The sequence below is a fragment of the Mixophyes fleayi genome, chromosome 5, assembly GCF_038048845.1.
Source record: "Mixophyes fleayi isolate aMixFle1 chromosome 5, aMixFle1.hap1, whole genome shotgun sequence".
Taxonomy (NCBI): Eukaryota; Metazoa; Chordata; class Amphibia; order Anura; family Limnodynastidae; genus Mixophyes; species Mixophyes fleayi.
In genome coordinates, this window is record NC_134406.1 from 104,150,960 (window position 1) to 104,277,776 (window position 126,817).

At 40.8% G+C, this 126,817-nt stretch overlaps 1 protein-coding gene across 3 annotated transcripts; it reads left to right on the forward strand.

The window, feature by feature from the left end:
* The first annotated feature begins 548 nt into the window (after positions 1-548).
* DDC (dopa decarboxylase) lies at positions 549-110,035 on the forward strand. Of its 3 annotated transcripts, none has more exons than XM_075212641.1 (15): positions 549-594; positions 31,096-31,330; positions 39,909-40,022; positions 41,432-41,551; positions 51,292-51,426; positions 55,444-55,587; positions 66,676-66,742; positions 68,074-68,168; positions 72,320-72,387; positions 85,348-85,424; positions 89,495-89,514; positions 91,755-91,853; positions 101,439-101,540; positions 107,625-107,840; positions 109,825-110,035. In XM_075212641.1, the coding sequence occupies exons 2-14, from the start codon at positions 31,130-31,132 to the stop codon at positions 107,829-107,831; spliced, it is 1,449 nt and encodes a 482-aa protein (XP_075068742.1). In that variant the 5' UTR covers positions 549-594; positions 31,096-31,129; the 3' UTR covers positions 107,832-107,840; positions 109,825-110,035. The 3 variants fall into 3 exon arrangements, with proteins under 3 accessions (XP_075068742.1, XP_075068740.1, XP_075068741.1); XM_075212639.1 differs by lacking the exon at positions 549-594 and adding an exon at positions 14,160-14,230; XM_075212640.1 differs by lacking the exon at positions 549-594 and adding an exon at positions 19,650-19,733.
* The last annotated feature ends 16,782 nt before the right edge of the window (positions 110,036-126,817 follow it).

The following is a 126,817-nucleotide window of genomic DNA, read 5'->3' on the forward strand; positions in this document are numbered from 1 at the left end:
AGTTTGGTTAATCGCAGCTTCATACATTTGTATAGCTAGAGTTTCAAACAGTCGGGACTTTGATCTTTATCGATTTTGTAAATAGCGATTTTGACAGAAACACATCTCTGGAGATTTTACAGGGAATCTCACTTTAATACATCTGCGAGATGAAACACCCACGAGAAAATCGCTGGATTTGCAAAATCGCACCTTCATACATTTACCCCCTGGTCTTTCAGGAAAAAATTAGTCAAAACCAGAAAAATCAGAAAGTTTAAAGTTGAAACACTGATTGTAAAGTGTAAGTTACAGGAGGACCCTTAGGGCATTTTGGACTGTACATCTGATGATCCTATTATTCAGAACTTGTTTATTTAATAGAAATATGCAGTGATAATGAACCCTTTTGGATCCTACACAATACTGTACAATTGTGATAGGTCATAGATTTAGTTTTTTTGGGGAAGAGATGCAGATGTTTGCTGAGTGTCATACAAGTATCTGATTGGCTAGAGGGGAGTGGATGTGTCCGTTTTTCTAGTGTGAGCTGCTTAACCAGTGCATCATATCTGAGAGAGAAGCTGCGGGAGAGCCAGGAGATTTACACAAACTGTAAGTAACATTCTCTCTCCTCTAGCAGCTTTGTCTAGTTTATCCCAAACAGATAAATAAGTGGATTAGTGCAACTCTCTGCTGCTTTGACATTTATTGGTCACTTGTAATGACCAAGATTACTATTGCTACTATACCAGATGTATCATAATACAGTCTGAGGTTACTATTTATTAAATGACTTCTGTTTTTATTTTACATGGGAATTACAGAATGAGATAAGGAGGGAAATAATAACCTTTGTAATTCACCATAAATGAAACAATTTTGTATTAAATAATGACCACAATGTTTTTGTTTTATTTGCTTTTGACAGTGTTATATATAGTACTAAATATGTAGAATGACCTAAGATACTTGTTAGGATTGTATCCATCCTCCAAAATGTAAAAAAATGGCTCATTCACTTGCTCACTTGTCATTTCACAATGATTGTTCTGATTTACCCAATAATTTACCAACTGCAGTAAACTGAGCTAAAGTAAATTCTTGATTTCAAAAGTGATTTTAAATAATTATTTAATTCTGTCTTATACGGCAATTGTAAAATCAGTGGTAAAGGCAGAAGCAGACCATTGGAGGCACCTACCTGTAATAACATATCAGCAGGGATTTTAAATAAGTTAATGAATAAATAGCAAAATCAGGCGCTAAAAACTAATGCTCTATAAATACTTCCTTTGTAATCTGCTGCTCTCAAAAACAGTGTACTGAAACCTGTACACATAAACAATATAAATAACAATAACGAGAGTACTGATGTACAAATATTACAAATTTATTTCAAATCAAATGATAAAAACACCACCAGGGCTTTTCTTTCCCGACATCAGCGCAGATATGGGGTGGAGGGGGAGACAGGGACATATCCTAAGTTCAAAGTACAGAGAGCAGATCTATTCCATAATTTATGGAGCTGTCGAAAAATTGATAAGTTTTGAAATAAGGTGGTTAATTTCAGTAAGACCTGTCATGACATATGCATAACAAAACATTTACAGGACCTCCTGTTTGCTGGTTTTGTTGCTTGGAAAGACAGCTTGCAGTCTAGCACATTATATCCTGTCTTAACAGTTATTGTCACTGTTGCCAAGCAATTGATGCTGCGGCAATGGACATTCCTGTCTCCACCTCTCCTCAGTACACTAAAACTGGATCTGCTGGGTATTATATATTTATATAGGAGAGCCAATCTCCCAGATATAGAAAAGCAGTGGAAAGATTCTATTAAAATTGAGGTGTATACCTCAATTCACTAGATGTCATGGTCAGCGGCATAGCTAGCGAGCTGTGGGCCCCTGTGCAGGGAAGGAGGGAACCAGGGCCCACAGCTCGCTAGTTCCCTGTATAGCGGCCCCATTATCTCCATGGGCCCTGATGCACCGCACCTGCTACACCAATGGTAGTTCCGCCACTGGTCATGGTACAAACTAACATTATGAAGCTGTTTGAATCCACTGAGTGATATTTACTACTACGACTTGACTAGTGTGTTAAGATATATTTTCCCTTGATTGGTGGCCCTCTTCTCATTTTAATTTCCCTTTGACTCTGCAAATTGCTTTCCATCCTTGTCCTGCCTCCCTTCCCCCTCCCATCCTCCCTTTTCCCCTATATTTTGTGATACACTACCCTTTCTGTTTTAGATGTGAGGTAGAGACATAGAGACGCACAACTGTTCAGATTTTAATTTGTCTTTTATTATAAAGGTTTAGTCTCACCATTGATTAGTTTACATCTCTTTTCTTTCTGCTGTTTTCTAATTTTTATTTTTTATTATCCTACACAAGGTTTACTCAGTACATCTCTCTGCAAATGTATTGTCTTCTCCGGGTTTTATATGTTTTCACATTTTTATGTCATTTGTCTTGTAAGATGACTTGTTGTTGATTTATGTTTCTTTTCAGGCTTTGATGTACAAATGTATTGAACGATTTTATGTTTTTGTACTCCTATTGTGATTTTCTTGTGATGTTTTCTGATCTAACCTTCAATAAAAAGAGTTTGGAAAAAAAAAAAAGGATCACTTATCTTAATGTCTAAGGCAATTGCTGTCTACAGTGATTTTCCTAATAAAAATCAAAATGTGAGACACACGTTTGTGTTACAGAATGCGATGACTGTAGGAAGAATGTGGTCTTAAATTAAGGCTGTCTTAAATACTGGATCTAGTGAACAAGATCATCTTGAAAATCAACTTGTCATTAGCCTCCAGGTACGATAGTAATGTGGCACAAGCTTTTGAAACATCCTGTAGATGTTAAAAATGAAATACTTACTACAGTACCTGGAGGCCATTTGCATGCTGATGTTAAAAACAAAAATTGCTGCATTTCACAGTAGGGGTAATGAATAGAGTCTCTTTGCCCTCCACTTGGACCTCTCCTCAATGATCACCCTGAGGGGAGGTCATAAAAAGTTGGCACGTATGCCTTAAATATTAAATTGTCATTTTTATGTCCAGGTTAATTGGAATCAATGTATCATCTATTTGTTGATAAATTGCAATGTTTCAATTAACAAGTTACCATCAGTCAGATCTGGTTTTGCAATAAAATTAATACTTTCTACAGTAATAAGTGGTGTACTCAGATAATTTACATACGACCGTGACAACGTGTTTAGGGGATCATGATGACAGCTTGAAAGCTAGTCACACATAGTCCATTCCTGTCATATGCCACAATTGCCTGGCCACAGGACCAACGGCAGATTTGGCAGCATCATTTCCAGCATGACTGGGGTCTGTTAATTCATAAGGCAGATAATGTCTTACGATTGCATTTACCAACATGCCTGGAAATAATCTAATCAATTTCAATCACTTTTTTACAATCACACAATGTATGCTGGCAACAGAATACTTGTAAAACTATGAATCATTAATTCAATCTAACAATACTTTGTATTTGTGGTGAATGCCAATTGGTCTGTGAACACTTTTTGCTGTGTTTTTGGTAATTCCATCATTTGCTTATACATCAGTGAGTATTCAGGTTGTGACACAATCCTCTGAATGCATTGCAAGCAAATACACTATGCATGGTTGTAAAAATGAATGTGCATACAAGCCAATAGACTAGTGCTGTGCTTGCAATAGTAGCTGTGAACAGGACACATACAATGGCAGGACACTATTACATGCGACCAATTTTTTTAACTGTGTTTCATAATTGCTAAATACTGTAACTCTTTCACACTGCTGAATAAATATATGACAGCCAAATGCATAGCAGACTGGCAGCAGTTTATTTAGAGACAGGCCTGACAGTCACATGCAAAATGATCACAGACGCTGCAGCAAGCATGTGTAGTGTAACATAGTCCTAATGAATGATTGCGGAGGAAATAACACAATATTTAGCACAGAGTGTTTCTTTCACAGACAACTGTACAGAACTCTGGTGCACCTCATTGTGCAGCAAATTGGACATTTAGAATGTCATACTAGTTATGCTTTCTTTGTCAGGTGTAAGTTATAGTAGGACCTTGAATCTGATGAATTTATTATTCATACCCTGTTCATTTAATATAAATGTTTAGAGTTACTGGACCCTTTCAGATCCTACATAGTAGTGTATGATAGGGAAAGTTGATAGATTTTGTCTATGGACAGGAGATGCAGCTGATTGCTTAATGACATGCGAGTGTCTGTGATTGGCTATGCCGGTTTTTATAGTGTAAGCTGCTTAACCCACTCTCGTCTCTCCCCCGTCCGCTCCATTCTCAATGCGGCCGCAAGACTCATCTACCTCTCACGCCGCTCCTTCTCTGCCTCCCCTCTCTGCCTTGCCCTTCACTGGCTCCCCTTCCCCTACAGAATTCTTTTCAAACTCCTCACCACCACTTACAAGGTGCTCTCCCACTCTACTGCCCCTTATATCTCCAACCTCCTCTCCATTCACACTCCCGCCCGCTCCCTGCGCTCGGCCACTGACCGTCGCCACTCTGATCACCTCTTCTCATTCCAGAATCCAGGACTTTTCCCGTGCAGCCCCCCTTCACTGGAATGACCTCCCTCGCTCCATCCGCCTCTCTCCCACTCTGTGCTCCTTCAAACGTGCACTCAAAACTCACCTCTTTCTCAAAGCCTACCGACCATCCACTTAACCCCTATTTCCTCCGCTCATTCTCCCCTCTCTCCCATTGCCTCAACCGGCTCCTCTTGTGCCTGGTCTGTCAACCTTCCCTTAGGATGTAAGCTTGAATGAGCAGGGCCCTCTTCCCTCCTGTCTCCTCACCTGTTCTTCTGCTCCATGCTTATTGCAGCAGCCTTCCTGGAGTTTCTGAAGTATTGGTATTTTTGTTTATTGTTCTGTACTGTTTCACCCTGTATAGTCTACTGTTTGTACAGTGTACGGCGCTGCGGAAATCTTGTGGCGTCTAACAAATAAATGATAATAATAAATGATAATAATAATATCTGAGAGAGAAGCTGCTGGAGAGCCAGGAGATTTACACAAACTGTAAGTAACATTCTCTCTCCTCTAGAAGCTTTGTCTAGTTTATCCCAAACAGATAAATAACAGGATTAGTGCAACTCTTTGCTGCTCTGACCTTTATTGGTCACTTGTAATGACTAAGATTACTATTGCAACTATACTTGATGTATCATAACACAGTCTGAGGTTAATATTTATTAAATGATTTCTGTTTCTATTTTCCGTGGGAATTACAGAATGAGATAAGGAGGGAAATCAAAACCTTTGTAATTCTCCAAAAATGAAATTAAATCCAGTGAGATTTTGTAATCAATAATGACCACAATGTTTATATTTCATTTGTTTTTAACAGTGTTGCAGATAGTACTAAATTTTTAGAATTACCTAAGATACTTGATAGGATCCTATCCATCCTCCAAAATAGAAACCAAACTTTACTGTAATTCATAAATAAGTGGTTTTCTCACTTGAGCAAATGTGCCAACCTGAAGCATTTCACAATGATTGTTCTGCTTTACCCACCTATTTATCAACTGCAGCAATCTGGGCTGAAGTAAATTCTTGATGTTAAATATGATTTTAATCAATTATTTAATTCTGCCAAATATTGCAATTGCAAAATCAGTGGTAAAGGCAGAAGCAGACCATTGGATCACACAGAAATGGTTCATATTTGCATTTGTTAATTGGTACACTGCTTCTCCTGCTACTCTACTTGGCTAGCAGAGTTTATAGTCTGCTGGTTCAGCCTACTTATAAGTCACATTAGTATACTTCAATAGCAAAAAGAGAGCACTGCTTTTAATTGTTCCTGCGGCAGGGGCGGGCTGGGCCGGACACAAAAAAGGCTATTTTGGGCCGGTAAGTCTATTACTTTGTGGCTGGTCTCTCCTCTGGGACCAGCCACCTTCCATCATTGGCCGTGGATCCGAGTCCCCTTCCCCTCTCCCTTTCCTCCCCTGGTGTGGCCAACCATATGACCTGATGTCAAATGGGTCACACACCATGTGACAGGTGCCGTTGCGTTTGTGAAGATCAGCATGCACCGACGGAACAAGATAAGTGGTGTGTGTGTGTGCTGTCAATATAATGTGTGCCTGTGTGCTGTCAACAGGGCCGTCATCAGGGGGGTACTGCTGTGAGGGGTCCGGACTGAGTAGGGGTCCCTCAGTCTGACTGACAGCGCTGCCTCTTCTTTTCTGCGATGCTGAAGCTCCGCCTCCCAGGCTCTGATAGGCTGAGAGCGCGGCACAGTGACAACTTCACTGCGCGCCGCGCTCCCAATGTATCAGTGACCGAGAGCTGCAGCATCGCGGAGGAGAAGGTAAGTCAATTAGATATTCATTTTATAGGAGAGGGACAGATAGAAGAGGGGACATTAACTGTGCTGGGGGGGGGGGAAGAGAGGTGGACATTAACTGTGCCTGGGGGTGGGAGAGGTGGACATTAACTGTGGGGGTGGGGAGAGAAAGTGGGACTTTAACTGTGGGGGTGGGAGGAGAGAGGGGGACATTAACTGTGGGGGTGGAAGAGAGGGGGACATTAACTGTGGGGGGATGAGGGGACCTTAACTGTGGGGTGGAGAGGGGAGACCTTAACTTTGGAGGGGGCATTAACTATGATTGGGGGGAGGGGAACATTTATTGGGATGAGGGAGTGGGGGGAATGTACTATGATGAGGGATAGGGGGCGCATGTATGGCGAAGAGAGAGAGGGGCACATATATGGTGAGGGGGGGGCCCTGCCAGATTAATTAGTACTGGGCCCCACAGTTTCTGATGGCAGCCCTGGCTGTCAATATAGTGTGTTAATTAATATAGTGTGCTAATTAATGTGTAGTTTCCTCTGCAATTATTCATTTTTATGTAGCCACTTTCAAGTTATTAAACTGTTGACTACGTTGCAATACAAATACATATAACAGTATCTGTGGTCATTTTACTTGTGACTGTCAGGCAATCTATAAACACCAGTAGCCAGTCCATCTATGTATTTATGTATTTGACTGTTGTATGAGAGAGTTGCAGCACACAGCAATTCTTTAAAAAGATGGACGCATGTAATCAGGGCCGGTGCTAGGGTCCACGGCGCCCTAGGCATTTTTAAAAAAGTGGCGCCCCCCCCCCCACCCTTTCTGTTTTAGATGTGAGGTAGAGACACAGAGACGCACAACTGTTCAGATTTTAATTTGTCTTTTATTACAAAGGTTTAGTCTCACCATTGATTAGTTTTCATCTCTTTTCTTTCTGCTGTTTTCTAATTTTTATTTTTATTGTCCTACACAAGGTTTACTCAGTACATCTCTCTGCAAATGTATTGTCTTCTCCGGGTTTTATATGTTTTCACATTTTTATGTCATTTGTCTTGTAAGATGACTTGTTGTTGATATCTCTTTCTTTTCAGGCTTTGATGTACAAATGTATTGAACGATTTAATGTTTTTGTACTCCTATTGTGATTTTCTTGTGATGTTTTCTGATCTAACCTTCAATAAAAAGAGTTTGGAAAAAAAAAGGATCACTTATCTTAATGTCTAAGGCAATTGCTGTCTACAGTGATTTTCCTAATAAAAATCAAAATGTGACACACACGTTTGTGTTACAGAATGCGATGACTGTAGGAAGAATGTGGTCTTAAATTAAGGCTGTCTAAAATACTGGATCTAGTGAACAAGATCATCTTGAAAATCAACTTGTCATTAGCCTCCAGGTACGATAGTAATGTTGCACAAGCTTTTGAAACATCCTGTAGATGTTGAAAATGAAATACTTACTACAGTACCTGGAGGCCATTTGCATGCTGATGTTAAAAACAAAAATTGCTGCATTTCACAGTAGGGGTAATGAATAGAGTCTCTTTGCCCTCCACTTGGACCTCTCCTCAATGATCACCCTGAGGGGAGGTCATAAAAAGTTGGCACGTATGCCTTAAATATTAAATTGTCATTTTCATGTCCAGGTTAATTGGAATCAATGTATCATCTATTTGTTGATAAATTGCAATGTTTCAATTAACAAGTTACCATCAGTCAGATCTGGTTTTGCAATAAAATTAATACTTTCTACAGTAATAAGTGGTGTACTCAGATAATTTACATACGACCGTGTCAACGTGTTTAGGGGATCATGATGACAGCTTGAAAGCTAGTCACACATAGTCCATTCATGTCATATGCCACAATTGTCTGGCCACAGGACCAACGGCAGATTTGGCAGCATCATTTCCAGCATGACTGGGGTCTGTTAATTCATAAGGCAGATAATGTCTTACGATTGCATTTACCAACATGCCTGGAAATAATCTAATCAATTTCAATCACTTTTTTACAATCACACAATGTATGCTGGCAACAGAATACTTGTAAAACTATGAATCATTAATTCAATCTAACAATACTTTGTATTTGTGGTGAATGCCAATTGGTCTGTGAACACTTTTTGCTGTGTTTTTGGTAATTCCATCATTTGCTTATACATCAGTGAGTATTCAGGTTGTGACACAATCCTCTGAATGCATTGCAAGCAAATACACTATGCATGGTTGTAAAAATGAATGTGCATACAAGCCAATAGACTAGTGCTGTGCTTGCAATAGTAGCTGTGAACAGGACACATACAATGGCAGGACACTATTACATGCGACCAATTTTTTTAACTGTGTTTCATAATTGCTAAATACTGTAACTCTTTCACACTGCTGAATAAATATATGACAGCCAAATGCATAGCAGACTGGCAGCAGTTTATTTAGAGACAGGCCTGACAGTCACATGCAAAATGATCACAGACGCTGCAGCAAGCATGTGTAGTGTAACATAGTCCTAATGAATGATTGCGGAGGAAATAACACAATATTTAGCACAGAGTGTTTCTTTCACAGACAACTGTACAGAACTCTGGTGCACCTCATTGTGCAGCAAATTGGACATTTAGAATGTCATACTAGTTATGCTTTCTTTGTCAGGTGTAAGTTATAGTAGGACCTTGAATCTGATGAATTTATTATTCATACCCTGTTCATTTAATATAAATGTTTAGAGTTACTGGACCCTTTCAGATCCTACATAGTAGTGTATGATAGGGAAAGTTGATAGATTTTGTCTATGGACAGGAGATGCAGCTGATTGCTTAATGACATGCGAGTGTCTGTGATTGGCTATGCCGGTTTTTATAGTGTAAGCTGCTTAACCCACTCTCGTCTCTCCCCCGTCCGCTCCATTCTCAATGCGGCCGCAAGACTCATCTACCTCTCACGCCGCTCCTTCTCTGCCTCCCCTCTCTGCCTTGCCCTTCACTGGCTCCCCTTCCCCTACAGAATTCTTTTCAAACTCCTCACCACCACTTACAAGGTGCTCTCCCACTCTACTGCCCCTTATATCTCCAACCTCCTCTCCATTCACACTCCCGCCCGCTCCCTGCGCTCGGCCACTGACCGTCGCCACTCTGATCACCTCTTCTCATTCCAGAATCCAGGACTTTTCCCGTGCAGCCCCCCTTCACTGGAATGACCTCCCTCGCTCCATCCGCCTCTCTCCCACTCTGTGCTCCTTCAAACGTGCACTCAAAACTCACCTCTTTCTCAAAGCCTACCGACCATCCACTTAACCCCTATTTCCTCCGCTCATTCTCCCCTCTCTTCCATTGCCTCAACCGGCTCCTCTTGTGCCTGGTCTGTCAACCTTCCCTTAGGATGTAAGCTTGAATGAGCAGGGCCCTCTTCCCTCCTGTCTCCTCACCTGTTCTTCTGCTCCATGCTTATTGCAGCAGCCTTCCTGGAGTTTCTGAAGTATTGGTATTTTTGTTTATTGTTCTGTACTGTTTCACCCTGTATAGTCTACTGTTTGTACAGTGTACGGCGCTGCGGAAATCTTGTGGCGTCTAACAAATAAATGATAATAATAAATGATAATAATAATATCTGGAAGAGAAGCTGCTGGAGAGCCAGGAGATTTACACAAACTGTAAGTAACATTCTCTCTCCTCTAGAAGCTTTGTCTAGTTTATCCCAAACAGATAAATAACAGGATTAGTGCAACTCTTTGCTGCTCTGACCTTTATTGGTCACTTGTAATGACTAAGATTACTATTGCAACTATACTTGATGTATCATAACACAGTCTGAGGTTACTATTTATTAAATGATTTCTGTTTCTATTTTCCGTGGGAATTACAGAATGAGATAAGGAGGGAAATCAAAACCTTTGTAATTCTCCAAAAATGAAATTAAATCCAGTGAGATTTTGTAATCAATAATGACCACAATGTTTATATTTCATTTGTTTTTAACAGTGTTGCAGATAGTACTAAATTTTTAGAATTACCTAAGATACTTGATAGGATCCTATCCATCCTCCAAAATAGAAACCAAACTTTACTGTAATTCATAAATAAGTGGTTTTCTCACTTGAGCAAATGTGCCAACCTGAAGCATTTCACAATGATTGTTCTGCTTTACCCACCTATTTATCAACTGCAGCAATCTGGGCTGAAGTAAATTCTTGATGTTAAATATGATTTTAATCAATTATTTAATTCTGCCAAATATTGCAATTGCAAAATCAGTGGTAAAGGCAGAAGCAGACCATTGGATCACACAGAAATGGTTCATATTTGCATTTGTTAATTGGTACACTGCTTCTCCTGCTACTCTACTTGGCTAGCAGAGTTTATAGTCTGCTGGTTCAGCCTACTTATAAGTCACATTAGTATACTTCAATAGCAAAAAGAGAGCACTGCTTTTAATTGTTCCTGCGGCAGGGGCGGGCTGGGCCGGACACAAAAAAGGCTATTTTGGGCCGGTAAGTCTATTACTTTGTGGCTGGTCTCTCCTCTGGGACCAGCCACCTTCCATCATTGGCCGTGGATCCGAGTCCCCTTCCCCTCTCCCTTTCCTCCCCTGGTGTGGCCAACCATATGACCTGATGTCAAATGGGTCACACACCATGTGACAGGTGCCGTTGCGTTTGTGAAGATCAGCATGCACCGACGGAACAAGATAAGTGGTGTGTGTGTGTGCTGTCAATATAATGTGTGCCTGTGTGCTGTCAACAGGGCCGTCATCAGGGGGGTACTGCTGTGAGGGGTCCGGACTGAGTAGGGGTCCCTCAGTCTGACTGACAGCGCTGCCTCTTCTTTTCTGCGATGCTGAAGCTCCGCCTCCCAGGCTCTGATAGGCTGAGAGCGTGGCACAGTGACAACTTCACTGCGCGCCGCGCTCCCAATGTATCAGTGACCGAGAGCTGCAGCATCGCGGAGGAGAAGGTAAGTCAATTAGATATTCATTTTATAGGAGAGGGACAGATAGAAGAGGGGACATTAACTGTGCTGGGGGGGGGGGGAAGAGAGGTGGACATTAACTGTGCCTGGGGGTGGGAGAGGTGGACATTAACTGTGGGGGTGGGGAGAGAAAGTGGGACTTTAACTGTGGGGGTGGGAGGAGAGAGGGGGACATTAACTGTGGGGGTGGAAGAGAGGGGGACATTAACTGTGGGGGGATGAGGGGACCTTAACTGTGGGGTGGAGAGGGGAGACCTTAACTTTGGAGGGGGCATTAACTATGATTGGGGGGAGGGGAACATTTATTGGGATGAGGGAGTGGGGGGAATGTACTATGATGAGGGATAGGGGGCGCATGTATGGCGAAGAGAGAGAGGGGCACATATATGGTGAGGGGGGGGCCCTGCCAGATTAATTAGTACTGGGCCCCACAGTTTCTGATGGCAGCCCTGGCTGTCAATATAGTGTGTTAATTAATATAGTGTGCTAATTAATGTGTAGTTTCCTCTGCAATTATTCATTTTTATGTAGCCACTTTCAAGTTATTAAACTGTTGACTACGTTGCAATACAAATACATATAACAGTATCTGTGGTCATTTTACTTGTGACTGTCAGGCAATCTATAAACACCAGTAGCCAGTCCATCTATGTATTTATGTATTTGACTGTTGTATGAGAGAGTTGCAGCACACAGCAATTCTTTAAAAAGATGGACGCATGTAATCAGGGCCGGTGCTAGGGTCCACGGCGCCCTAGGCATTTTTAAAAAAGTGGCGCCCCCCCCCCCCACCCTTTCTGTTTTAGATGTGAGGTAGAGACACAGAGACGCACAACTGTTCAGATTTTAATTTGTCTTTTATTACAAAGGTTTAGTCTCACCATTGATTAGTTTTCATCTCTTTTCTTTCTGCTGTTTTCTAATTTTTATTTTTATTGTCCTACACAAGGTTTACTCAGTACATCTCTCTGCAAATGTATTGTCTTCTCCGGGTTTTATATGTTTTCACATTTTTATGTCATTTGTCTTGTAAGATGACTTGTTGTTGATATCTCTTTCTTTTCAGGCTTTGATGTACAAATGTATTGAACGATTTAATGTTTTTGTACTCCTATTGTGATTTTCTTGTGATGTTTTCTGATCTAACCTTCAATAAAAAGAGTTTGGAAAAAAAAAGGATCACTTATCTTAATGTCTAAGGCAATTGCTGTCTACAGTGATTTTCCTAATAAAAATCAAAATGTGACACACACGTTTGTGTTACAGAATGCGATGACTGTAGGAAGAATGTGGTCTTAAATTAAGGCTGTCTAAAATAATGGATCTAGTGAACAAGATCATCTTGAAAATCAACTTGTCATTAGCCTCCAGGTACGATAGTAATGTGGCACAAGCTTTTGAAACATCCTGTAGATGTTGAAAATGAAATACTTACTACAGTACCTGGAGGCCATTTGCATGCTGATGTTAAAAACAAAAATTGCTGCATTTCACAGTAGGGGTAATGAATAGAGTCTCTTTGCCCTCCACTTGGACCTCTCCTCAATGATCACCCTGAGGGGAGGTCATAAAAAGTTGGCACGTATGCCTTAAATATTAAATTGTCATTTTCATGTCCAGGTTAATTGGAATCAATGTATCATCTATTTGTTGATAAATTGCAATGTTTCAATTAACAAGTTACCATCAGTCAGATCTGGTTTTGCAATAAAATTAATACTTTCTACAGTAATAAGTGGTGTACTCAGATAATTTACATACGACCGTGTCAACGTGTTTAGGGGATCATGATGACAGCTTGAAAGCTAGTCACACATAGTCCATTCCTGTCATATGCCACAATTGCCTGGCCACAGGACCAACGGCAGATTTGGCAGCATCATTTCCAGCATGACTGGGGTCTGTTAATTCATAAGGCAGATAATGTCTTACGATTGCATTTACCAACATGCCTGGAAATAATCTAATCAATTTCAATCACTTTTTTACAATCACACAATGTATGCTGGCAACAGAATACTTGTAAAACTATGAATCATTAATTCAATCTAACAATACTTTGTATTTGTGGTGAATGCCAATTGGTCTGTGAACACTTTTTGCTGTGTTTTTGGTAATTCCATCATTTGCTTATACATCAGTGAGTATTCAGGTTGTGACACAATCCTCTGAATGCATTGCAAGCAAATACACTATGCATGGTTGTAAAAATGAATGTGCATACAAGCCAATAGACTAGTGCTGTGCTTGCAATAGTAGCTGTGAACAGGACACATGCAATGGCAGGACACTATTACATGCGACCAATTTTGTTAACAGTGTTTCATAATTTCTAAATACTGTAACTCTTTCACACTGCTGAATAAATATATGACAGCCAAATGCATAGCAGACTGGCAGCAGTTTATTTAGAGACAGGCCTGACAGTCACATGCAAAATGATCACAGACGCTGCAGCAAGCATGTGTAGTGTAACATAGTCCTAATGAATGATTGCGGAGGAAATAACACAATATTTAGCACAGAGTGTTTCTTTCACAGACAACTCTACAGAACTCTGGTGCACCTCATTGTGCAGCAAATTGGACATTTAGAATGTCATACTAGTTATGCTTTCTTTGTCAGGTCTAAGTTATAGTAGGACCTTGAATCTGATGAATTTATTATTCATACCCTGTTCATTTAATATAAATGTTTAGAGTTACTGGACCCTTTCAGATCCTACATAGTAGTGTATGATAGGGAAAGTTGATAGATTTTGTCTATGGACAGGAGATGCAGCTGATTGCTTAATGACATGCGAGTGTCTGTGATTGGCTAGAGGGGAGTGGATATGCCGGTTTTTATAGTGTGAGCTGCTTAACCAGTGCATCATATCTGAGAGAGAAGCTGCTGGAGAGCCAGGAGATTTACACAAACTGTAAGTAACATTCTCTCTCCTCTAGAAGCTTTGTCTAGTTTATCCCAAACAGATAAATAACAGGATTAGTGCAACTCTCTGCTGCTCTGACCTTTATTGGTCACTTGTAATGACTAAGATTACTATTGCAACTATACTTGATGTATCATAACACAGTCTGAGGTTACTATTTATTAAATGATTTCTGTTTCTATTTTCCGTGGGAATTACAGAATGAGATAAGGAGGGAAATCAAAACCTTTTTAATTCTCCAAAAATGAAATTAAATCCAGTGAGATTTTGTAATCAATAATGACCACAATGTTTATATTTCATTTGTTTTTAACAGTGTTGCAGATAGTACTACATTTTTAGAATTACCTAAGATACTTGATAGGATCCTATCCATCCTCCAAAATAGAAACCAAACTTTACTGTAATTCATAAATAAGTGGTTTTCTCACTTGAGCAAATGTGCCAACCTGAAGCATTTCACAATGATTGTTCTGCTTTACCCACCTATTTATCAACTGCAGCAATCTGGGCTGAAGTAAATTCTTGATGTTAAATATGATTTTAATCAATTATTTAATTCTGCCAAATATTGCAATTGCAAAATCAGTGGTAAAGGCAGAAGCAGACCATTGGATCACACAGAAATGGTTCATATTTGCATTTGTTAATTGGTACACTGCTTCTCCTGCTACTCTACTTGGCTAGCAGAGTTTATAGTCTGCTGGTTCAGCCTACATATAAGTCACATTAGTATACTTCAATAGCAAAAAGAGAGCACTGCCTTTAATTGTTCCTGCGGCAGGGGCGGGCTGGGCCGGACACAAAAAAGGCTATTTTGGGCCGGTAAGTCTATTACTTTGTGGCTCTTCTCTCCTCTGGGACCAGCCACCTTCCATCATTGGCCGCGGATCCGCGTCCCCTTCCCCTCTCCCTTTCCTCCCCTGGTGTGGCCAACCATATGACCTGAGGTCACATGGGACGCACACAATGTGACAGGTGCCGTCGCGTTTGTGAAGATCAGCATGCACCGACGGAACAAGATAAGTGGTGTGTGTGTGTGTGCTGTCAATATAATGTGCGCCTGTGTGCTGTCAACAGGGCCGTCATCAGGGGGGTACTGCTGTGAGGGGTCCGGACTGAGTAGGGGTGACTCAGTCTGACTGACAGCGCTGCCTCTTCTTTTCTGCGATGCTGAAGCTCCGCCTCCCAGGCTCTGATAGGCTGAGAGCGCGGCGCAGTGACAACTTCACTGCGCGCCGCGCTCCCAATGTATCAGTGACCGAGAGCTGCAGCATCGCGGAGGAGAAGGTAAGTCAATTAGATATTTATTTTATAGGAGAGGGACAGGTAGAAGAGGGGACATTAACTGTGCTGGGGGGGGAGAGAGGTGGACATTAACTGTGCCTGGGGGTGGGAGAGGTGGACATTAACTGTGGGGGTGGGGAGAGAAAGGGGGACTTTAACTGTGGGAGTGGGAGGAGAGAGGGGGACATTAACTGTGGGGGTGGAAGAGAGGGGGACATTAACTGTGGGGGGATGAGGGGACCTTAACTGTGGGGTGGAGAGGGGAGACCTTAACTTTGGAGGGGGCATTAACTATGATTGGGGGGAGGGGACATTTACTTTGGGGGGGGGGGACATTTACTGGGATGAGGGAGTGGGGGGAATGTACTATGATGAGGGATAGGGGGCGCATGTATGGCGAAGAGAGAGAGAAGCACATATATGGTGAGGGGGGGCCCTGCCAGATTAATTAGTACTGGGCCCCACAGTTTCTGATGGCAGCCCTGGCTGTCAATATAGTGTGTTAATTAATATAGTGTGCTAATTAATGTTTAGTTTCCTCTGCAATTAATTATTTTTATGTAGCCACTTTCAAGTTATTAAACTGTTGACTACGTTGCAATACAAATACATATAACAGTGTCTGTGGTCATTTTACTTGTGACTGTCATGCAATCTATAAACACCAGTAGCCAGTCCATCTATGTATTTATGTATTTGACTGTTGTATGAGAGAGTTGCAGCACACAGCAATTCTTTAAAAAGATGGACGCATGTAATCAGGGCCGGTGCTAGGGTCCAATTCTGTGGCGCCCTCCAGAGCCCGGCGCCCTAGGCAAGTGCCTAACCTTGCCTAATGGGAGCGCCGGGCCTGCATGTAATAGTATACGGATATCGGATGTGTTCTGTTCATAGCTACTATTACAAGTGTAGTTTTAGTCTACTTCTACAGTGGTTCTGCAATTAAAAATTAAACAGTTTGAATATATGTGAGTTACAAAAAGTGGTGGCTGTAGGAAGAATGAGCTCTTTTACAGTAATTATTATCTTGAAAATCAACATACAAATGTCTTTCAGATAATGTAGACTGGTTATTCAAGCTTTTAAAACATACAGTAGATATTGAAAATAGTTCTGAGTGATGCCTATTTTGCACCATGCAATTCATTGTCTTTTATTAGATTATTATTATTATCGTGTTTGTAATGCAATAAAATATTGTACAGTGCTGTACATTGAGGGGATAATAATACAAACAAATTACATATAATAATATGAAACAAAAGATAAAGATGGTCCTGCCCAGGGATGTAGTCTTTCTGGCAATGGTGAATCTGTTAACAGTCAGACTGTCGCCACCAAAAGATTGACAGTCTGTTTGTTGACAGCTTCAGTCTGTCGATATGGTTAAAATATGGACAAGAGGACTGTGGACAGTAAAGTCAGTGGCTATGGGGACACTTTATGCAAATCTGAGCCTGTTTATGTGTAATCAAATAAACAAAGGGGAAGAGCTCTCACTATGGTCTGATTATGAAGCACCTCATATATTATTACAATTTGAAAAGAGAGAGAGAGCACAATAACCCAGCATGCAAATTTGCAAATGCCTCTTGTATCAATAAATGGTACCATATAATGTAAAGATGTATTTAGAATAATTGTATGATATTTACTGGACCCACATGCAGAATAAATTAAAATAGGTATGAATCAATTTTGTAACAGGTGTTAGAACTATATACCTGTACTACATGCATCAATATTATATACCTATGAACTTATGTGAGATATGGTGACATAAGGAGGAATGCCAAATTGCAAGTGAAAATCAATTCTTTCTTTGCTCTAATGGCTTACACCCGACTAGTGGACTTTGTCAAGGATAGATGCTAGATATTGTGGAATTTATACATAGTCTATCTCCACATTGATTGGATGGTTATTCTTTTATTTGCAAATCATTTAAAAACATTAAAAACATTTAAAATAAATCAATATAATCTTAAAATTAGCCAATCACGTGTCTTAGTCTAAGAATAGTCCATCTATTTCTATTCACATGGAAATCTAAATATGAAAATTAAAAATAGGTAAATAAAAATTAATGAATAAATAATGAAAAATAGGAAATAAAAATAAATAGAAATACAAAAATAGAAATAAAAATAAGAATGAATATAAGTAAAAATAAATATAAAAAATATATAAATGAATCCATAAAGTAAATGAAGCTGGTGTATAATCTTCTCCCTTATACATCATGTAAGGGGGATTGAGAAAAGGGAACCATGACTGTACACTTTTTATCATTAAAAAGGAACCTAAATCAAAGTCACTGTTCAATACGTGACAAATTTTCGAAGAAGTCTCCTCCTCAAAAGAACCTTTCCACATGTCGGATCCCTAGAAATGTCAGCCTTTTGGGGTCACACTTCTGCTTGTTTATAAAATGATTAGAGACCTCCAGAGACATAGTGTCTCTGATCATTTTATAAACAATCAGAAGGAAGGGGGTCGATTGCTGGGGGGGGGACGATTGCTCCGATCGATCCCAAGTAACCCCCACCCCCTCCCACCACTGGAGTGTATGTAGACTCTTTTATTGCACCAAATCGACTGATCAGGGGATATGTACAAAAATATTTAGTCATCCAACTCTACTTGAACCCCAAGGTCTCTTACTTTATAAAGTCAAGACTGCTAGCAGGAGTAAGTGAGAAAGTTTAGCACTGAGTAATTATGACTATAACCTTAAAAAAACAGAACAATATACTGTATTGTGTCTGCTATTAGTAAGTGCCAACATACTGAAATAGCTACAGGTAGAATTACTATATCATAATAAACAAATGAAAACTATCCATTTTTCAATAAAATAAATAACAAAGGTCTTTTAAGATGGAATTTAGCCCTTATGCTGAAAGTAACAGACAATGTATCTTGTGATAGATATATTGTGTATAGCTGGAGCATATAACCCACACTTGCATACTCTCCCAAAATGTCTGGGTGTCTCCTGGACTGCTGGAAGAGCAAGCATCCTTTCTGGATCCTAATGTCTTCACTATTGCAGTGGACTGAAATGGGCCATGATGATGATACGATTGATACATCGATGATGGTGATATGATTCATGTGATCGATCATAGCCCCACCCCTTCACATGATGCAGCTAATTGGGGCACTGCAATGCAGGGAACGGATCACGGTGGCATGTGGATCTCTTCGATTTACTTTGTCCAGATCCTTGGAAAAGTTGTGAGGCATTGTATGTTCACTGATGCTCTGCATGGCAGAGCAGTGATGATTGGGTGTCAGGTGCCCTGGTGTGCACAGCAATGAAAATGTTGGGAGGAGAGGAGAGAACGGGGCAGCCTAGTGATAGTCATGTCTCCATCGTATGCCCATCTGCTGATTTATATATTTGAACCCTCTAAGTTGCAGCCATCCTGGTGCTGTTTCCCATAAAACTGGGTGCAGTTGTGGAAATGTTGGCTCATGACAGAGATAATTTGTGTAGTGGATTTACACTCTTTGTTTGTATCTGACCCTTATAGAATTTACTCTATTAACCAGGAAAGAGAACTTATTATTAATACTATTAAGCTTGTGTTTGAATGACATATTACACAGCTTTATAGTACTTTCCCTCAATCAAGTTAAGGGCTCATATACATGGTTGTTGCCATTAGAAGTACCCCGTCATGATGCTTCCAAGTAGCATAATGTGCTATAAAATTAAATGCGTGTTCCTATAGAACTGCATTGTATTTTACTGAGCATCAATGTTGAACACTGCAGTAAAGGTAGAAATTTACACAAAGCAAAGTGTAGGCTTATGCAGGTCCATTTCATTATATTAGTTTTTAAATTATCAGCACCAAAGAACATTTAATAGGCTTTAAGAATGACAGTTAAACACTTTAAAATAATGCTCTGTACTTTTTATAATTGTTGTGGATACCCCTGCATAGAGAGAATTCTACATGATTTTCTAAAGTATACTGCAGCCAGTGGTAATTCTGCAAGCTAATGAAAATATCCAGTGGACTAATGCATCTAGTAAAATACGAAATTTGTCAGTCACAGTTCAGACTGTGCAAATTCCATTTGAGGAAACAAAGTTCACTTGAGCTAGTGAAAGAATGCTGTAAGGAAAGCCAAAAGATATGCAGCTGAAACAAACACATTTGCTCACGGGCTACACGTGCTCAACATAAAGGTATGTCTTTCTCACAAATCAGGAAAATATGTAGAAAATATGTAGATATATGTGCTTTCATGAGACTGCGGTATGCTGTGATTTATTCATTTGGTAGAGATAGCGACATGGATCCTACAGCAGGGAAATGTGCCCTTAACAGTATTCTGTCTCCTAAATGAACTTTGTAGGGAGGTATTTTTGTAAATACTATTTACAGTGCTAAGTAAAGTACTTCTCCACCTTCAGGGATCACTGTCCTTACCAATGCAGAGAGTGCATTATGATGTTAGGGTTCCTTTGCAGCATTCAGATATATTTTATTATGCAACTTATACAGTTTTCTTTTTCATTTAACACACGCAATACATAACACAAAAAAACCCATAAAAGAACAAAAAGTACACTTTAAAATTGACAATCAGAAAAAGCACGTCTATTATTACACAGTTGATTTTGCTCTTAGTATATAAAGGACAGAACCAGTGGCGGAACCAGGGGGGGGGGGCGATCGGGGCGATCGCCCCCCCCCTAGCAGGGGCTTGCTGCCGGCGGCTGCACACTATGTGCAGGTCCGTTCGGCAGTGACAGCTAGGGACAGTGTGCTGCCCGGCCGCTCTGATTGTGTTTAAAACACAATCAGAGCATCCGGGCAGCACACTGTCCCTACCTGTCACTGCTGAACGGAACTACACATAGTATGCAGCCGCTGGCAGCCTCAGAGGTCAAAAAGGGGGTGGGGCCTAAATCGCCCCCCCTAAATTGCCCCGGGTAGAAGAATTCTCTAGATCCGCCCCTGGACAGAACCACTCACTTTCAGATAGCTCTCAAGTCAGCATAATTAACAAATGTATAATCTTTACATATATTAATAGATATCTTGTGGCTGTTATTTTAAATTGTGCTTTCAGCTGTCATAGCTCACTGGTAATTATAACCGAAACTGCATAGTGTTGATGTCCCTCTTTTCATGTACCCAACCTCCTTCAAATGTTCATCTTATTACTGTATTCATATTATAAATAACCACGCAGACACCAGTTTAAACTTGGCAAAAGGTCAGCACGGTGGCTCAGTGGTTAGCACTTGTGCCTCACAGCACTGGGGTCATGAGTTCAATTCCTGACCATGGACATATCTGTGAGGAGTTTGTATGTTCTCCCCGTGTTTGTGTGGGTTTCCTCCGGGTGCTCCGGTTTCTTCCCATACTCAAAAAACATACTGGTAGGTTAATTGGCTGCTAACAAATTGACCCTAGTCTGTGTATTTATCTGTGTGTTAGGGAATTTAGACTGTAAGCCCCAATGGGGCAGGGACTGATGTGACTGAGTTCTCTGTACAGTGCTGCGGAATTAGTGGCGCTATATAAATAAATGGTGATGATGATGATGATGAAAAGGTCAAAGTTTTATTTAGAAATCAAATTTTCATATAAAAGGTGGCGGAAAGAGCAGGGCAGACAGCAAACTATTTGCAAAACAGTGGAAGGTCAGATCATTACGCCACTGGTCCCAGGATGTAATCCTTTACGATTGGCCGGTGCTAAATTCTGGCAGCAGAGTGACCACACCCCTCTGAACAATGACGTGTCCACACAAAGCAGGTCAAGGGGTCCTCCACACAAAAGGACCAAAGTCAGGTTGTTTCGAAGGAGGCAGCTACCCCTGGCCAATCAGCAGTAGCACCATATGTTTACTAGTCACTGACTGCGATGCTTTCCTACCAACCACTGTGATTCTTTAAAGGACTCACAGCCCACCACCCAGTGACCTCACTATAGACCCCAATAAATTTGTTCTGTGAAGAGCCATAGTCCTTCGTCCGTCATGTGATCACTATCGCACCTAAAAAGGTGTACCTGTTCCACTGTTGTTAAAGGGTGATCAATGAATATTCTTCCTAGTTCCCAGATGACTGGCCCTTAGGACCTATTGATTTTGCTGAGGAGCGTGCACATAATGGGTGAATGAGGGCTAGTCACCATGTAAGTTGGGGGATAATGTTGGACCAACAAAATTGAACTGCTGGTCACCCTGCCTGAATGGCCCGTTGATCCTGGAGATCAGTAAGTCTAAAAACTTGCCCTTGCCTACGTTGTTACCTCCGAGGTGCAATACTAATATGTCGTGCAGACCATTGACAGCCACCTCTCAAAAGGGCATAATGGATGATCATCCTAATCCCCTCCTACCCACTCACCTGATGTCTACGGGATAAGAGAAAGAGGACCGATAGTCTACCAACTGGTGTGTGAACTCCCAGTACAAGTATGAATGGCCCATTAACCAAATCCGGATCCTGTTGTCGAGGGGTACCTAGGACGAAGCACATAACATCCTTTCAGGATCCATCATTGAAAGTGGCCGCTGTCAGCGCTTTGGGCCATACCATAAGCAGACCCCTGCCAGGGCAGTGGACAGCACACCATATAATCAAGCCATTGCCAGAGCAGTGGGTTGCACACATTGCAAGCAAGCCCCTTGCCTGAGCAGTGAGCTGCACACCACATAAGCAGACCTCTGGCAAAGCAATGGGCCGAGCACCATATAAGCAGACCCTGCCAGAACAGTGTGATGCACGTCGGGGAGACTCCTATGCCAGAGCAGGGGGGCAGGGAGGGAGGGGAAAATGGTAACCTGTATGAAGGTAAAAACCCATAAAACCCCGGAGGCTCATAAGTAATCAGACCTTGATCCAGGGAAAAAAATGGAAAAAAATAACTTCATGCCCCCACTAGAAGCGACATCCTGGGTTACAGGAGATATGATGACCAAGGAGCAGCATTAAGGTTTGGGCCTTATGTACTTTTTATAGAAGGCGGACTTCCATCGCCCTAAAGATTGAATGCCCGTGATGGAAGTTACCCCGATCCGAAAGGACTGGCTGCCATAGAGTGTTGGGTCTAGACTAACGTATACAAAGCAGTACTTAACCTGAAATATTGTAAAGGGGGATCCATTAGCATGTTTCAACCACATGTCACCCCTTTAGGGGCATACCCCCGCCAACCGTGAACATAAAGAGATGGGAAATATGGCCGGTCTTCCTGGGTGGGCAAGGTTATCTACTGCCATTTACTGGATTGATCCATTTTTGACTTAATCAACTTACAAGCTATTTGAGTGGGAGGAAAACTGTGTACTTAACTAGCAAAGCCATACAACAGGATTCCCTGGAATGCACAACCAGTTCGCTGATCCTGAAAGCTTTGTGGAATGCTAGCAAAAATGCAGCACTAAACAGTAGTGTCTCGTAGACATCTGTTCCATCTATAGTCAGGGCACTAATCAAATGGGTTAGGGTGCCTGCGTCTATCGACCTTTTTCTTATCTAAACCAGTAGGGCGCATCTTTGCCCATCCCTTAAGGACCTTTGTTATCAGGAAGGATTTGGTGGGATCCAATTCACCCTGTAGCCGTGACATGAATAAAATATATACCAATGTGGCAGCCAGAACTGTTTTCGTCACCCCCCTATTTGGTATCTATCCCACATGAAGTCAAAAATGTCGTCCTTCTGACCTGACATATTGTGAACCTAGGAAAAGTAACAATTGCTGTCATGCCGCCCGGTAAGCCCTCCTGTTAGACTAGGGTAGTGACGCTTCCGTGAGTCCCATTATGCCGACTCGACCATCACCCAAACATAAGAGGGACAGGGGATTCAGATAAGTGTTGCGTACTGGGTCAGTTCCCTAAAGTGGCACCAATTAAAATACTAAACCGCGTCTGCTAGCCCGTTGTAAGTGTGAAGAACTTTTCGTGCATGAAATGTGATGTTGTGCTCTAAGCAGCATAGCACTAAACTCCGGAGAAGGTTGACTGTAGGCACTGACGTGGTGCACTGACAGTTGATCCTCTGCACAACCGCTAGGTTATCGCACTAAAATACCACATTCCTGCCATGGAGACAGTGGGACCACAGCTCGACAGACTCTACCATGTGGAATAATTCTAGGGCTAGTAAATTGTGAACTAAGCTGTTGCGCTGCCACAAGGCCGGCCAAGGGGCCGCACAGCATTCAGCTTGGAAGAAAGCACCAAAAGTGTTTGCCCCAGAGGGCTCTATGTGGAGTCTTAGGTCAGGTTGGATACCTGAGGGCTAGGCCATATGTGGACTCCATTGAATTGTTGCCAGAATTGCAACCAAATCCAAAGGTCCCCTTCGAGATGGATGGTTAAGCGCAATTGAGTGTGTGGTCGATGGAAAACGGCAGTGGCTAATTGGAGCTTCCTACAAATAATCCTACCGATAGGAATAACCCAACATGAAAAGTTGAAGAAACCTAAGAGCGACTGGATCCGACACAGGGTGCTAGTGGGCGAGGATAGTGCATCTACTATTAACAACTCCAATTTCCTAATTTTGTTTGTGGGCAACTGACAGCATACCCCTATGGTGTCAATTTCAATGCCCAGGAAAGATAAACAGGGCTTCCATCTTATCGTGGGCAATGGGAACTCCCATAACCGAGAATAAGGATTGCGCGGTAAACAGTGTATCTAAGCAAACTGATGAGGAAGCCGGATATATGAACAAAAAATCATCTAGGTAGTGTGCTATCCCAGGGTGTCCCCTTTCCTGTTTGTACACACCAATGCAGGAAGGAGTTGAAAGCCTCAAAGTATGCACACAAGACTGAACAACCCATGGGGAGGCACTTATTAATGTAGAACCCATCTGGCAATTGAAAACCCATATATTTAAAGGAGTCCGGGTATGGCGGGAGCTGACAAAACGCAGATTCTATTTCCAGCTTCGCCAAGAGCGCCCCATTGCCATGTGTTCTCACTAATGGGGAGACAGAAGTCGCAGTGAAAACCCTCTTCCAGGAAGCGAGCCTGGGAGGTATTGGGAAGAAGGCTGAGCCATGTGACCAGCCCCTGCACATTTATAGGGCATTCCCTAGCTGGGAATTTGAAAAAGCATGGCGGTATTTATAGGACTCCCCTCCTCCACAGGTAGCGTTGTTAAACAGAAAACATTGATTCCTGAAAAGTTGGGGAGTTCTGCTGGGAATCTATCTCCACCAACTTTGTGTTTCGGGGCAGCACTCGGGCGCATCAGCGCCATCCATATCTCTATGTCCTTATATCTGAAAGGGGTAATCGCCTTTCCACTAACCTTACGTTTGAAGCGCTCATCATGGGTGTGCCATATTCTCGCTCCATGCTCCATATTCCTGCTTTTTGCTCCAACAGTCATATTTCGTTAATCAGGTGGATGTATCGCCAGACATTTATGATAGTTATGGGTTTTGTCTCTAAGTAGTGTGCCACAAAAACACAGTAAACCTTCAACTAGTTCAGGAAATTCCGATAAACCTCCTCACCTATCCCCTCTTTAGCGCAGGCTGCTAGGAGCTCTTTCTTGGACATATCTGTAATGGAAAACATGTCCACGTAACAACCTTTCCTTATTTTATCATTTGCACTATGCCATATGCAGAAGTGCCGTATTTTCACAGTGGACCATCTTGCCACCCACCGCTGAGGGACACGTTGCCATGTCAGCTACTCTTGGCACCTTGCTACCGCTGAAATACGCATGCAATATTTATATAAACTTGTGCAGGCTCTGCTCTGACTCAGACAAGTCCTCACTAGTTGTGGAAATAGGTGGGTGTGTTTGTGTGTTGGGTAACAAGCTTGTTACTCATACTCACCAATGTGGCTTATTGTCCATTATAGACCCTCTCTGGAGTCGTCTGCGCGGATTTGGATACTGCGTCCTGTGACTTCACACTCCTGGCAACTTTATTCCAGCGCCGGAAGGATACATCCTTCTGAGAGTGTAGTACGAGCAGTATTGGATGAGAAGACATGTTAGAAGTGGAGAATTCACCAGAACAAGACACGGGCCGTGTGTCAACCCAGGATGTGGAGGAGAGGGCTGGAGAGGGTAGGGTGAGTGGGAGCACAAACCAAGGGGCCAGTGGGAATCCCAAAATTATGGAGGGCAGGGGTAGGGGAGGCTGGGGGACCCATATGCTGGGTGGGGGGACACTTATAACTGTGGTGAAGGTTGGAAGATGGTGGGGGGTAAGGGGCCGCCCACTGAGGAATGCCCTGGTGAGCCATCCTGGGAGAAAGGTGGGAAGTACGGCAAGGCCCACCCGGCGGGGGCAAATCCAGGGCCCGCATCCAGCATGGCCACCGGAGGAAATGGCCATGAGGCCATGATGGGTGTGTGAACGGGGTTAAATGGACTGAGAGGGGGGGCAAGGAAATGCTCTGGAAACAATGACATGGGGGGTGATTGCCTTACGAGTCCACAGTGCAGGGGGTGTACGGGTGAGGGGGTTGTTTGAGCCAGAAGTATACAATGGTGACAAAAGGAGGGAACGGAAGTGAGAGGGAAGGTAAGAGCAGGGGAGACAGAATAAAAAAGAGGCTAAAGGAATAAGGTATAAGAGCAAGCAGATAATGGGCCTGTTATAAATCCTGGACTGCTTCCTATTTCGTGCAGGAAAACAAGAGACCCACACTTATTGGCTGGGTATGCAAGTGACTTAACCCCGAATGGGTAAGTGCATGACATGACACACACTCATGATTCTAAGTGTGTTTGGCTTATAGCCTCTCTTATCACAATGCTAACAGTACATCAGCTTCACAAATAATCTAACATTGCTGCAGTGTTTGGGGGCATCATCATCATTTATTTATATAGCATCACCAATTCTGCAGCGCTGTACAGAGAATATCTGTAACTCATTTCAGTCCCAGTTCCATTGAAGCTTACAGTCTAAATTCCCTAACACACATACAGACTGGTGGACACACGAACTAGGGTCAATTTGATAGCAGCCAATTAACCTACTTTTTGGAGTATGGGAGGAAACTGGAGCACCCAGAGGAAACCCACGCAAACACGGGCAGAACATACAAATTCCACATAGATTACGCCATGGTCGGGAATCAAACTCATGACCCCAGTGCTGTGAGGCAGAAGTACTAACTACTAAGCCACCATACTGCCTATTTATCATGTTTCCTGACACACAACTGCCCTCCTTCCCCCTCATGAAAAATGTTTTAAAAGGTAAAAAATAAAGTAATAACAAAATGTCTAAAATATGAATAAATAAAGATAAGCACCAAACAATAGTCCCTTTCTCTAGCGATCTTTTTATTGCTGCTTATCCCTTATGTACATAACGCTTTGTTGTTACATATTATCACTCTAGGAAAAGAACAAAACCATAAATGATGAGATAACATGTTTCAGGGAAAAGGATCGTTTATCAACCGGACACATTAATATCCTAAATTGCGCTAGTTAGCTTTGTAGGACTTTTATCAGACCTAACATAGCTAAACAACAATTGTTGCCATATGTTTTCAAATATCTCCCGTGTATGTGAAAGTAACTGATCTCATAGGTCATAATAAAGTATGTTCTACCCTGAATTTTAGTAACTGTTATTGAATGTATCAATAACATAGGTTTCTTATATTATATGCTTTTGTTTTGTGTGTCTCATTATTTAATTATATTAAAGCACTCGTTCTATATAATACAAACCTAAAACATGTGCTGAAACTGGTGTTATAATGAGTGGCTCCCTCACTTCTTATCTTCAGACATCCCCACCATCATCATGGGTGACTTCAACATCCCCATTGATAACCCACCTTCCAAAGCTGCTTCCAAACTACTCTCTCTAACATCCTCACTTGACCTCTCCCAGTGGATTGAATCATCTACTCATAAGGATGGCCACTGCCTTGATCTTGTTTTCTCTAGACTATGCTCAGTTTCTAACTTTATTAATACACCCTTCCCCCTCTCGGATCATCACCTTATCAGCTACACTCTCACCCCCACTGCTCTAACCTCTCTACTGTCTAACTCAACCAAGCCTCCTCATACTCGTAGAAATCTGAATTCTATTAATCTTCAACAATTTTCCACCTCTCTCCAACACCTTCTCTCCCCTATCTCTACATTCTCATCCCCTGAGTTGCAGTACCTCATTTTCACCTAACCTTAGCAACGGCCCTTGATCAAGTGGCTCCAGCGACACTTCATACTACACGTCGACTTCGATGTCAACCGTGGCACACCAAAGCAACACGAAATCTTCAAAAACTGTCCCGTAAAGCGGAACGTCACTGGCGTAAATCTCGAAGCTCTAATGACTTCTTCACATATACTTCTGTCTACCACTCCTATCGAAATGCTCTGGACACTGCAAAACAAACATACTTTCAATCTCTTATCTATGCTCAGGCTTCTAACCCCAAACGCCTTTTCAATACATTTAATCATCTTCTCAATCCTCCCACCCCGAACCCTCCATCTACTATCAGTGCTCAGGATCTTGCTACCTACTTCAAGGACAAGATTGATAAGATCAGACTAGAAATGGTATCCTCTTCCTCAACAAGCCATCAGCTCATTTCCTTCCCACTACCCTCTGACACCCTCTCTTCATTTGACCCCACAAATGAAGAGGAAATTTCTACGCTCTTCTTATCTTCCTACTCTACCTCCTGTCCTCTTGATCCTATTCCCTCGCAAATTGGTAGATCCCTGTCTTCTGTGCTCATTTCACCTCTAACTCAAATCTGTAATCTCTCACTCTCTACTGGCATCTTTCCATCACTATACAAGCATGCAGTGATTACTCCTATTCTAAAAAAACAAAACTCCGACCCAAACTCTCTCTCAAATTACCGTCCCATCTCTCAGCTCCCTTGCCCCTCCAAGCTTCTAGAGAGACTTGCCTACACTCGCCTCACACGCTTTCTTTCCGCAAACAACCTGTTGGATCCTCTTCAGTCAGGCTTTCGTTCTCAACACTCCACAGAGACTGCGCTGACCAAGGTTGTTAATGATCTGATCACTGCTAAGACTGAACGCCATTACTCTCTCCTAATTCTCCTTGATCTCTCGGCTGCATTTGACACAGTTGACCACTCTCTTCTCATACAAACGCTGCAATCCCTAGGTCTTCAAGACACAGTTCTATCCTGGTTCTCATCTTACCTCTCTAATCGCTCTTTCACTGTTAATTTCTCTGGAGCCACATCTGCTCCGCTTCCCCTATCAGTTGGAGTACCACAAGGCTCGGTGCTAGGTCCTCTGCTGTTCTCTATCTATACCGCTTCTCTTGGAAATCTAATAAATTCCTTTGGCTTTCAGTATCATCTCTATGCGGATGATACCCAAATCTATCTATCCTCTCCTGATATCTCGACATCTGTGTTGTCCCGTGTAACTGACTGTCTTTCTGCCATTTCATCTTGGATGTCCTCTCGTCAACTCAAACTTAATCTTTCTAAAACAGAGTTAATAATATTCCCACCCGCCAACAAGAGCATACCTGACATTTCTATCTCTGTTGATAACATGACCATAAATCCCACCCCACAAGCTCGCTGCCTAGGTGTAATCCTTGATTCACGCCTATCCTTTGTTCCCCACATTGACTCTATATCTAAATCATGTTACATACATCTAAAGAACATTTCCAGAATCCGCACATATCTCACACAAGACACTGCTAAAACCTTAATTCATGCACTAATCATCTCCCGCATTGACTATTGCAATTCCCTCCTTACTGGTCTTCCCAAAAACAGACTCAAACCCCTAAAATCTATTTTGCATGCTTCGGCAAGACTGATTTTCCTTGCAAATAGCTATTCCTCTGTTGAATCACTCTGTATGTCTCTACACTGGCTGCCTGTCTTCTACCGAATCCAATATAAAATACTTTTACTAACCTACAAGGCCATCAACAAAGCTGCACCAACATACATCTCCTCTCTTGTCTCAAAATATCTCCCAACTCGGCAACTCCGTTCTGCAAAAGATCTGCGTCTCTCATCCACCCTCATTACATCCTCCCATTCCCGGTTACAGGACTTTTTTCGGGCTGCACCCACTCTATGGAACTCTCTCCCTCGCACAATAAGACTCTCCTCTGTTCTACAAACTTTCAAGCGTTCTCTGAAAACCTACCTATTCAGACAAGCGTATAATATTCCTCAACCACCATCTTAACCTCACTACCTTTAGCCTGTTACACAATTTCACACAAGACAACTACCCCCGGACCAACATTATTGTGTGACAGGATCATTTAGCTTATGAGTCACCCTACCTTTGCAGTCTGGCTGGGCCAAGATGCAAAATGTATACTTAACCTCATGTGTCAATCTCCCATTGTCCCATAGATTGTAAGCTTGCGAGCAGGGTCTTCTCACCTCTTTGTCTGTTTTACCCAGTTTGTTTATTAGTTTATTACATTTGTCCCCAATTGTAAAGCGCTACGGAATATGTTGGCGCTATATAAATAACTGATGATGATGATGATGATGAAGAGAGTGACTTACATTGCAATTAATACATTTCAATGCACTTTTGTGAAGAGCTTATACTTGGGGGTAAACGTATCAAGCTGAGAGTTTTCCGGCGGATTTGAAAAACCAATCAGATTCTAGCTATCATTTATTTAGTACATTCTACAAAATGACAGCTAGAATCTGATTGGTTGCTATAGGCAACATCTCCACTTTTCAAACCCACTGGAAAACTATCAGCTTGATACATTTACCCCTTGGTGTTAAGTTATGGTAGTGTAATAAAGATGCAGGTTTATAGAGGGACCACTGTATTTTATGCTATATAATGCAATTTTTATATATTTTGTCTGTTTCATGATACAGTAGGTGTGTTATTAAGGTAATATGAAAGTATGTTTCCTAGAAAAATACACTTGAGTGGTGTTGAATAGCCGTTTCCCTACCTCATATACAAATATGTTTTGGTTTATTTATTTTGTAGAATATACAAAAAAGTGCACTGATAATGCTGAAGGAATCACTAATGTAATTTTTTATATTAGTTAATTGTTTCTGATGACAAACTTTGCTCCCACTGTCTTTCTTTATGATATTAAATTATGATAAGGATGTAAATGTTTATATAACCTGAAACCAAATATTGTACAACAAACAGAGTGGATTGTTTGCCAGTTTCTTTTCTTTATTTATTGAGCTTAGCTAAGAGAGAATCCCTGCTCCTATTGGCTAATGTAGTAATTTTATCTTAAAACTTGTGTAAATGTATATACTATGCTGCATTTCAGCAATTGGTAGGTACCGCTCTTTCAGTTTATGCCTCCAACTAGTTGCTGAGTCTAATAAACTCATAACTTAACCTCTACTTCATTGTCAAGAGAGACTGGTTTCACAGCACCAACACAATCTCTGGTACTACAGGATGAGTGATACAAAATGTACATTTTCATGTATTTTACTTCGCCTTAGTGTGCAGAATACATATGTTTAATTAAGAGAGTGAAATGCCAAAACCACGTAAATATCAGTGTATGTATGACAAGGAACATGTTATGTATTTTGTCCTGTAGGTCTCACATTTACCTACTTAAAGAGTACACTAACATGAACTCTACAGAATTCAGGAAAAGGGGGAAGGATATGGTGGACTATATTGCAGATTATATGGAGAAGATTGAATCAAGACAGGTTTTTCCTGATGTGACCCCTGGATACTTAAGACCTCTGATCCCAGATTGTGCTCCAGAGGAAGGGGAGACATATGAAGATGTAATAAGAGATGTTGAAAGAGTTGTCATGCCAGGGGTAAGAAAAAGATTGGGGAAAAACCAAAATGCTAACTACCAAATTGAAAAAATCTGTAATCTTTAATGTGTAGTTATAAGTCATCTTTAGGGGCCTATTTAACAAACCTTAAACCATGTAGAAATGTTTTTTCCTCCGCATGGTTTAGGCATTTTAATGTAAATTGACTATTTAAGAAAAGCCTAGCACAGAAGATATCAGAGACCCCATATTTGTCAAAGGGACTAGCAGAATTTTTAATTATACTGGTCATATACTCCATACGATGAATATTAAGCTCAGTGGTCGAAGTGGAAATTTAGAAGTGGCGGTATGAAAAATGTATCTGAAATGTAAACAAGTCAATGGAATTTGATAATTTTACAATGAAGGCAGTATGAGAAGCAGGGCCAGACTGGCCATTTGGCACTTCTGACAAATGAGAGAAGGGCCGGTGACAATATGGGCCGGTGGAGGGATTGGCGATTACTTTCTTCTTCTCCATGCTAGCAGTCTGTGCAGCCTAATAGGTTAGGGCCGGCCCCAAAACTTTCTGGCTTCTGGGTGGCTGGCTCCTCCTCAGGAACCAGTTACCTTACTACAGGTGCCGCACCCTTCAGCCCAGGGCCGCTCCGTCCCACCCCTCTTTCTTATTCTCACTGCCTCCTTTGTTCTGTCCCCTGTGCACAATACTGAAGTCTGACTGACTGTCTGTCTGGACTGACAGCTGTGCCACCCTCCTAACACAAGTCATTATCAGGTAGGTTCATTTATTTTCTCATGAGCAATGTCATTTTAATAACTTTATAATCTTCCTTTCTTAAATTGGGGGCACTATCGTATGGTTTAATATGATTTGGGGGCACTATTTTGGCTTAATATGATCTGAGGGCACTATTGTAGTTTTATATACGATTTAGGGACACTACAGTGGCATAACATACGATTTGGGGCCATTAATATGTGACATGATATGAATTTGGGGCACTACTGTGTGGCCCAATATGATTTGGGAGCACTACTGTGTGGTATGATATGATTTGGAGGCACTACTGTGTAGCATGATAGGATTTGGGGGCTTTATTGTGTGGCATGATAGGATTTGGGGGCACTATTGTGCCTTAATATGATTTGGGGGCATTATTGTGGCATAATATTGTTTGGGGGCTTTACTGTGTGGCATAATATGATTCGGGGGCTTTACTGTGTGGCATAATATGATTTGGCGGCACTACTGTGTGGCATAATATACGATTTGGGGTAACTACTGTGTGGCATAATATTATTTTGGAGCACTACTGTGATTTAATATAATTTGGGGGCACTATTTTGGCTTAAAAGGATTTGGGGGAACTACTGTGGCTTACTATGATTTTGGGGCACTACTGTGTGGCATAATATGATTTGGGGGCACTACTATGTTGCAAAATATACAATTTGGGGGCACTACTATGTGGCATAATATGCAATTTGGGGACACTACTGTGTGGCAAAATATATGATTTGGGGGCACTACTATGTGGCATAATATGAGATTTTGGGGCTCTATTGTGGCTTAATATCAATGGAGGACATGCACTCAGGTGTGAGGGAAGGGGGGTCTTAATATAATGTGGGAGGTAGGCTATTCATTTAATGTTGGAGTTTAGGTGGGGGCTAATTATTTAATGGGTGCTATTTTATTTTTTGGGGTAATAATGGGGCAATTTAAATTATTGGTGGGGCAATTTACTTTAACAGTGGGGCCTATCAATTTAGGATGGGGTGATTGGACCTTTAATGCTGGGGTGGTTTGAGGATGAGTTGGGGAGGAGGGCTATTTAGTAAATGTGAATATGAATTATTTAATGGTTGTTGGAAATGGTTATATTTATTAAATGTAAATGCTATTTAATTTATTGTTGGGGTCGTTTGGAAGAAGGGAAATAGGTTTATTTATTAAATAGGAATACTATTAATTTAATGTTGGGCCTTGTTGGAGGGAACTATATATGTATATATATTTGTCAAATGTGAATACTATTATTTTAATTCTGGGGCTGGAGGGAGGCCTAATTATTAAACATTGGTGCTTTTATTTACTGCCAGGGGTGGTTGGAGATTTCTGAATTTCATGTACCCATTTTTTTCCCAAATAGGGCACCTAACATATCAGGATCGAAACAAGCAGCAACTAAAGACACCAGCAGCCACAGATGGTGAATGTGACGAGAACAGGTAGGAGAGAGCAGCACAGTCTGTCAACTGTCCTGAATCTGGCAGACCAGTCCTGAATTTGGGTGACTGTCTCGCTTAGTGAGCATTTGGTTAAACTGGAATGACAGTTGGTAGGTATGTCCCGCTTTACACTGTACTGCTTGTGAAGGCAGAGCTGTGTGCACCTAACAGTAGTGCACACATCTTTGCCTGTGTATTTCTCTAACATTTGTCTAAAATGATAACCATGTTACATAATAGGGGCCCCCAAGCATTAATCCAGCTCTGGTTAGGTAGATCTTAAGTATCACAAGATGTGGAAATCTCGTTAGAATAAGAGCTTCCCTGCTCACTCTACAGGAAGTTCCCACCCTGATGGATGTCAGCAGCACCAGAAACATTATTAGTACAGTGAGCATAATGTGGGGAGTTGGCGTGATGTGGCTGGGGAGGGAGTGATAAATGTAATGATTTATTATGATATATATATCAATGCCCCATGTTGACCACTTGTCCTACACAATATGGTCATGCCCTTTTTGGCACACAGTTTATTTCCTACTCATCTATGGGTGAGGGCCCCAATAGTTCACTGTACCCAGGCCCCAAATCTCTCTTGGCGGCCCTGTAAATACAATTGTCTGATACCATGCTACAAATAGAGAGTCAATCTGCACATAATACATTTATATCTCATGGAGGACTGTATAACAGCCTTCGTTTCTATAGTGACCACGATGGTGATACCGGGAGAAAGCCAGGGCAGGGCAGGTCACATAGACAGCAATCAGCTGATTCACAGAGGACTATAGTAACATACCCCAACACCCTACAGCTCTCTAGCTGCTGTGGAACTAGATATCTCAGTATACCTGAAAGCCTATTGTGGGGCATGCAGGGACTTGTTGTTTCACATAAACTGGTGAGCCACAGGAGGGGTAAGGGGGCTGTTCCTTAAGCATACTTCTGTTTGACAGCAGCAGGTTTTTATATATTCTCTGATTACAATGAGCTTTGCAAAAAGTACTGTAATTATTATTATTATTATTATTATTATTATTATTATTATTATTATTATTATTATCTGGAACAGAGGTGAGCCTGTGTGCTTTAAATGCCAGGGCTGATTTTTTAGTCCCAGTCCGGCCCTTATGAGAAGTATCAGTATGGCATACTACTGTATACACCCCACCTCCACCACTGCTTACCTTTCAATTTACACAAACTGTACCTTACCTTTAACTAAACTTAGGTATTAATCATAATTAACATGTCAAGAAGCCGCAGTTCAGGGTTAGCACCTATTTCCCTCCAACCAGCTCCAATATTAAATTAATAGTGTTCCTATTTAAACAATAAACCTATTTCCCTCCCTTCAAACAGCCCCAGTAATAAAATTAAATATCATTTACGATTAATAAATATAAACATTTCCCACAACCATCCCAGGCATTAAAAAATTCATAATTACATTTAATGAATACACCTAATTTTCTCAAAACAGCCCCACATTCAATTATTAGCTCCCAAACCACCCCAGCATTAAATTAAAGGTCAAATCGCACCATCTTAAATTGATAGGCCCCACTATTAAATTAAATTAGACCACCATCACCCCACAAATAAAATAGCAAACAATAATTAGCCCCCACCAGCATTCCAACATTAAATTAATAGCCTACCTCCCATAATATTTTAAGACCACCCCTTCACATACACATAATATTTACACACTGCCTCCCCCCTTCTTACACACACACACACACACACACACACACACACACACATAATATAAATACACCAGCCCCTCACACTCACATAATATAAATACACTGGCCCTTCACACTCACATGAAATGTATAGCGAGGAAGCTCCCATCTTATCACACAATACAATAAACTCAACATATTATATAACCAAATAGTGACACATACACAAATTAACATTCGGATAAGAATATAAATGTATTAAATTGGATGTATTAACTTAACTTTCAAAGGACTGGATGGCGTACGAGAGCAGGGCAGTCAGCAAAAGTAAAACCAATAACGGTGCAAAGGTCAGACCATATTACCAACAACCCAGGATGATACCTTATCTATTGTCCGGTGCTAAAAACTGTCTAAACGGAAAAACTACACCTCCCTTCTTAACTTACGGTATTAACCTGTAGATACCGGACAAGGGTCCTCCTCATAGGCAGACCAACCATCTGTTGACACCAACTGGGAGAGGGGCGTTGACGAACCCTGCACCTTATGCAAACCTACTGACTGCAATGCTCTCCTACCACAAGCGAGAAACTAAATTGAAAGTTCTATTATAAGCACCCATAAACTACCATTTGCCTCTCACACTCACATAATATAAACACACTGGCTCTTCACACTCACAATATAAAAACATTGGTCCCTCACACACACATAATATACATACACTAGCCCCTCACACACACACACACACAATATAAATAAACTGGTTCCTCAAACACATAATATAGATACATTGGCCCCTCACACACACATAATATTAATACACTGGCCTCTCACACACACATAATATAAATACACTGGCCCCTCACACACACATAATATACATACACTGGCCCCACACACACACACATAATATAAATACACTGGCCCCTCACACTCACAATATAAATACACTGACCCCTCACATAAACATAATATAAATATATTGGTCCCTCACACACACATAATATAAATACAATGGCCCCTCACACACACACAATATAAATAAACTGGCTCCTCAATCACACATAATATATATACACTGGCCCCTCAAACACAAACACACATAATATAAATACTCTGGTGCCTCACACTCACAATATAAATACACTGACCCCTCACACTCACAATATAAATCATACTTGCCAACTCTCCCGGAAAGTCCGGGAGACTCCCGAAATTCGGGTCAGTTGAGAGTTGGCATTTCTCCCGCATCCCAGAATTCACGCCATTTTGGAGGGCGGGAGGGGGGGGGGGCGCACGACCCCTCCCCCCCCCCCCCCACGCAACATAAATCATGTTTTTGCGGGGGCGGGGCCAAAATTACGTGATTAGCCTTGCCCCGCCCCCTCCCGCCCTCCAGTCATGCCCCCTCTCCCGGAAACAAGTTTCTGGGAGTAGGCAAGTATGATATAAATACACTGGCCCCTCACACACACATCATATAAAGACACTGTTCCCTCACACACACATAATATAAATACACTGTCCCCTCACACAAACACACATACAAACACACACACACACATAATATAAATACACTGGTCACTCACACACACATAATATAAATCATACTTACCTAATTTTGAAAGCAGCTGTCCGGGAGGGGGTCCGTCGAAGGGGTATGGCCCCTCACACACAGATAATATAAATATACTGTCCCCTCACACAGACACACACACTCACATAATATAAATACAATGGCCCCTCACACAAACATAATATAAATACACTGGCCCCTCACACACACATAATATAAATACACTGGCCCCTCTCACTCACACACACTCACATAATATAAATACACTGGCCCTCACACACATAATATAAATACACTGGCCCCTCACACACATAATATAAATACATTGGCCCCTCACACACACATAATATAAATAAACTGGCCCCTCACACACACATAATATAAATAAACTGGCCCCTCACACACACATAATATAAACACACTGGCCCCTCACACTCACAAAATAAATACACTGGCCCCTCACACACACATAATATGAATATACTGGCCCCATCACACACACGCACATAATATAAATACACTGGCCCCTTACACTCACAATATAAATGCACTGGCCTCTCACACACACACACACATTATATAAATACACTGGCCCCTCCCACACACACATAATATAAATAAACTGGCCCCTCACACTGACAATATAAATGCACTGGCCCCTCACACTCCCTCAGTCCAACTAAAAATAAGAGGGGTGACACTCGAGGCCATATTTTAAGGATAGAGGTGATCTGTAGTGTGTGAACCTGTTATGGCCTACGACCACCTAGATGAGCTTTTAGAATGGGCAGGGTAGAGTTCTTCACCTATAGCAGCCGCCTTTCCCGTAGAGCTTTATATGCTCACAGGTACTCGGATGCCCCCAGGTCTTAGGCTCAGAGTAATAAAAGCTCATCAAAGACGGCCACAGCGCAGGTGGAATTGGAGGCGCTGACCTAGGCTGGAGCGGATGGTCAGAGGCAGGCCGAGGTCAGGGTCACAGGCAAGAAGCGGAGTCCAATAAACATGCGAAATGGTCAGGGCAGCTAGCGAAGGTTTAGAGTCTAGGTATAGGCAGAAGGTCAGGGCAACAAGCGATGGTTCAGAGTCCAGGTAACAGGCAGAGGGTCATACACAGAAAAGCAATCCAGGGAGTACACCCAACATAGCACAGAACAGGTAAACTAACAGAGAATCTGAACGCTATAACCGGCAGGGAGGCTAAGCCCTCCCTGCTTTAAATACTGCTACTGGCCAATCAGGGCTTTGCCCTGTAAACACCCCCAGGAGATGACTAATTAAACGAGGGCTCAATTAGCCCACAGGCTGGGTGATGTGCGCCCGACTGTTTAGAATTGTCGGGGCGCAAGTGCAGTTATTTTCAGCATCCAGCCGTTGCCCTGGCAACGTTCGGACTGAATACAGGAAACGACGTCCCGGTCGCCATGGAGACGGCTGGGACACCCGCAGAAGGTGCCCGCGGCCGCCGCGGGTCCTGACAGAACCATGCAGACCATGTGTAGAAGCAGGGGCTCGGTGCATCATTCAATATGCAGGTAATATGCTCCATTTTGTGAGAGCCAAATTCTCAGAATGATGTCTGATCGAAAAGGGGTTTCTGGATTCTTCCACTGCAAAGCTATTAGACATTTATACAGAAAATTATACATAATATCTGTAGTAACTCGTGACTGGAATACAGCATGTAAGGAGAGAGAATCAGGAATAGTCTGGGAGTCTGGACCTTCCTCCACACGCATCTTGGGGCAGTTCCACCATATGTGGGACACAGTACTCTCCTGATCGCATCCCCTCCAGTATAGATTACTGGATTTAGGAAACATTGCCAGGACTCTTGTTAGGATAAGCAAAACTTTGTGTTCCTATAATACATTAATCACAAATTTCAATTATTTACACTTACACACTAAATTAAATAAATTAATCTTTATAACAGTTTTCTATTTAACATTCTTAGGAGAGACATTTTAACTTCAAACTGTCTTTATGGACCCAATCTCCCTTCCCCCATTTTCCTTAATACTTCTCTTTTTGAAACTAAAATAAAGATTTACTACTCCTCTATTACTTTCCAAAAATGCCTGATGTAGTCTATATTGGTCTTAGTGCTTTGTAGAGTTTTTATTTATGAATAGTAATGTATGTTTTATGAAATCTTATAAATTAAAACCTGCATAGTCACATACAGTTGTCTAAGAATGTAATAATAAATGCATCTTTTATGGAAGACATTCCTCTTTAGCCATTTTAAATGTGGAGACCTTTGCCACTATAGTGGTATAGTAAATTATTATTTGCTTAAATGGAAACTTCCTGTTTATATGGAATGTTTATATAACAACTCTTCACGGAGCATATTTATGAAATCCTAAACCATGCGGAAACTGCTTTATAATGCATGATTTATTCATATTTAAGGAAAATGTTCATGTAAGAACAGCCTAAGGCAGGAGCCTAAGGCAGGAGATTACCACATTAAACCACAGTTCCCATAATACTGATTGGGGGCGGTGGTCTGGGCAATTTTATCAAGCTCCGAAAAGCTTAGCTTGACTCCGATGGCGTTAGTCATTAAATCCTATGGGGAGAGCATCGCAGGAGAGGGATCTTCAGATCCTTCTCCGGCAAAGTTGCTGCTCTTCCCTGCACTCTTTACCGCAAATGTCAACTGCGCATGCGCAGTAAAGACTCCAGGTCAGATCCCGGAGTCTTCATTAAAAAAAGTAATCAATGGGACAGGCATGACTTCTTTATTAAATTGCTATGCCATCTGTCATAGCTGCGGCAAAATCCCATTAATTAACAGTTTTGTCTAATTGAAACCTAACTTCTATTCTTTTCCAATTATACCAACAGGGAAGGTGTAGAGTGTGTGGGGGTGGACTTTGTAAGCCAGTTAAATATTTATAAATAGTTTAGGCTGTCCCAGGGATACTTTTAACTTTGTACAGTGTATCTGTTACTTGCTGGGGTTAATTAGAAAATCATATCAGAGTAGGGGGGAAATCTTTAAAAAAAATGAAGTTACAACTTCACAACAAGAAAAAACTGTCTCCTTTACTGATAGATTACCTATGTTTCAACCTACTTTTTATTATGTATTTTTTTGCAGGTGACTCACTGGCAAAGCCCTTATTTTTTTGCATATTTTCCTGCTGCCAATTCATACCCAGCCTTGCTTGCTGATATGTTGTGTGGGGCTATTGGATGTATTGGCTTTTCCTGGGTAAGTTTTACTGAAATGCTAACTGTTATATGCCAGATATTAGACACTGCAAGGTTTTATTATAAAGTATTTTTTTCTTTACTACAATTGACAATACCTGACATTTTACTTATTTCATGTATGACAAACAAATCATAAACATGGTCATATAGATACTTATATATCACATCTTTTACATTTGAATTCCCCTTCCGGAGACTGGCAAAATAATGAAGGTTCTACCATTGGGACACATATTACATCTTACAAGCATAGGTGCTTAGAAAATATAAATATGAGGGCAACTCAACAGTACTGCAACTAGAAGTTTTGTGAGTGAGACAACTACTATTGCAAATGACAGTCAGGATAAACATTAAGGGAACAAAAATGCAGAAATAAGATATATAGTACAGTAATATGTTCTAAACAGCTAAAAGAAATATAAACAAATAATTTCCATACAACCTAATACAGCAAGTGTATTAATATTTTATTTATACCCATTGCACATTATTATTTTCAGTTTTTATTGTATGCATTAATATTTTTTTATTTGCACATATGAACTATACAAGAATTAGTTAAATAACGCTTATATACAGGGGTAGAACAGTGCATCATAGCTCTTATATCAGTGATGGCACTTTAGCCTTCTAGGTCCCCCAGTAAGCTATAAAAATAACAAAGCCAGGGCTCTCTCATGAGCATGCGCAATATGGTACATGCACTGGTCTTTTGAGAGCAGAGAAAAGAGGAAAACAGTGTTCTCGGAGGAGGGTGACCCTCACCTCCACGCTATGTAGTGGCAGCACACCCTGTAGTTCTACCAAAGGTGGAACTAGTGAGCTGTGGGCCCCAGGGCAGGGTAGTGGGGCCACAGCTCACTATTTCCCTGTGCAGTGGGCCTCAATATTGCCATGGGCCCCGATGCACCGCAGCTGCTGCACCAATGGTAGTTCCGCCTCTGAGTTCCACTATATTTATGAAGATTTGGAATCTTGGAGAATTACAGTTGCTATGGGGGACACTTTATGTAACTCTTAGTCTGTTCATGTGTAGTTAGGGGGGGGAAATTAAATTCCCATTCTGGTGTCTATTGGGCATAGTGTATGTAGACGCTTTTATTGCACCAAATCTGCTAAACAGGAGATATGTAAAAAATCCTTTAGTCAATTTGTTAAATATGTAATTGTTTCATTACAATGAGGGACATATATGAAAACTGGTAAAAAAAAAAAGGAAAAAGGTGGTGGATGCTCATAGCAACCAATTAGCAGTTGTCGGAGGTTAGGTGTGACTTTAGTAACGTAACAGATGATTGGAGGAGTGTGTATTCACTCACAATTATACTATGTTGTAATTTTTTGTTAGTTATTGCTTTTCCCATTCTTAATTTTATCATTTTCTATTAATTCTTTCAATTCGAGGCTTCAAGTCCAGCATGCACAGAGTTGGAAACAGTAATGTTGGACTGGTTGGGGAAGATGATAGGTCTCCCGGAACAGTTTTTAGCTGGTAGTAATGGTGAAGGCGGAGGAGTCATTCAGGTAAGATGCAATTTATATGCTATAGACTTCCATCTTCTTGGAACAGACACATTTAAGCAGAGAGGGCTGGCAAATATTAGCCCAGGGGGCAAGACCTGACTCAGCAGCCTATTTTAAAGGGAAAAAATGCAGGTGGCCCAGTGACCCAGCCCAAGTTAACACACTATGGGAACGGCCCGGGCGGCAGATGCCCCCCTGCCCCCCAGCCCAGCCTGCCCCTGCATTTAAGAATGTTGCTTGAGAGAGTTGTCATGCAATTAAAGAAATAACAGTGCAGTCACATATCAGAATTGCCAACTCACCTTATTTACTGACACATGTAAATAACACAGGCTCTGGGGATAAGTAAATCCAGGCTAAAAAATCAACTACAGACTTTGTAATTTATGTAGCAATAATTACAGAAATGAGTTTGAAGCCCCGTAACTAATGACTCTAGTTCTAGGTAGTTCAGTTCTCTGTTTAAAAATGTATTATTGTTCCCCTCACTCTTATTTAGGTCACTGCTAGGCTGTTTTGATATGTCTTACTTTGTTTACACAAACAGATCAATGTCTGTTTCAGTTGTATAGAAATGGCACTGTATAGAGTGATTCTTAAGGTCAGACAGTAAGAAACTTAACAATTCACTCTACAGTTTCTAATATTGGTACACAATGCTGCATTTAAATTCAATTGCATTGCCAATAAAAAACAAACAAAACAAATAAGACTCCCTCCTATGTTCAATGTTCTATCAGTAGATACTAATTATCTGTAAATTTCTGTGACACCAAAACAATTGACGTTTAGAAAACAAGTGTGCCTTCAACGTGATTTTATGTGTTGTGAGACATTTTATATTATTGATTTTCTATCTCACCTGCATTTACAAGAGGGCAACAAGTCCTAAATGTTATGTGACTGAAAAAGGCTAAAAGCTATTACTGAGCCAAACTGTAATTGCACTGCTGGTAAACTGTTGCCTGTGAAAATTGGCCTGTAATTGCATTTGAAAACCTGCATCTTTCTGAGGCATCATTATCAGCTGCTGTATCTGAGGCAGCATTTGAAATGAGAGGAGAGATGAAAGAAAGCACTCTATAGATGTGAATGTTGGTTTTACTTGTACAGCTGCTTGCTTTACCATGGTAACTGTAATTAACCATTTAACCATATTTGCAGTTCTGCAAATATCAGTCTTGCAATAAGGGGTCGTGCAAACAGCAACTGAAATCTAATAGCGAATTTCAGAGCTTTTTTTTACTTAATGATAACAAAATATAGCAATAGCATTTGTACAAATTGCACATACTGCAAACGCTCACTCTCTAGGAAACAGCTTATGAAAGCATTAAACACATTCCTATTAATATGGCAATATATGTTTTAAAAATGATATATTTACATTGTATAAGGACAGCTGTATGTATAAAGTGACCAATGACTTAAATGAGGTCAATTATTGCAAAGAAAAATATGAGCCTGTATTTGCAAATTTGATTGAGAACTTGTTTGCTTCTTTGGCACCTCTGCTTCTGACTACAACATGCATAATCTTGCCCCTGCCAATCCAGAATGATATTGCACTGAGCATGCACGGCTCAGATGCCTTTCAGCAGTTATGAGTACTGCCTATTCTACATTTCAACTCACTCAGGAATGGATGAATTTCATATCTTTGTGACCAGACCTTTCACAATATCACAATTTTGCTATGTGTTCATTAACCAGAGTATAATATATTAAATGGTATGTGTACCTTAGTAATTATTTTTGGGTTTTTTTCAGGACAGACAGTGCTGTGTTTTGAGTTGGATAGCAAATATTTTTTATTTTATTTTAAGTGCATTATACAGAGAAAAGGAGGCAAAGACGGCACAAAAAAACATTATTCTATGACTTTTGCCTTTGGTACATTTACCCACCTGTTGCACGTTTTCTCTCGCTGCCCTACAATCCACTTACTGCTCCCAGTAAGTATCGCTGGAGAGTTGACTGAGTATTGCGACTTTTCTTGTTAAAATAGGCGGTAGAAGATTTTTTTTATCACTGCGATAAGCAGTGATAAAAAAATCGTCAATATCAACCAATATTGATAAATAGGAGCTTTAGTCTTATTTGGAATCTCTACTGAGCTGTTTTCAACAAGCGTCAAAATGTAGCCCAATGTCAGGAAGTGCTGTGTATATGCAGCCTTAAACTGCTACAGCTCCACAATGGATGGACAATGAAGGGAAACTTAGTTCAACAATAAATAGTATACACTTGGAGTTCTGTTGTAAATTTGATTAAAAAATGATATATATATATATATATATATATATATATATATATATATATATATATATCATGAAATTAATGCATGAAGGTATGTTTACACATTAATTACACTTCCTTTTGATGATTATGCACAGGCAGTATGGTGACTTAGTGCCTCACAGCACTGGGATCATGAGTTTGATTCCCAATTATGGCCTTATCTGTGATGAGTTTGTATGTTTTCCCCGTGTTTGCGTGGGTTTCCTCTGGGTGCTCCAGTTTCCTCCCACAATCCAAAAACATACTGGTAGGTTAAGTGTCTGCTATCAAATTAACCCTAGTCAGTCCAGGGGCGGATCTAGAAAATTGCTATACCCCGGGCGATTTGGGGGGGGGGGGGGGAGATTTAGGCCCCGCCCCCTTTTTGACATCTAAGGCTGCCGGCGGCTGCACACAGGGCCATCTTTTCCATTGGGCACGATGGGCAGCTGACCGGGGGCCCCACGGGCAAGGGGGCCCCATAGGCACGCCTCTTAATGAGAATAAATAATCCTGCAAAAGAAAAAAACCTGCAAAAAAAACCTTCAAGGGTCACTGAGCAAGTACATCTATCTATATCTATATCTATATCTGTATCTGTATATATCTATATCTATATATCTATATCTATATCTATATCTAGGGGCCCCGGTGCACTGCTTTGCCCGGGGGCCCATAATGTCGTTAAGATGGCCCTGGCTGCACACTATGTGCAGGTCCGCTCGGCAGTGACAGTGTGCTGCCCGGCTGCTATGATTGTGTTTTAAACACAATCAGAGCAGCCGGGCAGCACACTGTCACTGCTAAACGGACCTGCACATACTGTGCAGCCGCCGGCAGCAAGTCCCTGCTAGGGGGGGCGATTGCCCCGATCGCCCCCCCCCCCTCCCCCCCCCCCCTGGATCCGCCACTGAGTCAGTCTCTGTCTGCCTGTGTGTATGTATGTTAGGGCATTTAGACTGTAAGCTCCAATGGGCAGGGACTGATGTCAGTGAGTACAGTGAGCGCTGCGGTATTAGTAGTGCTATATAAATAGCTGCTGCTGATGATTATTATGCCCTTTCATACATAATCATTCAAGGTGTGGGTTAAAACAGGTTTTTTTATAACCTGAGTCTCCCTACATCCATTATCTTATGTCACAGCAATGTAATTTCCTCTGTTTTGCAGGCACCCAGGTTATCTCCTCAAGCCCTGCTCACAAAGTAAACACCTTCCTTTAATGCATAATAATATGGAAAGAGACAGAGGACATTGTTTGGGACTGTTCTTTTCAGGGTTGTTTGTCCTAGAAGTGCTTTGTGAGAAGAAGCCATTAAAATAGTCTTTCAGTTAATATCCATAAATCCTGAAAAGCTGTCTTCAGCAGACATTAGATTATCAAGGAGTTGATGTCATTAGTTGACAAACCTGATAAAAATATCTGCAAAGAAAGTGCTCTCCATTTCCCATTCCCATTGCATCATGGGATTCCTGTTCAGTCGGACAATACACAACTATCACATTAATCACTATAGAGCCTATTAATAAATAAGACCCTTTCTTTGGCAAAGTACACTTTTAAAAATTGCGCATGATTTATCATTTTGGGTTCCTAAATCCAGTTCTTGTTAATAACATTAGAGATGAGCGGGCTCAGATATCTGAAATCCGAGCCCACCCGAACGTTGCCGATCTGAGCCGGATCCGAGACAGATCCGGGTATTCCCGCCAATTGCAAAACTGAAACCGAGGCTCTGAGTCATAATCCCGCTGTCGGATCTCGTATACTCGGATCCTATAAATTCCCCGCTAGTCGCCGCTATCTTCACTCGGGCATTGATCAGGGTAGAGGGAGGTTGTGTTAGGTGGTCCTCTGTCCTGCTATATCTCGTGCTGTGCTGTGCTGTTCAGTGCTGTGCTGTGCTGTGCTGTGTTCTGCTCAGTCCAGTGGTGCTGTGTCCTGTGCTCTGTCCTTCTGAGTTCAATGGTGCTGCTGGGTCCTGTGCTGTGTCCTGTTCAGTCCAGTGGTGCTGTGTCCTGTGCTCTGTCCTTCTGAGTTCAGTGGTGCTGCTGGGTCCTGTGCTGTGTCCTGTTCAGTCCAGTGGTGCTGTGTCCTGTGCTCTGTCCTTCTAAGGGCATTGTTATTTCCCCATTATTCCCAAATTATAAAAAATTTCAAAAAAAGTTATAAAAGAAATTACAAAAAAAGTAATTATAAAAAAAAATAAAAAAAATCCCAAAACAATCCTGCAGTATAAGTCCATTGGTACTGCTATATTACAAAGTTCACTGATTCTGCAGTATAAGTCCAGTGGTACTGCTATATTACAAAGTTCACTGATTCAGCAGTATAAGTCCAGTGGTACTGATATATTTCAAAGTTCACTGATTCAGCAGTATAAGTCCAGTGGTACTGCTATTACAAAGTTCACTGATTCAGCAGTATAAGTCCAGTGGTACTGATATATTACAAAGTTCACTGATTCAGCAGTATAAGTCCAGTGGTACTGATATATTACAAAGTTCACTGATTCAGCAGTATAAGTCCAGTGGTACTGCTATTACAAAGTTCACTGATTCAGCAGTATAAGTCCAGTGGTACTGATATATTACAAAGTTCACTGATTCAGCAGTATAAGTCCAGTGGTACTGATATATAACAAAGTTCACTGATTCAGTAGTATAAGTACAGTGGTACTGCTATTACAAAGTTCACTGATTCAGCAGTATAAGTCCAGTGGTACTGATATATTACAAAGTTCACTGATTCAGCAGTATAAGTTCAGTGGTACTCTCCTGTGCCGCATATAATTTTTAAAGGCTTTGCCGAGTGTGTGTGGCTTAGGGGTACGCTCTCTTGTGCTACATATAATGGAAAACAAAAATTTGAAGGATAAAGTAGGGAAAGATTAAGACCCACTTCCTCCTAATGCTGAAGCTGCTGCCACTAGTCATGACATAGACGATGAAATGCCATCAAAGTCGTCTGGCAAGCCCGATGCCCAATCTCCATGTAAAATCCAAAAAGCCCAAGTTCTCAAAAAGTAGCAAAAAGAGAAACTTAAAATCATCTGAGGAGAAACGTAAAGTTGGCAATATGCCATTTACGACACGTAGTGGCAAGGAACGGCTTAGGCCCTGGCCCGTGTTCATGACTAGAGGTTCAGCTTCACCCAAGGATCTAAGCCCTCCTCCTCCCCCCCTACAAAAAATTTAAGAGAGTTATGCTGTCAGCAACAACAACAAAACAGCAAAGAACTCTGCCTTCTTAACAGATGACATCACAAATCCCCAAGGCGAGTCCAAGGGTGTTGGTGGTTGTGAAGCCTGACCTTCCCATCACTGTACGGGAAGAGGTGACTCCATCCAGCATTTGCAGCACGCCCTCTGCATATGCTGGAAGGATCACCCACAGTCCAGTTACAGATTTGGCTAATGAAGGTGTGAATGTTGTACACCGGGAGGAGGATATTGATGTAGCTGGCGCTGAGGAGGATGTTGATGATTATGATGCAGACAGATACCAAATTGCCTTTCTCAATTTCTATTTATATTCTAGATTATATAACGGCTGAATAGTTTTCTATTTTACTCCTAGTGGAGAGGGGATCTGATTCAGACAGATACCAAACTGCCTTTGTCCATTTCTTTGTATATTTGAATTTCTAGTTCTACAGTCTATGCAGGCTGCTTTTTTTATATTCAACTACAAGTGTAGGGCGGGGTGGGGGGGGGGGGGAGGGCATAGATAGCCACCAAAGTAACGTGGTCCATTTAATTTCACTTTCTAGCTCCACAGTCTGTGCAGCCTGCTTTTTATATCTTCAAAGTATTTACAAGCCTTGCAATCTAAATTAACTAGAGGTAGTGACGTGCTAGAACTCCACCCTCTATATGCTGCAGAGGATGGAGGAGCATCAAAAGGCCATTCAAGCCTACACAGCCACCTACGACATAGGAAAAGGAGTGGGGATGCGCCTGAGTCAAGCGCACTGGAGAATGATTTCCATGTTGTGCAAGGTTCTGCAGCCATTTGAACTTGCCACACGAGAAGTCAGTTCCGACACTGCCAGCTTGAGTCAGGTGATTCCCCTGATCAGGCTTTTGCAGAAGCAGCTGGAGAAAGTGAGGGAGGAGCTGCTACACCATTGCAATTCCACCAAGCATGTAGCTCTTGTGGATGAAGCCCTTCGTACGCTTTGCCAGGATCCGAGGGTGGTCAGTCTTTTAAAGTCAGAGGAATACATTCTGCCCACCGTTCTCGATCCTCGGTTTAAAGCGTATGTTGTGTCTCTGTTTCCGGCGGACACAAGTCTACAGCGGTGCAAAGACCTGATGGTCAGGAGATTGTCCTCTGAAGAGGACCGTGACATGCCACCAGCTCCACCTTTATTTTCATCACTGTTTGTGCAGTTCCAAAAAAGAGGAACTGCCATTTCTATTGCTACCTTCTTTCTTTCTGTATTTCCTGTGTCCTGTGGTTTGTTCTGCTAAGGGCATTGTTATTTCCAAGTTATCCAAAAGTTAAAAAAAAATATATATATTTTTATTAAAAAAATTATAAAAAATTTAAAAAAAATAAATTAAAAATATTACAAAATTTTAAAAAATCTAGCTTGTACTGCTATTTAAAAGTCTAACTATGATCATTCACTGTTGCTGTACCCAAAAATAATAGGTACTGCTATTAAAGTACAGTCCAGTGGTACTCTCCTGTGCCGCAGATAATTTGTAAAAGCTTTGCCGAGTGTGTGTAGTTATGTATCACAGGTTTTAAGAAGAGGCACAACACTGACAACCTGTTAGAGAAACTGAGGGAAATAATCTCTCTGTGGCTCACCCCACTTAGACTCTCTTGGGGATTTGAATAACTGCCATTTCTATTACTACCTTCTTTCTTTCTCTATTTAAAAGAAACTAAATAACTGCCATTTCTAGTACTACCTTCTTTCTTTCTCTATTTAAAAGAAACTAAATAACTGCCATTTTAAGTACTACCTTCTTTCTTTCTCTATTTAAAAAAAAATAAAATAACTGCCATTTCTAGTACTACCTTCTTTCTTTCTCTATTTAAAAGAAACTAAATAACTGCCATTTCTAGTACTACTTTCTTTCTTTATCTATTTAAAAAAAAAAAAATAACTGCCATTTCTAGTACTACCTTCTTTCTTTCTATATTTAAAAAAAAAAATAACTGCCATTTATAGTACTACCTTTTTTCTTTCTCTATTTAAAAAAATAAAAATAGCTGCCATTTATAGTACTACCTTCTTTCTTTCTATATTTAAAACAAAAAAAAAACCTGCCATTTCTAGTACTACCTTCTTTCTTTCTCTATTTAAAAGAAACGAAATAACTGCCATTTCTAGTACTACCTTCTTTCTTTCTCTATTTAAAAAAAAAAAAAAACTGCCATTTCTAGTACTACCTTCTTTCTTTCTATATTTTTAAAAAAAAAATAATAATTGCCATTTATAGTACTACCTTCTTTCTATATTTAAAACAAAAAAAACACCTGCCATTTCTAGTACTACCTTCTTTCTTTCTCTATTTAAAAGAAACGAAATAACTGCCATTTCTAGTACTACCTTCTTTCTTTCTCTATTTAAAAAAAAAAAAATAACTGCCATTTCTAGTACTACCTTCTTTCTTTCTATATTTTAAAAAAAAAAAAATAATTGCCATTTATAGTACTACCTTCTTTCTTTCTATATTTAAAACAAAAACTGTCATTTCTATTACTACGTTAATTGTTTCTGCAGTCACAAAAAAGAGGAACTGCGCCCTTAACTGCTATGTTGGTTTTAGACGTCCATCCGGTGTCCGCCACCTGTTCCCTTGAATTCAGACCAGTTGAGGTTTTTTTTTATTATATTGTGGCCCCGGTATCAAATTGGGTACCGGGGCCACTCCACTACGCAGTCCAGATACTTTTTTGGTGGAATTCAGAACAGTTGAGGGTTTTTTTATTATATTGTGGGGACCACTCCACTACGCAGTCCAGATACTTGTTTGGTGGAATTGAGACCAGTTGAGGGTTTTTTGTATTATATTGTGGGGACCACTCCGTCCACTATGCAGTCCAGATACTTGTTTGGTGGAATTCAGACCAGTTGAGTTTTTTTTTTATTATATTGTGGGGACCACTCCGTCCACTACGCAGTCCAGATACTTGTTTGGTGGAATTCAGACCAGTTGAGTTTTTTTTTTCTATTATATTGTGGGGACCACTCCACTACGCAGTCCAGATACTTGTTTGGTGGAATTCAGACCAGTTGAGGTTTTTTTTTATTATATTGTGGGGACCACTCCGTCCACTATGCAGTCCAGATACTTGTTTGGTGGAATTCAGACCAGTTGAGTTTTTTTTTTATTATATTGTGGGGACCATTCCGTCCACTACGCAGTCCAGATACTTGTTTGGTGGAATTCAGACCAGTTGAGGTTTTTTTTTATTATATTGTGGGGACCACTCCGTCCACTACGCAGTCCAGATACTTGTTTGGTGGAATTCAGACCAGTTGAGGTTTTTTTTTATTATATTGTGGGGACCATTCCGTCCACTACGCAGTCCAGATACTTGTTTGGTGGAATTCAGACCAGTTGAGGTTTTTTTTTATTATATTGTGGGGACCACTCCGTCCACTACGCAGTCCAGATACTTGTTTGGTGGAATTCAGACCAGTTGAGGGTTTTTTTATTATATTGTGGGGACCACTCCACTAAGCAGTCCAGATACTTTTTTGGTGGAATTCAGACCAGTTGAGGGTTTTTTTATTATATTGTGGGGACCACTCCACTACGCAATCTAGATACTTTTTTGGTGGAATTGAGACCAGTTGAGGGTGATATATTGTGGCCCCGGTACCAAATTGTTTACCAGGACCACTGCACTATGCAGTCCAGAAAGCTACCTCAGTGAATTGTTTTGGACTAAAAACAATATTGTGAGGTGTGAGGTGTTCAGAATAGACTGGGAATTAGTGGAAATGATTGCTAATGAATGTTATTGAGGGTAATAATAGCGTAGGAGTGAAAATAAACCAAAAAAACTTGATTTTAACACTTTTTATGTTTTTTTCAAAATAAATCCGAATCCAAAACCTTAAATCCGAACCAAAACCTTTCGTCAGGTGTTTTGCGAAACAAATCCGAACCCAAAACCTCAAGCAAATCCGAATCCAAAACACAAAACACGAGACACCAAAAGTGGCCGGTGCACATCCCTAAATAACATACATGTAAAACTAAGTATAATTGCTATTTGCAATTTATATTGTAACAATGTTTAGATTTTTATGAAAGTTATATATTTGTTTGGATTCTCTTTACTCTCTATTACTTCTTATTTAGTACTAGCTATTAACCAAAACTTTTCATGGTGAACTATGACAATAGTGACAGATATTGGGTATAACATGATACAACTAATGTCCATGCATACAGCTGAGGATGTAGTTATGTTTTTCCTTACTTAGGGTACTGCAAGTGAGGCCACATTAATGGCACTGCTTGCTGCCAGAACAAAGCTTATAAGACGACTCCAGGCGGAAAACCCTGACTTAAGTGAAGCAGAGATCATCAGTCGGATGGTAGCCTATTCTTCGGACCAGGTGTGTTATAAAAAATTGGTGTTGATTTGAACTTTAATTCTGCACTATATCGATGATCACTTATAAAATCATAAAATACACAACTAACATTTAATGGTGTCATTGAGCACACATAATATAGCAAATTATCATTCATTTTAGACCTTCCTCACCAACAAAATATTTATGTCGGGTACATCTCAGGCTAATCATGTTTATGTAGAATTAATTGTGTCTGTGCTACCTATCTCTGCAAATCTAAGCCATTGAAATTTGCTTTATTCCTGAAACACAAGTGACATTATGCCTTGCTATCTCCTCCAGGCCACTGCAAGGGTTCTTCTGTTAGAGATCACTTTGACCCTATCAGTATTAATTATCACAATACTGTAAATGTAATTATTATAAATTGCATTAAATGATTGCTATTACATTAGTGTAGTGACAGAAAATCTATCCCCTTTGACTAATAACAGTTATGACCAGAGGCACATTGCTAAATTCAACTGGAACAGATTTGGCCACAGACAATAGTTTTATTGTTAAGCAGTGGTGGAAATTATAAAGAACCACTAAACCTTAACTTAACAACCTGTATTACATAAAACAACAACTAGCAACATTTCAAAACCCCCTCTAACCTACTAGTAGAACCAGTTCAGGCTAAACTTCTTTAACAGTAAACTAGGGAAACTTTAGGATTTTCAATGTAGCTGCTTGGATGAGCCTTTGCAGATGTCAAATCAGCTCTATCAACAATGATCTAACACCTGCAATTTTTTTTTCAAATTCTACAGCCTGATATGAGAATCTGTTGGTGGGAGCAACTATTTCTATCAGAGAACTGGGCGTGGTACTTTGGTGCTTCCTTATTATAATTATAACTAAAGATGTTAAATATAATGCTTCTATGGGAAGGGAAGATCCTTTTTTGACTATGTGTATCAGACTTCTAGGTTGTGAAGATGTTTATCAAACTGCGTTTTTTCCAAAAATGCAATAAATAAAATGCATTTTTTGTGTGGTTTTCAATCCATGCAGTTTATCAAAGCAAAAACCACACATAAAGACACATGTTTTCAAGCTGGCAGATCAGAAACTGCAATGACGGTTTTGCAATCTGGGTCCACACAAATGGTACAATCTTTCAATGTTAAAGGCGGTTTGCAAAATTGTATGAAATAATGTACTGAAGGTGCATATTTTTGTAGATGTAGTTCTCATTGGCTCATATCAAATACATTTTGAATATGAAGCCTGTAAAGAAGAGCTTGATTTAGAGTTGATTGGATAAATTTGCAGCAAACATACATCTCGACACACGTGTTAAGATATGTGTAAGACAAAATCAGATTCATTGCAAAGGGGTGTGGTTAACTTGTGCTTGCATGGTATTGCACTTAAACATGTCCCTATTCACCTGTCAAATTATGAGGACAAGTTGTTTACATAGGCAGATTTTCAAAATTGACAAGAGACACATTTTTATCTGTGCAAATTGACTTACGTCCAACTCCATCATCAGGCTCTAGCAGTCTTTGCTCATTCTGTTTGGAACCAGTGGTATTCTATAAACTGCAGATTAATAAATAATGTTGGTTGTGTTTTAAAACCACATCTAATTGAAGGCAGTTTTAAAAGTGTACATCCTAGCCCCTTTCTCTTTCTAAACCTAATAGGACGCTTTAATATCTGATAACTGAAACAATAACAAGTAGTGAAGGATAAACCAACACTTACTTTAGTAAGGGGATATATATTAGGTTTGCAATAGTAGCCCATTAAATACAAAGCAGTAAAAGGACAAAAGGTTTAATCCATGCAAATGGAAAAAACAAGACACTTATTAAAATGTTGTAATTTTGTTCAGTAAGATGACCAATAGAGTGATAATACAAAAACATACTTAGAAGATCAGGAAAATGTTGTATTCTAAGTGGCCAACATGATCTTCTTAAAACCATCCAATTTTCCATAGAATATTACAAAATTAACATATCTGTCTTTGAAATAAGATTATAAATATATTTAAATTTGTGCAAAATGGTAAATGTCAGTTTTCCTTTATTGTTAATCCTATTTCGACAGTTCCTTTGTCCACATAAATAATTGGATATAAATAATGTATGTTTAAAATGTGAGCAGCTTATTGAAGTCTATTCCACTGACACTGGTCAAATATAAAAGCAATGATGTGGGGATAAAGTAAAGTACATTTGGTTTGGTACACTTTCTGTGTAATAACAAGTAGGATTATGCTGAGTGTATTTACACTGCTTTAGGCTAAAAAGGTATAAGCGTTTGATTTGGTTTTATTTCCTGAAAGGGCAGCTGCCCTGCGTCTCCTCCTACTAGCTGTAGGGCACTTGTTGAGGGAGCTGGTCTTTGTGTAGATACTCTGATAAAAGATGGGATATGACAGCTATCACTGACTGCAGAAGGTCAGAGGGATTTTTAGCTGTGTACTGACTCACATCGGAAATGTGTTAACCTTTAAGGGCCAAGCACCATTAGCCTTAAGTTTATAATTCCATTGACTAGAACACTGATTAAGCTTTTCCTTTCATATTAGCAATGCAATTCAGAAAACAAAATGAATACTAATAAAAAGAGTATATTTGGCAAAGATTTACAGTGGCAGATTGTCTGAGTATTTTAATATTTTTTTGCCATTAAAAAAAGCATTAGAGCTTCACATAGGTCACAAATCCAGTCATAAAGTCCAATTGTTAAATGACTGAATCATGCAAGCAAACATTTTGTTTGCTAAATATTTTGTTTATTTCTCCTCTGTAGCAGTGGTGGGACAAGATGTTTTGGCATGAAGGCCAAGATGACAAAGTGCACCCTCCACTGATTATTCCCATTATCACCATTTGCACATCCTGTAGATAATGCTTTTAAACTAGGGAGACATGAACATGGTCGCAGTGAAACAAATATGTGGACTGGCAGCATCCGACTTCCTGATCGTAGAGTGTTAACACTCTCAGTGGGAGGTGGGGGCATGTTTTTTTTAATAATACTTTATTTTATCAGGTCAAGAATATCATAACAGTGCGATGCGGTAAGTGAAGCCTTAATGCTGCTGGCATTGTCACTCAGAACACAGAGTTGATTTACCACCATTTTTGGACAATCTACCTCTACTTTCAGCTTACTCTGTTTACCTAGAATACCTCCAGGCAGTACAAGGTGATTGAAATGTGTTTTGGCCAGGGCATTGCCGACTTTTCCCTGTTTGCTTGTGTGTAGCCATCAAAATATTTTAATAGAATAAACCAAAACAATTACATAGGTTAGAAAGAGTATTATGCAAGTCCCTGGATACAAACTGATAAAGGCAGTAAATGGGGTTACACACAAATATGAAATTTCAGTGATACAATATTAGAGTTCCACTTTTGATTCCCCATTCTGCTTTTGTATATTTCCAATTTAAAGTCTATGAAGAGAACAGGTAAGACAACAGTCAGTTAATTCTGCTAGGGGGTGTTGTTAGCGATAAGCCTGGAAACCCTAAAGGCCAAATTCTACTGGGAAAATGTGCAAAATTTTGCGACCAAATGTGGGGCGAGGCAAATATTTCATATTTAACCCAGTTATGTTAATTTTTTACTCTCTGGGTATTTATAGCAAAAAATAGAACGCTCTCTTTAGAAACTATCAGTCTTGCATTTATCAGTATAGTATAAGGATTTCCTGCTAAGCATGTGAAGTACCATGGTGGCAGCCTCGATCAAATCATGAGAAGGGTAAGTGAGAGTCTCAGCAATTTGTTAGACAAAAGCTGCCATGTAAATGGAACACCCAGAAATTCTCCAGACAGTGAGCCTAATTTGTATACTTGTCACTGGGAGAGTTGTTTAAAACTATGGACATTTTTCTACCACTGTTTCAGCAAGGCTGCTCAGTTAGTAGCACAATAAAAAGAAATCACTTATTTTGACTAACTGACCAATGGTTACCCTTTCAGCAAGTGACCTACATTTTTCAGAATGTTTCATGAATGTAAAAATAAAAGACGTTTAATTGCAGGCTCACTCATCAGTGCAGAGAGCTGGACTAATCAGTGGGGTGAGAATGAAGATGATTAAGACAGATGAGAATTTTGTTGTTGGCGGATCGGCTCTCAAAGAGGCTTTAGAAAAAGACAAAGCAAATGGACTTATCCCAGTGTTTGTAAGTACATTCGAAAGAGATTGACAATATTTTGCATTTACTTTGTGGGTGAAGTTATATTCTACCAATTGTGTAAACATACTGGCAATATCAAGCAAACAACAACAGTTTTTTGACTGTTTGCAGGCATACCTTGCTATTTACTGTACAAGTGCATCTATGGATATATTATGGATAAATTAACCAACAAAAATTGACACTTTTCGGTGATCAGCCTTCAGCATATGATCTGGTAAGAGCTGTATTTTCATGAGTAGATGAATAGGAAGAAGATAATGGTATAGCATTCTAGTTCATTTCAGTAAGTCATCGTTGCATTCAATTTCAGTTGGGGGCAGAGGAAGGTTTAATTACATAGTAGATGGTAGGTGGCCTCCAGGGGATAAGGACATTCTCAGTCAACTCTGAACCTTTTGTTGTTTTATTTTCAGTCTTCTAGAGTGTCTCTAATGGCAGTAATGGGGGTATTGTTTCTTTATGATAGCAGTAATAGCATACAATAGGTGTGACTTCTTTTCCCTCTGCCCATGCCCTTAAAGTTATTCTTAGTCTGGTTGATATGCACAGTCTCCAAAAATAGAAAAACCTTTTCCTGAAGCTGTAGGTGTTGCTTTACTCTTCATTATACACTTAACTTCCCCTTTAATAGGTGTCTTTTTCTTAGCCATCACCCTCAGAAATTGTTGATGTTGAGGTGTTTTATGTACAAAGTAACTTGCTAAAGTCTCCATCTGTTCAACTGATATTTTCTCCATAGTTATAGTGTATGTATAATATAACACCATGCGCCTTAAATACCTGTGCTTGTGTTCTTAAACTATCTCATTCCTGAATTTTATAGAGATCCATTAACCTAGGGCATAGTTGCCTACTCTCCCAGAATGTCCAGGAGACTCCTGAAAATTCTGGGAGTCCTTCCTGGAGAGCAGGGCAACCTCTTTAATAGCTAAGTGGCGGGGCTTTGTTATGTGATTTGCGCATCATCATGGCCCCGCCCCCTTCTGTACCAGACCAGGAAATGTGATGTCAGTTTAGGGGGGGGGCCAAATGGTGCAATTCGTTGAGCCCTGACCCCACACACCCACCCCCTGCCGATCCCCCGGAGCAGAACTTACCACAGTTAGCAAGTATGACCTAGTGCAGGCTTGGCTAACCTGCGGCACTCCAGGTGTTTTGAAACTACAAGTCCCAGCATACCCTTCCCGCAATAAGCTGCTATATATTGGAAAAGCATGCTGGGACTTGTAGTTTCACAACACCCGGAGTGCCACAGGTTAGCCAAGCCTGACCTAGGGTCTACCCTTTGTGTTACTGAAAAGCACTAACTCAATCTGAGTATGAAACCAATTTATTTACACTTTTACCCACCCACTCTGAAGTTAGGGAGCCACAAGTACAAAAGTCTTTAAGCTTGATCTGAGAATACCCCAATAAAATGTGCATATTTTGTCAAAAATTCCCAATATCCTGAATCTTCCTCTAATTTTTCCAAGACTACTTTAGTAATTTCTTTTGATTTTATGTCTTATATCCCAATTAATATCTACTATTCATTTGGAAATATTTTCCACATCACAATTAAACTATTATAACTGTGCTAGTATTATATCTTTATCTGACTGAACTTCAAGTGTGCTACTACCAAAGCCTAAATCCTATGATCTTAGCACAGGGTGTTGTCCTGTAACATCTCCAACAGTGTATTGTTGTCATGGGGAGGATGTTGACTCGGTGGTAGCTACAGAGGTGGCACAGTGATAAAACAATTGTCACCATTTTACACAATAATTACTCTTCTCTTCCTTTGCCATCATTTTCTAGTTTACTTCATTGTTGTATTTTTGGAACTATTACACACAATCATCCCGCTATTTGGTAAAAGGTGGTTTAGTTGTTGTGATGGCTGCTCACTGCATTTTTTTGTATTTTCCTTTATTTGTTCCATCTTTTCTCTGTGTCCCACAAGTAATACGATAATTTACATTAAAACTCAAATTGTACTCCCTACCTTTTGTAAAGAGAAAGTGTGCACTGTGTACTCTGCACTCAGGTATTCCCCATGCACTGCTGCTGTTGTATTCTTTTGTTTGTAGGGTTTAGTTTATACTTACCAACCTTTGGTAAAATAATTCCTTGAGATCCCAGGCAGGGGGGCGTGGTCGGAGGGTGGAAGGGTTCTGCCCCCAGCCCGTGACAACATGGCATTTTGTCGCAGGGGCGTGGCCAAAATGACGCGATTCACAGCAAATCGCGTCATTTAGAGGAGCAAGATGCCATATGCAGGATATTTGCCTGCTCTCCCGGGAGCCCTACCTGAATTTCGGGAGTCTCCCGGACATTCCAGGAGAGTTGGCAAGTATGGTTTAGTTGTTGCTATAGGGTGGTATACTGTGCTCCCAACTGCAGATCATTTAGATTACAGGTACATGGAAAGATACAGCTAAACAAAGTAGACATGCATATTTCCCAAATAAGCTCTGCCCCAGATTCAGACAGGACATGCCTTCATTTCTCAAACGCATATTGCTAAACTACGGCCACTTTTACAGTTCCGGCCCTTTCAGAGTCTGTCAATTCAGACTGAATTTGTTTGATTAACCTGTTAAAAACATCAAGTTAATTAAAGTTAACTAGTAAGAACCATTCATTTTGGCATCCAAAATTAATTACTGACACTGTATGAACATAAATTATATTTCTCAAACCTTAATATACCATAAACTTTATCCTATCAATAAAGCCTCAAGCCAATCAAGGCCTGAAAAGGTGTTACAAAATCAGTACTTATTTAGATCTAACTTATAGATGTCTTTTTCACACAAACTTTGCATTTTTATTAGGGATGAGCGCACTCGGATTTATGAAATCCGAGCCCACCCGAACGTTGCGGATCCGAGTCGGATCCGAGACAGATCCGGGTATTGGCGCCAAATTCAAAAGTGAAACTGAGGCTCTGACTCATAATCCCGTTGTCGGATCTCGCGATACTCGGATCCTATAAATTCCCCGCTAGTCGCCGCCATCTTCACTCGGGCATTGATCAGGGTAGAGGGAGGGTGTGTTAGGTGGTCCTCTGTGCTGTTTAGTTCTGTGCTGTTTAGTTCTGTGCTGTTTAGTTCTGTGCTGTTTAGTTCTGTGCTGTTTAGTTCTGTGCTGTTTAGTTCTGTGCTGTTTAGTGCTGTTTAGTGCTGTGCTGTGCTGTGCTGTGCTGTGCTGTGCAGTGCTGTGCTGTGCTGTGCTGTGCTGTGCTGTGCTGTGTTCTGCAGTATCAGTCCAGTGGTGCTGTGTGCTGTGCTCTGTCCTTCTGAGGTCAGTGGTGCTGCTGGGTCCTGTGCTGTGTCCTGTTCAGTCCAGTGGTGCTGTGTCCTGTGCTCTGTGCTTCTAAGGGCATAGTTATTTCCCCATTATTCCCAAGTTTTTAAAAATAAAAAAAAAGTAAAAAAAAATACAAAATTAAAAAAAATAAATAAATATATACTAATTATAACCAAATTTGCAAAACCAATCCAGCAGTATAAGTCCATTGGTACTGCAATATTACCAAGTTCACACATTCTGCAGTATCAGTCCAGTGGTGCTGTGTCCTGTGCTCTGTCCTGCTGAGTTCCGTAGTGCTGCTGGGTCCTGTGCCGTGTCCTGTTCAGTCCAGTGGTGCTGTGTACTGTGCTCTGTGCTTCTAAGGGCATAGTTATTTCCCCATTATTCCCAAGTTTTTAAAAAATAAAAAAAAAGTAAAAAAAAAAAAAAAATTAAAAAAAAAAAATATATATATAATAATTATAACCAAATTTGCAAAACCAATCCAGCAGTATAAGTCCATTGGTACTGCAATATTACCAAGTTCACACATTCTGCAGTATCAGTCCAGTGGTGCTGTGTCCTGTGCTCTGTCCTGCTGAGTTCCGTAGTACTGCTGGGTCCTGTGCCGTGTCCTGTTCAGTCCAGTGGTGCTGTGTCCTGTGCTCTGTGCTTCTAAGGGCATAGTTTTTTCCCCACTATTCCCAAGTTTTTTAAAAATAAAAAAAAAGTAAAAAAAAAAAAAAAATTAAAAAAAAAAAAATATATAATAATTATAACCAAATTTGCAAAACCAATCCAGCAGTATAAGTCCATTGGTACTGCAATATTACCAAGTTCACACATTCTGCAGTATCTTGTGCTACATATAATGGAGACCAAAAATTTGGAGGATAAAGTAGGGAAAGATCAAGACCCACTTCCTCCTAATGCTGAAGCTGCTGCCACTAGTCATGACATAGACGATGAAATGCCATCAACGTCGTCTTCCAAGCCCGATGCCCAATCTCGTAGTACCGGGCATGAAAAATCCAAAAAGCCCAAGTTAAGAAAAAGTAGCAAAAAGAGAAACTTTAAATCATCTGAGGAGAAACGTAAAGTTGCCAATATGCCATTTACGACACGGAGTGGCAAGGAACGGCTTAGGCCCTGGCCCGTGTTCATGACTAGTGGTTCAGCTTCACCCACGGATCTTAGCCCTCCTCCTCCTCCCCCCCCTACAAAAAATTGAAGAGAGTTATGCTGTCAGCAACAAAACAGCAAACAACTCTGCCTTCTAAAGAGAAATTATCACAAATCCCCAAGGCGAGTCCAAGGGTGTTGGTGGTTGTCAAGCCTGACCTTCCCATCACTGTACGGGAAGAGGTGGCTCGGGAGGAGGCTATTGATGATGTAGCTGGCGCTGTGGAGGAACTTGATGATGAGGATGGTGATGTGGTTATTGTAAATGAGGCACCAGGGGGGGAAACAGCTGATGTCCATGGGATGAAAAAGCCCATCGTCATGCCTGGTCAGAAGACCAAAAAATGCACCTCTTCGGTCTGGAGTTATTTTTATCCAAATCCAGACAACCAATGTATGGCCATATGTAGCTTATGTAAAGCTCAAATAAGCAGGGGTAAGGATCTTGCCCACCTAGGAACATCCTCCCTTATACGTCACCTGAATAACCTTCATAGTTCAGTGGTTAGTTCAGGAACTGGGGCTAGGACCCTCATCGGTACAGGGACACCTAAATCCCGTGGTCCAGTTGGATACACACCAGCAACACCCTCCTCGTCAACTTCCTCCACAATCTCCATCAGATTCAGTCCTGCAGCCCAAGTCAGCAGCCAGACTGAGTCCTCCTCAATACGGGATTCATCCGAGGAATCCTGCAGCGGTACGCCTACTACTGCCACTGCTGCTGTTGCTGCTGTTAGTCGGTCATCTTCCCAGAGGGGAAGTCGTAAGACCGCTAAGTCTTTCACAAAACAATTGACCGTCCAACAGTCGTTTGCCATGACCACAAAATACGATAGTAGTCACCCTATTGCAAAGCGTATAACTGCGGCTGTAACTGCAATGTTGGTGTTAGACGTGCGCCCGGTGTCCGCCATCAGTGGAGTGGGATTTAGAGGGTTGATGGAGGTATTGTGTCCCCGGTACCAAATCCCCTCGAGATTCCACTTCACTAGGCAGGCGATACCAAAAATGTACAGAGAAGTACAATCAAGTGTCCTCAGTGCTCTTAAAAATGCGGTTGTACCCACTGTACACTTAACCACGGACATGTGGACAAGTGGTTCTGGGCAAACGAAGGACTATATGACTGTGACAGCCCACTGGGTAGATGCATCCCCTTCCGCAGCAACAGCAACAGCTGCATCAGTAGCAGCATCTACAAAATGGCTGCTCATGCAAAGGCAGGCAACATTGTGCATTACAGGCTTTAATAAGAGGCACAACGCTGACAACATATTAGAGAAAATGAGGGAAATTATCTCCCAGTGGCTTACCCCACTTAGACTCTCATGGGGATTTGTGGTGTCAGACAATGCCAGTAACATTGTGCGGGCATTAAATATGGGCAATTTCCAGCACGTCCCATGTTTTGCCCACACCATTAATTTGGTGGTGCAGCATTACCTCAAGAGTGACAGGGGTGTGCAGGAGATGCTTGCGGTGGCGCGCAAAATTGCTGGACACTTTCGGCATTCAGCCAGTGCCTACCGCAGACTAGAGGCACATCAAAAAAGCATGAACCTGCCCTGCCATCACCTCAAACAAGAGGTTGTGACGCGCTGGAACTCCACCCTCTATATGCTGCAGAGGATGGAGGAGCAGCAAAAGGCCATTCAGGCCTACACAGCCACCTACGACATAGGCAAAGGAGTGGGGATGCGCCTCAGTCAAGCGCAGTGGAGACTGATTTCCGTGTTGTGCAAGGTTCTGCAGCCATTTGAACTTGCCACACGAGAAGTCAGTTCCGACACTGCCAGCTTGAGTCAGGTCATTCCCCTGATCAGGCTGTTGCAGAAGCAGCTGGAGAAAGTGAGGGAGGAGCTGGTAAGCCATTGCGATTACACCAAGCATGTAGCTCTTGTGGATGTAGCCCTTCGTACGCTTTGCCAGGATCCGAGGGTGGTCACTCTTTTAAAGTCAGAGGAATACATTCTGGCCACCGTGCTCGATCCTCGGTTTAAAGCGTATGTTGTGTCTCTGTTTCCGGCGGACACAAGTCTACAGCGGTGCAAAGACCTGCTGGTCAGGAGATTGTCCTCTGAAGAGGACCGTGACATGCCAACAGCTCCACCCTCATTTTCTTCCACATCTATGGCTGCGAGGAAAAAGCTCAGTTTTCCCAAAAGAGGCACTGGCGGGGATGCTGATAACATCTGGTCCGGACTGAAGGACCTGCCAACCATTGCAGACATGTCTACTCTCGCTGCATTGGATGCTGTCACAATAGAAAAAATTGTGGATGATTACTTTGCTGACACCATCCAAGTAGACATGTCAGACAGTCCATATTGTTACTGGCAGGAAAAAAAGGCAGTTTGGAAGCCCCTGTACAAACTGGCTCTATTTTACCTGAGTTGTCCCCCCTCCAGTGTGTACTCGGAAAGAGTTTTTAGTGCAGCGGGGAACCTGGTCAGTGAGCGGCGAAGGAGGTTGCTTCCTCATAACGTTGAAAAAATGATGTTTATAAAAATGAATAATCAATTCCTCAATGAAGTACAGCACTGCCCTCCAGATACTACAGAGGGACCTGTGGTTGTGGAGTCCAGCGGGGACGAATTGATAATGTGTGATGAGGAGGAAGTACACACTGTAGGGGGAGAGGAATCAGAGGTTGAGGATGAGGACGACATCTTGCCTCAGTAGAGCCTGTTTAGTCTGTACAGGGAGAGATGAATAGCTTTTTTGGTGTGGGGGCCCAAACAAACCAATCATTTCAGCCAAAGTTGTTTGGTAGGCCCTGTCGCTGAAATGATTGGTTTGTTAAAGTGTGCATGTCCTATTTCAACAACATAAGGGTGGGTGTGAGGGCCCAAGGACAATTCCATCTTGGACCTTTTTTTTTTGCATTATATGACCAATCAACAGTCGTTTGCCATGTTCAAAAAGTAAAACCAAATTTAAAAAAATACAAGAAATTAAACCAAAAGTAAAATGCCGTGTCATAATTTAAAACAAGAGGTATTGACGTGCTCTAAAACTACTGTATTGTTGTTTATATTTTATAAACACTACACTTGACAGCTTGAGTCTTTCAATAAAAAAGTAACTGTCCATTGCACGAATATTTGCAACAGGGACAATTTTAGGGTTAAGAAAGTCAACTAATAACACTTCGACGCTGTCTGTCTTTATAAACACTACACTTGGAAGTTGGAGGAGGTATTGTGGCCCCGGCACCAAATTTACTACCGGGGCCACTCCACTGTGCAGTCCATATTTAGGTGTATCAGATATTAAACAACGGTGACAGTTGATGCCCAATTTTTTAATTATATTGTGGCCTCGGTACCAAATTGTGTACCGGGGCCACCACACTACGCAGTCCAGATACTTGTTTGGTGGAATTCAGACCAGTTGAGGGTTTTATTATTATATTGTGTGGACCACTCTATCTATACCACACTACAACTCTATACCACTCTATTTCATACTTTAATTCTATTTCATACTTTAATTCTATTTCATACTTTAATTCTATTTCATACTTTAATTCTATTTCATACTTTAATTCTATTTCATACTTTAATTCTATTACTAATTACCATAAAGAGGAACAAAATAAACCAATTTTACCAAAAGTATAATATGACTTAGACTTACAAACACTACACTTGAAAGATCGTGCCTTTAAATGAAAAAGTCAGTCTTCATTGCACGACTATGTGCAACAGGGACAGTTTTTTGGGTTTACAAAGTCAAACAATAACACTTTGACCCTGTCTGTCTGGGATCTCAATGACGAATTGTCTGTACCATGTTTGGAGGAGGTATTGTGGCCCCGGTATCAAATTGGGTACCGGGGCCACCCCACTATGCAGTCCAGATACTCGTTTGGTGGAATTCTGACACGTGGAGGGTTTTATTATTATTATATTGTGTGGACCACTCTATCTATACCACACTACAACTCTATATACCACTCTATTTCATACTTTAATTCTATTTCATACTTTAATTCTATTTCATACTTTAATTCTATTTCATACTTTAATTCTATTACTAATTACCATAAAGAGGAACAAAATAAACCAATTTTACCAAAAGTATAATATGACTTAGACTTACAAACACTACACTTGAAAGATCGTGCCTTTAAATGAAAAAGTCAGTCTTCATTGCACGACTATGTGCAACAGGGACAGTTTTTTGGGTTTACAAAGTCAAACAATAACACTTTGACCCTGTCTGTCTGGGATCTCAATGACGAATTGTCTGTACCATGTTTGGAGGAGGTATTGTGGCCCCGGTATCAAATTGGGTACCGGGGCCACCCCACTATGCAGTCCAGATACTTGTTTGGTGGAATTCTGACACGTGGAGGGTTTTTTAATTATATTGTGGCCTCGGTACCAAATTGTGTACCGGGGCCACCACACTACGCAGTCAAGATAGATAGATGCGTATTGCGTATCATAGATAAAGTACATTCAGTGGTGTGGGGCAAATTGAAAAATATTCAAAATGCACTGACATTATCAAAAACAAGAGGTTGTCACACGCTAAAACTCCAACATGTATATGATGGAGAGGATGGAGGAGCAGCCGTATGTGTAGTGTAATGCAGATCTGTTGAAGGTTTTTTATATATTTTATTGTGGTGCCCAGTGCCCACTCCTCTACGCAGTCCAGGTACATTTATTGGTGCGAATCATAAAAGTTCAGGGTTTTTAATATATATTGTGGTGACCCACTCCTCTACGCAGTCCAGGTACAATTATTGGTGCGAATCATAAAAGTTCAGGGTTTTTAATATATTGTGGTGACCCACTCCTCTACGCAATCCAGGTACATTTATTGGTGCGAATCATAAAAGTTCAGGGTTTTTAATATATATTGTGGTGACCCACTCCTCTACGCAGTCCAGGTACATTTATTGGTGCGAATCATAAAAGTTCAGGGTTTTTAATATATTGTGGTGACCCACTCCTCTACGCAGTCCAGGTACAATTATTGGTGCGAATCATAAAAGTTCAGGGTTTTTAATATATTGTGGTGACCCACTCCTCTACGCAGTCCAGGTACAATTATTGGTGCGATTCATAAAAGTTCGGGGTTTTTAAGATATTGTGGTGACCCACTCCTCTACGCAGTCCAGGTACATTTATTGGTGCGAATCATAAAAGTTCAGGGTTTTTAATATATTGTGGTGACCCACTCCTCTACGCAGTCCAGGTACATTTATTGGTGCGAATCATAAAAGTTCAGGGTTTTTAATATATATTGTGGTGACCCACTCCTCTACGCAGTCCAGGTACAATTATTGGTGCGATTCATAAAAGTTCGGGGTTTTTAAGATATTGTGGTGACCCACTCCTCTACGCAGTCCAGGTACATTTATTGGTGCGATTCATAAAAGTTCAGGGTTTTTAAGATATTGTGGTGACCCACTCCTCTACGCAGTCCAGGTACATTTATTGGTGCGAATCATAAAAGTTCAGGGTTTTTAATATATTGTGGTGACCCACTCCTCTACGCAGTCCAGGTACATTTATTGGTGCGAATCATAAAAGTTCAGGGTTTTTAATATATTGTGGTGACCCACTCCTCTACGCAGTCCAGGTACATTTATTGGTGCGAATCATAAAAGTTCAGGGTTTTTAATATATATTGTGGTGACCCACTCCTCTACGCAGTCCAGGTACATTTATTGGTGCGAATCATAAAAGTTCAGGGTTTTTAATATATATTGTGGTGACCCACTCCTCTACGCAGTCCAGGTACATTTATTGGTGCGAATCATAAAAGTTCAGGGTTTTTAATATATATTGTGGTGACCCACTCCTCTACGCAGTCCAGAAAGATACCTTGTTGCAACGTTTTGGACTAATAACTATATTGTGAGGTGTTCAGAATACACTGTAAATTAGTGGAAATGCTTGTTATTGAATGTTATTGAGGTTAATAATAGCCTAGGAGTGAAAATAAGCCCAAAAACTTGATTTTTAAACTTTTTATGTTTTTTTCAAAAAAAATCCGAATCCAAAACCTTAAATCCGAACCGAGACCTTTCGTCAAGTGTTTTGCGAGACAAATCCGAACCTCAAAAATAACGAAAATCCGGATCCAAAACACAAAATACGAGACCTCAAAAGTCGCCGGTGCACATCCCTAATTTTTATACTACCATCATTCCATTGGTCTTATCTGGAAGATCAGCTGCTCCAATAACCTTTATTATCTCTTATTTTTCTTTACCTTTATTGAAGTTCTATTATTTAACACTTTACCATTACTTTCACCACTTACCAGCTTTTCACTGCTATATGTATGCTGTGAATGTTTAAATACATGTCAATTGACAACCATAACATGAATTCATCAAGTAGATTTCAAACCAACATTGTCATTGTCTGGCTTTCAGCCAATCGGTCTACTACAGTAATGATCAAGGATCAATCTCCCAGGACCTTCAGAAAGGGCTACTCTCATTTGCTGAACTAGCAAATCTCTCCGACCATAGTTTATTAAATCAAATGGTGTCTAAAGTAGATAGAATTCCAGTAACCAGTAATGGGTGTTGCACTGGATCACAATTTCCTTAATAATGGATTATATGCTTTTTTTAAGGTCTGTGCCACTCTGGGGACAACAGCACCCTGTTCATTTGACAATTTGACAGAGCTGGCGCCTATTTGTAAGTATCACATTATATATATTTATGGAACAACATCAATTACAGTATTGTTCAACCAACAGAAAATTTGTTGTTTTTCAAATAAGTAATTATGGATTGTTAAGAAACAAACTACATTCAAACAAATATTAGATGTAATTAAAAGTACTTTGCAATAATAATTATTCTGTGCAGCACTGCAGAATATGTTGGAACTTAAAGGATAATAATAATAAGTGATTTTTCAGCCATATAATTCAATGACACTTGTTTAATAACATTGTGCTGTTATCAGTAGCAACCAGTAAGAAATCAGAAGAACAGAACAGTGTAATCAGAGGTAATGAGAGTGTCAAATAAAGCTTCAGTATTTTCGCTGCAACATGGTTTGTCCGGCAGAGATGTAGACCTATTGAGACACAGCTCTACTAATAAGCCTGGCCGTTGCGTGAACATACACTGGCCCTTCTCTTTACTAGGCATTGCAAAGAGCCAGAAGACCATCGGTTCTACGGAAGGTTGAAGTTCTATCAAGAGGCCTTTAAAGCAGTGACCATGTTAATAAGGAGACTCTTTCCTCACCAAAAACATAAGACCCAGAACAGGGATAACTATATCCTTGCACAGGAACTCTAACATCCTACCCCACTCCTTCGGAGCTGAAGGGTAATGCTACATAAGACAGCCCTGTCATCCTGAAAATAGGTGACCCATCAAACAAAGCCACCCATTCCTTGATTCCTATTGCCAAGGCTATAGACCAAAGAAATGTTATTGTACAAAGTAAGGAATGCACTGTCAAAAATTCCATGAGCTCAAAAGAGAAGATGTAGAACTGAAAGACTGTATTTTAGTCCACATGACCTATTAGCAGGACAGAAGGTGGTTGAACTTGTGGGTCTCCCTGTAGAAGTCTGGATCTCAGGGACATACACATTCATTAATCAAACTTGCGCTATACTGATCAAAGACAATATCTGGCTGCTAAAACTTACATCATATTGTGATATTGTAATAAGCCTTGAATTGTGTAGTTTGTATGCCCTTTTCAGAACTTAAGTATTACACTAATTTACTTCAAAGAGCATGCCAAACTGCTTTGTGATCACCACCCAGTTCTTACATATTTCTTATTTGTAGCACAGCCTGAAATCTGTGCTCAAAAACATGTTTTTATAAAATGTTTTTTTTTTACAATATCTCTGCTGTAAAACTAGGGTGTCCTATAACACCTGAGTAGTATTCTCTGTGCAGTCAGTTTGCCCCTAAGCAATTTTATTAACTTTTATATTCTCATGATTTCATTCAGTCGCACACACTCAATGTACAGTAATAGTGCAATTATTCTACAGGTAATGCAGAAAACATATGGCTACATGTTGATGCAGCATATGCAGGAAGTGCCTTTATTTGTCCAGAATTCAGATACCTTATGAAAGGTGTGGAGGTAAGTGCAAATAAAGAACAGAGATCAGTAAATTTTGTGTAATCAAATGTTTAGGTCATAGATCAATAAGATCTGTGCTTGAAATTGAGATAAGTCTGTAGTTAACCAGCTAAAAAACACTTTCAAATATTTTTATATTACCTCAAAGCCATAGCACCAGGGGTGTAGGGAGAGCACTGGTGCTTGAGCACAAGGCTATTATCTCCTAGGGAGTGGGGCTAAAAATGTTTAGAAACTCCGGTGGATATTATGACAGGGGGAGGGGGGAAATTTTGCGGGTTTCCCTGCTATAGTGTCCAAAGTCCATCTAGTGCTGGCAGATGCTTTTATGTACAGACCCCATGCTGTCTGTCCTCCTGATTTCTTCACTAACCAGGCTTGGCTATGAGTATTTTCTAGCGGGGGGGGGGGGGGGGTATTTTTTTTACATTTCTATTTTCTTTTTTTAAACCACTGCAAAGATTAGTGCTAATGATTATTCTCATCAGCACAGATATTTGCACTAGCTCTCTGACATCGGCAGGTGTTTCGCCAACTGACAGATATTATTGCAGGTCTGCATAAGACGAATTTGCATGAACATGAACTTACTGTACTCAAGCTGTGTGAGAACACATATTCTATCCCCTGTGCCTCTTCTCTAGGCCCAAGACATCATAACTGAGAAATGCGAGCTACTCTGCTTTACTGCATATTTGTGAGCTTGCACAGAGAATATTCATGCAATTTTCGCTAGGCAAATTGGCATAATACTCTGTATCAGGCCCAGGATTGGTAAACAAACTCTTCTCAATCTGTAGAGGTTATATACACTATATAAAAACTGAGGATGATGTGTGGTTATAGCAAAGAACTGTTGACTTAAACTGCTGCTTTGGAAATAATGTTTGATCACTATGTAAACATAGCAATAGGTGAGTAGATGAATCAATTATGACATATATGGCCACCTGCAAATTAGTTTATGATGCTGTAGCTATTCTTAAGATTCTATTCCTTAAAAACAACAATGAATACTTGTAATCTATTTGATGATCAGAGGGATCTATCTATAGCTTGACCCTTTTTTAAAAAAAACAACTTTAGAGATAAGATTCCACTTGTCTTCCTAGGACATTAGGGTTCTGAGAGAATCTATTTAGGGCCTCTCTTATCCCAACACTATTACAGGGAAGTTTAATGTTGGGTTCAGGGCTAAATGCCTTATTTTCCTATTTATTACAATGACTTTAAATAGATGTATATGTAAATATAAGTGTCAAATAAATATTTAGCTAATTGAAAGCATATTCATACTGATCAACACATCAGGGGCAATTTGGAAGGGAAGAATAGCAGAAAGATTGGGCTCTGAATGATGGACTGTCTCTCTAAATGGTCTTACCTTGTGTTTATAGGTTATAGCTTTAGTGATGTTATATGGTCAGGGGAAGCTAGAGGAATGGGGTTTTGCCCAGTGTCTGCATAGTTTTGTCTGCCAAGCAGTTACATGGCCCCTAAAATTTAACTTAAACATTAACATCTATGTATTCTGAATATTACAAGTTGTCTTTTTATATTAGACTAACAAAATTATGTATGTAAGACTAGGTACACACTGGAGGTTTATCAGCCAATCATTGGGCCAAATCAACCAAAATACAACCGTTAGGTCAGTTATTGCGTTAGTGTATATCATTGCACGATGAACGACAGTTGTCCCAAAGTGCCAATTGTTGTTTCATTTGGTTGGACGTACTGTTTAATAATCTCGTTCCAATCACCTTCCGATCATGCAGTGTCTATGCACTCATGATCACAATCTCCTTAGAGTTTACAGAGTCATGGTCTTTTCAGCCAATGCTGGCAATAAATATGTCATGGTTAAGAAAGGAGGAGAGTGCTGTAGATGGAATAGTTCATTCTGAGACTGAATATTTTGTTTCAGAGTCATAGAAGCTAACAAAATTCGTAATGACATGTGGTTAGCTATAACAAGGAAGTTAATCAATGTGACAGGAATGAATGACTATTGTGCTGTCATTCTCTAAATAACTAGAGGACCAGATGAAGAGCACAGATCTGAAGGTAAATCGTGTCAGTGTGTATGCATGAATTGCCCGACTAATCGGACCTTCAGTTGTAGGTACAATCGTTGTAGATAACACGTTGATCGGAAAATTCTCCAGTGTGTACCTAGCCTTAGAAGGATCATCACAAATACACTTTGAATACAATGCTCTTGTTTATAAAAAAGAAATCTCACAGTTATTTCTATGAAAGTGGTGTTGTAGTTGATCTTGGTGCTGGATTAGGTCTGTGTGACCTCAATTTTGTGTGAGATGAGTACATTTGGAAATTTTTAATTGGAATTAATTGTATGTGTAAGTTAAAAATGGTTTGTATTAGTTATTTAGCTAAAGTTGTATATGTTACAATTGCCTAACATAAAAATATTTAAAGTCAGCTTTCTTTCATGTCAATTTATCTTGACCATAGCTTGTAGAACAATGACCATCTAGTGTGTGTTATAGGATCTTCAATGGACACATTTCAGAAGGAACATATTCAAAAGAAAAATAAATGTCTCATTATGATTTACAAAAAAAAACCATGTTAACAATGATTCATACTCACTACTGATACACTAACCATTGGGCTATACACAGTATTGTACTGGAAATATGTACACAATCAGAAAATCAGCAACAGACATTTTTTTCATCATATATGCATAATTGTGTGTGTATATGTTAGTGAATTTAGACTGTAAGCTCCAATGGGGCAGGGGCTGCTGTGAGTGAGTTCTCTGCACAGTGCTGCAGAATTAGTAGTGCTATATAAACATCTGGTGATGATGATTAATTGCACTTGTACAAAGACAATTAATTACATTGTAGTTTTTTAAATCTTTTAATGCTTTGAAAACATCTAGGTTGGATGCTGAATTTCATGGGGTCCTATGGCTGCAAGTATTACCTCAGAAAGACATTATCATTATATTATCAACTGGCTTCTAAACATTGTAATATACATAAGAGATGGTATAGAGTGTACATCTAAATTGTCCCTCGTTTGGACAAAATAAAAAATATTCTGCTTTCACTCACTGGCCCTTTAATTTTCAATCAAATAATGTATAAATGTCTCTCTGACTTCTGAGCTCTGTAACACAGAAATATAAGACACCACAGAACAAACTCTTTGCGAAGATGAAGATGAAAGTGATCTGTGTTGCTACGTACAAAAGTCAAAGGGAGTATAACCTACAGGGATATTTCTGTGACACCTTCTATTTCTCTGTAATAGATTCATGAGAAACCAGTGCATGTTTGAGTTTTCCTTCTATATATGGATTTATCCAAACAATACAGAGGCAGTTCAGCTAATGACACCAGGCAAGGGGAATGGGGCATTTTAACCAAGTACGAAAGCAAAGCAACTATTATAACTAATTTATTTGTAGCTTACCTTTTTGTAATAGTTACTGTATGTTAAATCCCTTTAGTGTATGCAATGAGTGTTTCATCAGCCACCTATGAAATAATTTCAGATAAGAACTATGTGTGTTTGGTAGCCTGGTACTTTAATTTCCTGTGTCTACCAGATAAGTCAGGATGGCTCTTGTCAATAAATAATTCCAATGAGGAGCAGTTACTCACTGATAACCTGGTGGCTGAAATTTATAAAAAGAACAGTATAATCTAATAAAAAAAAGTAGAATCTCAGGCTTCAGCCAGCTGCAATTTCCTGATAATTCTTCTTTTATTTACTTGTATTGGTTACTGAAGGAAATGAATGAGTATTGACGTTGGATCCAGAGCATCTGTCAGCAGGAGAAAAATTCAATAGGTTCCCAGTCATCTGCCTTTGTATTATTTTCTGTTTTTTTACTGTCTACTGCTTTGCTCACTCACACTCATGCAACAGGATAGATAAATAGATTAGATAGAATAGATAGATAGATAGATAGATAGATAGATAGATAGATAGATAGATAACATTTACTATGCTGGAAATTATGTTGATTATCTGAGGGAACAGACATTGACAGTGTTCATCATGAGAATAATATCATAAATTTTATTTCAGTTTGGAGACTTATGATTGTATTGTCTTCCATTCACATCTTATCTGTTGTTAACAAAGTTTTTCTTTTTTTCTCAATTTAGTTTGTAGACTCATTTAACTTTAACCCACATAAGTGGCTTCTGGTGAACTTTGACTGTTCTGCATTTTGGTAAGTAAGAATAAGATGGTATGAAAATCCTCTTAAAGAAAATTAATAAACGTGTCATGGAAATCTAGATGTATTACTTATTAGTTTTTCTGTGAAATAAGTTATTGAAGGTCATTTTAAAACTGCAAAAGTCAAAACTGCAGTGCAAATCCACTTTGGTGACATCAGTGGGCCTTCATTCCCCCATGAGGCCCCCCCTATGAGCCGCCCACTGCCTTCAGCGGCACCCTGTCAGTTCCTTACTGAGGAGATCTCGTGAGAGTGAGACTCATAGTCTCACTCTCGCGAGATCTTCTCAGTAAGGAGATTACTGAGCGCCGTGGAAGGACTACAGTGACAGGCTCAGCAGCATTGATCGGGCCAAGGGCGCCCCCGCCCCAGCACCGATCAATAATGCTGCTGAGCACTTTCAAGGGCCTCCTGGATGCCCAAGGCCCCTGGGCTGTAGCCCAGTTAGACCTCGGATTAATCCGGCCCTGGACGTAAGTCCTGGTCTCTCATGATTAATGTAAGATATAAATAAGGCCTAACTGAGCAGCATTTTAACAGACAAACTGAAACGTTTTAAAGAATAAAGAAGTGGTCCCAAAATGGTAGTAAGTTGGACTTTCATGTGACATTTTTATTGTTTCCCCAGCACATTTTTCTGTTTTATGTGCCAACCCGAAAAAAAAAATTATACAGTGATTGAATTTACCAATGTGTTTGCAAAGACAGTGAAGTGGGCATACCCCATGAAATATCAATAGGTGCACTTGTCTTGCAGATTTTGCAGTTTGTAAATGATCCTTATAATTTATATACAAGGTTTCTGGTTTCACATTATTCAATTTAATTCAGTATACAGCACAGCCAAAATCAATTTATAACTCTGTTCACATTGTTGGTGAACTGGGGTGAATTCCACCTGTTATCCATACATAACTCCCAACATGCAAGTCCCCGGCAGTGGGACAGGCGACGTGGCCTCATCTCGATGGGGGTTTGTCCATGTCTGCAGAGTGCTGCATAGGCGGGACAGCGGGACAGAGCCCTAAATTCAGGATTGTCCTGCTGAAATCGGGACAGTTGGGCAGTATGTTGATTTCTCTTTCATCCATCTGGGGGACACTCCTTAACCATGGGGTTGAGTCGGGGGGAGGAGTCTGGCACTCAAAGAGTTAACTTTTTTCAGCTTACAGCATATCAACCCCGCCAATTCCCACATACCTCAGTTTGATTACAAAAGTCATTAGGAAGATAGGCCAATTAACCAAGACACACCACTCAACAGAGGGGGGAGTGGAGACAAAACAAAGAAAAGATGGGGGGGGGGGGATCGGAGTGTCCCCCAGATGGACTCAGAGAAAAAGATTTATGACGAGTATAAATCCCGTTTTCTGTTTCATCCATCTGGGGGACACTCCTTAACCATGGGGACTTAAAAAAGCAATCCCTCTGAAGGGTGGGACCGCTCTGATCTCCTTGCACGCAGAACACTACGGCCCAAGGAGGCGTCCCCAGACGCAAATATATTAAATTCACCCTCCACCCTTGAAAAAGTCTCCGTCCGAGACGAAACGCGTTGGAACATTTTTGACACTTACTGGCATCCGTAGACAGGAAGTGTGTTTGCATTCCACTGTGGAACGCATCGCTACTGCAGATCCACACATACAGGCGCGACCGTTGCCACCACCTGGCCCGCTCTGGAGTTCCTCTAGGAAGGAAATCAACGGACCTTATCGTATCTCCACCCAGCTACATTCCCACGCTAGTCTACCAACTTTAGTTTCATCGTTATTTTTTCCATTTTTGCCAGTACTGTAAAGAGACCTGATTTTTATGTGACTTCATGCATTAGGGATTTTGCAACCAACTACATGTAGATTGATATTAATATTTTTGTTACATTATACACTGATACACCATCTGAAGCTATTATAGGGTTAACTGTTGTTCAGTATTTACCTATATGGTTCTATACTATTCAATATCAGGTTGAATATTCATCTTATTCTGCTCTATTATCACCTTGCGAGCGCAGTTGGTACTTATTTGTTTATATTGTTTTACAAGGAGGGATACCTTGGTTCCTCTGCTGCTGCAGGTGTGTCACCTAACCTGTCTTTTGAGCGAATTTGTATTTTTGCTGTGTTTCATATATATGTCCAATGAAGTCTGTTGAATGCCTTATCTACATCGAGAGAAAGCAACAACAATTTTCCAAGGCTACTAGTAACATGTTCAACTAAATGTAAAATATGCCTCAAATTGTCTGATGCGTGGCGTCTGGTGACAAATTCCACCTGATCCAGATGAATCAGTTTCGGCATAATGGGAGTATGCGCAATGAGATTGGAGTAAGTCTTTACTTCCGTTTTTAACAGAGCAATAGGTCTATCATTTTTACAGTCAGTAGGGTCCTTGCCCGGTTTGGGTATGACTATGTGATTCCAACATTTCCGCTGTGAAACTCTCCATTTCCATACCAGTGTTGTACAGTCGTTCAAGGATGGGAAGTAGTTTGCTTGAAAAGTGGTGAAAAAATCATTTATATACCCTTCAGTGCCAAGGGCCTTATCTTTGGGAAGGTTTTTGATAACCATCTCCGATGGTGACCAGGGTGCATTGAGATCAATAATACAAGAGTCATAATCTAATTTGGGTAAATTAAGTTCATCTTAAAAAGCAAAGGTACAAGGCTAGGCAGTAAGGGTTGGAATATTTAGAGCTCCACTGGTCGGTAAGCAATTTAGTATTAGTTTTGGCCTGTTGTCCTTGTAGTTCCCTAGCTATCAACCTACGCACATGGTTCCCTGCCACATAAAATGTCTATCAAAGTCTATTAAGAGCCGCAAGGGTACGAGTCATAAGAAGCTTTTGTAACTCTGACCTTAGTACAAGCAGATAAGTTTTAAGAGAAGAGGATGGATGGGAAGGGCATATGTGAGCTTTATTCTGGGTTTCCAGATCCTTTTGAAGTTGCAGGTTTGTTTTCTAGAGCATAGACCTTGCCTGGATAGCTACTCCACAAATATCCGCCTTAAGGACGCACCGATAATTAAAAATGGAAGTACTTTCTGTGCTATTTGTTTGCATGAAGAGAATCAGGCATGCTTGAGGGCCATTTTGGCATCCAAGGAGGATAGCAAATAGGCAAGTAGACACCATGGTCTAGGGGGAGTAGAGTCATGTAGACTTCCTGGTCCACATTAACGGAGCATGGTCTGACCACGTCATAAGCAGGATTCAAATTTTCAATGTATTCTGTAGAATTTATTTGTCTGAAAGGATAATATCTATATGAGAGCATGAAACGCTGTAAAGATCATAATCTGCCATGAGCTTCATGAAGGCTATAGAGGAACCAGTGGGTTCTGAGTTGATTTTGGGGCATTGAGCAGAGGATGTGTCCAACTTGGGGTCAGCTACAGTATTAAAATCAGCCAAATTATCAAGCTATCCTGTTTATATTTATCAATGACTTTGAAAGTTGCTTCCCAAGAACGATATCTGTCTAGAATTAAGAGCACAAATGGAGGCTTTTGTCTTCAATTTTGGAGGAGAGTGTGAAAAAACAGCATGAGCTTACTAAGAGGGCCACCCCGTAATGGGGCTGGCTGGCAGACTTCATCCTAGGGGGCAAGCACACAGCACTTGCCCATAAGTAGTGACTTATCCTTAAAGGGTTGTTTTCAGTATAATATATATTTATCAATATAAAAAAGAGGTTATTTTAGTGTTGCTTAATCCACCAGTACTTTTATTATTTTAAATGTAATCTTAGATAATGAAAAATAAATAATGCAACAGAAAACAAACCTCCCTTTATATTGCATTTATGTATATGTTTCTTCCCTTTTTACATACCTGTCTGACTATAATGGATTATAATCTGACATTCTGGCCCATCAATACTGTGGTGATTGCCCTCACACACAGTCGTTTGTTGCTACAGGGCTCCCGTAGTTTATGGGAGGAGCCCCATAGCACTGTTATTAGAGAAACACGGTGTAGGAGGCCTATGCAGTCCCCGCATAGGTGGCCATTGCATACTACTGGATTCAGCTGCATCATCCATTGATAGAATATTACACTAGAAGCTGTAGTACCAATATTCTATCAATAGATGACACAGCCATATAGAGTAGTATGCAATGCTGCCTACCTAGTGTGGACTGCATAGGCTGCCTGCACCGTGTTCGCCACTGGACCACCAGGTTCCCTCCCCCCACAATATACCTTTGTGGAAGTATATGCCTCCCAGTAGTTACGCATCACTGATGTCTTCTGCCTGCTGTTCTTATGTTCCGTTGCTGCTTGGCTGGATTCTGGAATGTTGGGGTCCTGTTTGGAGAAGAGATATTTATTATTCACCTTTTGAAAAGTTGAGCAGTGAGTGAAGAATCTAGGCCTCCCTCCCCACAACCAGACAAACATTAAATTATTAGCTTTTTCTGTTTAATAAACAGGACTATTTCTACCCAATCAGATCCAGAATGTAATTAATAGCATTTAAGTGTAACATCTATTTTCCTCCATATAGTCCCGACATCAAAGTAATAGCACCCATGTTTAATTAGGCCTCCTTCCCCCTAAAGAGCCCAACATTAAATTAAAAGCCTCCTTCTCCCTAACCAATCCCCTACAGTAAATTAATAATATTTAATAGCATTTCCATTTAATAAACAAACATAACCCCCCATCAGCCCAGACATTACATTAATAACCTCCACATTTAACAAGCAAACCGATTTCACCCCTCACCAGCCCTGACATTAAATTATTAAAATTCCCATGTAATACAAATGTCTATTTCCCTACCAGCCACACAATCAATTTATGGGTTACAACCTTCCTCACATTTAATAGAGATTATTATTGCAAATTAATATTTTACTGATTTATTTTTTATATTACTTATGTTTTTATAATATGTATCATACTATAAACCCCCCCCTTCTCTCCACCCCCTGCTCGCTGAAATCTCCAGCCCCCTTCCCATCAGCCTCCTCTTTTCATCAGCCCCCCCTTTTACCAGCCGCTCCTTGTCTCCAGCCCCCTCTTGTCTCCATCCCCCTCTTGTCTCCATCCCCCTCTTGTCTCCAGCCCCCTCTGGTCTCCAGCTTCCCTTTCTCATCAGCCCCCTCTTCTCATCAGCTGCCCATTATCTTCAGTCCCCTCTTGTCTCCCGCCCCCCTCTTCTCATCAACCCCCTCTCGTCTCCAGCCCTCTCTCATCACCAGCCCCCTCTTGTCACCACCCCCCCCTCATCAGCCCCCTCTTCTCAACAGCCCCCTCTTGTCTCCACCACCCCTTCTCAGCATCCCCTATGTAATTTATTTACCTGAGCGCTCCAGGGATTTTTGTTTCTTCTTTCTGTAACCTTTTCTTGCTTCTTCTTGTTGCATCCATGCCAGCTCCTCTTGTCTCCTGTGTGCTAGCAGCGTCCTGACGTAATTTTTTGACCAGGCGAACCAAAATGTAATGTGTTCGACTGGCCTGGGGAGCACATACCCCCTTGCCCCCCCTCCCAGCCTGCCCCTGACCCCGTTATGTTTAAGGGGACCATTAGCCTTAAAACAAGTAGGATAGTGCTTATCTTTAATGATAAGGTGAAAAATGTGTTTCCTGAAGAGCCACTATTTCAGCCTTAAGTTTGTGAAAAGGATGAAAGGGCCATACTAAATTTGATTGGGGAATTTAGGCCTCAAAACGTTAAGGGAAATAATTTTAACCATTCAAATTAAATTTAGGGAGTGCAGCAGTGCGAGAAATGTGATCACGGAGGGTCTGTAAGAGTCGGTCATAAAATGCAGAGAAAGAGGTCATCCATTTTGTTTTGGTAGGGAAGGGCAGGGGAAATGGAAAGCTAAATGTGGGGGGACACCCAAGGGTAGGGAAACTGAAATAACCCAAAACATAAGGTTAAAGCCTTTTCAAGACTCCTTGTCCAGCAAAATAAGCAACTTGGGGTGCATGACTTGAACAAGGGAATACAATGACCCATGTATCGAGAGTGACTATAAAAACAGCAAGAAGAACTGAGTGACTTTTCTTAGCAACTAAAAAATAAAGTGTAAACCAAATGACAAAATCAGCAATAGAAAATAACTCTTGTGAAAATTACTCACATAATATTGTATAGCTTCTTCGGACAAAGTTGGTGGTAGTAAAAGGGCTATCAAAGAAGATTTACTGACGGATCAAAATATGTAAGTATACATTGACAAGGAAAAAAAGGTGAGGGAAACCTCTGAAATATAGTAATTGCAGAGAAGAAATATAAGAGTGCCCCTATAACCATATTAGCAGATTACATTCTGAAAAAGACAGGCATCTAGGTCCTGTAAAAACAGTAAAACAATTTATTGAGTATCATAGCTATACTGTATGAGTAACCCACTGCAACACTGTCATCTAATTGCTATGGAGAAAGTTTTGTACTTGTGGTACAGCAGACAACATACGCACTGATGGGCTCAGGAACAGAGGATCCAAAGCACCTAAAGTTGCTCAACTTGGATAACAAAAAGTCACAACAGGTATGTGAAGTAAATCCAGTTCATCTGAGGAGAAAGAAAATGAGGACCGTAGGGGGAGTTAAATTCAGGAATTAATATTTTCCTAGTTTAGACTAGTTGCTCCTAACATGGGCTCAAGATGACTGGGTGAGGAGATTCCAGTTCTTTAGTAGCCTAATTTTCTATAGCTTAACAGGGAAGCCCCAATCAATGATATACATTTTCATCCCTGAGAGTTCTTGTGACAGAAATAGTTTAGGCTAATATGAGAACTTATGCAGATCGGATTGGATGCGTCACAGCAACATACCAAACCGGCACAACAGCAATACATGGATGACGGATTTGCACAAATCTTTACGAGTAATCATTTCCAGAAACTAAAATAGTTGAACATGGTTACAAGGTGTTGCATGATGTGAGACAGTTCTGAACAAATAGAGATACGCAACAGAATGGAGAGTACAAGAAACCGCTATTGGTATAAAAGAGGATAGAACGTACGCTGTAGCCTGATAGTGAATGGGCTAATACACAGTCAAATAAATGACTGCACGGGTCCTGAGGTGGGTTAAAAACTACTTGCTTACAAGTTAGGCCACTTAGGAATTTCAACTTTAATATTATGGGAATGCAGAGGAGTCCTAAGGGCTGCTTGTAGTAATATAGAGAGGCAGAGAAAGAGCTCACATGTGATTTTGTGACCCAAGGTACAGGTCTGTGCCTCTGACACAGGCACCATCGGCAACAGCAACCACAAATCAGTGGTAGTCAGTACAATCAGACTCATTTCCTCAGTCAATGAGGTATTCAGAGTTCACAAAATAGCAGTTCCTACGACAATAGGGTTTGTAGGCCACAGCCCAGAAAGTAGAAAGATGTCTGTAGGGATCCACGGAGCCGCGGAAATATGGAGTGCCCATCTTAACAAAGTAAGGGCAGAAGCCACGGGGTAGTTCAAGTGCAGTCAGAGACTTATAGTGGACACTAATGTGGAACCTGACAGTCGACTGAATGGACCGCGGGCACAGGATCTTACTCCGGAGATAAAGGAGTGTGGCAGAGGCGCCGCCTCTCCAATGGCCGTCGGCACTAACTATCAATATCAATTTTATCACAAAAAGATGTTTCACTAGTTTCAGACATTTGAGATTGCTTCAAAACCAGTGAGATGAAAAAAATCTATGGAAATGAATGAACCCATGCAAATACCCAGAAATACACATTTACACCTGTGAGGAGGCATATTTTTTTGCACCTGCTATAGGGCAGATGTAAATATGCGCTGCTGATGATGAATTGTAGTAAACCAGGAGCATATGCTGCTGATGCAGACACAGAGACACCTTGCATTGTGTATGGCTCTGCATATGGCCAGAATTATGCTTGTTTCCAGAGCTCTTTTATTAAAAGTAATTTACTCCCATTGTGCGTCCAACTTTGCTTCAGCTCGGGTGTGTCCCATACCGCAATGTAGAGCTAGATTAATGCTCTGGTTAGCCCAGCAAACTTAAGACATAGGGGAACTTATGGTCTCACATTAAAAGCACAGTGTTATCATTCATGAAAAAGAGAAAAACTGTGTAATTGTCACCCTCATGTCTCTCTCATTGCCTCCTCCCAATTTCACCCATTGCCCCTTCCATGTCTCTGTCATTGCAGCCCCATCCCCATAGTTCTCATAGCTGCCCCCTCCCTTTAGTTCTCAATGCTGCCCCCTCCCTATAGTTCTCAGTGCTGCCCTCTCTCTATAGTTCTCATTACCTCTAAATCCATATTCCCCTCCTTATAGTTCTTATTACAGCCCACTCTCTATAGTTCTCATTATCGCCTCCTCCCTATAGGTCTCATTACAGCCCCCTCCCCATAGTTCTCATTGCTGCCCTCTCCCCATATTTCTCATTGCTGCCCGCTCTCTATAGTTCTTATTGCAGCCCCTTCCCTATAGTACTCATTGCTGCCCCTTCCCTAGAGTCCTCATTGCAGCCCCCTCCCTTCAGTTTTCATTACAGCTCCTTTCCTATAGGTCTCATTACAGTCCACTCCCCATAGTTTTCATTGCTGCCCCCTCCCTATAGTCCTCATTGCAATAACTTCCCTTTAGTTCACATTACCGTCCCCTCCCTATAGTCCTCATTGCAGCTCCTTTCCTATAGTTTCATTCCTGCCCCCTCCCTATAGCTCTCATTACAGTCCCCTTCCTATAGATATCATTACAGCCCCTTCCCTATAGCTCTCATTAAAGCTTATAGATATAGATATACTATTAGTATTAATATTTTATGTTTAGCAATTAATAAAATGCATTGTGAATTAACAGAAGAGAAAGACCACCTTTTGCCTTCAAATATACACTATATGGACAAAAGTATTTGGACGCTTGACCATTATACCAACAGGGACTGTAATGACATTGTATTCAAATACATATACTTTAATATGCAGTTGCTCACCCTTTTGCAGTGATAACAGCTTCCAATCTTCTTGGAAGGCTTTCCACAAGATGTCAGTGTGTTTCTGTGGACATTTGTGCTCATTCATTCTGTAGAGCATTTATGAGGCCAGGCACTGCTGATGGACGAGAAGGCCTGGCTCGCAATCTGCATTCCAGATCATCCCAAAGGTATTCGATAGGGTTCAGGTTAGGGCTCTGTGCGGACCAGTCAAGTTCTTCCACACCGAACTCATCAAACCATGTCTTTGTAGTCCTTGCTTTGTGTACTGGGGCACAGTCATGTTGGAATAGAAAAGGGCCTTCCCCAAACTGTTGCCACAAAGTTGGAAGCATAGCATTGTCCAAAATGACTTTGAATGCTGAAGTATTAAGATTGACATTCACTGGAGATAAGGGGCATAGCCCAAACCCTAAAAAACAGCCCTATACCATTATCCCTCCTCCACCAAACTTCACAGATGGCATAATGCAGTCACGCAGGTAACGTTCTCCCAGCATCCGCCAAACCCAGACTTGCCCATCTGATAGCCAAACAGAGAAGCGGGATTTCTCACTCCACAGAACGTGATTCCATGCTTTACACCACTCCATCAGACACTTGGCATTGTTCTTGGTGATGTGAGGCTTGCATGCAGCTGCTCAACCATGGAAACCCATTCCATTAAGGTCCCACCGCACAGTTCTTGTGCTTAAATGAATGCCAGTGAAAGTTAAGAACTTTTCAGGTATGGAATCAGTAGAGCGTTGGCAACTTTTACGCACCATGTGCCTTAGCAGTCATTGACCCCGCTTTGTAATTTTACGTGGTTTTCCGCTTCGTGGTTGAGTTGCTGTTGTTCCTAAACACTTCCACTTTCTAATAACAGCACTTACAGTTGACCATGGAATACCCAGCGGGGATGACATTTCTCTAACCGTCTTATTGTAAAGGTAGCATCCTATCACAGTACAACGCTTGAAGTCACTGAGCTCTTCAGAACGACCCATTTTGTATCACAAATGTTTGCAAATGAAGACTGTATAGCTAGGTGCTTGATTTTATACACCTCTGGCAACAGGTCTGATTGAAACAACTCAATTCAATAATTAACAGGTATGGCCAAATACTTTTGTCCAAATAGTATATAGCATTACAGCCCCCTCCCTAAAGATATCATTACAACCACTTCCATATAGATATCATTACAGCCCCCTCCCTATAGTTATCATTATAGTCCTCTCCCTATAAATATCATTACAGCCACCTCAATATAGTTCTTATTGCTGCCTGCTCCCTATTGATATCATTATAGTCCCCTCCCTGTAGTTATCGTTTACAGTGCTCTCCTTATAGATATTATTACAGCACCCTCCCTGTAGTTATCATTAAAGTGCCCTCCATATAGATATTATTACAGCTACCTCCCTATAGATATCATACTTTCCAACAACCCAATTTCAGAGAGACAGTCTCAAATTTAGGGCTCTGTCGTGCTGTCACACCCGGGGACATATTTGTCCTGCAGGTGGGAATGATGGGGGAGGGAGATAGCTAATGAGCAGCCTAGTGCTTTACAGCCCCCATTGTGGTGGGGTCATGCCCTCATCGAGGAATGGTAACTCCCCCTTTTCCACTGCCAGGGACTTGTGTGTTGGGAGGTATGAGATATCTTTATAGCCCCTTCCATATATATATCAATACAGCCACTTCCATATAGTTATCATTACAACCACTGTCCTGCCACTTACAGCCACTACCAGCCCCCTGTGACCCCGCCCCCCTTAATCTGGCTCTGCCGCAGTGGCTATAACAGTGATGGCTAACCTGTGACACTCCAGGTGTTGTGAAACTACAAGTCCCAGCATGCTCTGCCAGCTATCCATTAGTTATCTACTGGCAAAGCATGCTGGGGCTTGTAGTTTAACAACACCTGGAGTGTCATAGGTTAGCCATCACTTGGCTATAAGCTCTTTGCTGAAAAGTTGTGGTAGCTAAGGGTTATAAACTTTGCCACCCCAGTGGTCTTAGTATAATGGACACAAGTCCCTAAAGCCCCTGGACATTATACCAAACAAGTAAAAATAAGTAAATACACAATTTTAAAATAAACTTTAATTAGACTCCTCAAACCCTCATTCACCATTTTAATAAATATAATCCATTATAGTCTAAATGGGAAGAAAAAAAATGTATTACCTTCTTTCTTAATAGATCATAAAAAACAAAAATTCCCATAATAAAAAGCCACACACCTACTCACTAGCGCTGACCACTAATTGATCAAAGCAAGAAGGCCTCAGGACTTTCTGCTAACAGCCAATCACAAGAATTTTCACACACTGGCTGCTTGTGCTTGGCTGGCAGTGAAAGGGTGTCACGCCTTTGTTTCCACATCCAATAGAAGCTAATTAAAAACTTCGGAATCTCTATTGATGTGGGGAAAAGCAGTTAATGCTGCTGGGGAGCTCCATGCTGATGTTTCTATTCATTTTACTGGACCAAATTATTTCAATGGAGTTTCTTCATGTAGTGCACGTGCTACGAACACAATTAAAATGAAGTGGATACAATGAAATGAATAGGAAAATTTCTGAGATTATAAAACATTGCTGGTGAATTCAAGTAGTTTATATTGGTTGAAATAACATGAATTTGAAAGTAAATTGCTGTTTGACAGATTAGAATTGGAACAATGTATTCTTTTCGGGCTATTTGTAGCAATTTTAGTCAAAGAGTTAGTTTAAGAAAAGTTGTAAAAATCAGCCTTTAGTTGATGGCCTCGCTTGTAGTTCTTAATTATTTTACCTCTCCTGGAATATCAAAGCAGATGCAATCGTTCTAACACATAATACTTGTATATGTTAAGCCTAACAGCATGTTGCATAGATATTGTTGTCAGTTAAATATAAAAAAAATTGCATCTCTGCTATATATATATATATATATATATATATATATATATGCAAGTTAACCCGTGCATGATACTCATGCATTCTAGTCAAATCAAGCTACTTAAGGTGTTAAAAAGGTTCTTGTCATGCATTTGGGCCATAGCCCAGGCCCCAACCACCAACCACTCCCCACTGTCACCCGCGGCAACCACCCCCCACTCCCAACTGTCACTTCTCCTTCAAGAAATATATATATATTTATTTTTTTTTAAATCTTTATAAACACTTTTAACAATTAACAAATTAAATTAACAAATTAAAAACATCTTAGTATACCAAATTTCAGCCCTTTCTGAATTTTTTCCCCCACACACACTAAGCATTTAGTAGGTCAGTGTATAACTCCGCCCAGCAGGTGGCGCTGCAGCTTGGTTTTATTTTTTCCACACACACACAGACAGACAGACTAACACACGCCACTAGACATTTATATTATACAAGTTAACCCGTGCATGATACTCATGCATTCTAGTCAAATCAAGCTACTTAAGGTGTTAAAAAGGTTCTTGTCATGCATTTGAGCCATAGCCCAGGCCTCAACCACCAACCACTCCCCACTGTCACCCCCGGCAACCACCAACCACTCCCAACTGTCACTTCTCCTTCAAGAAAAATATATATATTTTTTTAAATCTTTATAAACACTTTTAACAATTAAAAAATTAAATTAACAAATTAAAAACATCTTAGTATACCAAATTTCAGCTCTTTCTGAATTTTTTTTTCCACACACACTAAGAATTTAGTAGGTCAGTGTATAACTCCGCCCCACAGGTGGCGCTGCAGCTTGGTTTTATTTTTTCCACACACACACACAGACAGACAGACTAACACATGCCACTAGACATTTATATTATAGATATATATATATATATATATATATATATATATATATATATATATATATATATATATATTTTACATTAGCCTATCAATATACATTCATGGGATAAAATACTTTCTGTGATCTTAAACTAAATTTGCTATGCTTCATAATTATTGAATATTACATTGTAATTTATTGGAAATCCTTCTCTACTAACCAGCTTGTTTTGTTGTGTCCTGCAGGGTAAAAAAGAGATCGGACTTAATTGGTGCCTTCAAAATTGACCCAGTATACCTTCAATACGATCATCAAAAATCAGGTGAGGCCATCTACACATATTTGCAAGTGTCTTCTAACATCCACAAATTTCAGATATGACAGTTACATAGTAAAACAGATTTCACAAAGGTGAGTGCTGTTTCATTCACCACATTCTTCATCCTAAACTCTTAGAATGAACATTTATAAGAAGTCTTGCACACAGAATACACAATAACAAATATAGTACTGTGTATTTAGCCAATATTGTAAAAAAAAAAAACAGGGTCAGAAATAAAAAGAAAAATAACCAAGTATAAAGTGTCCAAAAACTGAGTCTGTCTCGAAAACTATGAAACTATAATGACACTGCACTCTTTAGTAAAGTAGTAAATAGGTAGCAGGTGATCAGAGTATTTTTTTCTATTGATGAATAAGTTTGTCAGTTAGATTTAACAAGGCAGTATGTCCAGCATCTGCCTGTTATCATTACAGTCATAAATGCTCATTGTTCCCCGCAAGGTAGAGAAGAAAAGGAAATATGGTATAAATAGACCAATAGAATTAAGTGATGACACTAGTCTGTCAAATGCTTGAGGAAAGAAATATACAATTTTTTGCTTCATAGGGCATGGGATGGAAAGATGCTTTGGGTCTCCATTGTTTAAGATGAAAACAGACACAGGAATAGTTTTATTTTTACCTTGTGGAAATTTGTTTTCCCATCTACAATTCTCTAGCAGTTTTTACTTATTTGGTTACTTTGAACCATAGATATTTTAAGTCTAGATATGTTTTAATGTTGAACTGGTTAAATATGTGGTCCAATTTCTCCAATTCAAGGGTCTCTAACATGTTCACAGTACAGTCTTCAATATATACCAAATAAAATTTGCAGTTTGAAAAGCGTTTACGCTTTACAGTTTATGTTCTCGGTTTGCTTTAAAAATGTTACAATAACTATTAAATCTTAAATGGTACATTCATATTAATTTTTAAAATGTTAGTAAAATGTATTTCTTCAAGTTTAACCATATTTTCCCATGTACAGATTGGCTTAAATATTGTAAAACTTTTTAAACACATGTAAATTGGGCTCATCCATGCTCAAATTTAATTAAATGTTTTAATCAATCTAAAGTTCCATTTTTTTTTCTCTGATGCATTTTTGTTCTACACAATTTTGAGCATCTCTATCAACAGTACTTTATATTAGTGGACTAACTGAGAAATTACTGATATAATTTAGTACAGTAAAAGGTAATACCCAGTCTTGTTTTGCTACTGTGTTTATTCCCAATTATAAAGTCCAGCTGAGTTTGTTGCGTTATATAAATAAACAAGTTAACCCGTGCATGATACTCATGCATTCTAGTCAAATCAAGCTACTTAAGGTGTTAAAAAGGTTCTTGTCATGCATTTGGGCCTAGCCCAGGCCTCCTCAGGGGAAGAGCGTTACTTCCCGACACAAGCGCCCTTTTTTAACGTGGTTTTGTCCACATGTCACCACCTCATCATTTTTCTCCATCACCTCATCCTTCATCTTCATCGCCACATCCTTCATCAAGCTACTTAAGGTGTTAAAAACTCCCCACTGTCACCCCCGGCAACCACCAACCACTCCCAACTGTCACTTCTCCTTCAAGAAATATATAGGTCAGTGTATAACTCTGCCCAGCAGGTGGCGCTGCAGCTTGGTTATTTTTTTTCCCCACACGCCACTAGGCATTTATATAGTAGATGTTAATAATAAGACGGTATACATGAGTGCAGTGCTCGGTTAAATGCTAATAGTTGTCTGTCTTTCTTAACTCCCTTGTATTTAGAGGCGGAACTAGCAAGATGTGGGCCCCAGTGCAGGGAGGTGGGGAGGAGGGAACCCGGGGCCCCTGACCCTCTGCATCTGCCATGCAGTGGGCCCTATTATCTCCATGGGCCCCGGTGCACTGCACCTGCCACACCAATGGTAGTTCCGCCACTGCTTGTATTAGCAAAAATACAGTACAATGGTGCATAATGGCATATATTTTGTGGTGTTTGCTTGCTTTTTGGGTTATTTGAGGGTCAAGTTTTGCTTTACCTATATTATAACAGGAGCTTGACATTGTAACTATGTCATACCCATTGTCAATTCTGCTGTGCATAAGTAGTAACATTGTGGCAAGTAAAAAGGTTTAATTTTATAGGACCAAATGTAGACTCTTATTTGCTTCATAGGAAACTATGCCAAGTTTCCATTGGTCAAACACAGCTGCAGACCCAAAGGTTATAATCACTGCTACATAAATACACGCCGAGGCCTCACTGTCAGAAAAAGAGTTTCAGAACAAAAGGGTCATTAGTGGCTGCCTGTTCACTGCAGCATTCAATTACAGCTCATCACAAGCCCCCCCAAGCTGCACTAACCTGGATTTACTGTATAATTAAGATGATTATAGGCCATTGGGACAAAATTAATGTTCTTTCAATTAAGGTAGCTTAATTGTGATGCACAAACACCAAACTATAAATGCACAAATAACATCCATATTCAGCTATTGTGCTGTATATATAGCAGCAGTAAATGTGCACAGATTCATGATTGCTTTTATGGAAGTGAGGTTCTACATGAGTGTTTTGTACTACAGTTACAAAAGAGCTAACACCTCGTACACGTGAACAACGGAGCATGGGGTATAGCTACAGTAGTGCTTTCACATGTGTTAGTTTTCCCGGACACACCTTGTATTTGTTTCTATGATTCTTACATCTGGAATGCCTATTTTCTTATAGGCTGTTTACTTTTAGCTTGTTATTGCATCTAGACTAAAAGACTGCAGGAAATAGATCTGTATGACTGCATGATTGCATTCAATTAAGGGCATTTAACTTTTTTTTTTCCCTTTGCTTAATTGTGCCCAAATCAGGGAATCTCATATGCTAGACATGGTTTTCAACTGTGCAAAGCTATGAGCTTTAGCCAGTTGTGTCTAACACTTCTTTGCCTGCTCTCTGTCATATGTTTGGGACACCAAATCCTGGTCATAGCCCTGATGATGTTATACCCCCCCAGTGATGACAATAGGCCACACCTCCAGTTATTGTATTCAGAGAGGATTATCGCACATGGATAGGGTTGACAGGCTCTGGGAAGGAATAAGGGGATTATGAGATAAAGAGAAAAATAGTAGCAGTCTATGTGAGCTCTGCAAGAATGCAATATACTGATACACAGCAGCTATGTACACTGCTTTACCAGGGGAAGGAGCATTTATACTTGTGACCCTACTCAAAGTGACACCTTCATAGAAAATAATTCAAGTCCTGTAATAAGTATATTACTATGCATTTAGTGCTAAATATTTGAATTTGATAATTACAATGGAAGATTTTAAATAAAATAGGTCTATAAAACTTTTAAAGAAAAATTAAATTTAGGAGCAATATTTTTCACATACCCCACCTCTAGAAGAACTACAAGGGTGTAGGATAAAGCAATTGGAGCTACATTTGGAGGGGGAAGGATTTGAAATACAGGTTTAAACTGACCAGGCCACTTACATTGACAACCTTAGCTATCCACCATTATGCATACACAAGTAATGGGCAGAGTTGTTTGACAGGATTTCGGGCGAAAATCCCAGTGAAACTGTCTTTTGACAGGGGCTCCTTAATAGATTGGGAGAATATCTAGGGGTGTTTTCACTGGAGAAATGGATTATCTCCCAATCATAAATAGGTCTGAAAATCTCCTTATTTCCTTCCAATGCCCTCCTGTCAATCTTATTCATGCGGGATGTGCATGTGCAAGTTGATCCTGCAAAATTTCTTAAATAAGCCTTATAATCAAAATTCACAATTTAGCCTTCAGACAGTATGGAGGAATTTCAAAGAAGGAAAGTGGTACCATCAAACCTAAAACAACCATTAGAGTCTCCGTTAGCAAAGAGCTGTGTTGTGCCTTAAATATGCTATAAAAATGCTTCTATAACATATATGTGGCAAAACACAGTTGCTCTGTTCATTTATATATACAATCCATGCATTAACATATTAAATATATTACACATTATTGAAAATATTATTGACAAAAATAAATATGTAAATTCAATTTAAATTTAATGAAAATATATTTTCTCTTGTCTGTTTCAGGTCTAGTGACAGATTACAGGGTAAGTTGGTACATTTAGGATGTTTGTACAAACCTGTTTCCTTCAGTACTTGCTCAGGGCCTATAATAAAGGAAGGGACCTTCATCCTTGTGTATTTATTGTCGCTTTATAGCCCCTACGTTCGTCATCTCTACACCCCACAAGTATCACTACATTCACAAAGAACATATAGGAATGTATTCAATTACTAATGGAGTAACATCAGAGCCTCATGTGATGAGGAATGTTACAGTACTAAAACATGGTTGACCACATAAAGGTGCGTGCAAAATTCAGTGATGTTTTACTTACTGTAATAACTAGAAGTGTGCGCACAATTAAATTCTCCCTATAGTGTTATACAAATGTTGTCAGCCTGATAAGTAAGTCTAAATGACATCTGATTGGATGACTGGATGTTGCACTTCAAGACCACTGCACCAATCAGGTACCATTTGTATGTATTGTGATGGTCACCGGGTATCTGTGGGATCCTAGAGCCTGCTAGGTTCAGCACCACCTACAGGGAGGCACAGAGTCTAATGGAACAAAAGGTTTTCACCAGTGACCCACACAAGGGAGTTTGGGCTTAGCGGCTTCTGCTCTGCAGGTCGCAGCCCTCCAGGTAGATACTCAGTGAGGCCCAGTGGAGAGTGCAGAAAGGAAGATCTGCGAGAGGTGTATATGGAGGTTTGGGTAGCAGCAAGCAGCAGACTGGATCAGGCAGGTTGATAATCTGCAACAGTTAGACAGCAGAGTCCAGGTAGCTACAGTAGGAAACTGGATCAGAGGGTGCGATGTACTGCGGCAGGTAAACACCAAAATCCAGGTAGCTGCAGTAGGAGACTGGATCGGAAGGTGCGGTGTACTACAACAGGTAGCTACTGGGATAGAGAAGGACACACTAGTAATATGGCTGAATAACTCAAAGTCACAAATGGGAACACAGCTTGTAGAGGCAGTACAGATAAGCTGGATAGCAGACCTAACTCAGCGGCTGAAGAAGCAGAGAAGCCTGGCTTAGTCAGGAGGCACGAGGTACAGGATAAATCACGATAAGCAGGGCTCAAGATCTTGCCAGGAGGCATGAGGTACTGGATAAACCAGGATAAGCAGAGCTTGAGGTCTTGCCAAGAGGTACGAGACACCAGATTAATCTATGGGTGACAGAAGAAGGTTAAACAAGCCAAAGGAATCCGCTTGTCTAGCCAGTGTCCGGCTCAGGAGATAAGCAACAAAGCCGAGGAACAAGCTGGGGTTAATAACAGGAAGTCAGACACAGGATACTCAGAAGAGTCAGTAACTACAGGCAAGACAACAATGAACTGCCACATATTTCTGGGAGAGGCAGACTTATAAAGGTAGCGAACAGCTGTGAGTGCTGATTGGAGAATGAGGTAACTCCTGCTAGTGAGGTGATGTGTGTAATGGTGAGACAGCAACACCTCTGGTGGTAGAGGGGTACTGCAGGCCAGATACACACAAAGGCAAAGCATAGTTCTTGGCAGACAGGAGCTGCATGAGGCAAGCAGTATCTCAATGGAAGATGCTGCTGTGCAGCCAGAAGCAGATCAGACAAGTAATTTATAATATACCCAGTATATTTAGTAAATATGTCCAAATAGGTAGTGTCTAAATGTATTGCAATTTTTCTGGGACTAAGACAATACAAACCTTGTTATAAATAGGATGTAAGCACTAAGTGGTATTAAGCGGGGATGTAACTAGACATATGTGGGATGCCGAAGCAAAATAAAAGGGCATCCATGTAGTGTCCAATGGTAGATCCTGGACATTGGAGAAGGACTGCACCCCTTGTTACTGTGGTAGGTTTGCTCTTTGTCTTAAACAATGTAATGTATAGTAATCACTGTTGAGTGTTTTATACATGTTGGTTGTCCAAGATCAATTTTTATAATTTACAGTCTATGGGGCCTATTTATTTACAATCAGAGTTTTGTCCCGTTAATTATCAAATGTCATCGCAGCCATGACAATTCACTACTGAAGTCATGTAAGGACAGCGCAACTTATAGGAGGTGGTCATTCTACATTCTACTTTATTGTCCCACAGATAATTATAAACTCTAGGGTTCATGCAGCCATAACTATTCAATAAATATTTGATGAGCTTGAAAGAGAAGGACAGCAACTATTAGGCCTCCAGTTATTGGAATATCCAATACTTTTTCTAATTTTTTATTGCCTAGTTTAGTGGAAATATTTTAAATGCAAATGTAATTTCGTTCTTCCATTGACAGCACTGGCAAATTCCACTTGGAAGACGATTTCGCTCTCTAAAACTGTGGTTTGTGTTAAGAATGTATGGTGTGAAAGGGCTTCAAGAATACATACGTAAGGTAAGGTCCACACATACTGTAAATAGCATATAGAATTTATTAAAACTGATACAAAAGTAAAAAAATATGCTTTAGTTTTCAAAAATACTAGAAAAAAAAGATAACAACATTAACCAGTTATTATTTTGTTCCCCTTTATTACACATTTGTGTTATGATCTCTAAAAAAACAAACAAACAAGCATGAAACTCTCATTATGGACATATTCCTGAGCTATAGAGGAAAAGTGTTATCGAATGTGGCATTCAAGTTATTAATAAGTTGATGCAAGAAGAAAAACAAAAAAAATAATATATAAAATGGGAGAAATGTACTCCATACTGTAAAATAAGGGTATTATAAGCCACAATGGAGTTCCAAGACTGACGACTGCTTTTGTACAGATCAGAGAGCTTCAAAGGTTTGTTTGACTAATGTCTGAGCACCTTATTGTATTCAGTCTGTAACTCCTGCTCATGCAGGATTTCCTGAGTTTTGAGGTGAGTGGGGATAGAACAACTTTAGCCAATCAGAACTTTAGTTCACAGCAGCAGGAGAGCTGGACTTGGTGTCTGTTCACTAATATGATTATGTTAGGGAACACATGACTGCAAGTGGCAGGGGCAGTGTCATTATATTAGAGATGCTCACTGACCCCCGTGTTTTGGTTTTGGATCTGAATTACTGTCGTGTTTTGGTTTTGCCAAACCGCCATTGCGTGTTTTGGTTTTGGTTTTGTTTGGTTTTGTTTTGCTATTTTGTTTAAAAACCAATGTTTTTGGGATAAAATAACCAAATGTAGTGCTCCACCTGTTTCTTGGATAAGTAATGTAATTGTAAAGCTAATAAATTATCAAAAAAAAGTTCAATTTCTGGTAGGCCTTCATTAATTCTACACACAAACCAGATTGTCTTCCTCTCCATCTATGCATATTGGCAATGCAGCCATCGTCTTTGGATGTATATTACACCCTACACTTATACTTAAATATGTAAAGAAATGGACAAAGGTAGTTTGGTTTCTGTCTCTCTAGGCCCCCCTCCACTTGTAGAAAATACAAAAAAATTCAGCCGTTATAGACTGTACAATATTAATTGAAATGGACAAAGGCAGTTTGGTTTCTGTTTCTATAGGCCCCACTCCACTTGTAGAAAATACTCAAAAATTCAGCCGTTATAGACTGTACAATATTAATAGAAATGGACAAAGCCAGTATGGGGTCACTCTGTGTATGACACCCTACCCTTAAGGAGAAATTGCCCAAACAGCAGCCTTTCAAGACGGTACGTGATATAGAAATGCCCCAAGTCCCTTTCCTCTCTGGGGGTAGATTGCACCCTACACTTAAATAGAAAGTTTTAAAAAGATGTTATCGTCATCATCTTCAGCTTCATCCTCACCCTCATCAGTGTGTACGTCATCATCACAGACTAGCAATTCATCGCTGCTTGAATCCGCCATTAGAGAACAGTCAATGCTTGGATGGTGAAGGCCTTCCTCGTGGATGATGTAGTTCATTTTTATAAACATCATTTTCTCCACATTTTTGGGAAGTAACCTTCTACGGCGATCACTGACCAAGTTCCCGGCTGTTCTGAACACTCTTTCAGAGTACACACTGGAGGGTGGGCAGCTTAAGTATTGCAATGCAAGTTTGTACATGCTTTTCTTCCCAGTAAGGAAAGGGACTGTCTGACACTTCCATATCAATTACCTCTTGAAAATAATCCTCCACCATCCTTTGCATGTTAATACTCATATTGGATGGAGTTATGGGCAAGGTCACACATTTTTTTTTGAAAAATCCTTCAAACCAGCCCAGATGTTAAACTGTTCTGGTCTGCCCTCTGCATCTTCCCTGCTTCTTTTTTGAAAATTTAATTTTTTACGAGCAGCAGCTGCTTGAGAAACTGAAGGAGGACACGTCGTCAAGCCAAGGCCTAGTTCAGCGGACAACTTGTGGAGCAATAGCTCCTTGCAAAAGTTCACATCTCGTTCATTTTGAAGCAGAGACTCAATGTAGGTCTTAAACCTTGGATCAAGCACAGTGGCCAAAACGTACTGATCCGAGTTCAAGATCTTAATAACTCGAGGATCATTGTGAAGCGATTGAAGTACTTGATCGACAAGGCCAACATACTTTGCGGAATTGCTTGCTTTCATCTCCTCCTTCAGTTTCTCAAGCTGCTTTTCCAATAGTCTAATTAAAGGAATGACTTGGCTCAAACTAGCAGAATCTGCACTCACTTCACATGTCACAACTTCAAATGGTTTCAGCACCCTGCACAGCACTGAAAGGATTCCCCACTGTGCAAGAGTGAAATACATCCCCCCTCCTTTCCCAATGTCATGGCTTGTGCAAAACGCTTGGATGGCTTTGCGCTGTTCCTCCATCCTCTGAAGCATGTACAGCGTGGAATTCCACCTAGTTACCACCTCTTGCTTAAGTTGGTGGCAGGGCAAGTTAAACTGCACTTGGAGTTGCTGCAATCTCCTACATGCTGTGGCAGAATGTGTGAAAAGGCCAGAAATTTTTACGGGCCACCGAATGCATCTCCTGCACCTCACAGTTATTTCGTAGGAAGCTCTGCCCCACCAAGTTGATGGTGTGAGCAAAACAGGGAATATGATGGAATTCACCCAGCTGTAATGCTCGCACTATATTGTTGGCGTTATCAGAAATGACATATCCTGGGGAGAGTTCAAGTGGTATAAGCCATGTATCAATCACATCTCTCAGTTTGCGTAACAAATTGTCAGCTGTATGCCCGTTAGTGAAGCAGGTGATACAAAGAGTGGCCAGCCTGTGACAAATGTTATGTAGTGGTGTACAGGCTGCTGCTGTTCCTGCTGGTGAAGGTGAATGACCAACCCAGTGGGCTGTCACAGTCATATAGTCTTTGGTTTGACCACTTCCACTTGTCCACATATCTGTGGTTAAGTGGACAGTGGGCAGAATGCCATTTTTCAGCACAATCTCTACATTTGTACACACTTTTTGGTATAGTTGTGGAATAGCTTTACGGGAAAAATGGTGTTGCGATGGAATTCTGTAATGCTGACACAAAACCTCAATTAACTGTGAAAAACCAGCTGCGTTTATTGTGGATATTGGACACAGATCTAACACTAACATGGCAGCCATGGCGTCTGTGATTCGCTTGGCGACTGGGTGACTGCTGTCATATTTGCTTCCCCTACCAAATGATTGTTTCACAGTTAATTGTTGAAATGTAGGACTGCTCTTTTTCTTGCCCTTCCTCTGGGCTGACGTTTCACCCCCAGCAGCAGCGAGAGCAGCAGCAGCAGTGGGACTAACGCTTTCTTCAGAGAAATCAATTATAGTGCAAGAGTCATCCAGCCTTAATAAGTGGGATGCAGAGCTAACTCAGAGCGCTACTAAGGATATTGATAAGGATGGTGTGGTGGGTGTATTTTGGTGTGGTGGGTGTATTTTGTAGCCGTCGAGATGTCGGTGACTGGAGGGTCCTAGCTGATGATGGAGTGCTTGTAATTTTTTTGCAAGAACTTTCACCTTTTCCCAACACTTTGCCATGAACTCTCGTTAAATGGCGTAACATAGACGAGGTTCCAAGATGGTTAAAGTCCCTCCCCCGACTGACTGTAGCTTGACATACACTACAAATGGCTATACAATTGTTGTCTGGATTTGGGTAGAAATAATTCCACACATAAGAAGTGGATTTTTTTTGTTTTATGCCCAGGCATGACAATGGCCTTTTTCTTGTCACGTGCCAGAACTGCTGCCACTGGTGCAGGACTTACACAAACAACCTCATCCTCATCAACATCCTCATTAGCGCCCTCGTCGCCTACACAAATCTCCCCCTCATCCTCTTCTAATTCTAAAGTGGCATCCTCAATTTGTGTATCACCGGTTACACTCGGGCTGTTCAGGCACACATCAGCAGAACTGCTGAAAGGGCTCTTCTTTATGGGTACACTAACAGAATGCTCACGATTAGACATACCACTGTTGGATGGACTCTCCACATGGATTGTTGTCATTTCTGATTCAGAGCATACATTATCCTCTAATGCCTTACTGTTTTCTTGCAGCTCGGCTTTGACGCATAACAATAGTTGTGCACCACTTTTAGACTCCAAATTACTTGGTCTTGCTTGGTCATGAGTGACCGTACAAGAAGAAGGCTCGGTAACATTTTTGGATCTGCCACTAATAGAGAAAGGCGAATGCTTCATTCTTTCTTTGCCACTGCATGTGTAGAATGGCATGTTGGCAATTTTTTTTTTATCGGCACTCAACTTTTCCTCAGTTTCACTTCTTTTTCGCTTCAACACGGTAATTTTTTTTTGGTGTGTGTTTTTTTTCCTGATTTAAAAAGACTATGTACTTTGACATTGGCTTTTACCATATGACGCACTGGGAACACTACCATCAGGACTGGTGACAGAACCTGGTTGCTGATTCTGCTTATATGTGGACTGCTTTGAATCCATTTAATGAGCGCAAAGCACTTGTAGTGCCAAAAATTGTATTAGATAGATACTGCTGACAAATATGTCTTTTTATTGACAGCCAGAAAAAATTGTGTTAAACACTGGGGAATATGTGACAACCCAAAAGCACTTGTAGTGCAAAATATTGTTTTAGATACTGCTGACAAATATGACTTTTGACAGCCAGAAAAATTACTGTAAAACACTGGGGAATATGGGACACCCCAAAAGCACTTGCTGTGCAAAATATTGTTTTAGATACTGCTGACAAATATGACTTTGGACAGCCAGAAAAATTACTGTAAAACACTGGGGAATATGGGAGACCCCAAAAGCACTTGGAGTGCAAAATATTGTTTAAGATACTGCTGACAAATATTATTTTTGACAGCTAGAAAAATAACTGTAAAACACTGGGGAATATGGGACACCCCAAAAGCATTTGGAGTGCCAAAAATTGAAAAAAAAAGCCTCCTCTATCCTCCTCTCTTACTGCTCTAACAATTGCTAATACAATTGGTATTAATATTAGAATTTTATAGAATAGAATAGAAACAATAATGTGTTCAATTATTGCTCTGTCCCTGCGCTAATATAGCCTGTGACCTAACCCTGCTCTCTCCCTCTGTCAAATGGCGAGGGATTGCTGTGGAGGCTGGTATTTATGCTTTTCAAATCTCGCGAGAACCGAGCTCAGAAATACGAATACGTCACGATGACGTTTTGCCTCGATTTCGATTCTGAATGGGCGGAAGAGTACCGAGCCTGCTCGGCTCGGTACTCGGATAGGTGAAATTCAGATGGATTCGGATCTCGGGGAACCGAGCCCGCCCATCTCTACATTATATGAGCAGGGGAATGGAAGAAAGTAAGAAGTCATAGATTGAGGGTTGGATAGTGGAGAGTGTAGGGATCCCCAAGCATACAGTAGTAATATGAAGCGCCTATCAAACTAGAGCAGGTAACTATGGTGTCAAACGGATCTCTATATGAAAGTCACACATCCAATCTGCTATCCAAGTACAGTGTGTATTATTTCTTATAATACACAAGTGTTAATTAGAAATATAACAAGTTGATTGTATGAGGGAATCCTCATACCCAGGTGTGTTTTGCCTTAAGTAAGGCTAGGTACACACTGGAGCTTTTTGGTGCAATCACCGGGCCAATCAGCAGCCATACAACCGTTCGATCAGATGTCGGCTTAGTGTGTATAATGACACAATGGTCGAAAGTCGTTCCAAAACGTTGATTGTCTGCTCATTTGGTTGGTTGTACTGTTTAATATTTTCCTCCAAATCACCTAATGATCATGTGATGTGTATAAATTTCAGTTTGATCCATGACCAACTGCTGATATTTCTTACTTCCTTGGGGGGCGTGTGTATGTAAATTTCTCATGCTTTATGTCCCACATGATGCAGTGTCCGCACATCACTCAATTTCTTGGGGATATCGTTACATGGACCTCATATATTGTTACAGTGTCTACGAAATTCAGATCTTTGCTCATGACAATATGGCTGTAAAAAATCGCTGTTTGGACGATGGTTTTTCGTTAATTATCTAAAACGTGACTCGTGTGTACGCATTAATCGTCCGAGCGATCAGACCATTTTTTGTGACTGTATAAAAGCCTAAGTTAGCAGGTCAAGTGGTTTTCTATAGGTCATGGAAATTCAAGGTGCCTTCTAATACTCATTATAATTTTCATTATTACTTTGGAGTGCATTATTCATGTGCGTATACAAAAGATTTCCTGAATGCCAAAGTAATGAGATTAGAACTCTAGCAATCACTATTAAAATGACAGCCTTCATTTGATGGTATTTCCACCACTCTTTTTTAATCTGTTCATTTTTAAGTCTACCCTTTTAAGCCATCTAGTTCTAGTCTTCTCAGCTGTCATTAGAGGAAACATAGCATAGGCATCGAAAAAGGGGTTAGGTGAGCCACTGCGCACTTCCCCTTCTACTAAGTGGTGGCTGGGCTCATTGTTAAAGGAAGGGTTAAAAGTTGTCTTGACAATCAGCAACCTCCAGAATTTTATTGGTGAATACTGATGGGTGTTGCTAAAACAATTTACTAACAGTGCTTACGGTTATCTTTAAACTGGTTGTTAAGTTCCTGGCATTTTTTTGTGCAGAGAGTGGGAGTCCAGGGCCAATGATTAAGATGTATGCACCTAAGTTTAGGGGCAGACGGCTAAGGGAGCTAGACTTTGGTATCATTGTAGTAGTCATCAGATATATGGGGTCTGAGTTTTGGTAGCCATCAAAGATCAGGGGGTAAATGTATCAAGTTGAGAGTTTTCCAGCGGGTTTGAAAAAACAATCAGATTCTAGCTATGATTTATTTAGTACATTCTACAAAATGATAGCTAGAATCTGATTGGTTCCTATAGGCAACATCTTCACTTTTCAAACCTGCTGCACAACTCTCAGCTTGATACATTTACCCCCAGGTTTTTGAACTGTATTATAGACTTCAGGATCTGGTGACCCTTGTATATCTGTCACAAAAATGTGGTCATGAGAATGCACTTTGTATTATATATTGGTCACTAAAATGCTTTCTGCATTGTTAATCAGTGACTGGAATGCTCCTTGCATTATATATAAGTCACTAGGATGCACTTTGTATTGTATTTATGTCACTGGAAATTGTCTGTTTTGTATAGTGGCCACTAAAACACACCTTACAACTGTTTTGAGTTACGAAGGACAGTTCCAGCAATTCAGAAGTGTTTTTGCAGGAGGGGGTGGGATATTGGGGGCGGCCTAGTGCTCTTGGTTGCTCTTTGGAGGTTTGTCCATGTCCCCAATTCATGACCAAGGCCCAGACATGTGTGGCCATACCCCTTTGTCCTGATTTCAAGAAGACCAGTGTTTGGTGATATGCTAGAATTTTCTCTGTATATCGCTAACTAAACATGGTGGTGCCCTGGATTTATCTCTATTTCCTCAAGGGACGATGTTGCTATATCTACACATATACAGATACTACAGTGCACTTGTCATTAGCAGACAGTTTACAAAGTAATCATTTAAAGTGATGAATGTTTTATGTACTCCAAATTAGTACTTATGTGTTAGTATTATCATAGGAAAGTGGTGGTGGGGTCTATGGTTATTTGGGAGTAGTTTAACTACTATACTATAACTCACAATCTTTAATGTTGAATGATTTGGATGCTGTGAGACATATCATGCACTGCTTCACTTACTGTAGGACTTTCCTATGTTACCATAATTAGAGAGTTTGTGCTGAATTGTTCATAAAGTGATATTTTATATGCCTCAATAACTATTTTTATCCAAAACAAAAAGCATACTCTATCTGAGTTTGGGATTAATATTCAAACCCATTTTAAGCAAACTTGAAGTTCGATAAATGAAAACTTTTTATCATTAAGAAATTCTTCAGCCACTATAGCTGGCCACTCACATCACAGTCCAGTTTTCTTCAAACTCTTAATGATATGATACATATGTGGGTTACAATCCAGTACAATCAGATGTAGATGGACAAGTCCATTGATAATCTGAGTGTTATTGCAATAGAAAAATTTAATCCAAAGGATTAGAATGAAGCTGACTGACGTGTGTGTGTTGTAATCGTGCAATTAAAGTGTAACAACCCTATAACTGTGCAACATTCTGCATGCATTGCAAGTATCTTACTGCTCTGTCATATTAGAAATGTAACGTGTTTAGAGCCATCATTTATTTTATACATATTTACTGAATAAAAATCACAGCACAGTGGCCTAGTGGTTAGCACTTCTGCCTCACAGCACTGGGGTCATGAGTTCGATTCCCGACCATGGCCTTATCTGTGTGGAGTTTGTATGTTCTCCCTGTGTTTGCGTGGGTTTCCTCCGGGTGCTCCGGTTTCCTCCCACACTCCAAAAACATACTGGTAGGTTAATTGGCTGCTATCAGAATTGACCCTAGTCTCTCCCTGTCTGTCTCCCTCTCTGTGTCTGTGTGTGTGTCTATATTAGGGAATTTAGACTGTAAGCTCCATTGGGGCAGGGACTGATGTGAGTGAGTTCTCTGTGCAGCGCTGCGGAATTAGTGGCGCTATATAAATAAATGATGATGATGATGAATAAAAATGAGGATAAAAAAGGTTGTATTGTAACATGTGTACCTAAACAGTATATTGATATGATTGTACAGAAGTATAACAGTTTATTTGAAACAAAAAAAATTACTAAATTGATGTGTTCCCAATTTTAAGCCTAATGGACTTTTAGCACCAACTATTATGGGACCTTTATCTAATCATTTATCCACAGTGTTGACACTGAGGAATTCACATGAACTCATATATGCGTTCTCTGGTTCCCTCTAGTGTTCACATTGATTATTGCAGGTTTTTCATGTTCAGGAGTAGAAATATGCTCATATATTAAGCATGCAGTACTCACTTTAAGCAAATTTTCATAATACGGGAACACACAAAATAGTATAGTTTTAAAGTTTAGCATAGACTAAAGGAATTCAGTAAATGGACATTTGGGAATGATTAATTTACTAATGTTTATGTAAACTAGACCCAAATCTGAAAACTGCTATGTGCATACAAGGTTTACTATAAAGTACATATAGAAATACTAAAAAAAACTATACATATCAAAATATAAAGTAAATATTTAACAATGTTGTAACTTTACTGCCAGTTAGCTACAAGTAACATTAAGACTGACCTAAACACTGGACTAAAACCATCACAAGGTAAAATAATTATGCAAATAAGAATTAAGTATATACAGTAGTGATAATTAATAATATAAAGTAGATGTTATCATGTTTCATATAGCCTTATCATCTACCCTTTTATTCCTTTATAACATTCTATTTCCGTTTGCTGTCACATTGTCCTGACTTTAGAATATCATGTTGTAAAGGAGACATAATATATTTATATTATATAAAATATATTTTATATCATATAAAATATGATATAAAATCATATGAAATATTATATCAAATATATTTTATTTAATAATTAAATACTTTTTATTATTTTATAGTTTTTGTTTTAGTTGACTGTGACTTTTCTGAATTCATAGCCTTGCTCTATTATATCATTGTAAATCTGTCCATCTCTCATAGCATGTACAACTGGCACAGGAATTTGTGGAGTTTATAAAACAGGATGACCGTTTTGAAATCTGTTCCCCGGTTATTTTGAGTCTTGTATGCTTCCGTTTAAAGGTAGGATGTTAATTTATTTGTTTACAAGTCAAAATTTATTATGCTTATTTCACTTATGCAAGTCTTTGAAAGCATACATTATTTGTTTGGATGCAATTAGCTGTTTTCCTTTAAAAGCAGCAAAAGTAAGGCTGGTGGATTCATATAATTGCCATTAACCAGGAACCTGAAATAAGATGCCCCAACACCAGCAACCCAGCCCATGCAGGGAATATAATGTATCTTGTGACATCAATATAGTGTGATAACCATGTGATATATGATAATGTAGGGTAACATAACATTGATTATTTTACAGTTACATCAAAATCGAAGTGAGATTTGATCAAAAGGAATGTATTTTCCATCTGCATGTGCCACATCAGGTGGAGACAGGACAATGCCTCCAGAGTTTTTCCTGTCCCACTGGAAAAAGGTTATATGGGAAAGTAATAACTCAACCAATTAGTTAACTGAACTTGCACCCAAAACTGAAATATGCTACCCTATACCTTGAGTTTTGTGTGTAAAATGTTATATTGTATGACATTATACAGATTATTATCTATTAGCTTTTTTCTCTGTGCACCCAAAGTTATGAAAACATACAATGTATGTGCCAATTAATTGAAGGGGAACTGTGAAATTAAGGAACAATCCCAAACAGGACTAGTGCTTTGTATTTAAGATGTGCTATGAGTGTTTAAAGCTGGTCAAATTGCTAATATCTGCAGCAGATATTTAGAGCTAATTATGTTGAGTGTATATTACTCAGAAACTAACTAGGATGGTAAAATCACATCCCTGCTTTCATGTACAGAACAAGCTATATATGCTTGCTATGGAAAAGTCCACATTATAGTCCATATTATACTGTCCTGCATACACGAGCAAAGCATGTCCTTCTTTAATACTATAACTGACTATATTAAATAGCTTTGTGGTCTTTGTGAGGCCCTTGAGCATCCATTTTTGTTTGTATAATTGTTTTAGTACATTAATGTGATTTTTTTTATGTGTTTTGTGTTTTCGAGAGTAATATCAATTTGAAATACTTTCTTTTAAAAACAGCACACATCATTTATTTAATAAGATGTTAATTTCAATTCTGTATAAGCAGCAAAAAAAAATTCACAAGTGCATGTCATAAGCTTTTCGCTTTGAAAGATTATTAAACAATATCCACTTCATACCAAATGCATTTAAATGATTTCCTCCAGTGCTTTGAAGTTCAGAAGATTGCGTGTGATCCTGTTTATTTATGTTATTACAATCTGATTATACTAGCTTCTTCCCACTTAGTCAATTTGATGCCCCAGTTCTCACACTTGTGCTGAATACGGAGAGATGCCCCACGCAAAGGGTAAAATGGGAAGCTGCTGTGTTAACTAAGAGAGAACTGTTTTCCTTTGTGCTTGTGCCACATTTCAGATCGATCCCCTGCTGAGGTGAAAAGCAGCTATAGCCATCACTGTAGAACTCATTTTTCAGACGCTCTCCCAAACTCCTCAGTGTTTACAGTGGGGAAACTATGAACAAATGTTTTTTTTTTTATTCCTTGATCATTAACCACTCACGTCTCATACGAATACTGCATTTCCTATCCATGTCTTTTCCTGGTTCCCGTCCTACACAATAATCCACTTACTGGGTATTTCTTTGTCTGGATTCGCCTCCTCACTTCCTCTACCAGTTGGAGTACCACAAGGCTCAGTCCTAATACCTCTGCATTTCCCTTTGGGTTTTAGTACAGCCACCTCTATGCAAATGATACCCAAACGTATCTATACTCTCCAGATATTTCTCCATCTGTTTTGGCCCATGTTACTAAATTTATTTCTGCCATTTCATTTCACCACCTTAACCTCAGTGTTTTCAAAAACTGAGCTATTAATCTTTCCAACAGCCAACAGAAGCTAATTCCCTCTATTTCTGTTAATAATACAACCATAAACCCTATCTCTCAAGCTTGCTGTCGTCCTTTAATCCCAACAATCATTTTTTTCCAAATCCTGTTGCATACATCTGAGAAACATGCCCAGAATACACACTTTCCACAAGATAATTGCACAAACCTTAATTTAAACACTAATAACAATCTCCCGCTTTGACTATTGCAATGCTCTTCCTTCTGATCTTCTCATAACCAGACTTTCACCCTACAATATATGTTGAATGCTGGGGTTAGGCTAATTTACTTTGTAACACTTCTCCAGTTGTTCTTCTCTTACAGTTCTTACGTTGGTTACCTGTATTTAACAGAATCTGATACAAAATACTTCTAGTAACCTATAAAGCCAGTAACAAAACTACACCAACATTCATCTCTTCCAAACTCAATCCCTCTGCTCAAGACCTGGACCTCTGCTGCAGATTATGCTGGCTCTATTTAAATAAAAGTTGTTAATAACATGCAATCAAAGATATAGCTGTTATAGTAGCATATTTGCTTAAGAAAAATTTATTGTAAATTTGGATAACATTTTTAAGAATTTTATTTGGGCATTATTATTATTATTATCTTTGACTTATAAGGCGCCACAGGGTCCGCAGCGCCGTACATTACATATACAGAAAACAGAACCAAGACACAACATGATACACAAATATATACAAACACAGGTGACAGGGTAAAAGCAATCAGATTATATCTGACAGATAGTGAAAAGGATAGTAGAAATCAGCAAGAAGAAGGCCAAAGATTAATAAAACAGGGAAAACAGGGCTAGCGAAACAGGCCAAGAGGTACAGAGGGTGAAGGAACAGTAGAAGGAGCACACAAGGAAAGAGGGCCCTGCTCATGAGAACTAACAACCTAAAGGGAAGGGGGAGACACATAAAGGGTGGTACTAACTAGGGGAGAGAGCCAGGACAAGAAAGTTAGGAGGACTGATAGACTTGAATAAAGAAATGAGTCTTAAGGGCACGCTTGAAGCCTTTGAGAGTAGATGCTAACCTGATGGAACGTGGAAGATCATTCCACAGCAGGGGAGCAGCCTGGGCAAAGTCCTAAAGACGAAAGTGAGAGGAGGTGATCAGTGAAGTAGTGAGGTGGCGGTCAGAGGCAGAGCGGAGGGGGCGGGTAGGAGTGTAGGTAGAGATGAGATTGGAGTTGTAGGGAGGGGAAGATTGACTAAGAGCTTTAAAGGTGAGGGTGAGGAGTTTAATTTTAATGGTACTGAGAAGGAGCAGTTGGTGAGGTAAGAGGAAAATCAGGAGAGGACAGTGTTACATAGGTCTAAAGATTTGAGAGTTTGCAAAAGGAGTGCGTGGTCAACGGTATCGAAGGCAGCAGAGAGGTCAAGAAGGATAAGAAGGGAGTAGTGTCTATTGGATTTAGCGAGGAGAAGGTCATTAGTGACCTTAGTGAGGGCAGTTTCAGTGGAGTGGAGGGGGCGAAAACCAGATTGGAGCAGGTCAAGTAGTGAGTGAGAGGAAAGAAAGGAGTTGAGACGGTTGTAGACAACCCGTTCAAGGAGTTTGGAGGCAAAAGGAAGAAGCAAAATAGGGCGGTAATTAGAGAGAGAGGCGGGATCAAGGGATGGTTTCTTGAGTATGGGGGAGACAAGAGCATGTTTAAAAGAGGAGGGGAATATTCCAGAGGAGAGGGAGAGGTTGAGGAGGTGTGCAAGGTGGGAGAAGGCTTTGGGAGAGAGGGAGCGGAGAAGGTGGGAGGGGATTGGGTCCTGTGTGCAAGTGGAGGGGGTAGAGGAAAAGAGAAGGGTATGGACTTTATCTGCAGATGATGGAGTGAAGGAAGAGAAGGAGGGTGAGCTAGCTGGAGGGGAGAAAGGAGATAGCAGCAGCAGAGGAAGGTGAGAAGGGGGACAGAATGGGCATGGAGGGGGGCGTGGGTGGGGTAAGAAGGGACTGCTGGGAGATGTCATGAAGTATAGACTCAATCTTGGAGGTGAAGTGGGTAGCAAAGTCGACAGCAGAGAGCGTGGTGAGGAGTGGGAGAGGGGGAGGCGAGAGGAGGGAGTTGAAGGTGGCAAAAAGCCGACGGGCGTTGGAGGATTGGGAAGAAATGAGAACTTTGAAGAAAGATTGTTTAGAGAGGGAAAGGGCCGAACTATAAGAGGCAAGCATGAACTTGAAGTGGAGGAAGTCAGCATGAGTGCGTGACTTTCTCCAAAGCCGTTCTGCACTGCGGGAGCATTTTTGAAGATAGCGGGTAAGTTTAGTGTGACGAAGCTTGACAGTGACAGCCGGGGCGACAGAGTCAAGTGCAGCGGTAAGAGTGCGATTGTAGAAGGAGACAGCCTTATCGGGGCAAGAAAGAGTGGTGATGGGGGAGAGGAGCGAGCCCAGGGAGGAGGAGAAACTGGTAGGATCAACTGTGTCAAGATTACGCCTGGTGAGAGTAACCTTGGGGGCCGGGGACGATGAGAGGGGTGGAGAGATGCTAAAAGAGAGGAGATGGTGGTCCGAGAGAGGAAAAGGTGAATTAATGAGGTCAGAGACAGTACCGAGGTGTGAAAAAAACAGATCTAGGGAGTGTCCACTGCGGTAGGAGGGAGAGGAGGTCCATTGAGAGAGACCAAGGGAGGAGGAGAGGGAGAGAAGTTTGGAGGCAGCAGGGTCTGAGGGATTGTCTATAGGGATATTAAAATCCCCCAAGATCAGGGAGGGAAGGTCAGAGGAGAGAAAGTGAGGGAGCCAGGTGGCAAAGTGATCAAGAAATTGGAAGACAGGACCAGGAGGATGGTAGATAACAGCAACACGAAGGTGGACTGGGTAGAATAGGCGGATAGAGTGTACCTCAAAGGAAGAAAAAGAGAGGGAGGGTTCAGGGGGAAGAACCCGAAAAGAACAGCAGGAGGAGAGAAGTATGCCGACGCCACCACCTTGCCGTTCCCCAGGTCTGGGTGTGTGGGAGAACGACAAGCCCCCGAAAGAGAGAGCAGCTGGAGAGGTAGTGTCCTCAGGGGATAGCCAGGTTTCAGTGATGGCAAGCAGGTTGAAGGATCTAGAGATAAAGAGATCATGGATAGAGGTCAATTTGTTACAGACTGATCTGGCATTCCAGAGACCACAGGATAGGGGAAGAGAGGGAAGAGGAGAGATGTGGATGAGATTGTTGGGGTTGCTCGTCTGCAAGGGTGAGTGAGATATGTAGCGAGGGGAATGACAGGAAGAGAGGGTTGGAATTGGATGAGACGCAGAAATAAGAGGGGATTTGTCAGCAGACAGGAGATGAGGGGGAGGGAAGCAAGAGGTAGGGGAGGAGTGGAGATGGGGCAGATAAGGGGGTTTATGAATGGGAGAGGCAGAAGGTAGGAGTGACCTGAGGGAGAAGATTAGCTGGGGGGGAAGAGAGGGAGGAGGTAGGTAGGAGCAGATTGACGCTGAGAGAAGAGCAGTGAAGGGGACAAGAGGGAAAGGGTGTAAGTGGGTAAAGGGAGGAGAGAGGAAAAGATGTAAGAGGGGGCAGCATGTTAGATCAAGGGCCCAGAGGCACAGAAGAGATGAGAGGAGTGAAATAGGGAGGGGGATGGGAAGTAGAGACTGAGCTGGTTATACAAATCCACAGGACAAGAGGGAGCCAGTTCAAAGTTCAAGCTAAGTGGAGCAACAGTGTGGTTTAAAAGTGGGAATCCAAGCAGCATAAGAGGAATCATCAAGTGATAATACTGCAGCAGGCCTGAATACGTGTGAGAAACAGTTCAGCAGGGAGAGTCCAGGCAGTTAGCAATCCAGGTGGTGGAGGATATTAGAGCTCAGGGCTGAATGTTGAATGTTGTCCTCATGTAGCAGTGTTTGCAGGTAGAATGTTCCCCTCCTGTTCATCTCTTGTATATCTCTAACTATACTAGTTAATACACTTACAAGAATTCTCACTAGCTAACAGCCGCATAGGCTTAAACAGCCTAATACTGCTGTTTAAATAGGTTCAAATATCCATGTGACCACTTTCATGAGTTAACCCCCACTAATCACACACTACAAACAAAGTAATAAAATTCTTAAACAAACAAATAGAGGGTAACCATACCATATAAACTACAATATCTGCACAATTGATTGGGCATTTAAGGTGAAACATTCATTAGAAATTATGATCGTTTTACATTTTCTGCTTTTCACTTTTTTTTTTTATCATAGGGATCCAATGAATTAAACAAATCTCTCCTACAAATGATAAACAATTTGAAGAAAATCCACTTAGTGCCATGCTGCTTAGGGGATACGTTTGTTTTGCGTTTTGCTATTGGTGCTCGAACTGTAGAATCCAAACACATTATATTTGCCTGGAAGCACATTGAAGAATTGGCCACTGAAGTCCTAAAAACAGAAGGTGAACGAAAATAGCATTACCTGGTAAGAGTTTTGCCATTATAATTTCCATTTTCACTTTACTGAAGCGGTCCTGGACCTTTGGGTCACAATCCAAAAAAAAAATCATCATTTAAGGATGATCTCCATTATCATCTTTTTTAATTTTAATTTTTTTTTTAGCACCAAGTAATAAATTATTATTGACATTTTACCAGGAAGTCCAGTCCTGAAAAGGTTTAAAGTTATAACATTGAGATATGTGTGAATACACTATGGGGTATATTTACTAAACTGTGGGTTTGAAAAAGTGGAGATGTTGCCTATAGCAACCAATCAGATTCTAGCTATCATTTATTTAGTACATTCTACAAAATGACAGCTAGAATCTGATTGCTATAGGCAACATCTCCACTTTTTCAATCCCGAAGTTCAGTAAATATACGCTAAGGGTCATTTACAAACCTACAAGTATGCGCCCAGTATCATTGTAAATGAGCCAAAATTGCAATTAATAGCGTTTGTGTTCTGCTTAGCATTTGTTCAAGCTACAGTGGGTATTATAACATAGTTATCAAAGGACAATAAAGTCATACTTTCACATGTTATACTGATACGATTAATGGCCAGTCTGAGCCCACTTACAAATGTAAAACAATGAACATGAGGGTAGAACTAATTTGGAATAAGCTTATTTTAAGATGATGGCATTTCCCAACTAGAAGCTTATGGGATATTATCATAATTACTATATATAAAGCACCAACATATTACGCATCGCTGTACATTATCATCATCAGCTATTTATATAGTGCAACTAATTCTGTAGAGAACTCACTCACATCAGTCCCTGCTCCATTGGAGCTTACAGTCTAAATTCCCTAACACACACACACAGACACAAGGGTCAATTTGAAAGCAGCCAATTAACCTACTAGTAAGTTTTTGGAGTGTGGGAATAAACCGGAGCACCTGGAGGAAACCCACGCAAACACAGGGAGGACATACAAACTCCACACAGATAAGGCTTTGGTCGGAAATTTAACTCATGACCCCAGTGCTGTGAGGCAGAAGTGCTAACCACTAAGCCACTGCACTGTACATTGAGGGGAATCATGATACAAATAAATAACATACAATGACATGAAACAGAAGGTAAAGATGTTCTTGCGTCATGCCCAACGAATGTATATGATATCATAAGTGATGAATTTGACTACATATTTTTATTGTATATTATGTTAGATATTTCTTATAGAAAAATGTTTTGTTGTATTTTGGCAGAGCCACTTGCAAATATGTGTTCCATGATTTCATACAATAAGACAATATATACCCTTAGATATGAAGAGCCCCTCTTACAAGCCATTTGTTGATTTACTTTTTATCTCTCTCCTCCCTTTAATTTTCCACAATCAGCTCTTTAGTGTCAGTCCCATTTCATGCAAAAAAAAAAAGGGAGCAGGTATATTCGGTAGACATTCCAGTAGTAGCTTTGAGACGGTGGTGCACTGAGGTTTGCTTAGACAGTATAGCACATGACTTTCTTACATACTTTTAGCATACTTGCCAACTCCTGGAAACAAGTTTCCGGGAGAGGGGGCGTGACTGGAGGGCGGGAGGGGGTGGGGCGATGCCAATTGCGTCATTTTGGCCCCGCCCCCGCGACGGGTTAGTGGGTGGGTGGGGCCAAAATTACACGATTGGCCTCGTCCCGCCCCCTCCCGCCCTCCAAAATGGCATGAATCACAGAGAATCGCATCAAATGACGCGATTCTCTGTGAAACCTGGGATGCGGGAGAAATGCCAGCTCGAATTTCGGGAGTCTCCCGGACTTTCCGGGAGAGTTGGCAAGTATGACTTTTAGTAGCAAAGAGGCGTTTAAATGAATTTACACAAGATGCTTATTCTTTTAACACACAGACAAATAAACAAACTTTTATTTGATGTTTACAGACACCAGTATTATTATATGTGGAGATGGTGTGTACACTTTACATTTGCTGACCTTTTAATATTTTATTTTTAGGCCAAGATTCTACAAATGGATAAGTAAATGAAAAAGGCATATCGTTTGCACATTCAGTCCTTTTCTTGGAGTCTTTTTATTTTCTGACTGATCAAAAACAATGATGATCATCTGAAATATATGTAAAGTTTGCTGTATTTTGTATTGACTTGTAATTATTTCCAGCAAGAAACCAAACAAACTGTGGCCCAAAATAAAAACAAAAGAAACAGCTCGTATGTGATTAGTTCTTTACAAGATTCACAAATCTGCTATTTGCTATTAAATAGGTTTGTATGGGGGTGTATGTGCAGACAAGATGCACTAGTTTCAACTAGACATTTTTGAGCCCTATAACCACATTTTGTAAGGGCTCCCAAACAGATCAGGCTTTGACAGGAGGGGTGCAGTTGCATGGTAGCTATATTTTTGCTGCTAGGTCTTAAAGCTTTATCCCAGTACACAGGGGTGGATTGGAAACTTAAAGTGGCCCTGGAAAAAATTCTTGCAGTGGCCTCATGTGGGCAGTTACAAATCAACTGTGGATGGGACCAACACAAAAGTAGGCGGGATTTAGAACTACTGGAATACGGTTGTAGTAACATTTAGGAAAACCTAGATGTGATGACGTAAGACACAGTGGGTCATTTCTAAAGCAAAACAGGGAAAAAGCTACCAGTCCTGTGCTATAAAAATACATGAATCCTTTTACATTATCTGCGACTGGTTTATGTCTCTGTGCTCAAGCTTCTTTAGTTGCTTACTAACACATCCTTCCAAAATTTTCTTCATAGAATCATATCTGACTTTGTTTAATAAGTTTAACTATTACGAAACATGTTGGCAGAATCCTATTTGATCAGTCTGCCAGAGCAGTATATGAGCACCTCACCACGCTGTTGCATCTTTCCCTGACATCATCAGCTGTAAACTACCAGTCAAATCTCTCTCTTTAATATATAAAAATGTGTACTGTGTGTTTCAAAAATGCATTAAAAATAATCCTTATAATAAATGGCTAATCAGTGTGATCACCAGAAAAGTAAACCGCTTCAAGCATCTGCAAGAAAACACTTCTTTTGTAACAATTGTGAATGAGCCCTAAATGTGCCCAGTGATTGGTGGTGGTTTGATTTAATAACAGTGCAAAGAGGGTTGGCAGACAATGGCATAAGTGAAGGGGAGAGCTATTCCAAGAGTTTGCTGGTGATATAGTAAGTTTAAAGGAGGCAGGATTATTTATATTGTCAGTGCAATGGGGGCTGGCTATATGTTCAATAAAGTGATTTGAGAATGGGACCATTGCAAGGTAGAAGGCAGGGAATGGAATCAAGGCGAGAATCACTAAAGTATCGCTAGAGCTGAAATAAGGCTGCGGGGGGCCCAGGGCACTTAAGACAGGGGGGGTTATCAAATATGACAAATAAACTGGCAAAACTGTGTGCACTACTGTTAGGTACACACAGCTCTGCCTTCACACGTAGTACAGTGTGAAGTGGGACATACCTCCCAACTGTCCTTTCAGTCGGACCAAATCCTAAGCGAGACAGTCACCAAAATTCTGGACTGTCCCACCAGATTCAGGACAGTTGGCAGACTGTCCTGCTCTCTCCTACCTGTTCTTGGCACTTTCACCACCTGTGGCTGCTGAATCAGTTGCTGCTTGTCTGGATCCTGGAATGCTGGAGGCTCTATTTGGAAAAAAAAAAATGGGTACATGAAATTTAGAAAACTCCAACCATCCCTGGCATTTAATCAATAGCACCCACATTTAATAATTAGGCCTACTTCCCTCCCTCCAAACAGCCCCAGGAATAAATTAATAGCATTTACATTTAATATAACCATTTTCCACAAACATCACGGCATTAAATAATTAATAAATAGATCTCCTCCCCAAACTCAGCCCCACATTAAATTAATAGTCCCAAACCATCCCAGCATTAAATTAAAGGACCTTTCACTCCAAATTAATTTAATAGGCCCCAGTATTAAATGAAATTGTCCCATTAATAAATTAAATTGCCCCACGGTCACAACACAAATAATAGCACCCATTAAATAATTAGCCCCAACCTAAACCTTTAAATTAATACCCTACATCCCACCCATGAACTATTAAGACAGCCCCCTCCCTTCCCTCATATAACACACAATAAATTAAGACCCTCCCATTCCACCCTTTAGCAGACCCCACTCCTTTCCTACACACTCTTTAGCAGCCCCACTCCTATCCTACACACTCTTTAGTAGCCCCCCTCCTATCCTACACACCCTTTAGTAGACCTCCTCCTATCCTACACCCCCTTTAGTAGCCCACCTCCTATCCTACACACCTTTTAGCAGCCCCCACTCCTATCCTACACACCCTTTAGTAGCCCCCCTCCTATCCTACACACCCTTTAGTAGCCCTTAGTAGCTCCCCTCACACTCTTTAGTTGCCCCCCCTCACACACACACTTCAGCAGCCACACACACTTTAGCAGAGTGACACACACACACACACACAAACACACACACACTTTAGCAGAGTGACACACACACACACAAACTTTAGCAGAGAGACACATACACTTTAGCAGAGAGAAACACACACACACACACACACACACACACACTTTAGCAGAGAGACACACACACACATACACACTTACCTTGTTCCTTCTGCAGACTCCCCTCACTGCACACATGGGACAGCAGCTGTTGTGTGACACGTCCCATGTGACCTGTGTAAGAGACTGCAGCCACAGAGGAAGGCGAGACCGATCGGAAGAGGGATCCCCGGCCACAGTAAGGTGGGTCGCTGGTCCCGGAGGAGGGGCAAGTCACCAAGTACCACACATCCTCCCCCCATCCTCCGCTGGGAGGGGGCGCTACACATTTTTTTTAAAAATCTCTAAAAAAATACCAGTTGACCTCCTGAGGCCGTCAGCCTACCGGGACTTTTCCTGATAGGTTACATGGCCAATCCGCCCCTGCCAGTACAGCCTTTAGTCCCTCCCTAGCTTATATAAGCATTCTAACATAAGGCACCACCGTGATTCTCACACCACACCAAGGACATGTGGAGGCTGGACAGAGATCACAGAGCCTTTGATATCTGTCTAATTTCATGCTGGCCTAAAGATATCCTTCGATTCAATTATTTTAAAAATAAACAGTCCAAATTAATGGTTGTAATTTTACAGTGCCCAATATTTCGCGAGTGATCGTTGTAAAGAGGACACTTCTACAAGACCAGTGGCGGATCCAGGAAGGGGGGGGGGGCGATCTGGGCAATGGCCCCCCCTAGCAGGGGCTTGCTGCTGGCGGCTGCACACAATCAGAGCAGCCAGGCAGCACACTGTCACTGCCGAGCGGACCTGCACATAGTGTGCAGCCGCCGGCAGCCTTAGAAGGCAGAAAGGGGGTGGGGCCTAAATCGCCCCCCCTAAATCACCCCGGGTAGAAAATCTTTCTAGATCCGCCCCTGTACATGACTAAGGATGAGCACACTCGGATTCCTGGAATCCGAGCCCCCCCGAACATTGCGGATCCGAGTCAGATCCGAGCACTGTCCGGGTATTCCCGCCGATTCCGAAACTTAAAACGAGGCTGAGTCGAAATCCCGCTGTCGGATCTCCCGATACTCGGAACCTTTAAATTCCCCGCTTGCCGCCGCCATCTTCACTCGGGCATTGATCAGGGAAGAGGGAGGGTGTGTTAGGTGGTCCTCTGTCCTGCTATTTCTCGTGCTGTGCTGTGCTGTGCTCTGTCCTGCTGAGTCCAGTGGTGCTTTTGGCAGTGCTCTGTCCTGCTGAGTCCAGTGGTGCATCAGTCCAGTGCTCTGACCTTGCTGAGTCCAGCGGTGCATTTTGTCCTCTGCTTTGTTCTGCAAAGTGCATATTTCTTTCAAAAGTATTAAAAATTCTTCCATAAAAAGAAAAAAAAAGAAAAATTCTACAAAAATCCTTTTAAATTAATGTAAAAAAAAAAAATCAAAAAAGTCCTTGCTGAGTCCAGTGGTGCATCAGTCCAGTGCTGTGTCCTTGCTGAGTCCAGTGGTGCATCAGTCCAGTGCTCTGTCCTTGCTGAGTCCAGTGGTGCATCAGTCCAGTGCTCTGTCCTTGCTGAGTCCAGTGGTGCATCAGTCCAGTGCTCTGTCCTTGCTGAGTCCAGTGGTGCATCAGTCCAGTGCTGTGTCCTTGCTGAGTCCAGTGATGCATCAGTCCAGTGCTCGGTCCTTGCTGAGTCCAGTGGTGCATCAGTCCAGTGCTCTGTCCTTGCTGAGTCCAGTGGTGCATTTTGTCCTGTGCTTTGTTCTGCAAAGTGCATATTTCTTTCAAAAGTATTAAAAATTCTTCCAAAAAAATTATAATTCGACAAAAATCCTTTTAAAAAAATATTCTAAAAAGTCCAAAAAAAAATTATTGCAGTCCATTAACATTAATACTGCAATCTATTAAAAATTGTTCACTGTTCTTGCAGTATTTAAAAAATAGTACTGTAATACAACGTGTGCTGCCTATAATGAAGTACCAAAATTTGGGGGATAAAGTAGGGAAAGACCAAGACCCACTTCCTCCTAATGCTGAAGCTGCTGCCACTAGACGATGAAATGCCATCAACGTCGTCTGCCAAGGCCGATGCCCAATCTCCTTGTAGAGGGCATGTAAAATCCAAAAAGCAAAAGTTCACTACAATTAGTAAAAAAAGAAAATTGAAAACATCTGAGGAGAAACGTAAACTTGCCAATATGCCCTTTACGACACGGAGTGGCAAGGAACGACTTAGGCCCTGGCCTGTGTTCAGCACTAGTGGTTCAGCTTCACCAAAAGATCTAAGCCCACCTCCTCCCCCCCTCCAAAAAATTTAAAAGAGTTATGCTGTCAGCAACAACACAGCAAACAACTCTGCCTTCTAAACAGATGACATCACAAATCCCCAAGGGTGTTGGTGGTTGCGAAGCCTGACCTTCCCATCACTGTACGGGAAGAGGTGACTCCATCCACCATTTGCAGCACACCCTCTGCATATGCTGGAAGGATGACCCACAGTGTCGCTCCAGATTTGGATAATCAAAGGGGTCAAGGAGGCTATTGATGTAGCTGGCATTGTGGAGGAACTTGATGAGGAGGAGCTGATGTGGTTATTTTAAATGAGGCACCAGGGGGGAAAAAAGCGGATGTCCATGGGATGAAAAAGCCCATCGTCATGCCTGGTCAGAAGACCAAGAAATGCACCTCTTCTGTCTGGAGTTATTTTTACCCCAATCCGGATAACAAATGTCTGGCCATATGTAGCTTATGTAAAGCTCAAATAAGCAGGGGTAAGGATCTTGGCCACCTAGGGACATCCTCCCTTATACGTCACCTGAATAACCTTCATAGTTCAGTGGTTAGTTCAGGAACTGGGGCTAGGACCGTCATCAGTCCAGGGACACCTAAATCCTTTGGTCCTGTTGGATACACACCACCAACACCCTCCCCATCAACTTCCTCCACGATCTCCATCAGATTTAGTCCTGCAGGCCATGTCACCAGCCAGACTGAGTCCTCTTCAATACGGGATTCATCCGAGGAATCCTGCAATGGTACGCCTACTACTGCCACTGCTGCTGTTGCTGCTGGTAGTCGGTCATCTTCCCAGAGGGGAAGTCGTAAGACCGCTACGTCTTTCACCAAACAATTGACCGTCCAACAGTCATTTGTCATGAGCACCAAGTACGACACTAGTCATCCTATGGCAAAGCGGATAACTGCGTCAATAACAGCAATGTTGGTGTTAGATGTGCGTCCGGTGTCCGCCATCAGTGGAGTGGGATTTAGACGGTTGATGGAGGTATTGTGTCCCCGGTACCAAATCCCGTCGAGATTCCACTTCACTAGGCAGGCGATACCAAAGATGTTCAGAGAAGTAAGAACAAGTGTCCTCAGTGCTCTGAAAAATGCGGTTGTACCCACTGTCCACTTAACCACGGACATGTGGACAAGTGGACAGTATGACAGTATGACATTAAGGACTATATGACTGTGACAGCCCACTGGGTAGATGCATCGCCTTCCGCAGCAACAGCAGCAGCTGCATCAGTAGCAGCATCTCCACAATGGCTGCTCGTGCCAAGGCAGGCAACGTTGTGTATCACAGGTTTTAGTAAGAGGCACAACGCTGACAACCTCTTAGAAAAACTGAGGGAAATAATCTCGGAGTGGCTTACCCCACTTAGACTCTCCAGGGGATTTGTGGTGTCAGACAACGCCAGTAACATTGTGCGGGCATTACCTATGGGCAATTTCCAGCACGCCCCATGTTTTGCCCACACCATTAATTTGGTGGTGCAGCATTACCTCAAGAGTGACAGGGGTGTGCAGGAGATGCTTGCGGTGGCCCGCAAAATTGCTAGACACTTTTGGCATTCTGCCAGTGCCTACCGCAGACTCGAGCAACATCAAAAAAGTCTGAACCTGCCCTGCCTTCACCTCAAACAAGAGGTTGTGACGCGCTGGAACTCCACCCTCTATATGCTGCAGAGGATGGAGGTGCAGCAAAAGGTCATTCAAGCCTACACAGCCACCTACGACATAGGAAAAGGAGTGGGGATACGCCTGAGTCAAGCGCAGTGGAGACTGATTTCCGTGTTGTGCAAGGATCTGCAGCCGTTTGAACTTTCCACACGAGAAGTCAGTTCCGACACTGCCAGCTTGAGTCAGGTCATTCCCCTGATCAGGCTGTTGCAGAAGCAGCTGGAGAAAGTGAGGGAGGAGCTGGCAAAGCATTGCGATTCCACCAAGCATGTAGCTCTTGTGGATGAAGCCCTTCGTATGCTTTGCCAGGATCCGAGGGTGGTCACTCTTTTAAAGTCAGAGGAATACATTCTGGCCACCGTGCTCAATCCTCGGTTTAAAGCGTATGTTGTGTCTCTGTTTCTGGCGGACACAAGTCTACAGAGGTGCAAAGACCTGCTGGTCAGGAAATTGTCCTCTGAAGAGAACCGTGACATACCAACAGCTCCACCTTCATATTCTTCCACACCTGTGGCTGCGAGGAAAAAACTCAGTTTTCCTAAAAGACCCGCTAGCGGGGATGCAGAGAACATCTGGTCCGGACTGAAGCACCTGCCAACCATTGCAGACATGTCTACTGTTGCTGCATTGGATGCTGTCACAATTGAAAAAATGGTGGAGGATTATTTTGCTGACACCATCCAAATAGACATGTCAGACAGTCCATATTATTACTGGCAGGAAAAAAAGGCTGTTTGGAACCCCCTGTACAAACTGGCTCTATTTTACCTGAGTTGTCCCCCCTCCAGTGTGTACTCGGAAAGAGTTTTTAGTGCAGCGGGTAACCTGGTCAGTGAGCGGCGAAGGAGGTTGCTTTCTCAGAACGTTGAAAAAATGATGTTTATAAAAATGAATAATCAATTCCTCAATCAAGTACAGCACTGCACTCCAGATAATACAGAGGGACCTGTGGTTGTGGAGTCCAGCGGGGACGAATTGATAATGTGTGAGGATGAGGAAGTACACACTGTAGGGGGAGAGGAATCAGAGGTTGAGGATGAGGACGACATCTTGCCTCAGTAGAGCCAGTTTAGTTTGTACAGGGAGAGATGAATAGCTTTTTTTGTGTGGGGGCCCAAACAAACCAATCATTTCAGCCACAGTAGTTTGGTAGGCCATGTCGCTGAAATGATTGGTTTCTTAAAGTGTGCATGTCCTATTTCAACAACATCAGGGTGGGTGGGAGGGCCCCAGGACAATTCCATCTTGCAACTCTTTTTTTGGCATTATGTGACCGTTCAACAGTCGTTTGCCATGAACACAAAGTAAAACAAAATTAAAACAAATTAAACAAATTAAACCAAAAGTATAATATACCTTATAAACACTACACTTGAAAGCTTGAGCCTTTAAATGAAAAAGTCACTCTTCATTGCACGAAGATTTGCAACAGGGACAGTTTTTTTTGTTCACAAAGTCAACAAATAACACTTTGACCCTTTCTTTGACATACTTGATGGGATCTCAATGATGAATGCTCTGTACCATGGTTGGAGGAGGTGTTGTGGCCCCGGTACCAAATTGGGTACCGGGACCACTCCACTACGCAGTCCAGAAAGCTACCTCGGTGCAATGTTTTGGACTAAAAACGATATTGTGAGGTGTGAGGTGTTCAGAATAGACTGGAAATTAGTGGAAATGATTGTTATTGAATGTTATTGAGGTTAATAATAGCGTAGGAGTGGAAAACAACCAAAAAAACAGGATTTTAGCGCTTTTTAAAAAATAAATCAGAACCCAAAACCCGAAATCAGAACCAAAACCTTTCGTCGGGTGTTTTGGCAAAACAAATCAGAACCCAAAACCTCAAGCTAATCAGAACCCAAAACCCAAAACCCAAAACACTAAAAGTGCCCGGTGCACATCCTTATACAAGACCCATATGAGAGTTCAACCATTTCTTATTTATGGATTTGCAACAACCCAGCAGGCTCAAGATCCAAGCAAGCCTCACACCTGGATGACAGTTCATCTATGAAATCCTCCTATTATACATGCTAAGACCATAGTACCAGATAGAGAATCTCCCTCTGTCAATGGTTTGGTACCACCTGAGCCACACTCCTTACCAACCTGATAGACTTGATCCCTCCTGGATGGGAAGCCATTTGAACCACATCCCTTGGAAGGAAAATTCCTGGTGCAAGGCTTGGGTCTATTGATCTGGTTACTGCCTTTTTTCTGGCCCCCACTAGGTGTTAGGGGTATACTATGTATTTACCTGCCAATAGGACACACTGCAGGGTGGCTTAATAATCATGGAAAATTGAGGTCTAATTGTTTTGTTTTTTCTCCTCCTATGTTCCCTCTACAGGGAATATACTTCACTTTGAAATAGATCAGATCAGCTGAATAAAATGTCTATTCTGGATTTAGGTTGTTCATTTTCTTATTTATTATCAGTTGTTACTATGGTGAATGTGAAGTAACTGAACTCAGAAAGTAAATGTTATTTAGCATTTACAGAATTTAAAGAGAGTGGAGTGGACATTATTTTGGTGCAGTAGACCCATTTTTATTTGCAGGATTCACCCAGACTCTCCAATAAGTTGTATCCAAACCATTTAATCGTTAGGGCATCAGTAAAAAGGGGAGTGACTATTTTACCTAGACAGAATGTATCATTTGAAATATTCACTAAATATGTGATATAATATACTGTATATGATATGTATATTATACTGCAAAGGTCTCTCTTTGGCAAGCCTATGGTTATTGCTAAAGTTTATGTACCTAACACTAGACAATGCTCCATTCTTCAAAGAGATTCTATATGTATTTGAATATTGTCCCAAGGATCGGATATTGATCATACAAATATATATTCAGTTACTTGGTAACTGATAACAAAATATCCTCACTGCATTCAGCTTATGTACTGGAGTTAATTAAACCTTGCTGAATGATCAAACCTTTGTAGATAAAACTAAAGGCAAAATAAAAGACATTATTAGAAATGAAGGCTCAGTCCAGGATTTTCCAGGGTTCGCATTAGACACTGCACCTCAGATCTCTGGATTTTACAGCCTTGATAAAGATTTTGTAAAATTGAAACGCGCTGGTGGCAGAGGTGGTGACTAGGAGGAAAACCGCGGATTGAGACTGTTTGGAATCCAAAACCCGAGTGTTGTGGAGCGTGGAACAGTAACCAGCCGGCTTCCTGATCTATGGAGAGGGACATAGAGGTTTCCCTACACGCCTGATACCATCTTACACAGGGTAAGGGTCCAGCTTTATCGGGACCGTCCGCGACAATCCTCTTATGTACTTATTTTATTTGTTTTTATGGTGTGCAAACATTAAATAGAATTATTTTGGATAATGCACTATGTGGAGCATTTTTCTCTTTATTTGCTCACTTTGAGATAAAATCCAGAGATCAATGTGAAAATTATTGAAGAGTTCCATACATGCTTTTGTGTTGACTTTGGACAAGAAGTCTCTTCTTATGTAAATGTATTACCTAATGAAAAGTGATTTATTACACACGGTGGTGACTAATTTAAATTTAATACCACACTGGTGCTATATATGCATTGATTATAGGGAATTGCACTGACCCACAGTAATGTGATCTTTTCATTTTTTGTATGGATGAACATCGGTGGAGAACATAATACTGGGATAAATATTATTTTCCTATGAACTGAAAACTTTGAATTCAGGAACATTGAGGACATTGTACTGGACAATACTTTTCTGGACTTGAGTTGGATCGAGTTCGGCAATTTTATAGTGACTGTATGCTTTTGGAATTTATATACTTTTGTTCATCTGTTAGAGTATAAGCGCCATACTTGTCTATTAATTTTAAAAAGTTTTATTTATATACATACATAGATGGGTTGTATGCTAATAGACAGGGGCAGCTAAATACTAGTCAGCGCAGACATATCCACAATTTTATATAATCTTTGTTGTATTAATTGCATGAGCGAGGTCTAGAGAAAGCTTGCCAACTCAAAATCAATGTTCAGCCCATTTGGTGTAAGGGTTTTCAGATTGTAGATCCATTTACTTTCTTCCCTAGATATATGACCCAAGTAGTCTCCTCCCCTCCATGCTTTTGGAACATGGAAGTAACCATAAAGACCTATAGAAAATCTTGGCAAAACAGAGGTTTTTGAACTAATATTTAGAGACTTGTATGCAACTTTGCGTAATACTTATATGAAGCCATGGGTAGTGTATTTGAGTTAACTATTTCAAAACCCTCTATAATCGCTATGTGGACAGGGCATTTATTGTTAGAGGACTCACTGATTACCAATATATTACTTTGCCGCTCCAATATACTCTGTTTCATCTCTGTACTTCCATCCATAATACACTATCAGGCGCCTTGGGAATATTTTTGGATAGCTTCTATTGGAAGGGTTAGACCCCCCCCCCCCATCTCCCACTTCTCCCGTATCCAGGCAGCCACCTCACATAGGTTCTACTGAAGCGCAGATACCTATACCTCTGTTTTGCCAAGATTTTCTATAGGTCTTTCTGGTTACTTCCATGAACTATGTTGAAAACAAAACCTTTTTGGAATTGTTCATCTTTATGGCCCATAGTCCAGGAAACCTAGAATGTTGCTAGAACTAGTGGGTTTTTTTTCCTACATGCAATTCAATAAACTATGTATGAGTCATTCTGCTAATTTGTAACCCTTTCTTTGAAATATTTAGCATAAGGGTGGCAAGACAAAAAAGCTTAAATACTAGGAAAGAAATTATGTTATCACATATTTCAAAGGAGGATTTCCCCACTAAGGATACATAATTAACTTACAATTAAAGTACAATCTGGAAAATGTGGCCAAAAAAAATAGTATCCTCATTGGGGGAGAATATCTACAAAATATTGATGATTTAGTTGTTAGGAACCCCTCCAGCCAGTACAGCAAAACCCGGAGTCTGCTCCGAAAGTCTGATTCACTGTTGCCCCTAGTGGTGGGGATAGACCTGGCTGCAGACAAACAGAGGGTCGTGAGATGTGCACTGGCTGGGGAAAACCCAGGAATAATAGAGTTACCAAGGCTGTAGAGTAGGAAGTGCAGGAGGGAGTCCGGTGATACACCGAGTGGATGGTGTAAAAACTGATATATCACTCGTGGCCACTGGAATAAATAAGGAACAGTAGATAGAGAATTCCCCTTATACACTGTGACTTCTGTACCGGTGCTTGTTCGGAAAGGAACGGAACTTGCAGTGAAAGGTAAAGATGATGAAACTAAACGTAGGCAGTAGCCAATGGTAACTACAACCCACAGTACCGATGAGAGTGCCGAGATTCTAGAGAAACAGTTCTTAGGCGGTTGCCAGGGGTAACCACAACCCACAGTATCTGTGAGAGTCCGGAGATTTAGGGGTAACAGTTCTTAGGCAGTTGCCAGGGGTAACAACAACCCACAGTACCTGTGAGAGTCCGGAGATTGGAGGAAAACAGTTTATTGGCGGTTGCCAGGGGTAACTACAATATAGACACATGGTGATATATGTAAACAGTCAATAGTACCTGTGGCAAGGCTGAGTCCGGAGTCAAAGGAAGATTGTTGAAATCTGAGCACAGAGATGCTGCAGGGGCTGCGTCTCCGTATAGGTTTGGATGAGCAGAGGAGCAGCAGAGCACACCGGAGACATGCCTGGGAGCACGACTTTACCAGGGTCCAGGACATAGCTGACTGGAACTGGTGAGTAGATAGTAGAATCGGCAGGAACAGAATCAGGTCTTGTACACGGGATATTAACACAGGAGAAGAGTCAAAGCAGAGCTGAGTCGGTACACAGGGAAATCCAATGAAGTCTGGTACGCGGGAATACACTAAGCCAGCAGCAAACACAAGGGAGCAGAACATTAAGGTAAAGGCATTACCGGCAATCCTGCAGAGGATTAGCCAGCTATTTAAGGAAAGCAGAACCAATGGGCTGCCAGTGATAATGAAGAGCCAGGTGAGTGAGCTCAGAGAAACAGGCTGGCCAGGTGAGGCATAATATAGAAATGACAGCATGAATTGAGGGCAGATTCTGATAGAGAACAGACCTAACTGACCCTATCTAATACCTATCTAATCTATCTATCTAGTCTATACGCCTATCTGATCTACCTAAACTAATCTATCTAATCTAAGAACTAAACTAACCATCTATCTAAACACCCAGTGGCTATCCAACTTACCTAACTACCTACCTACCTATCCCTAACTATCTATCTATCTATCTATCTATCTATCTAGTTACTTTGACAGAGAGCCCAGCGAGTCATAACAATAGTATCATAAATACACCGATGGGTCATCAAAAATGGATAACATGAGATGTCGATGTTATGCTGGACCATAGCATTAGAACCCCAAGGCTCTGTATATCATGTGAATGGAACATTTAATGACTCAATGATGCCAGTATTTCTTAAAATATGGATGCCTGCTATGTAGCTTTTCCATATGGCTACATACACGCAAACTGAAAGGCATGTGTTCTTCTGAGCACTCCTGATATTTCCGACCATTTTCAGATGTTTGTTAATTATTTATTAATGCTCCATAGGTGATTATGCATATGTGTGTGGATCTGTCACAATACCAGCTACAGATGATAGGTGGCATTGCACCATTAACTGCACATTCTTTTTCACTTACTACTAATCTTTGCGTGAGCAAAGTTGGAAATTATTTTCTCTGCTGATGCCATCGGCTTCGTCACTCATGACTCTACATTTTCCCACCCATTGACATGAGCTTCGTTTCCCACAATTCTACCTTATCCAACCTATTGACTTCAGCCTTGTCCCTCACCACTCGCTCTCAGGAGTAAGCAGCTTGGCTGGTCGTGCTGTGTCTCTGGTAGCTACCACAGCCAAGTGGTACACTCTGTAATTGCCAGTTGCACACTCTGTATTTGCCAGTTGCACACAGGTGTAAATTCCTGCAGGGTGCGGCATAATATGTAGGAAATTATCTGTAGAGACATAGATCACTGGTCAAAAACAGTCCCTTGTTCTAGGCTTTAACCAGGAAACATTTTACAAATGGGTTTTTTCCCAATAAACTATTGAATAGGCTGTGCTTTAGCAGCTTTGACACAGGTGTTAGCAGTGTCGGACTGGCCTGCCGGGGAGCCGGGGTATCCCCCGGGAGGCCCTGTTGCCTGATAACCCCGCCCTCTTTGTTGGTGAGGCAGAGCAGAGAATTACCGAGTTGCGGTCAGTCTACATATGAAACGGAGACTGTCAAACTAATCCCTGCCTACAGCCAGCACGTGAGAACACTTCCTGCTCCTGAGACAGAGAGAGGCAGAAATGCTTCACAGTGACACAGATCTCAGATTACTCCTTCTGCTGTAGTTGCAGGCGTCCTGTAGTCATAAAGTTGCCATCCTAACTGCAGTGTGAGTCCGTGTAATCAGTAAGTAATAAATCGTGCAAACTTCTCTAGAGCTCTCCACTGTGTGACCTCGGAGGGAGGGAGATAAATTAGAATGGCTTCATTGCAATATACGTCTTCAGTGCCTCTATAAAAGGATCCTATTGCAGCTGACCAATGAATGGATTCCTAATAAACTAGTAACCAAATTCACTGTTTATATCATGTTCCATGTTTATTTGTTTTTAATCAATTGTGGGACTCTATTCCCTATAGAAGCATATCTTAATCAGAATAAAACACATTCAGACAGTTAGGTCCTTATAGGATTGCATCTGCTATATGCTTTAATATTAATGTTTTGCTTTTGTCCTTTGTAGTGGCATTGGATTATTATTGAGTGTACATTTTGTGGGTAGATCATTTTTTAGAGTCCTGTTTTTATTTGCCAGTGTCTAGAGTGTAATTAGATTTATGTAATATTTTAAATGTGCATATATTTTTATGCTAATAATTTTGTGGTCTCCATAGTGCTTCATGGATATATTAATTTTTAGTCTATACCCTTATATTGTGGTTTTCATATGATGAACGGTTGATCTCTAGTACTGTAGTATAGCATTTGTTTTCTGTGTACACTATGAGGGGAGAGAACACTAACCACAAAGAATGGACAGCACACAAATAGCTGATGATGATTGATTGTATTCAATTCATCCCTCCCCTTTCCCTGTCTCCCCTGTTTCACACAGTGCCCTCCATGCTGCATTTGCTCCCCTTCACTTACTTTCCTATTGACTTCTTTCTTCTCTTCTGTCTTTTCCTTCGCGGCTCCTCACTGCAAATGTCCTCTTTTTCTTTATGGACCATACTAAGGTGCTATACGTTGTCCTCCATGGCCTGACCCCATCCCCTTTAATGACTGACCACAACCCCTCTTACAGTTGGCCACACCCCATTGTAGTGGGCCCCTACCGCTGCATTTCCCCCGGTGGGCCCTTCATGTCCCAGTCCGACACTGGGTGTTAGATTATTATTAGATAATGTACAAAATATAGCAACATACAAGTCATAATAAACTATTTTTCTTTATGTCATACACATGGCATATTCCACTACTTTTGTAAGTCTGTTTGCATTGCTTTGGTCACATTTATCATGCTTTAGTACTGTATTGAAAAAAAAGCAAAAAAACATTTCCGTTAAAATTGATAGATATATTCACCAGCATGTGGCTTTGCTGGAGGCCTGTCACTGTCATTCACATTAATGCCCTCTATGATATCTGTAGGCAGAAATTGTCCCAACTCCTCCTCATATGTCGTGAATTTAAAGGTGGCTCCTGCCTGTGGACAGGGCCTGATTAAGGATTCAGGTCACTCTATGTGCTTGTAGCACCCTTACCCCTTCCACGTCAGGCTAATACGCAGTAGATAAAAATAAACTGGTCCTTAATTTAAAATGAAGCTTCCTTCACCCTAAACTCCACCAATGTTTGTTACCTTGTTTTCAAAAACACAGCTCCACTTGACTTTTTAAAAGGGTCACGGCAATCTTTGTCACTTATTTAGTTTTCAGAGCGGAGGCATGAAAAAACGCTGTAAGGATGAATATGTGAAGGGGCTGTCATGTCTGCGCCTGTTGCCATCCTTTGCTATCCTACTCACACATCCTAAAGTGCCTGCTCAAGGCTCATGGTAGTATGTCAAGATTAAACATTACTACATATTTCTTTTGTTTTCTTTTTACTTCGGAGAAAAACTATTCTCTTCTATTTTAAAATTAATTTCAATTTATGCCTCTCCCTGTCACAATTTTTCACTCCCAAAAAATATTGCCCTCCCACCCCAAAAGCCTTGCGCCCTAGGCTGCAACCTAGTCAGCCTAATAGATAATCAGGCCCTGCCTGTGAATGCGTCTGCAATTTGTTCCTCAGCCATTTTCTCCTTATGCTGACACTTAATGCCAGATAACCTATGCCTTCAGTGGCCTACAATCCTTTTTAAGGGTCCCGCTGCATTCATGCATTACAGACACCTGTCCGTAGCTGGTTTTTTTTGGGCTTATTAGGGTCCTGGTTGCCATTGTGTGAAAAACAGGTATTCCTGCTAGACCTTGTTTTTGCTTCTAGACTAGCATCATTCCTCCTCTAAAACTTCCTGAGCCTCCTCTGTCAATTCCTGCCTTAATTGCCTATCTTCTTCCTCCACTCTCTCTCTCTCTCTCTCTCTTTCTCTCTCTCATTTTCTGTTCGTACCCTCCAAAACCCATAAGTCACAGGGAAAAGACAAAATAGAGTACACAAATAAAACTACCACTCACACCACACTTACACACAAAAAACAATGACAGCATTTAAATGAAAATACACAGCAAACAATAAGAATAACAGACAGATAGCAAGTAGCAAGACCACAAAAATCCACAAGGCAACCCACAAAACATCTCTCAATAATCTCAAATGTGCTTACTAGAAACAAATCGCTCTCTCTCAAACATTCTGCTCCTGTTACTTAACTCCTCAGCCCTCAATTATAATGAGGCTTTTATAATAACATCTGAAATCAAAATTCTGCATGTTTTGTCAGCCAATAGAAAACGACCAATAAAAAGGCATTTTTCCAAAAACAGAGTTTTTGCACCAAATTGACAGTGGTTTTCAAACAACCACACATCTCCGGAGTTTTGATTTTCACGGAGAGTACTAGAGGGCATGTTGGATAGATAAGGCGTCAAGTCTGGCATTGTCAAATTGATTTGAATGCAGAAAATGGTTACCCGGGTCAAGCAACAAAAGACCATATACCTGTGGACTGTGTTGCCTAACGGAACTGAGAAAGACAGTGTAGAGTGCTCAATGTAGATTCTACTGTGTGTAACATGCTTACATGAACCTTGCCAGTAGCATAGTACCCCTAAAATCATTTTCAAATGTCTATGCTTAAAATGGCAACATCTAGGTGGTCTACCTAAGCAGGATTGTGGATTGGACAAGAGGTGGGGATACTAAACAATGGGTGGATATTGAGAATGATTCCAATTTGACTCCGTTGAGTGTTATACCTTGGCTGTCTAAGATACCCAGAATTCATCACCATACCATAGGTCCAACCTTGAAGGT

Bases quoted from the DNA above. Each gene is read 5' to 3' on its own strand.
- DDC (XM_075212641.1), top strand. From the start codon at position 31,130: ATGAACTCTACAGAATTCAGGAAAAGGGGGAAGGATATGGTGGACTAT. The intron at 66,743-68,073 runs GTAAGTATCACA...ATTATTCTACAG, and splicing joins GACAGAGCTGGCGCCTATTT to GTAATGCAGAAAACATATGG. The intron at 101,541-107,624 runs GTAGGATGTTAA...TTTTTATCATAG, and splicing joins TTGTATGCTTCCGTTTAAAG to GGATCCAATGAATTAAACAA.